We start from the raw sequence: 144,179 nt of genomic DNA, 5'->3' as shown, positions 1-144,179 counted from the left end.
ACTGTTCTGTACCTCTGAAGGGACTTTACTTAACCAGAGTAATAAGTTAGAAATCAAAAGAAATTAGAGCTGAAAGGACCTTAAAGGCCACTGTACTTAATTTTGCCTAATATTTTACATTGAATGTAAGAAAAGTTTATTGCAGAGCCCGTTCTCTTCAGAGTTCCTTCAGTAAACTTTATGTCTTCAATCCAGTGGGTCTAGCTTGTAGATTTTGGCCTCCTCCTCAGTTTGCTTCTTCATCCATATTACATTTTGCCCGGACTATGGCAGAAGATCCTGGGTGGTTTCGCGGCCCCTGGGCTCAGTTCCTCTAAGTTCATCTGCCTACTCGGGTTGAGTGATCTTCTAACATAAAAAGATACGCTTAAAATAATGCTGCTAATGGCTTGCCCACACAGAGTTAGTGCATACTAGCCGCCCAGCGTGTGCTCTGCACAGAGGCATGTAGTCTGAACTGTGCTCAGCCAAGCCTCCTGGGGCTCTTTGGCCCTGAGGAAGGGGAGCTTTTTGGGATCACTCCCTTTATCTAATTGGTCCTTCAGCAGCGGGGCACCTTTTTCTAATCAGCGGAGGCACCCTTACTCAGCCAGTGGTAGCCCCAGGCCTCATCACCTGTGGGATACAAGCCATGCTGTCTCCCAGGCTTGCTTCCGCCAACATCTCTATTTTCCTTTCTGTCTGTTCTCACACTTGGACCCCTGGCCTTTAGTCATCCCCACCTGCAGTATTTACAGTGCCCAGCAGGTGTCAGGCTTGAGTGTCTTTGCACAGGTGCTCCCTCTGCAGTTAATGCACCTCCTACTCCACCTCTGCATAGCCTCAGCTTTTTAGATTCTGCTTCAGGGTTATCATGAAGCCGTCACTTAGATATAACTTTTTGCCTCCAAGGAACCTCTGTGCATAAAGGTTATGCTTCTTTATCTCATGTGATTCAAATTTTCATGTCCCTCCTTAATGCAGGCTTTAAGGGCAGGAGTCGTTTCTTATCCTTAGCACAGAGTAGATGCTTTTTTTTTTTTTAAGGTGCTTTTTAATGATGATGAAATGTATGGTTTAAATCACTCATTTTACAATAATTTTGCTTTAGGTTGTGACAGAAATAAAGTTTACAGAAGTCGTGTTCCTGCGATAAGAGATAAAGATGTGACCTTTCAGTTGTGTAAAGCTCTTAAATGCTGTGTAAGTGCGTCGGGTGTGCTAAGGAACCTGGAGCTAAATGGGCTAGTTCTGAGAGAGAGAGACTTAACTATGTTAACAAAGGTAAGCCTTCATTGTATCCTGCCAACATTTGATAGTTGCTTTTGGGGCAAGCTAAACCAATAAAAGTTTGAACTTTTTCTCTCCATTAAAGGGATTGAATAAATCGGCCACTTTATCAGCACCTCATGCCTGTCACATTAATGGCTGAACTAGAAAATCAGAAGGATCAGCACAGGTTTTATTTTCTTAATCCTTACCTCAGGGTGGAGAAAGGTCAATCCCGAACTGAACCCCAAGTTTAGGCCAGGAAGCCCTTGGGTTCCTTATAGTATCTCAGAAATATGGGAAAGTAGAAAGGAACGATAAAGTGTAGGGCAGATTAGCCTCATTTTCCTGTGAAGCTTGAGGAGAGGGAGGGAGGAGGTGGATGACCATGGGCAGTTGGGCAGGTTGTGCACTGTACAACACCATAAATGTAGAACGTTTGCATATATTATTATGACAGCCTTCTGACAGATGGAAATGGTGTCTTGAGGAAGTACCTTTTTCTGTTTCTCTTAGAGAAGTGCTTCTCAATGGGGGTGATTTTGTCCCCTAGGGGATATTTGGCAATATCTGGAGACACTTTTGGTTGTCACAAGTAGCTGATGTGTTACTGGCATCTAGTAGGTAAGGACAGGGATGCTGCTAAACATCCTACAGTGCACATGGCAGTCACACACAACAAAGAAACAAAGTCACACATTGCCTAGCTCAAAATGTCACTAGAGCCGGGGCTGAGAAACCCGGGTCTAGAGGATGAAGGTGAACCTCCCTGTCTGGTAATTTTTCCCTGCTTGTTCTGGAGAAATGACTGCTGGAGAGGGAGTGAACCATTTCTGACTCTACATCCAATATGCTCCAGCAGCCTGTAGTACATCATGTACTCATAGGGCCAGTGTGCCTGGAGGAACCCAAGGCTACCTGATGGCAGAGCTGTGGATCAGGGTGACAGCCAACATGGGAAAAGCCTTCCTGCCTCCAGGCAGGCCCTCGGTTCACCAGGCCCAGGTGTCTCTTCCTTCCATCCATGGGCCTCTGAGATGAACCAGCTTTCCTTGTCCCTCCTAAGCTTCCCAGGTTGTGAGTCCTTGCCTCTCAAGAGTGGGGCACAGTATCCTCAGGTTTGCTTTCCACTCTGCCTCCTGAGCCAGTTTTGGAAGGTTTGTGGATGATCAGTTGGGGGATAACAGGTAGAAAATTGAGACAAAACAGTGAACTCCGAGACTGGTGACTGGGTTCAAATTCCAGCTTTTCCACATGTCAGATGTATGGCCTTAGGCAATTCACTGAACATCTCTGTGCCTCAGTTTTCTTGTCTGTAAGATGGGGGTGAGAACAATAGTGCCCACTTCATAGGGCTATGGTGAGGATCGAGTTAGTATTTGGCATGTATTTGGCATGTAGCAAACAACATGTAAGCGGGAGGTGTTCCAGGCCTCATTCCACGTTAATTTTTGGTATCTGTATGAGTTTGCTAGGGCTGTCATAACAAAACACCACAGTCTGGGTAGCTTAAACAACAGAAATTTATTTATCACCGTTCTGGAGGCTGGAAGTCCAAGGTCAAGTTGTCAGCAGGGTTGGTTTCCTCTGAGGCTCCTGAGGGAAGAGCCCGCTCCAGCCTCTCTCCTTGGCTTGCAGAGCGCCGCCTTCTCCCTGTGTCCTCACAGGGCTTTCACCCTCTGGGCAGGCCTGGTGTCTCTCTGTGTGTCTAATCTGCATTCCTTATAAGGACACCAGTCAGATTGGACTGGGATCCACCCTAATGGCCTCATTTTAACTTAATTACTCTTTAAAGGCCTGATCTCCCAATACAGTCACATGCTGAGGTACTGGGGTTTAGGGCTTCATCCTGTGAATTCCGTGGTGGACACAACTCAGCCCATGACACCTGACAAGGACCTGGTAACACCACCAACATGGTTCTAACCATGTTTAACTGTGATACCAGATGCAAAAAAAAGCCAGGACAGACCTTGAGGCCATTACTCTAAGTGAAACTAGAGAAAGACAAATACTGTATGATCTCACGTATACGAATCGAAGAAAACTGAGCTCATAGAAACAGAGAACAGTTTAGTGGTTGCCAGAGGTGGGAGTAGGGGGGATGGGAAAGGTGGTCAAAAGGTACAAACTTGCAGTTATAAGAGAAACAACTCCTGGGGATGTAATGTACATCGTGATGACTCTAGTTAAAAGTACTGTTTTCTTTTTTTTTTAAACATCTTTATTGGAGTATAATTGCTTTACAATGGTGTGTTAGTTTCTGCTGTATAACAAAGTGAATCAGCTATACATATACCTATATCCCCATATCTCCTCCCTCTTGCATCTCCCTCCCATCCTCCCTATCCCACCCCTCTAGCTGGACACAAAGCACCGAACAATACTGTTTTTTAATTTGAAAGTTGCTAAGAGTATAGATCTTAAAAGTTCTCATCACAAGAAAAAAATTGTAACTGTGAGGCGGTAAATGTTAACTAAACTTATTGTGGAAATTATTTTGCAATTTATACACATATCAAATTACTATGTTGTACACCTGAAATTAATATAAAATTATATGACAATTATATCTCAGTAAAATGGGGGGAAAAAAGGAATCCAATATCTCAGGTACAAAGCCTCCCTCCTCCTTCCCTCTCACATTCCCGGGAAGACCTCAGGCCCGGGCCTTACACCTGCCTTGAGTATATTCCTATTAACTGTGTCAGTAAATGGTAGGTGCTTCCCTTCCACACCTTCCTTTGCTCGTCATTGGAGAATATGCTAGAGCGACACTATAAGAGTGATCACATATCTCCGATTTTTGTGGACAATCATGGTTTCAAAAATTCTGTCCTCTTGTCCACCTAAGAACACTGGTATTTTTCATACTACAGGTTCCAAAATGTGGTTCAGAAATCATGGTCACGGTGCCTGCCATGCCAAGATGGCAACTTGGAGGGCTGGGGAGGGCGTGGCGGGTGGCAGGTGGGGAAAGCCGGCAGCCAGAAGGAGGAGAGGACAAAGAAAAAGACCCAGGAAATTCACATCTCTAGAACAAATTCCCAAATATTAAGAGTTTACTGTAGCAGCAAGTCCTAGCCTCTAGTTTACTGCTAAATCTAGTCCTCAAGGAGCACAGCAGTCAGAACATTTAATACAAAATTTCCTAGCTCTAAGACGGAAATATTAATACCTGCTTGTTGTGTTTGGAAGTTATTTCAAAAAGTAACGCTAATATCAATAAAGCCCTTTATAAAAGAGCTAAAGGAACTCGGTAAGTATTACTTTTGTTTGTTTGTTTTTCCATCACTCTTCATAGCTGCCAAGCAGTAACGGCTGTCTTTGTACTGAATCCCGGAAGTGTCTCTGTATCCTGGAAGTATTGCAATGATCGTCTTCACACCTGCAAAATATTCCTGCACCGTGTACGCAAATGATTATGGCTCCGCTCTCGGGCCTCATCTGGTAGCTACTGCATGTGAGGATCAAATTGATACACATTAGGGCATCCTCAGCGGTCTTTGGCAAAGGCCTATAGATTACTTCGCTATCCAATTTGTTAACTGGACAGCAGAGCCTGAGTGGAAAGAACAATGTGCTCGTCAGTTGGGAAAAGCTCCTCCAGGTATCAACAGATACAAGCAAGTCAATCTCACTGTGCAGGCTGATTAGAACCGGGTTTGTATTTTGGACAATAAACTCTACTTATGATAGTCTCCCAGTCATTAAGTATCTCTGCTGTAAGAGAAAACTGGGGCTATTAACTTCTCCAGATAGAACCCGAGGGAAAAGTGATCATTTCTTTTATAAGCAGAAGGGAAGGTTCTGCTCAATAAAGATCAATTAAACATCTCTGTTAAAAGACTGCTTGGAGCTGGTGCCAAAGGAAATTCCACTGTATTAACCCGTGCTCCCTCCAGCCCTCCCCACCTCTGTAGCTTGCACTGGGGAAAATTGTAAGAGGACACTGGCTATTGTAAGCTTAATAAGGCGACAGTAGCTCTCACATCCGTGGCTGAATGATCTTTGATGTTGAGTGACTTTTCCTGCATTTAGCAGGGGTATTCCCAGAGGATGACAGACAAATCAAACGCTCCTCTGAATTCAGCTGAGCATCAATCATCCTCATGAGGGAGTTAAAAAAAGAATATAACAATAGGTACCGGGAAAAATGATATGGTGGTCCGAGCTAGTAATTCCCAGGATGCAGGAAGAGTTTTGGGGGCCCTAGAAAATCCACTGCATAAAGAAAACCCTCCACAATCTCCACCAGCATCTTATAGTTACCACCTCATTCTTGTCCTTTAAAATACAGTGTGCTGTATTTTAAAATACAGTGTGCTTGTCCTTTAAAATACAGTGTGTCTTGTACATTAAAATACAATGTGCTTCTTCTCTCTGGCTTAGACTGCATCCTCTCATGTAAATTCCATCTGTTCTTGCTTGAGGGAGGGCAGACACAACCTTGACTTTATCCTCTTGATGAGAGTGATGTTTCATGGTGTTGGGAGGATTTTCATTGGGTCAATTGCCTGATTGAGACATAGCCTTAGTGAGGTGACAAATAGCAGGCATTAATGTCTCTTTTTTAATGGTATGATGAATGGTCTAAGAGAAGGGTCAGCAAACTGTAGCCAGCCGCCTGTTTTTGTAAATAAATTATTGGACCACAGCCAGGCCAGTTCATTCATGAATTTTCTCTGGCTCCTTTTGCGTCGAGTAGTTGTGACAGAGACCTAACGGCCCACAAAGCCAAAGATACTCCCTGGCCCCAGCCACCCCTGATCTAAGACCGTTCCCACAGTCCTCTGATGATAAGAATCACCTGGATCATTTGTTCAAAAGACAATTTCTGGGTCCAGCTTGGAACCCCTGAGTCAGAATCTCCAGGGAAGGGCCTTTGGGAAGGTAGAGTGAACAAGCTTCCCAGGTGATTCTTATCCCTAGGGAACTACTGGTCTCAGGTGTGCCTGCCTACCAGGTAAGGAGGAGGTTTTCAAAGAGGCAGTGGGGGTGGGGGGTTGGGCAGAGTTTGCCTTGGAGAGCACAGGCCTCGCGGTTTCACTGCTGGGACTGCATCCCAGCTCCACTTCTCCCCGAGCTTCGCCACCTCGGGTAAGTTCCTTTTAACACTGTTTCCTCCGCTGAGAAGTGAGGGTCATGGTGCCCGGTTGGCAGTGTGTGTATATACGCTGAGAGCCTAATCCAAGGCTCGGTAGTGGTCACCCTCACTAAGAGGAGCAGCGCCATGTAAACACAGAAGACCCCGCTGTGGAAACATCTCATAAATAAGACAGGCCCAGCGGGGCTTTTCAGTAGTCCACGGTGTACAGCTGTTTTCCTCAGAAGGAAAAACTCCCTTAAAGGAATCTCCCATTACGTTCAGGACAGTATACGGCCCTTTAGAAACTCAATTTCTCCACAGAATGCTGAGTATTGCAAGAGGTTATCATTGGCTGTTTTAGGATATAGCTGAATTTGCAAAGGAATATTTAATTTCATGATTGAAAACTCTGGTACTTAGCACGAGACAGACATATATTTATATATTCTGTTTCTGAGGTTAATGTTTTTAAAAACTCTTTGCCTGACGAGATCAAGCAATTTCAGCCATTCGTGTAGCTGTTGAAAGACAGTTTTTAGATAAATTGCCCATAAATCCTTGCAAGATACAGGACCCAATAATACTTCAGGTTACCAGGGAGTTTCATATTTTACTAAAAGGGGGAAACAGTCAATCTTGAATCTTTTAGTCCGATGACCAAAGAATTGCTCCATTGATTTTGTTCAGCTCCTCAGGTGGGTGTGCAGTTGATCCTGATTGGATCTTATTTAAAGTTTACTTTTTCTGGGAAGTATTAATTCGAATGTAGTATGGGTAATACTGGAATACTAGAGCCTCTTTAAAGCCACTTTACACAGCTTGTGTAAACATCCTAGGGTAGTTTCCTCTTAACATTTTCACAAATATAGAACTTGAGTTTGCTGTATGTTTTCCTCTTTTTAACAGAAGAGGGAGGTAAAGGCTTGGCTAAACAATGTACCTAAAACCCAGGCTAGAGGGAAATGGATTCATATTCTTAGAGGAACAGGTAAACAAGAACAGCATGAATTCTGCCAGGTATGATTTAGGTTTGTGAAGGAAGGAAAAAAAGCACACTTGGCAAATGAGTGTGGTTTGCTGATTTCTTTATTTTTAAACTCAGTTTTAAACGAAAGTACCAGTGAGACCCGAGAAAAACGAATCTGCAGAGGGCAGGGGGAGGGGTATTCTTCATTTTTATTACATGCAGTGTTGGAATCGCGCTGTGCCCTGAAACACAGCTGGATGAACAGGGTAGTTCAGGGTCTGCCTGGATTAACTCCTTAAGCAAATTTCTAGGTTGCCAGGCCGGCTGGTTGAGCTCCAGGCTGGTGGCTAGTGGTGCCGTGTTATTCCTTTCCGCTCACCTCAAGGCGAAAACCCGGAAGTGCCGACCACCAGTAGCTGCATGTACGCCTTGTGGGATGTCCAATGCTGAGAGATTCTCTTAGGCTCATGCCTCCTGTGCAGATGCTCCCCACACACACCCCCCCGCCCAGCTCCCAGAGTTCCCATGGCTCACACCTGGTGCCAGCCAGCAGCCACGGACCTGCCTGTAGGCCCTCGTGAAGGCCTGCTGCTCGTCCTGAAAACCTGCTGCTACTCGAGAATCCAGAGGGGCTGCTCCTCATGGGGCGCCGTCTTGGCTGGAGGCTGCCTACATCTTCTGTGGGCTTTGCCTCCGTGGTTTCCAAGGGGGCAAATGGGGGCTGCCGGGCCTTATTTGATGGGAGACATGAATATCTGGGCTAGGTTCACTTCAGAGATTCGTTGTTTTCCTGATAGGTATGAGTGATAATTTTTGTTTGTTTTGTATGTGGGTGGTGTCATGGAAATACTTGGGGATGGTAATCAAACTCAGCTGAACTGAGTTTGCTGTCACTTAGCAGTGTGATCTTGGACAGGTCTTTTAACCTTTCTGGTCTCCATCTGTAGAATGGGAATTATAATACTAGTCTCATTTGCCTCTGAGATTGTCATGAAGAGAAAGTGAACTACATATACGAAAGTGCTTTCAGAATGGCAATGTACTCTGTATGCAGTGTGTGTGGCAGATAGCATCCCAGTTTGAATTTCAATGAGATTCAGAACTGTGATTAACAAGGCAAGCAGAGCCAGGATGGGGTGAGGCAAGCAGGGTGGGTAGGGCCCTAAGTGAAGGAGGCACTCCCTCACGGGAGTGTTTACATGCGGCTCTGAACCAGCAAGACGCTGAGAGTCAGTGTCTCCTTCAATTTTGCACTGTAGTCACCCTGCTTGCCTCACCCAAACCCCTGTCCTGAGTGAAAGTAAAATACATGCCCATGAAAATTATACATGTGATACACTTTTGTTGTAACAAAGTCCACCAGTACCTAATTAACCTTGACAGATGTTACCGCTGGGACAATTTCTGGGGTATCTTTCCTGCCGTTTTTCATACATGTACAACCTTAAACTAGCTTTTGTTCTCACCTCATGGGCAGCACAGAAACATGGGGAAGAAACACCAATCTGATCTCAAAACCTCATGCGTGTTCTAGATCTTTGTCATGGGTGTATTTGTAGACTCTGTGGAGGGGTCACACAGCACATGACACGGCCAAACATGTTGAACCTACGTCACCCAGCTTTCTCTCCCGTACACCAAGTCTTCAGTAGCTGCTCCAGGACCTCCACCTCCCCCGTCTTTAAAAACTCCAGGTACTTCTTTTCTTCCATCTCCTGGTTGGCTGGCTGGCTGGCTGGCTGCCTGCCTGCCTCTCTCATCCACTACTTCCTCTTTCATCTCTTCTCATGAAGACTAATCTGGCCATTTGAGGACTCTTTATCTCTCTTACTGTCTCCCAGATCAGTTCCATAAAGGATCTGGGTGGTAAAAAAAGACTCCCCTTCAGGCATGGGTATGAGGGAGAAAGGTTGTCAGTAGCTCCATAGGTTTTGTTCCTGACATATAATATCCATATGTACATCTTCCCGGCCCCTCCTCCACACTTTTGAAATGCGATCACGCTGTCCCTAATGTCTTCTAACTCAGCGGTCCCCCACCTGTTCGGCAGCAGGGACCGGTTTCCTGGAAGACAATGGTTCCACGGGGGAGGGGGCGGGGGGCTCAGGCAGTCGTGCAAGCGATGGGGAGCGGCAGATGAAGCTTCGCTGGCCTGCCCGCCGCTCACCCCGCCTCCTAACAGGCTGTGGAGCGCTGTTCTAACTGGCATTGTGTCACTTAAGGATGCATCGCAGAGCTCTCCAGTGGTACTTCCAAGCTGATGTCATCGTTTTTAACAGCTGCCTGTATTCTACCCTGTCAGTGTGTCATAATTTAACCCCTTCTGTACTAGGAGATGTGTGTTTCTCCTTTTTCACTCTTGCAAATAATCTGCGTTGAAAATCCTCCTACACTTTTCACTTCCTTGTGTGCTTAGAAGTTTGATTTGCTGGGTCAAACAGGATGATGTGCATTTTGATAGCACATTATGGGAAGGTTGATTGTGAGCACGGCATGGGCTCTGTCCCTGGTATTTTTCTTCCTGTCCAACCTCCGCTAGATTCACCTTCACATACAGTTTTCATTCACAGCTTGAAGGCTGTAAGTAACAACTGTCAGAGTTGTTTTTCTAAAATAACCCTCGGTAAGCTATCGTGTATGGCACCAGTGTGACTGCTTTGGGAATGGTAGCCCCCAGGAGGAATGAGATGTTTCCCCTACTCCATATGGACCATCCTGCAGTTTGGCCTGCGGAGGCCTCGGGGTGCTTGAAGGCGCAGGAGAGGGAGCTGTGTGGACCCATCGCCGCCCAGTGGCCGCTGAGAGGACGACGGCCTTGTTCGCAGGTTCAGGCACCAAATCCCTGGGAACTCCTAGGAATGCTTGAGGGGCACTTTACTGGAGGCTGAAGTCCTGCATGAACAGCAGGGAGGTGGGAGCTAGTGACATTTGGGCTACTGTTAAAGTGACTGCATGTGTAGCCATAGGCTGGCGCCTGGGGCAACTCAGGTGACTGTGGCTTTGGAGTGAATTTGCGTTTTATGGCTCACATGGTATCTACAAATATTAGAATGAGACAGCGGCAATATACCAGGAGCAAGTCGTTTCTGGGCAGTGCTTATCTGCCTTCAGGGACCTCTGCCATAACTCTGTGGTCCATAAGTTGGGAACCACTGAGGTGGGATATTGGAAAGCTGAGTGCAAATGAAATCATTAACTCAATGTCAAGGGGAGCGTGCTCTTGAAAGGAATCCTGGGGTGAGTTCTCACCATACGGAAGGAACACCCGGTTGTTCCCATTCAGGATCCTAAAGTGACTCCCTAATGTAACAAATCAACTTCTCTGGGCAGCTTGTTACCCCTTCATAACGAGTCCCCACCCTATAATGAGCCCTGTTTCCTGTGGCTCTGATCAGGGCAGGTGCTGTCACTGCTATCGGCAAACAGAAGGCTTCTTTTTGCTTCTAAGTCATTGCTTCTGCTTTTTGTACCTCCGTGAAACGCCACCTCCGTCCCTTTGGTAATCTAAAGCCTACCATCTTTGCTGCCCTTCTTAACGCCCACTGCTCCAAGTCCTCTCAGCAACTTGGGCTTTTAGTGACTTTGGATTTTGTGAACTCCTGAAGCTTTTACACTTGGTGTCAGACATTTGCTGTGGTCTCTGTTTCGGGTCTGTCACTTGTCTTCTCGGCTAGACTGTGACTTCTGACATCAGTGATGCTTCATGTTTTCATAGCTCCTTGAAGGGAGTTGCTGGACACAAAATAGTGTAATATTTCAGTGACTTGCTGCATGATAAAAAAATGAAAGCCTTTTTGTAAATGGAGATGTTCGTATATTAGATCTGCTTTATGTAGACATTTTAAAAATCTTTCATTCATTCAGTCACGCATACACACGCACACACGTACGTACACTCCTCATACAGGGCTGGTCACAGGTGTAGGCGCATAGCCTTCCGCTTAGAACAGAAATGTGTTCCTGCGAAAAGCATGCCCACCAATGTGGACAATCAAGCCGATGGTTCATAAAAACGGAGCCAATCTGCTTGGATCGAGACTGGGCATCCAGACCCCGTGGATCACGTGTCCACTTTCCCAGGCCTGGCGTGCTGCTCGGAAAACACTTGTTGGGTGAGTCGTGGTCATATATCTATTGGATTCAGCTCTGCTTCCTCTTGCTCTGCTTTGTGTTGACTTTATGTGAACAGTGGATTGCTGGCCTCTGGGTTAAGGGGAGTTATTTAATGCACACAGGCCAATGAACAACCACTAACTGTTGCGAGTTCAGGGGATCTAATATCTTGGGAGGATTTATACCAATTACTTAACTGCCTGAATACCAACCTTCCTATTAGTTTTATGATAAGATGCGCTTAGGTCTCACGTTTATCCCGAGAAGACAGCCTTATCCAAATCATCTATATTTTAGCAGGCAGTACCAAACTTCAGGCCTCAGAAACACATTTTAAATAATTCTTGCCATGCCATGTATTTTAAGTATCATTAAAAAGCCACTTTCTTACTTTTAAAAATATGTGTGCAGTAGATTTTGTGAAGCCTATAATAAGCCTATGAAAAATTGATTATTTTCCCACAGGTATAGGTTCAGATTTTTATTCTGCTTGCCAAATGAAAAATCTAGTATGCGTGGGTCCTTTATCTTATTTATGCCCTCTGAATAGAATCACCATGTCCCCAAACAAAGAGAAATGGGTTACTCGGATTGAGTAGCCTAATCCCTTCCTGTGGTGGGCAAAGGAGTTTGTGCAGCTCTAAACTAGGAAGCATGGATTTCCCTTTCAAATGCCTCATTTTCTTATTCTTTGCCTTTCAGTCAGCTCCATGTAAACTGGGTCAGAATATAACATGGGTGCTGAGGTGAGTTTCGGCTGCTGGTGGAATGTGCGTGTGATGGAAATAGGTCGCTTTAGGACCCAAGGATGATGCAGAGAGAGGTTTACAGTCAAAGATGATAATCGTTCTGTCCTTTAGTTAGCATTCCTGGTTTCTTTTCTTTTTTTTAACTGAACAGTATGTGCCAATGGCCCCCACGTACTTTCGTCTCAGTTCTCTGGCCCTCATTGCTACAAGTTGGTTATGGCGTTGGCTGCTTTCCCAGCATTCATTCTCTCCCTGATCAGGAACCATGGCTCAGCACCCTGGTTGAGGGATAGGGAGGGATGGGGTATCATCATGCTCCTCTGTGCCTAAGTCTCTTCTGAATTACTCCCTCTCCACCCTTCCATCTGAGAGTCCTGGATACTTGTTAAGCCCCCAGAACAGACGAGGTGGGGGAATTGGGCACCTTGTGCAGGTGACAGTGGCATAGATATAGCGCCTCGCCCATAACTAAGGTGGGAGTAGAAACAGCCTTCTGAGCTGGGGCGGCGGGTGAGCACACAGCTCTCACTCCACAAACAAGGATGAAATAGGCAGCGCACAGAGGCTCAAGAGACCGCTGTGATGAGTAACTCTGAGTACAGGGGGCCACGGCGGTGCTCTGTGAGCTTGGATACTTACGCTGGGGCTACACTGTGGACAATCTCAAGGACCATGGTGGTGAGTGTGAATCGATTCGGCCTTGAGGGGCCAGGAGGGCTTTTCAGCTGGAGACTTTTGAGAGTGTGATTGGACCCGCGGCTTTTGAAATTGTCTTAAAGAGAATTGAGAAGTTGTCCTGTTTAGTGGTTTTAAAACTTTGCTTTGATGATCTCCCCGAGGGGCTGTTCTGGTGGGAGGATCTGGGGAAAGAAGCCGAGAGGCTGGAACCTTGGGCTCCTTTTCCCACTGATTCAGCAGTTCCGCTTCTGTTTTACTTCTTGAGCTGCCAGGTAAGAGTCCCTTCATCCATCCTTTCCTCTGTCCTTTCCTCCTTTCCTCCCTTCCTGTGGTTAAACACATAAGTTGGAAACTTTTGTTAACTGTTTTTAAGTGTACAGCTCAGTAGCGTTAAGTATACTCAGTGTTAAATAGATCTCCAGACTTTTTCCTCTTGCAAACTGCAACTCTAGTCTCTTTCAATAACAATTCCCCCTTTTCACCTCCCTCCAGCCCTTGGTAACCACCATCCTACATTGTTTCTATGAATTTGACTAGCCAAGTAAGATTTCTTTTCAAAAAGCCATCAAGCAGCTGAGAAGGTTTGATAGCCTCCTGATGTATCCATCATTCCTCACTGTCTGCACCCGCCCCCCAGACAGTGAGGAAACTGAAATCCCAGAGGTCCTGGGAGGCCCAGGTGGCCACACAATGCAGATGTTATTCACACGGATACTTAAGCCGGATTGCCAGGTTCACATTTTGGCTCTGATGCTCTGTATGTGACACTGGGCAAGTGATGTAACGCAGTGCCCCAGTTTGCTCATCGGTTAAAGGGATGTGATGGTAACAGAATCTGCTTTATAGCCTTGTTGTGAAGATTAAGTGAGGTAATCTACACAAAGCACTGGGAATAGGGCCTGACACTTATGTACGTGTCTGCTCTGATTGTTAAGTGACTTCCTAGCATGACACAGTTCCTTGTAAGGAGAGCTGTGACTTTGGGCCTACAACCAGCTCCCGTGGTGCATGTCTCTTGAGTTTCCACTTAAGACTGAATAGATCGATAGCTTTGACTGGCAAGGTTTCCTCCTACACATCCGTATCTTTCATCTAGGGCATGCCATTGATCTTGAAGGATGCTCCATCAATATCTTAATCCTCAGGGGGAAAGTCATGCAGTTCACATCACACAGCACAAGAAGGCCGGTCATGCGATGGCATTAATTCAACAAATATTTATGGAATGCTTTTTTTTTTTTTTTTTTTTTATAAATTTATTTATTCATTTATTTATTTATTTATATTTGGCTGTGTTGGGTCTTCGTTTCTGTGCGAGGGCTCTCTCCAGTTGCGGCGAGCGGGGGCCTCCCCTCATCGCGGTGCGCGGGCCTCCCACCGTCGCGGCCTCTCCCGTTGCGGAGCACAAGCTCCAGACGCGCAAGCTCAGCAGTTGCGGCCCACGGGCCCGGTCGCTCCGCGGCATGTGGGATCCTCCCAGACCAGGGCCCGAACCCGTGTCCCCCGCATTGGCAGGCAGACTCCCAACCACTGCGCCACCAGGGAAGCCCTGGAATGCTTTGATGTAAGGACACCTGGGGTAGATGCTGGGGACACTGAGCAAACCAGCCCCAAATCCCTGCTCTCAAGGAGCTTGTGTTGTCTTGGGGCAAACCTTTGTAATGCAGCCCTTTTAATCAATGAAATGTTTTTCCTGAACTCATCTAGCTAAGGAAGATGAAAAGTTTGCTTAAAAATATTCAGGTTTGGAAAGGAACGCTCTAGACCTGTTGCTGATGGTGCTTTTGAAAACTGGTTCGTAAAAATAGACACTAAACATGGCGTAGAAATACTGGTGATTTCACATTTGAGGCGATTTTTCGGATACAAAGTTTGCAAGTCGGTTTATCTCCAGTGCTTATTCTGGGGTTGCGTGTGCAGTACAGTCCCTCATACTTAGAACTCGGTAAGGACAGCATAAGACTCACTTTACCTGTGCTTCAATCAGATGTCAGGAGGAATGTGGGATTCCTCCTGCCTACGCCTCTCCTGGGCTTCCTCCTTTCCTCCTCAATGTGGGCAGATGACATTCAGACTCAGAGGAAGCAGAAGCAGGGGTAGTGCGGTTGGGACTGATCTTCCAGAGGGAAGAAAATAGGAATTGCCATCACAGGCTGGGGCTTTCCAGCTACAAGAAAAGATCTGCGGTACAGATATCATGCTGCTTGCTACCTCCTTGGCTATTTGGGTCATAGCCGGTGCTGTAAAGCACAGCTCTTCTTTCCTGGGGTCCTACAAGTACTTCATTGGTAGGTACTTCCCAACACAGCATTTCCAGGGTGCCACTCCTAGTCAGTCAAGGTTGCTGGGTGATAGGCATCCCATGTACTGTTAGAAACTGCTGGGACCTGTGTGGCGGCCTTAAAGCTAACGGACACAGTCACCCGCAGCCGTGGCCCATTGTTCATTGCCCGCTATCCCCACTTGTTTCCCGTTAAGAGACTGCTATTTTGTTCAGCTAGGGTGGAGAACCCTTGATCTTAGGGAGCAGGGGGGCCCCTCTTTTAACCCTAAGGGATGAAGCGTGGAGGTCTGGGCCAGTTGTAATAAACCCATTCCCAAACCCAAACCCAAACCCATCCTCCTTTACAACTGTAAGTGTCAATGTGACACTGGCCAACGAGTCTGGTGGTTTCTAGGAAATATTTTAAAAAATTTCGCATATAGGACTTCCCTGATGGCGCAGTGGTTAAGTATCTGCCTGCCAATGCAGGGGACACAGGTTCGAGCCCTGGTCTGGGAAGATCCCACATGCCGCGGAGCAACTGGGCCCGTGAGCCACAACTACTGAGCCTGCGCGTCTGGAGCCTGTGCTCCGCAACAAGAGAGGCCGCGATAGTGAGAGGCCCGCGCACCACAACGAAGAGTGGCCCCCGCTCGCCGCAACTAGAGAAGGCCCTCGCACAGAAACGAAGACCCAACGCAGCCAAAAATAAATTAAGTAATTATTTTTTTTAAAAAAAAGAGAGCTTTAAAACCAAAGGTCAGGGGAATGACTGCTAATGAGTTTGGGGCTTCTTTTTGGGAGGATGAAAATGTTCTAAAATTGATCGTGGTGATGAATGTACCAAAAGAATTTAATTGTACACTTTAATGGGTGAATCGTATGGTATGTGGATTGTCTCTCAATAAAGCTGTTATTTTAAAAAAAAAAAAAGATCTGCAGGTAGCTAGACTTAAATTATAAAAACAAATATTAAGCCTGCAAAAAAAAATACATAGGGGATAAAAATACTTGTTATATTTATGCAATTTTAAAATAGCTAAATGCCGTGTTACTGCACAAAATTTCACTGGTCAGGAAAAACAACAAATTGGAAACAGTGTCTGCCTTCAGGAGTAACTGGATGGGACAGAAGAGACTTATTGTTTTCCCTGTATACTTTAATAACTTCTGATTTGATACATGTATTAAAAAAATAAGTGTACATATAATTAGTAACAACAGTGTCATACCTCTCCTTAGTACAAGTATAAACTCCCAGGTTGCATATTTTGTTCTGAAAAGAATAAAGAATGAAATATATATGTTTTTAAAAATCAGTCAAAGGAAGTAAAAAACTGAAAGATTCTTACATTTGTCTCATCTCACACTAAAAAGCATTTAGTCATTTCTCTGTTATTAGGCATTATAATCAGGCAGAATTCTTTCTTACCCAACAGTCTGACACATCTTTAAACAATGACGCAGTTGACCATTCCCTCCTCCTTGAAAACTTCCTTTCCTTCATTTCTAGTACATCGCACTCTCCTGGTCTTCCTCCTCCCTCAATAACCTCTTATTAATCTCCTTTGCTGAATTCCTCTTCATTTCCCAAGAAGGTGTCCAGAAGGTAAGTTCCATGAAGGTGGGAATTTTTGTCAGCTTTGTTCACTACTGTATTCCCAAAGGCTAAAAAAGTACCCAGAACCATACTCAATAAATAACTGTTGAATGAATACATGAATGAATCAGCACCTCCAGGCTCACATTTTGAAAAGCCATAGAAGTAAACTATATTCCACATAACCTTTATGCTTAATCTACTCTATTACATTATATTTCTCTGAACATTGATAATCAATACACTGTTTATTATTTGATTAGCCAAAATACTTCATTCCCTGCTCTTTCTCCATCAATGTGTTTTACACAGTATGTGCAAAACGCACATTTAACAGCTCTTACACTACTTCTAAAAGCATAAACGTAGCATAGAAAAAGAGCAGCTGTTGCTATGGGAATTTTCACTTTTGTTTCTAGTATTAATGTTGAATTAACACAATGACATACTTTAGTAATTTTGAAAAAGGGGGGGACACACCCCACTAGACTTAACTAAGATATCACAGTAAAGACAACACCCGGAAAGTGCCCGAGGCCCGCGCGCGCCCGAGTCGGATCCCCGGAGGCTTCGGGACGCCGACCGGGCGCGGTCGCGCGGGGGCGGGGCTCGCGCTGACGTCGGCCCGGGGCGGGGCTGGGGAATCGCGCAGGGGGCGGAGCGCGGTGACGTCGGGCGCCCGGGCGGGGCTGTGGCTGTGGTGGTGGTGGTGGTGGTGGCGGCGGCGGTGGCGGCGGCAGCGGCAGCGGCAGCGGCAGCGGCAGCCCTGAGCAGGGTGAGAGGGCCGCGGTGGCGGCAGCTCGGGGTCGGGCGGCGCCTGGAGCTTCCCGCCTGTCGCTGGCGCTAGGCCCCTCGGCTCTCCTCCGCCCGCTCCTCCTCACGGCCCTGGCTGGGTCCCGGCAGCGCGCCCCCGGGGAGGGCGGAGCCGTAGGTGAGGCTGGCGGGCGCGGGGGCTGGGGGCTGGCGGGCGGGGGCTCTGGGCTGCGGGCCGGCGCGGGCGCACACGACAGGCGCCGGGCGGGCGGCGTCTGTCTCCTCCCGCTTGCCGTAGGAGGCGGTGCGGCGCAAACAGTGGGCCGCCGCCTCCGCCGCTGCTTCAGGGGGCCGGTCACGCAGAGCCCGGGGCGGGCCGCCCCGAGGAGCCTGGCGCCCGCGGACAGGTGGGCTTCCCGCCCGGAGGCTCGCGGGCGGCGCCACCAGGGAAGTCCTTTACAGGTCTTTTAAAAGCGTTCTGTCTCTTCTCTATCTGGTTATATATATTTTTTCTTTTCTTCCTGCCTTCCTCAGAAAATCTCTACCTACCCAGCTTTAGAGCAGGAAATTATCCGATTGAATTCTAGCTGTTTCTGTAACAAGAAATTTTTTGTAATGGTATAAACAGAAGAATCTTAGTTTGAACGAATAAAAATGACTCATTTATGTTTATTCTGCATCTGGTATTAGTCAGGTTTATGGCTTTTATTTCCTAAAATCTTTCTAGAAATATTTATTATGATTTTGTTCCTTATATTTTTATCTGCATTATATTGTTATTTCCATGGAAGGTTCTGGACTGTTTCCAAATAAATTCCTTAGAAGGGATTGTTCCTGGCACACTGTTACTTCTGATGCCCTTACATTTGTCAAAAAGAAAATGAGGGTTTTTTGGACCTAAACTGAGAAGAATTACAGTGGAGGGAAGATGAGAGATGTATTTCTTTAACTGCCATTTATGTCTGATCCTGCGAGAGTACAGAATTTTTGATGGGCGTGTCTTCAATTTTGTGGACCCAGGCGTTGCCCACTGCCCAGCTCCTCTGACTATACATGACCCAGATGCTCAGTTTCTGTCTTTTCTGTATTGATCGTAGGTGGAGGAGTTACTGATGGCCATGGAGAAGGTAAAACAGGAGCTGGAGTCCATGAAGGCGAAGCTGTCCTGCACTCAGCAGTCACTGGCAGAGAAGGAAACTCATGTGACCAACCTTCGGGCCGAGAGAAGAAAACACTTAGAGGAAGTTCTGGAGATGAAGTAAGTTTTATAATATTGTTCTTCAGGCATATGCTTAGTTGAAATACTTGTCCTCATCGCTTTCATCTTCTGGCCCCGTTTGTCACGCCTGACACGCTTAGCCTAATTTTAATGCTCACTTGTGTTTCTCACTCCTTAGAACAAATTTGGGACAAATCCTCGTCAACTAGAAACTTTTTTTGCCTCCCTGTCATTGAATTTTGCAGTCCTCTAGAGTGTATGTATCCGTATGCAATTGTGTCTCTGAAGTTCCTAAAACCTTCTGGAAACTTCTGGCAAGTTGTTGAGCTTTCTGAGGAAGATAACCATTGCTCCTGAGGTCATACGATGGCTAGGCAATTTTAAAAACATTTTTTATTATAAACATTTCCAAAGGTACACAAAAGTAGAGAATAGTATAGTGAACCTCCTTATACCCATCCCCCATATTTCACCATTAACATTTGCCGCACTCTCCAGTCAGTTTTGACAAAATTGTCACTTTTAGCAGAACCATTCTTTACATCATTTTTGTACTTTCCAGGCATCTTGCAGCTTCCTTGAGATAGTCTGTTGTGAAGGCTGTATATATCTGCTGTGCAGAATACAGCTGCTGCTTTTTCTCCTCTGTGACTTTGAAAAGTTCTGGTTTCCTTCTCTTCAGAACAAGTATGTCTCTTTTTTAAGTCCCTTAGTACTTTCTCCATCACTCCAATCCCCACCCCTGTGTAATTGTCCTGCTCTCATTTCACTGAAACCAAGTCTATGCTGGGACCCCTCAGTTGCCTTCATCACCTCAGCAGTTACCTGTGTTCTTGTCATCTTCTCTTCTGACTCAGAGGAGATACTGTCTCTCCTTCACCAAGCTCACTTTTTATTTCTATCACAGATTTAAGCTCTGGTTCCCTCCTCTGCAATCTGTCTCCATTAATTTTCTTTCACATAATCTTTGCTAACTTTCTGTTAGTTCCTTCTTCTCTGCAATAAATACGCACTCTCTCTGACCTAAAGTAAACAGTCTTTCTGAGCCCAGCCAGTGCTTGAAGCTAACATCCCCTCTTCTTTTCTGCTACTTTGAACTATCAATACATGTTGAATATGAGAATTACAAAGTAGCAGAGGATCTTGCCATGACACCTCAGCATGAATTTTCATGGGGCATGATTGTTTTGATATCATGACGGCAGCCCAGGAGTTGAGGAAACAAATATCGGGGTGTCCCCTGTGCTTATGGATTATTAGGACACAGTGGGAGGTTAAGAGAGCCTGATCTTTCAGAAAAGAATTACAGGTGATGTGCTCTCGGAAGTGACAGATACTGGAGCCAGAAATAGGTTGATACGCAGGGAGAACGGGGAGAATTTAGGGTTCTGAGTATCGTGATGAGAAAGTTTGCTTCTTACGAGCAGGTTAGTAGAGGCAGTTGAAGACAAGGTTTTATCCCTGATGATAAGAACATAGAGGAAGGATGGGTATAATATTCGGGAATACAAGGTATCGATGTGATACTCCTAAGCACAAACAGGCCCTGCTAAAGCAACGGTGTAGGAGTATTGTTTCGTTTTCTCTGTACCAATATCTTGACTTGACTTGTCACATCTTTCCCACTCAGTTCAAGTGTCTATAGCAAAACAGTGGTGGATTTGTAAAGGAATTTTCCTTTATTATTAGGACTTTGAAAAGATATGAAAGAATTTTTTAAAGAATGCTTGACTTTAAACCATTAAAAGGGAATTGCGTGTTTTTTTTTTTTATTGTTATTATTTTTGGAACCACAGTACTAAACTTTCTTATGGACTTCCCTTGCCAACCCAGATTAGAGATTACATTTCAGAAAAATACTGTGATTTGCAAGACTGTTTTTGGTAAGGTCAAACACTCACACACTAAGGCATGGGATGAGTCATTAAAGTATTCAGAGAATTTATAAGTGGTATAGAAATTTGATGAATAAACATTAAATAAAAGTTCTAGAAATAAGGTGTTAAAACCTGGCTCTGACAGGTGACCTGTCTCTTAAATCACCTTCCTCATTTGCTCAGGAGATACTACTACAGCATCATGCTGTTCTTAGATTTTCTACAAGTTTTTTGTCATGCAGATTTACTGACTTAAAAGTTTTTAAAGTAGTCTTTGCTTTAATTTGCACTTAAATTTCTCCTTGTTGTTGTCTCTCATTTTCATATCTTAATAAAATGGTTGTTTAATACCTTTCTTTTAACAAATTAAGCACTTCAGGCCTAATCGTCTATCCAAACATGCTGTTGAGAGTGGTGGCTAATCCCAAACTCCTAATGTATCCCTCCTCCACACTCTTTTCTCCTTTGGTAACCATAAGTTTGTTTTCTATGTCTGTGGGTCTATTTCTGTTTTGTATATAAGTTCATTTGTATCTTTTTTTTTTTTTTTTTAGGTTCCACATATAAGCGATATCATGATATTTGTCTTTCTCTGTCTGGATTACTTCACTTAGTATGATAATCTCTAGGTCCATGCATGTTGCTGCAAAATGGCATTATTTCATTCCTTTTTATTGCTGAATAATATTCCAGTGTGTGTGTGTGTGTGTGTGTGTGTGTGTGTGTGTATACATAAATATATAAAACACATCTTCTTTATCCATTCACCTATTGATGGACATTTAGGTTACTTCCATGTCTTGGCTATTGTAATAGAGCTGCAGTGAACACTGGGTTGCATGTATCTTTTTGAATTATGTTTTTCTCTGGATATATGCCCAGGAGTGGGATTGCTGGATCATATGGTAACTCTATTTTTAGTTTCTTCAGGAACCTCCATACTGTTCTCCATAGTGGGTGCCCCAATTTACATTCCCACCATCAGTGTAAGAAGGTTCCCTTTTCTCCATGCCCTCTCCAGCATTTATTGTTTGTAGATTTTTTTGATGATGGCCATTCTTACTGATGTGAGGTGATATCTCATTGTTGTTTTGCTTTGCATTTCTCTAATAATTAGCAATGTTGAGCATCTTTTCATGTGCCTTTTGGCCATCTATACGTCTTCTTTGGAGAAATGTCTATTTAGATCTTCTGCCCATTTTTTGATTGGGTGGTTTGTTTTTTGATATTGAGCTGTATGAGCTGCTTGTATATTTTGGAGATTAATCCTTTGTCAGTTGCTTCATTTGCAAATATTTTCTCCCATTCTGAGGGTTGTCTTTTCATCTTGTTTATGGTTTCCTTTGCTGTGCAAAAGCTTTGAAGTTTCATTAGGTCCCATTTGTTTATTTGTGTTTTTATTTCCATTTCTCTAGGAGGTGGGTCAAAAAGGATCTTGCTGTGATTTATGTCATAGAGTGTTCTGCCTTTGTTTTCCTCTAAGAGTTTTATAGTGTCTTGCCTTACATTTAGGTCTTTAGTCCATTTTGAGTTTATTTTTGTGTATGGTATTAGGGAGTGTTCTAATTTCATTCTTTTACATGTACCTGCCCAGTTTTCCCAGCACCACTTATTGAAGAGGCTGTCTTTTCTCCAGTGTATATTCTTGCCTCCTTTATCAAAGATAAGGTGACCATATGTGCGTGGGTTTATCTCTGGGCTTTCTATCCTGTTCCACTGATCTATATTTCTGTTTTTGTGCCAGTACCATACTGTCTTGATTACTGTAGCTTTGTAGTATAGACTGAAGTCAGGGAGCCTGATTCCTCCAACTCCATTTTTCTTTCTCAAGATTGCTTTGGCTATTCGGGGTCTTTTGTGTTTCCATGCAAATTGTGAAATTTTTTGTTTTAGTTCTGTGAAAAATGCCATTGGTAGTTTGATAGGGATTGCACTGAATCTGTAGATTGCTTTGGGTAGTATAGTCATTTTCACAATGTTGATTGTGGATTTGTCCATTTCTTCCAGGTTGTCCATTTTATTGGCATATGGTTGCTTGTAGTAATCTCTCATGATCCTTTGTATTTCTGCAGTGTCAGTTGTTACTTCTTTTTCATTTCTAATTCTATTGATCTGAGTCTTCTCCCTTTTATTCTTGATGAGTCCGGCTAATGGTTTATCAATTTTGTTTATCTTCTCAACGAACCAGCTTTTAGTTTTATTGATCTTTGGTATCGTTTCCTTCATTTCTTTTTCATTTATTTCTGATCTGATCTTTATGATTTCTTTCCTTCTGCTAACTTTGGGGTTTTTTTGTTCTTCTTTCTCTAATTGCTTTAGGTAGAAGGTTAGGTTGTTTATTTGAGATGTTTCTTGTTTCTTGAGGTAGGATTGCATTGTTATAAACTTCCCTCTTAGAACTGCTTTTGCCGCATCCCATAGGTTTCGGGTCGTCGTGTTTTCATTGTCATTTGTCTCTAGGTATTTTTTGATTTCCTCTTTGATTTCTTCAGCGATTTCTTGGTTATTTAGTAACGTATTGTTTAGCCGCCAATGTGTTTGTGTTTTTTACGGTTTTTCCCCTGTAATTCATTTCTAATCTCATAGCGTTGTGGTCAGAAAAGATGCTTGATATGATTTCAATTTTCTTAAATTTACTGAGGCTTGATTTGTGACCCAAGATGTGATCCATCCTGGAGAATGTTCCGTACGCACTTGAGAAGAAAGTGTGATCTGCTGTTTTTGGATGGAATGTCCTATAAATATCAATTAAATCTATCTGGTCTATTGTGTCATTTAAAGCTTCTGTTTCCTTATTTATTTTCATTTTGGATGATCCGTCCATTGGTGTAAGTGAGGTGTTAAAGTCCCCCACTATTATTGTGTTACTGTCGATTTCCTCTTTTATAGCTGTTAGCAGTCGCCTTATGTATTGAGGTGCTCCTATGTTGGGTGCATATGTATTTATAATTGTTATATCTTCTTCTTGGATTGATCCCTTGATCATTAGGTAGTGTCCTTCCTTGTCTCTTGTAACATTCTTTATTTAAAAGTCTATTTTATCTGATATGAGTATAGCTACTCCAGCTTTCTTTTGATTTCCATTTGCATGGAATATCTTTTTCCATCCCCTCACTTTCAGTCTGTATGTGTCCCTAGGTCTGAAGTGGGTCTCTTGTAGACAGCATATATATGGGTCTTGTTTTTGTATCCATTCAGCAAGCCTGTGTCTTTTGGTTGGAGCATTTAATCCGTTGACGTTTAAGGTAATTATCGATATGTATGTTCCTATGACCATTTTCTTAATTGTTTTGGGTTTGTTTTTGTAGGTCCTTTTCTTCTCTTGTGTTTCCCACTTAGAGAAGTTCCTTTAGCATTTGTTGTAGAGCTGGTTTGGTGGTGCTGAATTCTCTTAGCTTTTGCTTGTCTGTAAAGCTTTTGATTTCTCCATCAAATCTGAATGAGATCCTTGCCGGGTAGAGTAATCTTGGTTGTCGTTTCTTCCCTTTCATCACTTTAAGTATATCATGCCACTCCCTTCTGGCTTGTAGAGTTTCTGCTGAGAAATCAGCTGTTAACCTTATGGGAGTTCCCTTGAATGTTATTTGTCGTTTTTCCCTTGCTGCTTTCAATAATTTTTCTTTGTCTTTAATTTTTGCCACTTTGATTACTATGTGTCTCGGCGTGTTTCTCCTTGGGTTTATCCTGTATGGGACTCTGTGCGCTTCCTGGACTTGGGTGGCTATTTCCTTTCCCATGTTAGGGAAGTTTTCGACTATAATCTGTTCAAATATTTTCTCTGGTCCTTTCTCTCTCTCTTCTCCTTCTGGGACCCCTATAATGCGAATGTTGTTGCGTTTAATGTTGTCCCAGAGGTCTCTTAGGCTGTCTTCATTTCTTTTCATTCTTTTTTCTTTAGTCTGTTCCGCAGCAGTGAATTCCACCATTCTGTCTTCCAGGTCGCTTATCTATTCTTCTGCCTCAGTTATTCTGTTATTGATTCCTTCTAGTGTAGTTTTCATTTCAGTTATTGTACTGTTCATCTCTGTTTGTTTGTTCTTTAATTCTTCTAGGTCTTTGTTAAACATTTCTTGCATCTTCTCGATCTTTGCCTCCATTCCTTTTCCGAGGTCGTGGATCATCTTCACTATCATTATTCTGAATTCTTTTTCTGGAAGGTTGCCTATCTCCACTTCATTGAGTTGTTTTTCTGGGGTTTTATCTTGTTCCTTCATCTGGTATATAGCCCTCTGCCTTTTCATCTTGTCTGTCTTTCTGTGAATGTGGTTTTTGTTCCACAGGCTGCAGGATTGTAGTTCTTCTTGCTTCTGCTGTTTGCCCTCTGGTGGATGAGGCTATCTTAATAGGCTGTTTTTAGATCAGTTTTTTAGTTCACAGAAAAGTTGAGCAGAAAGTACAGAGAGTTCCCATATACGCCTTCCTAGACCTCAAATTCCCTTGTTGTTAACGTCTTGCATTGGTGTGATACAGTTGTTAAAATTGATGGGCCAGTATTGACACATTCTTAACTAGTCCATAGTTTACAGTTTGGATCACTCTCATGTTATACATATTATGGGTTTTGCCAAATGTATGATGGCATGGATCTACCATTACAGTATCATACAAAATAGTTTCAGTTCCTGAAAATTCCCCATGCTCCTCCTTTTCATCCCTCCCCCATCTCCCCATTCCCTGATCTTTTTCCTGTAGCCTTTTCAGACTGGCTTCTTTCCTTTAGCCTCTGTGTTTAAGGTAATCCCATGTCTTTTTGTGGCCTGAGAGTTTATCTTGTTTTATCTCTGAAAATATTCCACTGAATGGACATACCATGGTTGGTTTATTCCATTACCTATTGAATAACACCTTGGTTGCTTCCAGTTTTTGGCAGTTGTCAGTAAAGCTGCTGTAAACATTCATGTGCTGGTTTCTGTATGGGCATCAGTTTTCAACTCATTTAGGTAAATGTCTGGGAGTGCGATTGCTAGGTTGTACTGAGCTTTGTAAGAAACTGAAAAAAATACCTTTTGAAGTGGCTGTAAATAATTTGCTTTTAATTGCATGCCTTTTTCTTTCTCTCTTTCCTGTTTATCTTTTTTCCTCCATTCTGCTACTCACTGCCTATCGGAAGCTGTTGAGTGAACTATTGCATGAGACCAGTCATTTGGGCTTTAAGTGGTTTAAGGTATGAAGAAACTGCTTTTACGTTTCTACTTCTGAGGCTGTGTACCCGTCATTCACTGTCCTCTCCAGCTTCCATCTTCTATTCTTTCATTGTATCTTTTTGTGTCTTCTAACCCTACTGTTAATTTTGCTTGTATGTATTGCTTCTATGCACCAAAGTAATCTACAAATATTTGTTTGAAATATCTTAAATGGCTTTTAATGTCCCTAATGGCTAGGGACATTATACTTATTATCTTGCTCAGGTCCAAAATTTATGTCTCTTGCCTAAATTTAGCCTCTGAGAAGAAATGCCTCCCTCTGATAGAAGAAGGGCAGCTGCATCTCTGAATTTCCCAGGAAGCAACGTAAAATTGTTTGGGAACCATTTCTCTTATTACAATAAAATACACACCCTTTTAAAGTTTGAGCAGAGAAAAACTCTCAAAGGAAAATGACTCTTGATGCCTTTCTTGTATTCTTACAGGATCCCCTTACATGTCTTTATTCCTAATATGTGCTGCTCTGCACTGAGCCCATGCCCCAAATTTAAAGAAGTTGTCCAGTGATCTAATGAAGGAAGACCTCCTCTAACCTGTGTTGGCAAATGGAAAGAATAAAGTGAATAATTCCGTGGGGGAAAACTCAAGGGCTTTTTTTTTTTGTTTTTTAAAGAAATTTATTTATTTTATTTATTTTTATTTTTGGCTCTGTTGGGTCTTCGTTGCTGTGCGCAGGCTTTCTCTAGTTGCGGCGAGCGGGGGCTACCCTTCGTTGCAGTACACGGGCTTCTCATCGCGGTGGCTTCTCGTTGCAAAGCATGGGCTCTAGGTGCACGGGCTTTAGTAGTTGCGGCACACGGGCTCAGTAGTTGTGGCTCGTGGGCTCTAGAGTGCAGGCTCAGTAGTTGTGGCACATGGGCTTAGTTGCTCCACGGCATGTGGGATCTTCCCGGACCAGGGCTCGAACCCGTGTCCCCTGCATTGGCAGGCGGATTCTTAACCACTCTGCCACCAGGGTAGTCCCTGTGATGGTGTTTTTGGATGAAATTCATATTTAAATTGGTGGTGGACTCTGAGTAAAGCAGATTATCCTCCATAATGTGGGTGGGCCTCATCCAATCAGTTGAAGCTCTTAATAAAACAAAGACTGACCTCTCTGTTGCAAAAAGGAATTCTGCCAGAAGACTTACAGAAATTGAACTGCAACTCTTTCTAGAGTCTCTAGACAGCCTAACCTGAAGATTTTGAATTTACCAAGCCTCTATTATTGTGTGAACCAATTGTTTAAAATCTCTCTCTCTCTGTCTCTATCTTTATATAGATATGGATATAGATCTAGGTATCAATATCGATATCTAGATCTATATCTATCAACATATATGGGCACATTGTATACACATGCTATTGGTTCTGTTTTTCTGGAGAACCTTGACTAATATAGTGGCCCATGTAAATAAAAGGATGAACCCAAGTTCACCCAGGTAGAAAGTAGTACAATGAGAACTGGAACTTAAGGCCTCATGACTCATTCAGCTGTGAACACTGACCCAGAACTGGGGTCCGCAAACTCTGGCCCACTGATCAGATCTCGCTTGACTCCTGGCTTTGTACATAACGTTTTGCTTGAACACAGCCGCACCCATTCATTAACGTATTGTGCATGGCTGTTTCTGTGCTACAGCAGCAGATGGGCAGTTGCAGCAGAGACATATGGTACACAAAATCCAAAATGTTTACTATCTGACCCTTTACAGAAAAGATCTGCTGACCCTTGCTCTAGGATGCCATCTGATTTCTGATAGCACCGAGGAGAATAATTCATGTGCATTGGGTTAGATTGTTCATCTCATGTCCTCCTTAGGTCAAAGATCTCTTAAATGCTCACCCTTGCCATAGCCAACTTGGGGAGCATTGTCTAAGGATGCAGAAATATTTCTTGCCAGGTCTTTCCAATCCACACTGCTCCCTGACTATGGTTCTTAAAACCTATTTTTTTAAAAATTTTTAGTGGAGTATAGTTGATTTACAGTGTTGTGTTAGTTTCAGGTGTACAGCAAAATGAATCACTTATACATATACATATATCCACTTTTATTTTTTTTTAGAGTCTTTTCCAAATAGGCCACTACAGAGTATTGAGTGGAGTTCCCTGTGCTAATAAGAAGAGCAGGTTCTTATTAGTTATCTATTTTATGTATAGTAGTGTGTATATTTCAGTCCCAATCTCCCAATTTAGCCTCCCTGCCACAATCCCCTGGTAACCCTAAGTTTGTTTTCTACATCCGTGCCTCTACTTCTAAAACCTGTCTATTTTAACCAACTACCACTCATTGCTTACTGTCTCTGGCTTCATGTACTTGATAATAAATCTATTTCTTGTTCTATCCTGTTCTATGACATGTTCCAAAGACTGAGATAATATCTTATTCTACATAATTTGTCCTTGATATTGTCTATCTTGGGGTCTTCATCTATGTCCCAAAGAAGACAGTCACACTCTGTCTTCTAGTACTACTACTAATACCACGTTTTATGGCATGAATTTGACCCAGTGCACTGAACTATCCCTTTAGAAGCTGTATGCAACCTGTCACTGGGTTTTAGCACAGAGGTAGAACTCAGATTAGTGTTCATATTTAAACAAATCTACTGGACCAGAAACTTTTTGTCTCACCATTTATTTTATTACACAAGTAACTTCTGTCTTTGCATCTATGATGTAAATATTTTTAATTTCCTAAATTATCTGAAAAATTATTTAGACCTTCCATTTCAGTAGGCATTGGAATTGCTGTGTTATGACTATTTCATTATTTTATTTCCAAATGTTAAATTAGGCTTCAAGCTTTGGCCAAGAGTAGACAGAAAAGGGTTTAAAAAGAAATGAAGAGTGGGAGAGACTTCTGACGCAATGGAGACTTAATAAAGATTTGATTTTGAATCAATAATTTATAATAGAGGTTTGATTTTGAATCAATAATTTATGTCATTGCAAAATAACTCCCTGGTAAAATTCCATTCTTTGGTAATCATTAAGTACAGAAATTAACAATCAGAATATGCAGTGCTCTTCTTCATTGTCTAAAAACAAACCTATATCTAGATGAGAGGAGAATTCATTTCATAACTCAGGCTCTGGACTTACGACTCCAAGTCCTGTCTTCTTTCAGCCATACCTGCTAAGTTTCTGTCTAACTTCTTGAGCATGAGGTAATGGCTTCAGCTTTCATCCCCTTCCTCAGTATATAGCTTGGTGACTAAGAGTAAGGGATCTAAAACTTGAGAACTTGGGTTCAAATCTTGACTCTAAAATTTACTTGTTGAGTACTCTTGAGCGTGTTATCTGTTTTTGCCTCAGTTTTCTCATCTATAAAATAGAGATAACATTACTTCTCTCAGGGAGTTGCTATGAGGGTTAAAAGAGAAAATTCATACAATGCAAGAATTTATCAGTTCTTGGAACACAATAAATACCGAAAAAAAATGTTAGCCATTATCAAGGGCCCCTCATTTTATGGATAATATAGGTTAGTTTATATAGGTCTAATATTTACATATACATAAACATTTTGTACCTATATGTGTGTATACATTCTTCTCAGAAATTGAGCAGTCAACATTCACATCTAAATATGTGCTCTGTGAAATGTAGATCTCCTGTGTACAGACACAGTGCTATAGTCATCGATTGCTACATAATAAAGAAGTCCAAACTTAGTGGTGAAATAAACAAAAATTTTAATATGTGCCCAGATTCTGTGGGTCAGCAATTCAAACAATACACAGAGGAGATGGCTTGTCTCTACTCCATGACTGATGTCTGAAACCTCAGCTCATGAGGATTCAAATGGCTGGGGCTGGAGTCACCTAGATAATTTTAATTCACACGTCTGGCCCTTGAGATGGGATGACTTGAAGGCTGGGCCCAACAAGGAGTGTTGACTGGAGTGCCTATAGATGGCTGCCCATGTGGCTTGGACTTCTCATAACGTGGTAGTTAGGATTCAAGATAGAGTATCCCAAGAATGAGTGTCCAGGGTTCAAGCATTCCACGAGAATCATGCAAAATCATGCATGACCTTTTATGACCTAGTCTTAGATGTTACATAGCATCACTTTCATTATATACTATGGCAGGCGTTGGAGATCTTTTTCCATAAAGTGTCAGACAGTCAATATTTTAGGCTTTACAAGCCATACAGTCTCTTTTGCAACTACTTAGCTCTGCTGCTGTGATGTGAAAGCAGACACAAACAATACATATACTAAGGAACATGGCTGTGTTCCAATAAAGCTTCATTTGTAAAAGCCGGTAGAGGCCTAGATTTGGCCCACCAGCCATAATTTACTGACCCCTGCTCTATTGTTTGAAGGCATGGAAAGCCTGCCCAAATTCAAGGGAAAATGCCCACATCTGGATGCGAAGAACGGCAACGAATCTGAGACCCTGTATTAAAACCACTGCATATGGGATATTTATAAGAGGATCTGTCTGCATACCTTGTTTCTCCCATGTATGTTGGATATGAGGTATTGGGACATCTTACAGCTCTGTAAGCCTGGGTCAAGGTCAAAGTTGGAATCTGAACTTAATGACCTTGATTTCTGGAATAATTGGTAACTCTATTTATGATTTCCTTACACTCCTTACCCCAATAAATATACCACAAAAGATAGATTTCAAGTAAACAATTGCCTTATGGCAGATTTTTATTAAGTCTCCATTGACTGAATTATTCCATTTTGGTTGGAAAGCATGGGTTTTGTTTCTTTCCTAAAGAGATCTGCAACTTTTCAGATGTGGCATTTCATTCTACTGAGAGGATGATGTAGGTTTTTATAAACGGAAAAAGCAGGGCAGGCTGAGTTCACTCACATCATACTAATGCTTACAGGAATAACTGAAACTGGAACACAGGCTTCCAGGTTTTCCTGTCCTGTGCTCTTTCTGGTAGGTGCCATTGTCTGCTGGGCCTGGCGGTAATAATTTTTGACCTTTACCTCTCTACGCTATTGTGAAGTGGTTTTGGGTTTGTTAGCTTTCTCATGAGTTTGTACTAAATTGTGTCCATAAAGTAGGCTGAATTCCTCAGGGAAGGTTGATAGCTGTTACTGTGTTATCACTTAAAATGTTGTGTTGGTTACCTTTTGTTCTTTTCTTTTCTCCAGCTGTCTCCTGAACTTAAAAGTTATATTATCCTAGATGAAAGATGTGCATCTGGTGGAAAACACTAATTTAAGGGATGAAAATTCCTGATGATTGCTTCAGTCAACCCTTAATACACACTGAGCTTCATTAGTAAATAGACAACTCTCAGACCTTTCCCTTGGAAGAGGTCGCATAATCAGGCTTTGTGTTGATTTTGCATTCTGTTCGTTAGAGACAGAACAAATTAGAATAATTGGCTGGTACAGGGAAAGCACAAAGAACTTTCTTCTATTTTTGTGATGCATCCCGTAATAAGGGTTGAAAATGAGACTAGAGGTAAGAACGTGAAACTCAGAAGAGCAAAGGAGAGAGGATACTGTTTCTTTGAAAATATTCTTTCAGTGTTGGCCCAGAAGAAATAGGAAGCTGAGGACATTTTTTTTTTTGTAAATGATGATTTTTGTGTTAATGATGTGAATTCCACAATTAGTAAGAATCAGGAAGCAAGCATCCTTTTCCACCAAGGACTTGGGAGCAAATGGAACCATAAATACTCCCGGCTCTTGGAAACCCTTTTGGAGCAGTAATCAGAGAAGGGTAAAGGCAAAGCCTCAGGGCAAAGGGATAGGAGGAGAACAAAAGGAAAGTGGATCTTTTTAGAGCTGTCATTTTGAAATTTACCTGCTTCTGATTCAGTGCTGCTTTGCTACCCGTGTTGGTCCAGTGGAAATCCTCAAAGCAGGAGCAGCCGTATTTTTAAATAATAAGGTTAGAGCAAGTGACTTTAATCCAGGTCTCTTTAGCTCAAGAGCACAGAGGAGAGTGTGAGGAAAGGGTGAGGCCACAAGGAATTGTTCACTGGGTAAATTTTCCCCGAACCTCCCTAACTGGGAGAAATTGACCACTGGATTATGTGCCTTGAAGGAAAGCAAAAATGTTGAAAGCAAAGAGTGTGGAGCTTGTTTAGAAAGCAAGCTCTATCATTTGGTCACCTTCTGATAATAGCACTGGCTGAGACCTGACCATTTACAATGAAGGCACTTCTGTAGGTAATAAGTTCCAGGAGGGCCAGAACTGAGTACGTCTGTTTCAGCATTTAGCATGGTTTAGCATCTTAGAGCCCGGTACATTATTGGCATATAGTAGACTTAAAAATGAATATTTGTGGATTGTCTGAATGAGTGGATGTGTGTGATTCATATCCTATTTGCAGGTCCTATGCCCTACAGTGGGTTTTCAGTGTCAGATTGTGAAAGTATTTATGCCGGGGATTGGCATTGTTCCCTATCTAATCCATAAAGATTACACATCAAAGGACTTTACACTGACAGCCCAAAAGCCTCATAGGAATTACTTAACAAAAAACTAAAATTGGATTCTGTATAATTTCTAATTTATAAGCTGGCCAGAACACTGGTATTTCAGCCAGTCCTCTGGTAGTTCCAATGATGTCCCCATGATCACCCAGGCATAATCAGAATGGCTTTAGGATCTGGGAGCCAAAATGTTCCTCAGTATTTACTGCTTTGCTAGTCCATTTAAGAAAATGGACTATTGAAAAAACAGCTTCAGACACAATATGGCATTTTATGATTTAGCACGAAATCTTGAGAAATACAGAGGTAATCTGAAGCCTGCAATGGTAAAGTTCCCTCTGCTATTGAAGTTATTGTCTTTAAACAATGATTCTACATCAGTAATGCTATATATATATATATATATATATATATATATATGATATTCAGGTTAATTTCCTCTTCTCTCTAAGCAAGTAATTGGTTGGTTGGTATGAGAGATGGTGTGGCTTCCAAAGGTGAAAAGTATTATTTTGTTGTAATTTCCGGCTACCTACGGATGGGAGAGGCCCAGGACACTGCAGTCCGTATATTATGTGGAGCAGGTTATATTGTGGTTTATTTATGAACTTTTACATGTTTATTTTCTATGCAAGTTTGTGTGCTCCTTTCTGAGTTTTGGTAGATAAGTGTTTTGTAACTTTGGAATACTTGGAGTTATATATATATATAAACTAAAACTTTCATATATATATATTTTAACGTAGTAGTTAAAGCCGTGGAGGGGGTACTAGTCTATGTAGGTTCAAATTCTGGCTTTACCCTATGACTTCCCTGTGGCTTCCTCTGCTCACCTATTAAAAAGGAGTATAATAAGACTGCTGTGGTGAGTTATATACTAAGTGCTATTTAAGCATTTGCTATAATGATTATGTATACTCGAAGGCAAGGAACTTGCCCCTTGATCGTCTCTGTATTCCTAGTGCTTAAGAATTCCAGTGCTTTTCTAGTGCATTGTCTTAGGATAGAGATAGCTCAGTATAGTTCTTCTCACTATAAAGTACTGTTACGTTGAAAGTGTTTGCTTGTGTACTAATGATCTATGACATATCTGCTGAGGACAAGGAAAGGAATAGTTTTAAGACTGCAATGGATAACAAAAGATTGTATGATGTAATGCCTTTATTATGTAATGATAAAACTAACAAATGATCATGGTAGAAAATCTGAAAAACTCCTAGACAAAACAGAGATCAACAAAATTTGCAGTAACTTTCAGAGTGTAGAGTTGTCCATGAATATTAGTGCTTTCACGTTTCCCAGGACTTCAAGTAGACTCTGCTTCTTAAGAGTCTATTCATGAGATTTTATTTTAATGAAGTTTTCATCATGGGGGGACACACACACACAAATCTGTTAAAAAAACAAAAGAAAGACAGACATGGAAATCACGGATGTTTCAGATAGCCACATGAAATAAGGTGAGAAAGGTCAACAAGCTGAAAGAATGTGGAGTAGCAGCTCCTTAATCGCTTACATAATTCTGATAATTACCTCTTTGTGGCTAAAGTAATTAATGGGGAATCTAATTCAAGAAAAACGTATGAACTTCAAGCCTTCTTGAAGCCAAGTATTTCTTTCCACAAAGGGTTACTTTGCACGGCCATGCTTCCTTATTACCTGACAGGGAAAGAGTATTGTATGGCAAAGGATCTTCCCGAAGGAGGGTGCTTCCCACGCTGATTGTCATAAATGACTTCGGAATTACTGTTGCTGTATTACCAAAATCTGAAACGAGGATATTTTTGACAAATGCGGTCCTTAGTTAATTTTTAGAGCTACACACTGTCAGATGGCTCTGAAATAACAACTGTCTGGCTATTCTTCAGGGTGATCACAATACGGTAATGACCTTGAGGTATCACTAAAAAGCAGGAAGGTGTGAGTCTTCCTTTGGTTCCAGAGTGAAATGCGAGTTGGAGTTGGAGTTGGAAAAGAGGCCGACAACCAAGTGATAGAGAAGGAAATGTGAGGTCATTAGTGAAAAAGCAGGTTTACGTTAAGGTGAAAAGGCATGAGGAAATGGTCAACCGTTACAGTATTACAAAGATCATCACGAAGCGTATCCACGAATGTGGTTTGTATTGCAATCTGCTGAAAAAGAGACAAATATCCTGGCCTGGCCTTCATGGAGATTATATTTTATTGATTCTGATGATAGATTATTGTTGAAGAGGGCCTCCTATAAATTATAACCATGCAAAGGCAGCAAGGTAATTTTTTTTTCTTTATGTATGTGTTTCTCATGCCTACTCACCTCTCTCTTAGGGGAAGAGAAAATCACAAAAAAACAAAAATGTCAAATCTCAGCTATTCATTTGCAAAATAATTTTTTCCCCAAATTCCAATGGAGGCAGTAGGTTACCCGTTAAGATTTGTAAGGCTCAAAAAGCTAGATTTTTACAAAGTGTAGCCAAATTTTATTCCATAAATAATAGCTTTGGAAAGAATATGTGATGATGCAAAGTTGGAAAAAGCTGGGTTTTCTTCCGTAAATGACTTCACTGTGTTGGGAGAAGAGGCAGAGAAGAAATCAAAGTAAGTAAACATGGGGTGAGTTTTTCTGATAGGGGACTCTAGTGCTTTAAAATAGACTACATAATCCTAGGGATAATCTGAGGGTAGAGCAGACCAATGCCTTATTTCCAATCTGGTACCCTGGAAGAAAACAGTGTATTTCCTTTGAGGTCTTGAGAGGTTTTTCTTCTGCTTTGTTTTGTTTTGGGTTCATTTTGTAGTCAACCTTACTAAGGTATCATTTGCATACAACAAAATGCAGACATTTTTAGCTAACGGTTCAGTGACTGTTAATTAATGTATACATTTGTGTAACTACCACCCCCATAAAGATAGATAACAATTCTAAAACCCGAGAAAGTTTCCTCCTAGGCTTTTGCAAAAGTATCCCCATCTCCCACCCCAAGGCAACCACTGATCTGTTTTTTATCTTTCGAGATGAATTTTGCCCAGTTTAGAATTTCATGTCAGTTGAATACTACAGTAGGTGCCCTTTTGATCTGGCTTCACTTGCTCAGCATACGGTTTTTGAGATTCATTGATGTTGGGATGTTTTAAACCAGGACTTTAGCCTGGGTGGCTGATTTTGTCTGAAGGCACCTACAGGTACATCCGGGTCTCTGGCATTGTCACTGTCTGTTCTTGGCTCAGTATTTTCAACTTTACTAAGAAGCACAAGGTTGAAGTAAGGAAGATCATTGTCAGTATACTGGAGGTGAAGTGGGTTCCGTTATGTAATATTCTCAGCATAAATTGACCTGCTTGGAATCATTGTGTTGATAATCGACAAGGATACTCTTCCTCCAAAAACCTTGATACTATAAAACTTCTAAAGGACGCTGTCCTAGGACTCTTTTAGTTTTAATTTTTTGGGAAACATTCCTGGAAAATTCAAATGCTCACAACCTGAAAGAAGCAATTATTCACCTGAAGGCTAACTCTGCTCAAGTTGAGTTGTCCGACCTTTACGTGCTGATAGAACCCAAATAGCCTTGCAAAACAATGCTCTCTTATTGGATATAAGCATATAGACTATTTAAGATGGACGTGTATATGCAGTAAAGTAAAAAAAACAAAGACTCTTTGAGTTTCCCTTGCAGGTTTTTAAACTTTTTTCATTTAAGTTTCTATAGCATATGCTAATAGTTGAGGGTAACCTCAGGTTAGTTTTAGGTCCACTCTTTACATAAATGTTGAAGTACTCCATACCCACCTTTTTTCTACCTTCCTTCTCTTCTTCCATCTTTCCTTCCTAACTTCTTAAAATCCATTGTACTTAATCCTGCATTTGTTGAGGTGGCAATTAGTGTAGGAAAATTGAAAGCAGTGTGAAATTTTGCTGTTCAGAATGCATGTTGACCAAATTCTATATTGAGAAAAGGTCTGAATTTACCCACAGGAACCCTTTCTCAGCGTCTTTGAACACAGGCCATAGAAACTGGGCTATAATATCCTGACAGGTATGTCGAATTCACAGCAATAGCCCTCAAAGAGCTTACCTAGCGTACGTAGATGCGTATGAATGCATTTAATGATTGCTTTATTGGCAGCAGTGCCAACATACACAGTCTATTTTGTTTTATATCATTATCATTACCTGCTGTTGACCACTGTATACATTGCTAATGGTGTGGTTCCTATGGCTTGTGAATTTCACAGCCAAATAATATGTAATTTATTGCACACTTTAGTGTAGAAGATGGAGACTCCATAAATTTTCGTGTGCTCTTTGCCCCTTTGGAATGTATTACACTGAGATCAGGCAAAGTAATAAATTTACTTCAAATGTGTGTGATAGCTAAACATCAATTAGGACTGATGGGCAATATTTCTTCTTCCAGCAACATAAGAGTTTTTAAAGACTAAGCCACTGAACGTGGAGTTACTGAACATGGGACTCAGTTCACTGGGATCCCTTCTCAGAAAAATAAAGGAAAACTTGAATTGGATATGTGTGGCTTATTCAAGTAGTAACTGATCAGCTACATCTTGGTGAACTTAATTTGTCACAATCGTTTGGTATTTTATTAACTCTCTTCCCCTTCTTCCCCTGACTCTCATGAGAATGGATTAGGAGTATCTTAAAACATACTAAGTCGTCTTCCATCCCTGTTACTCTAACTACAAAAGCACACTTTCCTTATCCAACGTAACTTACTGTCTTTTAGAGTAGCTGTGGTTTTAATTCTCTACAGAATTCAAACCAGCAAGAGAAACATTTTCAAGGAGCCACCACATTGTAGAGCTTTAGAAAGAAGACTTTAGAATTAAGGGCAAATATATCATTTTATAGCTAAAGCACCTGAGGCCTAAAGTAGGAAGGTAACCATCGAGGTCAGGGAAAGGGGTTGAAGATGAGGTTTTCAAGCTGAGAAAGAGTCTACAGGGACTCAATCTGAGCAGTTCAAAAACTGAAAGGAGACCACGAATGTTCTGGGAAGGCTGGCATCTGGCCTCAAGTGTGGGATTTCAGACAGGGAGTGGGCCCGGGGGGAACTGAGCTTCTGCAGTAGGCAGAGAAGTCCACCTCATCTCCAGAAAGTGCCACTGACATCAGGGAGTTGAGGGGAAAGAGCAATGAATTCCAGTCCACCTGAGAAAGCAGGCCAATCTGATTAACTCTGAATTTAGGCTTATTTCAGATACTTCTTGAGAAAGAACTCGGACAAGCGCAAGTCCCGTGCAGCCTCTTTAAATCCATGCCCAGTGTTTTCTGGTGGAGCCGCTTAAACCCTCCAAGTGACTCCAGTGTTTTAATTTCTCTATTTAATTCCGACAGTTCTCTGATTGATTATCTAATGGGCAAATAAGTAGGGTCACAAAAGAGTGTGAATGTATTTTACAGGATGAGGATGGGCGGAGTGGAGCAGTCTGGAATAGGACACCAATAAAAAGGGATCTGGGTAAATAACGTCTATTAGAAAGGGAGAGGAATTCGCAAGGAAATTAGTGCCTGACACCACGCCCTTCTCTCTGCATGTTTAGAAGCTAGTTTCTAATTTTCTTTTCATAGGAGATGTCCCTGTGATGAATTGTCTTTTACCTCCACACTGTTTTATCACATGGACATATGGTGAAGTTTGCGTGAGAGAAAGCAAGTATTAGAATTTGTCTTGCGAGCAACTATAAACACTTCCTGGAACAATCTAGGGTAGAAGGAAAAGGAAAGGAAGGTGGAAACAAAGGAGAAAGACAGCTAATGATGCTGGAGTCTCTCGCTGGGATTTGTGGTATCGCTTTTTGAAACTACGTACAGAAAGTCAGAACTTGACTGATTGTTTCTTGATCACGGTTTGTTTTCATTTTTGCTTTTTTCTTGCTGTCTCATCAGTTATTCCAGCCAGTGCTATGTCATTTTCAGTCTCAGTAAGCATGCCTGTCTTGTTTCCATTCGCATTATTCATGCAAATGTTGATTGAACTGATGACCCCGAGTTATCAAGGAAATATTAGATACACCAGTGGATACATTTCTTAATTTTAGAAAAAAATTACCGAGTGAAGGTTAAAATAACTCCTCTTAAATTTGCCATTTAAAAAAAACTTCTCCTAACATACAATACCTCATTGCCAGATAAATGAAGAATTCCTATGTATTCATGAATGCAGGCTAGTCTGTATATTTTTTGGCAGGTATGACCGTTACCGAGGGTAACGGCCTAGTTTACTGGCCGTGTCCTGTCTCCTAGAAAGTGGTAGTTTCTGTTGTCTTTCAGTTGGTCCATTGGATATCAGAGGTGAATTTATAAAACTATACTTCCCTTTACACTTACTTTGTTTTGTTTTGTTTTACTTGAAGTATAGTTGACTGACAATGTTGTGTTTCAGGTGTACAGCCAAGTGATTCAGATATATGTATTTCTTTTTCAGATCCTTTTCCATTACAGGTTATTACAAGGTATTGAATATAGTTGCCTGCGCTATACAGTAGGACCTCGTAGTTTTATCTATTTTATATATAGTATACACTTACTTTGTGTGATCCAGGCTGGTCAGACCACATGATTACTTTCACTTCTGATATAATTTTTCAGGTCCAACCTCAAATCTTTGATAAGAAGTTATTTTAAAGTAAGTTTATTAGCATGTGTGTGCTCTAAATCCAACAGTAGTTATTAGAGATATGGTTTTGCACTAGGTATTCCTCTCTTTTTTGTTCTTGGCCAACCAATTGAAAATTAGCTTTTATTTTCTGGTTGGTTTGCTAGATGTTTATGACTATAATAAAAGTCTTAAATTTTGTCTCATATCTTAAAACACAATCTGAATTAGCAATGGATATTGTGCTCTACATAGGGGCTGTGATATAAGTATAGTTTCCAACTTCAAAAACATATCACCTAGAAGGGAACACACACAGACACATATGCAGCAATTATGGCAACTGCATTTGTTTACGAAGTGAAATAGTACTGAGATGGATAAAGTGCTAGCAAGCCTTGAACAGCCAAATCAGCTTCAAAAATAGATGTGCAGTTCTTTAAAAATATTTTTAACATTTGTCCAGCTACATGTAGAATATAACTTAGCATAAAAATGGTATGGGTTTTATTTTAAGTAATTTAGCATTTTGACATCCTCATAATGAAATTAAATCCAGGAGGAGGTTTCTCTCCATAATCTCTTGAAATGGTCCTTGATCATCCACAATATTTCCCATCATCACAAAGGTGGTACCAAGGGCAGGAAACTCCAACATTATTAAAGTTTCATAAAGCAAAGTCAATTTTAAGAATAGAAGGACCCCAAACTGATAAAGGTCTTCACAGATAATTTCAAGGGAAGCATAAATTATTTTCTGTTTGTCCGAGGGCAAAAATATTTAGGCTGAGTTAATGAATGGTAGAGTTTTTGAGTGGAGAGTGTCCTTAAAATATTATGTAGATCTGTACTGTCAACAGATGCTAGCCACGTGGCATTATTTATATTTAAACAAATTTAAAAATAAGATTAAAAATTCAGTTCCTCAGTTGCATTTGCCATATTTCAAAGATGTTTATTAGCTCCATGTAGCTATTGAGTACTGCATTGCATGGTACAGATATAGAATATTTTCATTATCACTGAAAATTCTATTGGGCAATACTAAAATTATACCCAGATATTCACAGAGAAGGCAACCAAGTCTCAAGGAAATAATATAACTTCCCCAAGGTCACACAGCTATGTTTTGAAAGAAAAACAAAATGACACAAAGGAAATAGTAACAGAGGCATTAAAGAAACCCAGTAAGTTTCTGGAGCAGTCAAAGTAGGGTTTAAAAGTGCATACTTAACTGTTAGCAGGGTTGAAGCTCTTGATGGTTGGTAAGATCCACCTGCCTGAATTTGGACATGAGCATTTTATGCAATGAATTAAAAGCAAAAAATCATTTCAGCGAATGGCTGCCAGCTCCATATTTTTAGCCACTGCTGTGCTTCCAGATTATGTTTATCACTTTCATGTACAGGGCACCACTGTGAAATGTGATGGTTTATCTGACCCCAGAGGAATCAAGAAATCTTGTGGGGGTTATGGCTATATTTGAAAAGGTTGATTTTTAAATGCATCATGCAGACTGGCCCTGTGTTAAAAGAGATTCCTGCCATCAAATAATCAAAATGTAAACTCTCTTCTCACCTTGCAAAAGTCAAAGATACTCCCTGCATTTTTATTATTTCGTTGAAATCCAAATATTATTTTTCCATTCTCTAACTTGTTTTCCTCACAGTGTGATCAACTATTGCCAAGGAAGGAAGGGTCAGATGTATCGATCAAAGTTTGCTAAAGGCCCCCTAGGTAACTGAACCCTCAGGAGAAACAATCGTCATGTCTTCTTTTTCTGTTGTTTCAGTATCTTCGTAAAGAGTCATTTCAATATGTTTGGTTCTGTAGCAGAGGTTCTGTGAAGTGCTTATGTTCCTCAGAGGTCCAGAAAGCCTGCGAGTCTGTGGGTAAAGGTGGGTAAGGAGAGAGAGGGAAGGAGGCTAGAGAGAGGCTCAGTGCTGAGATAAGGACAGTGTTCTAAAGCCTCCTGGGGGTGAGGCTGGGGTGCACAAACACCCACGACTAATCCAGACAGAAACTGAATAATCAAGGGGACGAGCACTGTGAAGTCATGTGGTCACCTCTCCCTCTAGAAATACACATTGCCCTCAGTAAGCCTCCTCCCGCCCCAGTAGAGCATTAGGAAGGTCTGGAGAGGGGGAGTATTGGCAGAAATGGAAAAAGCAGGTTGAAGGGATTAGCCTGGAGCAGAGAGACCAAGAAACGCAAGCCAGTAGTAGATGGAAGGCAGACTTTTCATGGAAGTCTCCAAGCCCAAGTCAAGTTCTGGGACCACCAAGTACAAGTCAAAGAGTGCTCATTTAACCCCTTTGGGCCCCCACGCGAGTGGAGGAAGACTGGACAGAGAGGGAGAAGGGGCCATTGAAGGTACAGTATTTACTATGGGATTTAACTCCTGAAAGGCCTCCCAGTAGCTTCAGATCTGCTCAAGAATCCTTCACATCCTGCTGGTTCACAGTGAGTGGCTCACAGCTTCAAGGCCTCCTCTGCCAGATGGAGAACTATTTCAAACATCCTGCCTCTATTTTGTACAGTAGCAATGCAGACAGGAAACCTGACCCCATTTTCAGGTTCTAAAGAGAAATTCTAAGTACCTGAAAGACTGAGGAACATGGTGGCTTTTATTTAAGATGTGGAGCTAGAGAGCACATACCTGGACTTGGGCCTGCAGCAGCACCAAATTGCACCAAGTGTTCCCTTTATTTTCTCTCCCGTCTGTGTTTCTCCTTTTCCCTCGGCTGGATTAGCCACGGGAACTCCAAGTTCTTCATTCTGCGGTCCTGGTATGAAGATTCTCCCGGGAATTATAAAGTTATTCACCTTCTACATCGAGCACTTCTTATTTTTTCCCCAGCAACGTAAGTCATCCTTAAGAGGAGTCAGGGTGCTAGCTCTTAAATATATTTTAGTCATCCCTTTGTACATTAAATGCTCTTTCTTGGACACTGCTCCTGACATGGTGTTCACTGTGCTCTCAGCTGGCCTCCTGAAGTTCTGCCCTGCCTTCCCCACCAGCTACAGTTCAGGAGCTGCCTACCTCAGGGTGATAGGTTATCTTCTAGTTGCTTTATTCCTTTCCCTTTTACATTTAGAGAATATAATTTGAATACATAAACTCCTCTGTGACCACAGCTTTATTTGCGACCCACAGGTTTTGTTATGGCATATTTTCATTATCATTCAATTAATAAAATTCTAATTCCCATTACGACTTTATCTTTGACCTACATAATGATCAGAAGTATGTTTTTAATAGCCAACTATTTGGTAAAATATTGGTTATATATTTTTTAAATTCTTGCTTATTCGGAGTCTTGTTTTATAACCAGCATATAGTCAGTTTTATAAATGTGCCACGTGCACCTAAAAATTTCTGCGTAATATATATATTCCATCATTGTTGGTGCAGGGTTTTATGTAAATTTAGGCCAGAGTTTTTAATGATGGTATTCAGATCTTCTATAATCTGCTGATTTATTGTTGTGGTTCTATGTTACTGATCTAGGTAATTTAGATTTTTCTATTTTGACTTAGTTTTTTGGAATTTCCCTTCATATATTGCATTGAGGTTTAGATTTATAATATATTCCTTGTAAAGTAACAGTGGGTTTTTATTATCCTGCCTTATCGCCAGTGATAATTTTTGCTTTCAAATCTGTGTTAACATTAAAAAATTTTCAATTGTATTTATTGTTGTTATGACATAATTTTTGAATCCTTTAATTTTCAGTCTGACTCTTGTCTCTTGTAAGTGGCATAGAATTAGGTTTTTTGTTTGTTTCAATAATCCTTGTCCTTTAATTGGAGTATTTACAGTTAATGTATTTTCTTATAGACCGTTTACTCCTTGTTTACTATTTGTCCCACCTTGTTATGTTCCTTTTGCTCTTCTTTCTTCCTTTTAGATTTCTTCAAATTCCATTTTCCCTTGTATTAGCTTGTTATTTTTACATAAGTAGCAGTTACACATGTACCATGACTTATTAGCTCTTCTACTGCTTCTCAAGCAATACTGAGATCTTAAATTTCTTTGACTACTTTTTTCCTCTTCCATTTGTTTTTAATGCATTCTAATTTTTGATATATTTTATTATTACTCTTTTGTGCAGTTAGATTTTATTTAGGTTTATCCACTTATTTATCCTTTCTGTTATACATAATTCTTTATAAAGTCCTTATTTTCATGTGTGATAACCTTCCTTCTGCCTGCGGGTCTCCCTTTATAATTTAATTCAGTTGGTTCTGATGAGAACGTATTTTCTAAATTTTGTTTGTCTGCAAATTTCCTTATTTCATCTTTCCTTCCAAACAACATTTTCTCTGCCTCTAGAATTCCCAATGGGCAGCTCTTTTCTTTAGCACTGAAAAATGTTATTCCATTATTTTCTAGTATCCAGTCAGTTTTGTTGAGAAGTAAGCTGTAACCTTAATCCTGTTGTTCCTTTGAAAGGAATCTCTCTCTTTTTCCTGGGGCTGCTTTTAAGATGTCATGTTTTTCTTTGTTATTCATGAATTGTACTGTGGTGATCTTAGGTGTGGTTTTCTTTGTATTCATTCTTGTTGCATTTTTTTAGTGCTTATTGAATGTATGGCTCCATATATTCTTTTTAGTTTTAGAGAACTCTCAGCTGTTATTTCTGAAATATTGTTTTCATCCCAATCTCTCTCTCCTTTTTTCTTTGGACTCCAGTTTACACATATGATAAAAATGTTTACTGTGGCCCATATGTCTCAAATGCGCTTTTGTGTACTTTTTATTCTTTTCGTTTCCCATGCTTTAGTCTTAATATTTTTACTACTCTATCTTCCAGTTCACTTACCTCTCTTTACCTGTGTCCAATCCACTACCGAGTTTTAAATTTCGTATAATTTTTAATTCTATCAGTTCAACTTCAATCAGTTTGTAGTTTCTAGTTGTCAAGTTAAATTCTCCACCTTGTCATCTATTTTCTTGAACTTGATAACATTTACCAAAATATGTATGAACTTTAATGTTTAGGTCATCTATGATTCTGATTCTGTTTTGTTTTTTATTCTAATTCTCCTTTTCTTGGTAGTCTTGGTGGTTCTTCAGTGAATGAATACCAGACTTGGGATATGACAAGTTGTAGAGAATCTGAATGACATTACAGTTGCCCTTTGAACAACCTGGGTTTGAACTGCACAGATCCACTTATACATGGATTTTTTTCCCATAGGTAATACAGTACTACATGATCTGTGGTTGGTTGAATCCTCAGATTCAGAACCACAGATAAGAAGGGCCGACCATAAAGTTATATGTGGATTTTTGACTGCACAGGGAGTCAGCGTCTCTAACCCCTACATTGTTCAAGGGGTCAACTGTATTTTCTTGAGGAGAGAATTTCCTATTCTTAGGTAGGGAGCAGAGGGGAAGATCACCTCAGTCACTGGACCAACTTCATACTCATTTTCCTTCTTTATAAGGTTCAATGTAGATGTTGCATCAACCTTCCTAACACACAGACACACACACACACACACACATATGTAGAGACTTTCAATGTCCTAATTCATATCATTAGTTTTCCATTGGGCCAGAAATCTTTCATAGGTTCTGAACCCCAGTTTTGTCTCTTCAGCGTTATGAGCCAACTAAGTCTTTGCTTTGACTTCAGTTAGTTAGCTTTTGTTTGACTTCTTAGCATCTTGCCTTGTCTACCTATTATACATGGAAAATACTGCAAGGGAACACTGTTGCTGAATCCAGCTCAGTTCTCTGAATCTTTACTCTCTCTGTGATTTTGGTCCTTAAAATTCTAGCTGCCTTGTTATTTCTCAATTCCAACTCTGGTTCCTTAGTCCTATGACATTGTCCTAAGATCTACTGGCTTTTCTACCTCTTAGGAGTCACATTTGGTTTCTCAGACTTTTGCTCTTCATCAGTAGTTTCTAAATGACTGGGCTAGAAAAGCATGTGCAGAATATTGTTCTCACTTCAGTGAGTTTCTTTCTCTATTTTACTCTTCTAGGTCATGGCTACCTCAGTAGCTTTCTAACGCTCACAGTCAAATGTTGCTTATGATTTATCTGGCCTTTCTAGTATGTTTTCCTAAGGTAAACTGATATAGTTGGAAACAGAAGTTCGTACCCACCATTTAAAAAATTCTGTTTTGTCTTTCTATGAATTCTCTTCTTGTCCCATCTTCTGTCACTTTTTCCTACCAAAAATTCCCATTCTCTCAGATAGATTATTTTAAGATTAAAAATTATTATTAAGCTAATATGTTAATTTTGAAAGGAATTAATTTTGCTTTGAACAAGAACACAGATTGGTGAATGGAATATGGAAGATTCCTTAAGACCTTTTTCATCTCTAAGAGTAGTATCCAACCATCGGTACCATAATAAGTTTGTCAACTGTGGAAGAAAGCAGTCTTTATAACATCAACATTATTCAGTAATCTCAAAAACTGCTTTACTTTCCTGCTCATGCCACCAATTTCCAAATGTTCAATGGGAGCAGAGAATCATGGGATGGGACATGGAGAAATGGCCTGTCATAGTAACTATAAACATTGGAAGAATGAAATTATAAATAAAGAGGGTTTTCTATGAATATATTTGAAATGTTTGTTCCTAAAGAACTTGTAGAATAAGACTCAGAAGTTTACAGAGAAACACCTCTTGATAAGTATGAAACTCAGTAAAATTTATCTCATAATAGTTTTTTCTTTTGTGTTATGTGATTGTCAGAGTGACACAAAACTATTTTTATCTGGACTTCACAGATCTTCTTATTTTTACTATGGGATCAGTGACCCTACATGTTTGAAAAGTGGCAAAATAGTTAAAATTGGAACATTTCCCCCAAATCCAGGGCATATGACTTACATTTCTGTAGAAGGCAATATTATATTTCTGTCTAGTTCTGGGGTAAACATTTTCATACCTGCCAATCCAATTTGACTAATGTATTGTTGTTACAGTGCATTAGTGGAAATTAAATGGTAAATTCAGTCAAACAGCCATTTCATACATCAGAAAGGAAAATCAGTCAACACAACTGTCTGACCGAAATGAATGAAGAAAACAATTCAAGGCAAACAACTGTCCCAGTAGACTTGTATAAATACAGTAATGGTGTCATGTGCAGAATTAATCTTTCCTCACCCTTAACTGGAGAACACTCTGCCAGCCAATTCAGTCACTCAAATGATACTGAATTATAATATTCCAGTTTCATTTACTCTCAGTTACTGGTGACTGCCCTTCCTTCTCCTTCATCTGTCCATCAGTGGAGAATGTCAGAGCAGGAGAATAGTAATATTGGCAGATTGTAATGTACTGTCTTGAATTCCACAGCTTCAAAATTCTTAGGCTAACTCAATGATCTTAAAAGAGTCTGGTGCAGAAAGGATATGTGAATTAAATGGCAGACCACCGGCTGACCCTTCCAGCACTAACATCCCTTATTCCTGGTTCTAATATATCACAGAATACTCAAGAGGAAGTTCTTGAGTGGTCAGCAGAAATATGGCTCCAAAGCAGGCACATGGAAAAGAAATGTTGTCATCTGTGATCCACTTTAAAGTTGACTTGTCTTTTACTCATAAACCAGATTCAGTGTGAATTCTCTTCTGCTAAATGTTAGAGAATCTGTTGGAGGAGTGTGGCCAATTCTTTTGAATTTTTTTACTCTCTAACATTTTTTTAGACATCTTTATTGGAGTATAATTGCTTTACAATGGTGACTTGGTTTCTGCTTTATAACAAAGTGAATCAGCTATACATATACATATATCCCCATATCTCCTCCCTCTTGCATCTCCCTCCCACACCCCTCTGGGTGGTCACAAAGCACCGAGCTGATCTCCCTGTGCTATGTGGCTGCTTCCCACTAGTATCTGTTTTATATTTGGTAGTGTATATATGTCCAAGCCACTCTGTCACTTCATCCTAGCTTACCCTTCCACCTCCCCATCTCCTCAAGTCCATTCTCTACGTCTGCATCTTTATTCCTGTCCTGCCCCTAGGTTCTTCAGAACAATTTTTTTTTTTTTTTTATTTAGGTTCCATATGTATGTGTTAGCATACGGTATTTGTTTTTCTCTTTCTGACTTACTTCACTCTGTATGACAGACTCTAGGTCCATCCACCTCACTGGAAGTAACTCAATTTCATTTCTTTTTATGGCTGAGGAATATTCCATTGTATATATGTGCCACATCTTCTTTATCATTCATCTGTCGATGGACACTTAGGTTGCTTCCATGCCCTGGCGATTGTAAATAGTGCTGCAATGAACGTGGTGGTACATGTCTCTTTTCGAATTATGGTTTTTTTAGGGTATATGCCCAGTAGTGGGATTGCTGGGTCGTACGGTAGTTCTATTTTTCGTTTTTTAAGGAACCTCCATACTGTACTCCATAGTGGCTGTATCAGTGTACATTCCCACCAACAGTGCAAGAGAGTTCCCTTTTCTCCACACCCACTCCAGCACTGTTTATAGATTTTTTGATGATGGCCATTCTGACTGGTCACACAAAGAACTTCGGCATGGTGTTCATCATCTAGCTAATCCTAACATGCAGACATTTATGAGAGTAAAGTCAGGTCTTTGCCAGAGTGGGTTGCTTATTTGGGCAACTGGGTCAAATCAAGAAGGGCAAATGTAGGCTGCCAGAGTAAATGAGAGGAAAAACAAAAAGAACGAGACATTATCATTCATCAGTGATTTTCCCCCCAATATTCTTAGCCTCCACCTATCTCCATCTTACTGGTAACACAGGAACTAGACTGAACAATCAGGTAAAAGGTCTCACAGAAACTGAGTTAATATAGAAAATAAAAAAATAAAACATAAAATTGTAAATTTTCTTCCTAGGGATAATTGAGATGATAGTTCAGTAATAACGTAAGATCAGGTGAAGTCTAAAGAAATTTTAGAAAACCTGGATAAAGTAAGAAAACATGTGTTCGCCGGCATCCGAATGTTCGCGAGACACCGAGACATGCGGGCCAAGTTCTGGAGAGAAGGGAAACGCAGACGCGAGCTTGACATTTGGTGCAGCTTTTCTCCTTGGGGCATTTGCTGATTCAACTCATACAGCCTAGGAACTGAAAAGCCAAGGAGTTCAAAAGACTAACCACAGAAGCCAAACGGCAAGAGCTCAAGCTAAAAGCAACAACTAATGGAATGACAGGCTACACGTATCCTTAGTCTCACAGGGCTGGGGGAACCATTACATTTAAAGCCTAACAAATACAAGAGTAGTTGGGAATAGGGAGAATCCAAACTTTCACATGGTAATCCCAAAGGGCAACACCCGTAGAGGAAGGACAAGACAGAAATAGAGCAACCTTCACACAGACTGAAAAACAGCTTTGAATGAGCTCAAACTGAGAATGGACTAAGGTTTCCAGTCCCTATAGGAACTGTCTGCCATGAGCAAAAGGAAATCTTTTCAAGAGAACGATAACAGCATCCAGAATGTGGCGGTATCTTAATAGTTTCCTAAAATAAGTTAAGCCCAATTTTAATATAAAAAATAATTGGACATACCAGGAAAAAGACTAAATGATTAAAAGCTCAAAAAAAAAAAAAAAAAGGACAATGTAAATAGACACAGGAGGACAAGAGTTAGTAGGCGGTTAAAAAACAAAACGAAACAACTATGATTAAACAAAGAAAACAGACACATGGCAAATAAGCATATGAAAAGATGCTACACATTCCATGTCATCAGGGAATTTTCAATTAGAACAACAGTGAGATACCACTACACACCTATTCAAATGGCTAAAATCCAAATACTGAAATCCCAAAGTTGTTGACGATGCAGAACAACTGGAATTCTCATGTGTTGCTAGCAGGATACTTGGCAGTTTCTTACAGAACTAAACATACTTTTACCATACAGTGATCTAGTAATCATGCTCTTTGGTATTTACCCATAGGAACTGAAAAGTTATGTCCCCATAAAAACCTGCACATGGATGTTTATAACAGTTTCTTTCATAATTGCCAAAACTTGAAATCAACCAAGGTGTTTTTCAATAGGTGAATGGATAAACAAACTATGGTATATCCGTACAAAGGAATAGCATTCAGCGCTAAAAAGAAAAGGCTATGAAGCCATGAAAAGACATGGAAGAAGCTTAAATGCATATTGCTAAGGGAAAAAAAGCCAATCTGCAAAGGCTACATGCATATTATATGATTGCTGTATGAAATTTAGGAAAAGGCAAAAGTGTGGAGACAGTCAAAAGATCAGTGGTTGCCAGAGGTTGTGGGGAGGGAGAAAAGGATGGGTGAAGCCCGGAATTGTAAAGGCAGAGAAACTCCTGTGTATGGTTCTGTAATGGTGGATACAGGTTATTGCACGTTTGTCAAAAATCATAAAATGTACAAAACAAAGAGTGAGGTCTAAAGTAAAGCATGGACATTAGTTAGTAATAATGTATCAATATTGGTTCATTAACTATAACAAATGTATTACGCTAATGTAAGATGTTAATAATAGGGGAAACTAGGGTGAGAGGTAAGGAAGTATGAGAACTCTGTCCTTTCTGCTTAATTTTTCTGTAAACCAGAAACTGCTCCGAAATAGTCTGTTAATTTAAAAAACAAATCTAGACCTGCATACAAAACTTGCACGTAAACCCAACCACAGCAGCATTATTCATACGAGCCCCAAAGTGGAAGTAACCCAAATGGCCATTTACTGTGAATGGATAAATAAAACATAGTAATATCCACACCATGGACTATTATTCAGCCATAAAAAGAAATCAAGTACTGATACATGCTACAACATGCATGAACTTTGAAAACATGCTAAGTAATCGTATGATTCCATTTGTATGCAATGTCCAGTCTAGACAAATCTGTAGAGACAAAGGATATTAGTGGCTGCCTAGGGTTTGGAGATATGGGGGAGTGAGTGACTTATAATAGATTCTTTTTCTTTTGGGGGGGTGGATGAAAGTTCTAAAATTGATGGTGGTGGTAGATGCATAAGACATTAAATTGTACACTTTAAATAATATGGAAAGTAAATTATATATCAATGAAACTATTATTTAAAATTCTGATTAATGTATTAAAAAAAGGACAACATATACAATTTAAGCAAAAAGTATTTGTGAAATGCAACCAAAAGAAACTTCTAGAATTAAAAAAGCTGAAATTAAGCACTCAGATGAACAGTACCTTAGTCAAACAAAAGAAAGGATTACAAATGTCAGTTAAAAAATAACTACACTAAAATTTGGAGGGAAAATGATGGAAAACAGAGAAATAAGTACTTAGGACATATAGAGTATATATAAAACACTGTGTCTAGCCAACCCCAAGTCACACAGCCTAGGGAGGAGACACACAGCCTACCTGAATCACAAGGACTCCTCCAAAGGAAAAAGGAGGTTCTGATGTCAGAAGTGGAAGGAATGAATTACAAAGAAAAAGAACAATGGTAAACTATAATCTAGATATACATTGGTAAATACATAGGTTCCCTGGGGTTGTGATCTGGTACAAACAATAAAAAAAAAAGATAAGACTCATAGTAGAGGCTGCTAGACTCTGCTGAGGAAAATGTCCAGGGAGGGAAGAGTTGATTTATTTCCTTGTTTTTTGAGAGTCCACATATAAGTGACATCATGCACTATTTGTCTTTGTCTTATTTCACTTAGCATAGTGTCCTCCAGTTTTATCCATGTTGACTTAAATGACAGGATTTTCTTCTTTTTTAAGGTTGAATAATATTCCATTGTATATATATATACCATATTACCTTTATCCATTAATCTACTATGGACACTTAGGTTGTTTCCATACCTTGGCTCTTGTGAATAATGCTACAGTGAATGTGGGAGTACAGATATCTCTTCAAAAATGATGATGTTTCCTTTGGATATATACTCAGAAGTGGGAGGGAGGAAGAACTTACGACACAAATCGACCATGTGTAAAAGACGTAGGAATGAAAAACTCTGAACACCTAGGAAGAGTGTGGAGTATTTGGAAAGGTCACTGTTCAAGGTCATACATAGTTTAAAATTATGACATTTCAGTGAGCCTGTGTGCATGAAGGCTTGCTTATATTTCGGGATTTGAATACAGGGCAAAGAAGTGCTGCTAAATTTTCGATCAACATCAAAAAAAGGGTGGAAATGTTTTTTTCTTTTATTATGAAACTGGAGGAAAGGCAAGCCTAGAATTCTAGGCCCACTAGAATTTTCCCTGATGATAGTGGTAATTTAGGAGAAGAAGAAGGATCCAAGGCCATAGAACAATTTTGAAAGCAAAATAAGGCTGCTGAGTCTTCACCCAGTGTATGAGATTAAGTTCTAATGGCATATGATGAAGTGGGCGTGACACAGCTGGCAGAGCTGGTTGAGTTGTTGAAAATGGCTCTTGAAGCTACAGGTATTGGACAGTAGACGTAGAAAAAGAACAAGGTAAATCCAAAAGAGTGGAAGGACAAAATTAATCAAGAGAAAAGTCAAAAATAGAGAAGAAAAGCAGTAAACTTGGCAAATAAAACCAAAAGCTTGTTCTTTAGAAAGACCAATAAAATAAGCAATATTTGGCAAATATGATCGAGGTGGGACTAGCTATAACACAGAGAGAATTTTTTTTTTTTAATTACGAAAGAATACTATGGTAGCTTTACACCAACACATTTGAAAATCTGGACAAAATGGCTGATTATTGATTAGTTATATGCAGCCATTATTTACTCCTGTTTTGAGTAGAGAATACAAGTAGCTTTATGAAATTAGAAAATATAATCAAAGATATACACCTTAGAAAGACATCAGTTATTTTCCAATGTATCAAAAAATTAGAAGAGTCCTAAATACAAAAATCAGATATGGAAAATTTACCCAAAAAGTAACGAAGCACATTTCTTTGAAGATCTTAAGTTCTAAGTAATATTAGCAAATAGATTCCAGCAACATATTTTTAAAAAGTCATTATGATCAAGAGGGATTTATCACCATAAAGCAGATTTTTTCAAGTAGGATAAAGTTGGAATGAGGAAAGAAATGTCCATATCCAATATCAAAACACACTCCAAATTTCAGCAGTTTAAAAGAATCTAATACGCTGTAACAGTACATCAGTAGATTATTAAAGCAGAGTAGGAACCCATGTATATGTGAGAAATAAAATATAGGGTAAATAAAGTACAGGCTGTCTTCACTGTGGAGCTATAAAAATGATCATAGAAGCTGAACTGTGCAAAGTTGATCTCAGTGATTGATGGGGAAAATATTATTGTTCTATGACCTTAAAATCTTTCTGACAAAAACACCAGAAACTTTCTTGTTTGTTATATATAAAGTTATAGATAGACTTAAAAAAATTAGTAAATCTTGTATTTAGTTAATACAGTGCAACCTAAAACATTAGAAGTATTGAAAATTAACATGTTTTATTCCACTGTAAAAAACTTATGAGACTTCTAGTTTTGAGTCCAGCAAGGAAGGAGCTTGGAAGTTGCCACTCTGTCCTAACAGGTAAATATCTGGACACACTGAAAAATCAACAATTCTTCTTAGATTCATTAGAGAAGTGAGGTCACAGGAAAAATCACCGTGCCCAAAATTGGAGAGGCAGATGGCAGATACAGAGAGTAACAACTTACCGGAACAGAAACCCAAGAGCAGAAATCTCTGTGGAAAGCAATGGTGAGGTAGGAAAACCTGAACTATATTTGAAGGATTGCTGGAGGCTTGTGTGGAAAAGTCTGTGAGGTAAAAACTCCAGGGAAGCCCCTATCCTTTTGCGACTTTTGTCTCTTGAGCTCTACCAGGTTGTGACTACCAGGTGAAGGTCAAAGGAAAATCCCCTTGGAATTCTGGCAGGGGGAGGGTGAAAGGAGCAATTTTGAAATACACCAGAGCATTCTGCTGTTCTTCATAAGGCCTGCCCTCAGGAGAAACTGTTTTACCAGAGGCCTAATGTATGGGGTTTTGTCAGAGCCTAACTGACCTGGGGGAAGGGAAATATCCTACCGTGACCCCTGCCGGCCATTGTGTTTCACCTAAGGTGAGGGAAAATACTGAGAGGCACTTGTGACATTCATAGCTGAGGAGCACATGCTCATTATAAGACTGAGACCTAATCATAAGACTATGCAATGCTTCTATAACGCCACATCTCTAAAGGACTATGTACTGCAGTGAATTTCACCAGTGCATCGTGTCTGGATTTTCAAGGAAGAGAAAAGTGAATCATATAAAATGCTTGATTAAACCGAGAAATGGCAGAAAAAGAGTGGAATGTAAAAAAGGAACAAAGAACACTGGCAATAAATATGAAACAGTAACAAATATGGTAGGTATTAATCCAATGATATCAATAATCATTTTAAATACCAATGGTATAAATACGCCAGTTAAAAGACAGAGATGGTCACAGAGGATCAATAAACAAGATCCAAATATAAGAAATCTACTTTAAATATGAAGGCACATATAGCTTAAAAGTAAAGGGTTGGGGAAAGCTACATCATGCTAACACTAATTAAAAGAAAGTTTGAGAAGCTGTATCAATCTCAGACAAAGCAGAGTTCAGAGCAAAGAAAATTATCAGACAAAGAGGGGGACATTCCATAATGATAAAGGGGTCAATTCTCCAAGAAGACATAACAATTCTTCATGTTTATGTGCCTAACAACAAAGCATCAAAATTCGTGAGACAACAACTGATAGAACTGCAAGGAGAAAGAGAGAAATCCACTATCATAGCTGGAGATTTCTACACCGCTTTATCATAAATGGACAAATCCATCAGGGAGAAAATCAGTACAGACATAGCTGAATTCAGCAACACCATCGACCAAATGGATATAATAAACATCTACAGACTACTTCAACAACAGCAGAATACACATTGTCTCAAGCTCACATGAAGTACACACGAAGACAAACCACATTCTAGGCCATAAAACACACTCTAACAAATTTAAAATGTCAGAAATCATATAAAGTCTGTTCTCAGACTGCAGCGAGGTCAAACTGGAAGTCAAGAACAAAAACAAAGCTGGAAAATTCCAAAATACTTGAAGATTAAACGGTTCAATTCTAAGCAATACATGGACCTTGCTGTCTGTATGTGAACTGAATATCATGCACAGTGACCAATCACCTACAGACTTTGAAAGAAGGGACCTGATTGTTCACTGACCATGATACACATCTGTCATATCCCGGGTGATTTGTGGAGTTAAGAACTAGCTGTGAAGTTTGTACTTTATGCCCTTCCTCACAGTTAATATGGCAGTAACTGAAATTTGATGGTTTTGTTGTGGTCCTGGGATTATTTAACTAAATCATGGTAACTGAAATTCATGCATGGGCAAACTGTTCAGAGCGAGGACTGCATGTGTAGCATACATTGGGTAATATTCCATTGCAAGAAACAAATACCTAGAAGAATGTAAGATAGGATGAGAAATCATACTCTTGTTATGAGGAAGTCTGTCCCTAAGCAGAACATGAAACTGAGATATCATAAAGAAAAAGGCGAGTTGATTTGACTTCATAAAAATTAAAGAATTCTGCACGGCAAAAGGCAACCCAAACATAAAGATAACTGACAAACTGGGAAACAAAATATAAATATTTGACCATGGATTTGGCCAACAATTCCTTTTCTTCACAATAGTATGAGGAGGGAAAATCTCAGTGAGTCAAACCTCATGAATCAATAGATGAGAGGTTAGACTAAAGTTCTCATATGGTGTGGATTTAATTTTATGGAATGCAACTTACCTTCCAACAGAAAATGTATTACCAGTCTTATGAAGATCCTTGGCAATGCAAGTAGAGAAACCTTGAGTAACTGTGTGATAGATGCATCTCTTTCCTGTTCTATAAGAGGAGGAGAACAATTAACAGAATGTCTATTTCTCCAGGGCAGAATTCCAATATTGCCTCTGTACCACTGAGCCTTGTAAAACATCGAAGCGGACAGTCTTTAGCAAATCACTCTTAAAGAGTCAAGAGGGAAAGAAATGGAAAGGCTAATGAACTTGCCAATGACCTGTGTAGCCCTGACTGCTGAAAACAGCGATGATGGGAAATATGTGATGCCACGTATGTGAAACTTGAAGAGCACAGAGATTCAAATGCAGTAGAGTAGGGAAGAATGCCTCTGATAACCCACCCAAGTTGAATTATTTATAGTCTCAACTGGGAAATGTTGATTAAGAAATGAGAGGACACAGGCAAGAGCGGCCCCTGAAATTGTGCCTAAATACCTCCAATATTCCTAAGGAATCCCGCGGACAACTGTGTCAGAGCGGAGCTGACAAAGGGAGTATAGTAAGCACAGAGGTCATGGCCTTGTCAGCCAGCATACGGAGAGCATTACTGATCCTCAGCAAATCATTACTGATCCTCAGGAAAATGTACTGTGACTGGGTCTAAAACCTGACTGGAATTTTCCATAGATGTGTGATATTGGAGATGGGTTTGCAGCTGCACTTGCCAAATCACCTTTGCAAAGCACAGTAGGCCACAGCCAGAGGAGCAAAGGCTGCTCTGCTCTTTCTCAAGCAGAAAAGGATTTTAGAAGTGCCCACTTCTGTCCCACAAAGGATGGGGCTAGCAGATTACGAATGAGTGATTAGCACAGTATCTGTGATCCCTCGGCTAATTTCCGTCTTGAAGCTGGGCTATACAGACTCAGGTGTTGGGTGATGAGCCACAAGCCGTCTGAACAGGTGCTTAATCAGGACTGGACAGGATGAATTCAGGCCTGGGCATCTGGCATCTGGTTCCAGCCCTTTTCCTGGCAGTTAACCTTTAGACATGTCCCTGACACCTTTGCATCTGTAGCTTTTCGTTGTTGTTGTCTGGTTGTTTAAATGTGTAAAATGGTGATAACACTACTTGGTGGCATATTCTATTTTAAAAAACCTTCCATTACTCCACGCACATCAAACAGTAAATGCGTTCTCTTACTAAACCTGCATAACAATTTTCTGAACTCTTGTGCTCTGGGCAAGACTTATGAATACAGCAGGCAAATAAAGTGAAAGGTGAGACAGTACATAGTGTTGTATTCAATTGGGTCTTGATACCCAAGTGTGACTCTTCACCAAGGATTATGCTGTAGTTAAGGACACAGATTAAAGTTGTTTAGAGTGTGTCCTAAAGTCTCACTGGCAGAATTTAAATCTCTACTCTGGAAATTGTAGACCTGAGACAAATTGCTTCCCTCAAGTTCATTTCCTGCATCTGAGAAAGATAATAGTATCTACCTTGTAGTAGACTGAATAATACCATTGCCCCCAAATGTCCACATTCTAATCCCCAGAACCTGTGAATGTCACCTTAAGTGGCAGAAGGGACTTTGCCAGTGGGATGAAAGTAAGGGTTTTGAGATGGGGAGATTCTCCTGGACTACCTGGATGGACCCAAATGTAACCACTGGTATTCTCATAAGAGAGAGGCAGAGGGAGTTTTTACTCCAAAGAGAATGTGATGATGAAGTTGGGGTTGGATTGATGTGGCCAGAAGTCAAGGAATGCTGGCAAGGAAACAGATTCTCCCTTGGAGCCTCTAGAAGGAGGATGGACGGCCTTGTCAACTCCTCGTTCCAGCCCAGGGAAACTGGTTTTGGACCTCTCTCTTCCAGAACCATAAGAAAATAAGTGTGTTTTGTTTTAAGCAAGCACATTTGTCGTAATTTGTTACAGCAGCCATAGGAAACTACTGCGTACCTCATAGGAACTATTTCTCCAATTAAAATGTGTGACTGGAAACACACTTGGTGGCATGTCTGACACATGGTAGGTACGCTACTGTAGGTCGTTCTCAGAAACTGAAGCCTTGGTTTTGAGGGATCATCAAAACCAGTACAGTGGTTGCCATGTTTCTCCTTGTTCATCCTGGTGACAAACCTGGTAGAGAGAGCTCCATCCTTTCCCACAGGATGCCCACCCCAGTACTTAGAGGGAAGAGGTTATGTCTCACTTAAGGCACCTTCCTCTTTTCCTTTCTACTTTTTTTTTCATTCATCTTCATCCAACTGGCCTTTCTAAATTTTAAAGAAAACAAGACCATTTCTCAATGGATTCAGATACTACCCCAAGTTAATATTCCAACCAAGTTCTTGTTCTTCCGGGTCTCATCACCAGAAATTTCTGAGCCTAAATCCTCTCTAGTTTCTAGGATCACCCATTTTCTCATTTCTCCCTTCTCTAGTTCAGAGTCTTGTCAGTTTAGTCCTTTCCCTAACCACAACTTATAATAAGGTGACACAGCAAAGTGATGAAAGTCTAGACGGTCTGGTTTTAGTCCTGGGTTTTTGCCACCTACTTACTGTGTGGCATTAGGCAAGCTATTCAACCTCTCTGGGCCTCAGTTTCCCCCAAAAAAGGTGAATATTACGTACCTATAGGGTTGCCATTATGAGGATTAAGTGAGTTAATATTTGCTAAGCACTTAGAATAGTACTTGTTGTAGTCTAAGCACTACAGTTGTGCTTGTTAATAATAGTAATTGCAATTCCAAGCGTAAAACTTACTCAGCTTTCTGTCATAACTTTGAAAGGTTGGTCTATCTTTTGGCCGGCGTTTCAGGTAACTGAGTCGAGGCACGGGCTGAGGCATTGCTACCACTGGGTGGTGTGTTCCCAGAACTTGTAACAGCGGTGTGCAATGGGTAGTGGTTCTACTTGGAGACGGGGCAGACTGGACAATGACGGCCCGGGAAGGAGGTGTGGTGTCCATAGCTTCGGGGTCAGAGGTGCCGCCTGCTGAATGACCAATGGCAGCCGAAGCCGTAAATGGGGGGCTGGGGAAAACGGGGGCAGAATGGACAGTGACGGCCCGGGAAGGAGGTGTGGTGTCCATAGCTTCGGGGTCAGAGGTGCTGCCTGCTGAATGACCAATGGCAGCCGAAGCCATAAATGGGGGGCCGGGGAAAACGGGGGCAGAATGGACAATGCCGGCCTGGGAAGGAGGTGTGGTGTCCATAGCTTCCATATCAGAGCTGCTGCCTGCCTGATCTGAGAAAAGAGAGTGAAAGTGGGAGAGCTTCTCCCTAGCTTCTGACTCTTCTCGAGGTCTAGCACGCACTGGACAGCTCAGCCTGGTGCTGTGACATTCCATTGTACGTGTCACAGAGCAAGGGCAGGCGGGGGCGGGGGTGGGGCGGGGGCCACAGGCAAGCCCAGCCAGTGGAGAAACCCGGCCCAAGGGCAAAGAGCCCGAACCCTTCTGGATTTTCTAGCAGCTGGGACTTCTCGCTGTGGGTGGCAGGTGTTTGGCACCGGATGGGCCACCGTGCGGAGACTGTTGGGGACTCTGGAAGCCTTCTCCTCCAGAGCTCACCCTGCCTGGGCACCAGCTCTGCAGGTGTTGCGTTTAACGTTGTCCCAGAGGTCTCTTAGGCTGTCTTCATTTCTTTTCATTCTTTTTTCTTTAGTCTGTTCCGCAGCAGTGAATTCCACCGTTCTGTCTTCCAGGTCACTTATCCGTTCTTCTGCCTCCGTTATTCTGCTATTGATTCCTTCTAGTGTAGTTTTCATTTCAGTTATTGTATTGGTCATCTCTGTTTGTTTGTTCTTTAATTCTTCTAGGTCTTTGTTAATCATTTCTTGCATCTTCTCAATCTTTGCCTCCATTCCTTTTCCGAGGTCCTGGATCATCTTCACTATCATTATTCTGAATTCTTTTTCTGGAAGGTTGCCTATCTCCACTTCATTGAGTTGTTTTTTCTGGGGTTTTATCTTGTTCCTTCATCTGGTATGTAGCCCTCTGCCTTTTCATCTTGTCTATCTTTCTGTAACTGTGGTTTTTGGTCCACAGGCTGCAGGATTGTAGTTTTCCTTGCTTCTGCTGTCTGCCCTCTGGTGTGGTTGAGGCTATCTAAGAGGCTTGATGGGAGGCTCTGATGGTGGGTAGAGCTGACTGTTGCTGTGGTGGTCAGAGCTCAGTAAAACTTTAATCCACTTGACTGCTGATGGGTGGGGCTGGGTTCCCTCCCTGTTGGTTGTTTTGCCTGAGGCAACCCAACACTGGAGCCTACCTGGGCTCTTTGGTGGGGCTAATGGCAGACTCTGGGAGGGCTCACACCAAGGAGTACTTCCCAGAACCTCCGCTGCCAGTGTCCTTGTCCCCACGGTGAAACAGAGCCAGCCCCCGCCTCTGCAGGAGACCCTCCAACACTAGCAGCTAGGTCTGGTTCAGCCTCCCCCAGGGTCACTGCTCCTTCCCCCGGGACCCGATGTGCACACTATTCCGTGTGCGCCCTCCAAGAGTGGGGTCTCTGTTTCCCCCAGTCCTGTCGAAGTCCTGCAATCAATTCCCACTAGGCTTCAAAGTCTGATTCTCTATGAATTCCTCCTCCCGTTGCCGGACCCCCAGGTTGGGAAGCCTGACGTGGGGCTCAGAACCTCCACTCCAGTGGGTGGACTTCTGTGGTATAAGTGTTTGCCAGTCTGTGAGTCACCCACCCAGCAGTTATGGGATTTGATTTTATTGTGATTGCGCCCCCTCCTACCGTCTCATTGTGGCTTCTCCTTTGTCTTTGGATGTGGGGTATCTTTTTTGGTGAGTTTCAGTGTCTTCCTGTCGATGATTGTCCAGCAGCCAGTTGTGATTCTGGTGCTCTCGAAGAGGGAGTGAGAGCACGTCCTTCTACTCCGCCATCTTGGTTAATCTTCCCTATAACAGCCAGAATGTCTCTGGATGAAAATAGAATAAAATTAAAGCAATATTTTTCACCTCCTCATTCCTCTAGTGGCTTCCTTTCATCTTCGTTTCTCTCTCAGTCCAAACCTGGTCAGTCTGATTCTCGCTTTCTGACCACTCTCACTATCTTTTGAAGCACAGAACCGTGAATCCACTCTTCCGATAAATCTAAGATTCATGACATCTTCTGCACTCATCACTGAATTTCTAGACATCTCATTCCTGGGATAAGTTCCATCATTTCAGTTGCTTATAGGAATTCAAGACAACGTTAGTATACAATGTTCTGTTACATATCTTTGTTTTAGGACAAGCATACTGACCTTGAGGTGAGACTGAAGGAAACAACAAATCCAGGAAGAAAGTGTGAAAGAGAACGTTAGAAAAAACTTAGTGAGGGCGATATTCAGAAATAATATTATTCACAGACATAGACAAAATATAAAGCACAGGATTAGAGAAGGGAAAGGAGTCACACAGATTCTGCACTGGCAACAAAAATTAGTAATTTCAGATTTTCAACAAGTGTATTTTCATATTAGATTACACCACTGTACCTTAATGTAAGTTTCTAAAAGAACAAATTTTGTCTAAAATTTACCATTTCCTAGGGCAGGAAAAAAAGTAGTTTCTTAAACCCAAAGGAAAAGAAAAGGCGGCTAGCTGCTCCCCTTCTCGTTTAAGTAGCTAACTGTGATCCTACAACGTCAGTCAGCTTAGTTCTATACACACCCATCTTAGAACTGACAACTCCTTTACCCACCCCAGTCCATGTCTTAGACCCAAGTCATCCAGGAGCAAAAGCAGAAAAACACTGACAGCTTCAGTTATTCTGTAGAAAACGGAACTCTAATTCATTTGGAAAATTTTGAAATAATTTTCTCAAATGTGAAAATAATGTTTTCCTAATTACACCCATTATTTCTCATTCCAAATCTATCAAATCCACCCCCAAAGGCGCAATCTAAAAGCAATAATGAAGACTATATGGCTCTATAAACATCAATTCATTTCCAATACTGCTCAGCAGAAAGAGATGCAAAGTAGCCATGCTTCATATTCCTACCCCAGCACGAAGCCCCTGAGGTTCATTACTGCTTTTCATAACAACAGGCAGTTTTCCCTTTTTAAAAATTAATCAATTTCATTGAAAGTAGTATCGATATTATCCTCCAAATACTTAAGACTTCTAACAGCCAGTGCCATCCAGCTCACCTTCAGGATCTAAATTTTACTTTAAGAATCTAAAGCAAGAAGTTTATTTCTTGAATGCAAGCACCATTTCAACTTGCACTTTAATGTTTTCTAATATTTCAGTACTAAAACGAGAGTTTTTTAAAACTCATTGTCAGAGTAATGAAAGGCAAGGATAACAAGATTTATGATCGCCATCACCTAAGATAAATAGATGAAAAACAGAGAAACAAAATGACAAAACTCCTCACAACCACACAGCAAATACGTGGTGGATCCGTGAGAGGAATGTAGGTCTGCTGACACACCTCCTGGACATACTTTATATGTCCTATGATGCTTACAGACTCCTGAAGGGATCTACAAAAATCCAAGGATCTTTGGCATTTGGAAAACAGTGTAGAATGCAGACAATGTTCAAAGTCAAAGAGAGGCCAGTCATTTATCTAAATGACTGTTCCCAATGATCTTTTTTATTTTTGTTGGTTATGACACATTACGTTAGAATAATTTTAGATCAATGATGACACTCACTGAAATCTCATATAGATGCAAAGTTTTATATGAGACACGAGAAAATCCCTGAAAAAAGAAAAATTAAGCTTATTCCTGTCGAGAGTGAGCAACCTTAAGGATCTTTTTAACTATTTTACAGTTCAGGAGTCATATTTCACTTTGGCATCAAACTTTAGCTCTTGGGAAAATAAATTTAGGAGAAGAAAAATCTGCATATAGAATAACTATATATAATTCTAATGTTTCCAGTGTCAAGTAAAAACTTGAGGTAACCACCAAAATTTCTATCAAGACTGTAATAAATTATAAGGTGCTGTGCCCACAAGAAACTTTAGGAAGATGGCCTAATAGAACTGACTATGTAAAGCGGTGTGATTTATTCTTCTTTTAAATGAAATCAGTGAAATTCATCTAGGAGGAAGAAGGAAGAAACAAGCGCCCCCCCCCCCGCCCCCCTCCAGAAAGCAAGCTGAAGCCAGCAGGATCTGATAAAGAACCAGTCGCCTTCCGTTACAACACTCGCAGCATCTCGTTTTCCCTTTTTCTTTTCATTTTTTTAAACACAACCCATTCTCCCTCAAGAAAGCACACACAGTCACCACACTCATTTCTCCTCTATTCCAGCTACGTCAAGACCACATTCACCAACACTGTCCTTCGTGGATCAAAGATACATGACTATAAATTTAAAAGTAAGGAAATGCTTTAAGGAACCATTTTCCTCTACTAGTTTACGCCAAATCTATATACAGCTTAATATTAATTTCCCTATGGGAGATTTCTGAAGACATTAAGCTGAATGATCAATTCGGGATTTCTTTACAGAAAAAATATTTACAAATATGAAGATTAAATATGTAGGTTTATATTCTCAGGTTATACTGTGCCATAGATGCCTGAATATACTGTGATACCAATATAAAATCACAAACATAAAACCCACTTTCCAAATGAAAATGTCAACAAAAATTTTAGGTCAACCTAAGCAAATAAACTTTCAGGATGCAGTTAAAGCAGTCAAATATCTAATGATAATAGTAAACATATTCATCTGGTTACACACATTGAAAATGGAATACATGAGAAGATAACGTTAATTTGGAAATACTTCCTTCCACCCCCAGTCACTGAAATAATTTTATTCACTCTCTTTGCGCACATCTTCAATATCAATTCACCAAAGGAAGATGTGCCATTACTTTATGTATTACCAAGAAATAAAAAAATATATACCAATTAAATCACGCCATTATTTATTCACGTATCCCAGTTTCAGTGATGTTAAAATGTAAAAATACAAGTTAGAATTGGTATTTCACTGTGACAGAAGAGGAGAGAGGTTATCTATACTTTTGTTTAACCTGCAGATAGAAAAGTAATCCTACTGAATTATATTAAATAAGAATATTTAATGCATATGCGTTTACTTATATTTTTACAGAAAGAAAAGTATATGGGCAATGGTAAACATATTACAAACATATAGAAGAAACAAATATAAAAATATATTCAATATAACAAACAAGGGTATAAGGGACTATTAAATCTCCATCTGTTTGATCAACGGTCTGAATGTGCGGAGGATGGAAAGATAAAAGTGAAGAAATGTGGGATGATTAGACAGTAAAATGAGAAAGGAGCTGTGTCTCTATGTTTTAATGTACAGTCCTGGGACAGAATGTGATAGATACTATAACAAAAGCACACACACACAAAAAAAAAAAAAAAAAAAAAGGAAAGAGACATTACTACCTAAGAGAGGTCAGTAAAGTTTTTTTTTTCCCCAAAAAAGATAACAATTAAAAGGGGTCAAATCCCCACAAATGAATAAGGGGAAAGAAATTTTAGTCAAAGAGAAAATACTCAGAAAAAGCAGATAACAAAAAAGCATTCATCTCCTAATTCTAAAGCCCAGTTTTAAAGAAAACAAAGAGTTAAATCTACTAATATCAGACCAAAAGTTGGAAATATCTTGTAAACTCTAAGTTTGCCAACACATTTTGAAAGATTTATAAAAAATAAAAATAACTCCATTTTCATTACATAAAATTTCAGGTACTAGTAAGCTTTAAAAGCAAATAAAAAAACTTAAAAGGTCATATCCTCGAGCCATGAGGATTTATAAGCCTAGCAACTATCTTCCCTAAATTCTCCAAATACCACCAGAGAAGTACTTTCTCTTACACATGCACGCGTGCAAATAACACCACAGACTAAATCTCACTCCCGGCATGATGGGAAAACGACCCCATTCTTTGTGTTCAAGCTCAGTTCATTATGTTGATCTTGAACTACAGAAGTATAGATTCCTCTCACTTACCAAAATGAGGTTAACAGTTACTGCTGTAGCAATTTAGACAGTTAATTCAGGGGCTAACTACCTTGAGCCTGAATCCTGAGCAAACTGGGAACACCCTTGCTTTAAAAAAAAAAATCAAGCAGCTCCAAATCTTATGAATACATCATATACCAGTTTTTTAATAGAGCCAGTTGTTTATAAACCAGAATGTAGTTCCCTTGGAAACATTATAAACACAGGTTAAGTTTTCTTGCTAGTCCACAAAATTTAAGTTTAATCATGATGTAAAAGCCTAGAACTAATAGTTCTAGATGAGGTCTGGAAAAGACAGTTAGCAAAGAAAATGAAAGCAACCATCACAAAGCAGAAAAACTAAGTTTCCTCCTAATAAAAACCTAATATAAATCTACTTACGAGACTGGCCCCAAAATGTGCTTATGTACCTATACATGTGTGTGTGTATATGTGTGTGTGTGTGTGTGTGTGTGTGTATGTATGTAAATAACAACACTGATTCCTGGTTCTCTTGCCTTTGTCAGAATAGTACCAGTAGCAGCACACTATCCTGGCTTTCCCTCTCCATTTTACATCTCCATCTACGCTACAGTTCTAGGACCTAAAATTAGGAGCCTAGGATCCAAAACAACCTGCTAGCCTTCTATCCAAACAACCTCTCAAGCCATTATCATTTAATACTGGTCACAAAAATTAGAAGACCAGACTTAAGAGTCTGAAGTTCAACAAGAAGCCCCTTTTCCGTAATAATTCTGTATCCTGGGGCACACATTAATTGAGTATGTTAAGTATTACTTCCCAGGAGAGCTCAACCAGACCGCAAATGGAAACCTCCTCACTGAAATGTCTAGGTACCGGCAAGCCGTGGAAGAACGCCTCTGCCAGCATTGCCTACAGAGGAAAAGTCCGCTCCTTGCTGGAGCTTTCGTCTTCTGAGGCTAGATGATAAACTCCTTGAAGGCAGAGATTTTGTTTGCTTTGTTCCCTGTTGTGTCCCCAGAGCCCAGAACAGTGACCAGCAAATAAGAGCCTTCCTAAGTAGAAAAATTCATTCATTCATTAATGAAGAAGGAAAGGGTACACTTTGTGGCAAAGAGGAGAGTGAGTTACGGAAAGAAAAACTAAACTCACAGATTGGCTATTATTCTCAAGAGCTTGATAACTACAAATCTTACTAACAGTAGTGTTTTTAGAGATGCATATTTAAAGGGAGAGTAACCAGGTAAAAGGAATAAGGAATAAAAAGAACTTTAGGGTTTTCAAAGATTAAACATGTCTAAGAAAACATGTCCTTTCTTCTCATCTTTTAATCCCTCTTATAAATTTCAAAACACAACCCCAAATGAAACCTACATCCATTAAAATTCCAGTTTTTATATTCCCACAAATCAGGAAATACAGTAAATCCAAATTTCTTATAAATTATTTAAGTTACACAATAATATTCTATTATTCTTTACATCACTGAAAATTCCTGACTTTCATAAACCAAAGGCAATCCTTGATACCTAAATTATGTGAAAAATCAGAAGATGGGTGTCATTCTCCAAACATCAAAGTTTCTAAGTGGGATGCTGAATGTAATTTAAATAAACCTCACATTAGAGTAAATTGAGGATTTCTAGTGCAAACACCAAACTCTGCAGATTCATTAGTGCTTCTGTATCAGAAAAAAAAAGGTAATAAAGCAAATACAGAAGCAAAATTATGCACGGGGGATAATGCTCCCAGTATACTGCCATGGCATGGGTATTTAGCTAAAGGGACATGAGTGAAAGAGCAGACAACAAGCAATTCTTTCAGGAGTCTGAAAAGATACTACTATCAGAATTTCATCAGCCTACATTACTAAACATTTTAAACATTATGCCAAAGAAAAGGCTATTCGTCATGCATCTAAATAGAAACCATAATATGCTCACTTTAGAAGAGAAATATTCAATTTACATTTTGGGTTCCTCATGCTAATCGAAATCAATCTACTTATATAACATGTCAATCTTTAGGTTTGTTTTTACTATTATTTTCTCCCTTAAAATCATCTGTGGAGACTATCCAGAACCACCAGGTGATGACTTTCTGGAAGTGTCAACCTGGGTAGGCTACAGCACCCAGTTAACTTAATCCAACACTAATCTACATGTTGCTATGAAGGTATTTTGCGGATATAAGTAAAGCCTATAATCCATTTAAGTAAAGGAGATTACTATCCCAGATAATCGAAGTAGGCATATCTCAATTCTTTGGAAGGCCCTAAAAGCAGGTTTCCCAAGGAAAGAAAAGAAATTTTGCCTGCGGACCACCGTTCTGGCCCATGCCCACGGGAGTTCTATCCTGCAGGTGATCTCCTCCTGACAGCTTTCCCATACACATTTCAGACTCGCTTAGCCAGCTGCTGACAATCATGCAAGACAATTCCTTGTAATAAAACGGATCTATATGTATCATATATATATAAATATATGTATGTATCTCTCCTACTGGTTCTGCCTCTCTGGTTGAACTCCAACTGATACACACCACAGTACGGAATATAAATTTAGAAATAGTACTTCTTCGATTTAATTGGGAAAAATATTTTGTATTTGCACACGTATGGGTAGGCCTACATAATCCTCGTTTTAAAATTGCAGTAGCTCAAGACACTGGTACAACACTAAATCATTTGACAGGAACTACTATTGTTCTGTAAGAGCAGTGTAAGGGACTATTTGTTTTTCTCAAGACCACAAAGAACAAGTCTGGGAATTCTTCATGATTTAATCTAAACCTATTAATATTGGAGAATCTTACATAAGTACTAGGAAATTTTAAAAGAATAATAAGAATTTTCTTTAGCCCAATGATAACATTCTGCTGTCATTTTTGCACTCAGAAGGTGGCTGAACACCCAGTAAAAATGCATGCTACTTCCTGAATCAGGGTGTGGCACTACAGCTGCATCGCCTGAGAGGCTACTACTTAAAGGGCACTCCAGCAAAAGAACCACCACATAAAAGATGGGCTAGAAACCAAGAATAAGACAATTATATCCAACAATATCAGAATCTTACCAGAGAGAACACATACTTTATCCACAAGCAATGGACCTAAGAGGTACTGTTCAACTGGATATATAACCGGCTGGTCTTTAATTCTGATCAAGCAAAACCCCCAGCAAGCCCCAGCAGCAGCAAGAGTGGCAGCAGCAACTCCTCTAGTACAGAACTGTAGCCTTACTTAACACTCACTTTCCCAGGAAGTCCCAAAACAAACCCCCCCGACGGTGCAGGGACAGAAATGTGGCGTGGAAGGTACAAAGTGCGGGAGGCTGGCTTTCTGAGAAACAGCATGGCCAAGAGGGATATGAACACAGACAGACACAGAGACCAAAACCCCAATGGAATAGGACCAGGATAAGACAAGCCAAAAGAAAGGTGAAGAAACTCAGATGATGAATGACAGGGAGCCAGACACCCACACCCAGGAAATAGTGGAATAGCAACATAAGAAGCAAACGGTTAGTAAGAAACACAGCAGCCACGCACACGCAGCTCAGTACTAAAACTCTGGGAAGAAAAGGCATAAAATAATTCCAATCATCTTTTATTCCCCTCTTAAACTATGCTGCTCAATAACAAATTACAAAGCCAGTAGCAATTGAGTTTTTAAAACTGTTTCTTTTCTTGGTAGCCAGGAAACTGTGTGTCGAATCTTAAAATAAGATTACAATGTTACATGACCAGAGGACAAAATTCTATAGTACTTGTTCAAATTTATAAGTAATATTCTGTGGAAAGAACAGATCATTTACAACTCTTTCCCAAAATGTGAGAAATATAGTGGCTAATAAAAGCTATCTGGTGTGCTTTGGATATCAAATATAGATTTAATTCTATTTCTTACTCTCGTTCAAATCACGTCCATCTCCCAAAATCAGTACTGGGTCCAAAAATGAATTGAAACATTTTTCAAGCAAGGTATCTGGAATAGCAAGCAAAAATTTCAATGCAGAGTTCTAACACAAAAAAATCAAACTGAAAAATAAAACTTTATCAAGAAATTTCTTTTCTGAAAGACTGAAATACATTTAGTGGGAAGCCACTAATCCATCAGAAGTATCGTATTTTAAAATCTATGAAATTAAGATTTGAATAAAAGTCTAATTTCAAAAAATAAATAAATAAAATAAAAATAAATTACATCTATGAAGTACTGCTGTTGATTTCAGGGTGACACAAAAGCAAAGAAAGGCATGTACTTATGTAAGTATGTAACGAGAGAGAGAGTGTGTGTGTGTGTGCACGTGCACGTGTGCTGGGGGTAAAGATGCAGTGCAAACAGAGAAGACGTACAAAAAACATACATAATCTAATCTTGAGACTCTGATAATTTGTTAATTCTGACTTAAAGAACTTTATCCACCCATCTTATCCAGAACCAGACCAGAAAACACGAATAGAGTTAATATCAAAATAAGAGGAAACAAATGAGTAGGTGATCAGCTCATTTATTCACACTTTCAACTTAGTGAAGAAGAATTGTGAGGGTTGGACTTTATCCTTTTAGTTTTTTGAAAATCAAAATTCTATGGGTACAGAACAAGAGGAAAAAGTTACTTCTAGGGGAAAATATCAAGTCTACCAATATCCTAAAAATTTAAAACTTAGTAAACAACTTATGAAAGTAGTCTACTACTTCCCAACATTCAAGAGCATGAAAATAAAATTCTTCTAAGAATCAGGCTCAAAGGAGTCACACGGATTAATGACTTCATTCTGTCACTGCCAGTCTCTCTGACTGTTCAGAATACAGTGATTAATGCAGTTCTACTGGAAGAACTATTTCTATGCACTTGTGAATTTATGTTAAATACATGGTGTAAAGGAAGAGGCCAAGAGGCATACGCTTTATCTTTAGTACAAAATACCCTAACAAGAAAAAAAGGCAAAGAAAATTCCAAGAGAGCTATCTGGCTGGTTCTGTTTAAACAAAGCTCATTCTGAAGAAGTCAAAGTCAGAGCTCAATAAAAAATCACATCCAAGTCTCCTAACTTGTCCTCAAAATGTCCCTCCTTCTAAATTTGACCGATGTACCAATGTAATAGCTTGCTTCTCCACAATACAGAGTCTAAAAATTCACAGCCCAAAAGAGCAACGACTCAACATAAAAGGTCTAAACCAATTAAAAATTTTAACTCCTTAAACTTGAGGTTCATTTGTTCCTTAAACAGATAAATAAATAATGAGCAAGTGGCTATCTGCACTCTCTTGATTAGCCAGTAGAAAACTTTAACTTCTTAATCAATGAATACTTTCTCTTTCCAATCAATGATGCTGAAGTCCATAGCTTCCCAATCTATTCCCACTCCGTGTTGCCATTCAGAGACTGCAACAGTGAAGTTACACTGACTTAGAATAAAAAGTAGGTAATAAAGTAAATTCAGAGAGGCAGATATATTGGAAAAATATGTCCCGAAAAGCACATAGTTTTAAAACCATCCTTCAACCTCTCTGACATAGAGAGTGCCTCTTCAGCTTCCCTTTCCTTACCTTTCCAACTCAGCAATCTTCTTATCTTTGTCATTCTTCTCACTTTCCACCTCCTTCAAGATTTCCAAGAGGCGGTCAACTTCTGCCTGGGCCTTGCTAGAGTCATCTTTGTACCTGGCGATCTCTCTCTCCAATTGCTGTATTCGATCACTCATCTCTGGACTGGCTCTGGCTTCCGATGCTGCCTCGTGTGCCTACAAAGAAAATGCCCAAATTCTATCAGATATACATACAGTGGCAGTGGGCAAACCATGTCCCCAAAAGCCACCTATACTCCAATTTCAACAGGGGATTATCAAACATCTAATAGCTAGTCTTCAATTTATAAGGTTCTTCTCTGCTTAAATATTACATAGACAAAATATCACTACACAGTTACATTTTTTTTTTTTTATAACTGGCAGTTTGTACCTTTTGACCACCTCCACCCATTATACAAACACACACACACACACACACAGCCCTCCATTTCTGACAACTACCAATCTGGTCTCTGTATCTATGAGTTCAGTTTTTGGTTGGTTTTTGGTTTTTACATTCCACATATAAGTGAGATCATACAGTATTTGTCTTTCTCTGTCTGACTTACTTCACTGCCCTGCTTTTAAAATGTAATAATGCTAGGGAAGCACTTATCTACTAGAATGAGATAAAATCTGAAATATGATATTTAACAATTATTCTGGGTCTTACATTTTATTACTAGACTCTTATCTCAATCTTACATTAGGAAATATGCTCTCATTTATTTTAAGACATTTTTTTAAAGTCAAAGGGTTTTTTATTTTCAATAAGGCAATTTCCAATATAAATTAAGTTTAGAAACAGACATGATAAAATAGTCAAATTCATTCAACATCTAGCAGAACTGAAAAAGCTGTATAAGACAGGTATGTTGTTAATTAAGATCTCTGTGATCTACTTTCAAATTCCTGGGCATAGGTTAACTTACTGATTCCATAAACAGTTATGTGTTAATGAATAAAACTAAAGCTGATTCCCAAATATAATTAATAAACTGTTTTTATTATATTATTATTTTAGATTTTATTCTAAACAGCAAAATTCATACAAATACCTTCATAAAACAAGAATGAGTAGGCCTGTTCCATACGGGAAGCTACTGGAACTTCAGTTCCAACATGTAAAAAACTCAGAAGTCATCACTACTATTTTTACAAGAAAAAGTTGAAAAACAGAAAATCAATGAGTTTTCTAGGACCTATCAGAGAACTGAGGTCACAGGAAAAATTACCCCTCCAACATCAAGAGACACTGGCAAACCCACAGAGCTGAAGCTGAGATCTGCTCACCTGGAGCAGAAGCTGTGAGCAGAAACACTTAAGTGGTAATTTTAAGGAACTGCTGGTGGCTGAGTGTGGACGTACAAGCAAAAGAGTGAGGAAAGGGCTTCCCTGGTGGCGCAGTGGCTGAGAATCTGCCTGCTAATGCAGGGGACATGGGTTCGAGCCCTGGTCTGGGAAGATCCCATATGCCACGGAGCAACTAGGCCCGTGAGCCACAACTACTGAGCCTGCACGTCTGGAGCCTGTGCTTCGCAACAAAAGAGGCCACGATAGTGAGGGGCCCGTGCACCGCGATGAAGAGTGGCCCCCACTTGCCGCAACTAGAGAAAGCCCTAGCACAGAAACGAAGACTCAACATAGCAACCAATCAATCAATCAATAAAAATAAATAAATAAATCTTAAAAGCAGAAACCTACCACTTAAAAAAAAAAAAAAAAAAGAGTGAGGAAAGTCCCAGGGCCGGAGGTTTTAGGGGGGCCCATACTTTCATGGGCTTTAATCCAGGAACCACACCAGGGTCTCACAGTGAAGAGCCAACAAAAATCCCCTTGTGGTTCTGGCTGCAGGAGGGGAAGAGTAACAATTGTGAAATATGCCCAAAGTGTACTCTATCCAAAGACAGACCCTCAGGAGTAAAAATTTTAACAGAGCTTTGTCCTACCTGGGGAAAGGGCATTTCTCCCACTCTAGCCCCTGCTAGTAAAAAATAAGACTCATATATTTGACACAGATGTTGGAATTACCAGACAGGGAATTTAAAGTAACTATGATAAATAGCTAAAGGCACAGGACTTCCCTGGTGGTCCAGCGGTTAAGAATCCGTCTTCCAGTGCGGGGGACACGGGTTTGATCCCGAGTCAGAGAACTAAGATCCCACATGCCGCAGGGCAACTAAGCCCGCGCGCCGCCACTATGGAGCCCCCACGCCTCAACTAGAGAGGCTGCATCCCACAAACGACAGAGCCCATGCGCTCTGGAGCCCGTGCGCCACAACTAGAGAGCCCGCGCATCACAATGAGGATCCCGCATGCCACAACTAAGACCCAACACAGACAAAAAAATAAATAAATAAAATAAATAAATATTTTTAAAAAATAGTTAAAGGCGCTAAGGGGAAAAGGAGACAACACCCAAGAGTAGAGGGGGCAATGTAAGCAGAAAAATGGACACTCCAAAGAAGAATGAGAAGGAAATGCCACATATTAAAAACATGTAAGATCTTGCTTATAATGTGGAATCTGAAAAAGGTCAACTCAGAAAAGCAGAGGGTAGAAGGGTGGTTGCCAGGGGCTGGGGATGGGGAAATGGGAAGATGTTGGTCAAAGTGTACAAACTTTCAGTTATAAAATGAATAAGTCCTGGGGATCTAACGTATAGGATATTGACTCAAGTTAACAATGTTGTGTTGCATACTTGAAATTTGCTAAGAGAATACATCTTAAAAAGTGTTCTCAACAACCTAAGTGTCCATCAGTGGATGAACAGATAAGAAAATGTGGTATGTACGTATGTATGTATGTATACACACACAGGAATATTACTCAGCCATAAAAAAGGGGGAAAGTCTTTTCATTGGCCACAATATGGATGGACCTTGAGAACGTGCTAAGTGAGATAAGTCAGACAGAGTAGATAAATGTCATTATGATTGCACTTACATATGGAATCTAAAACAGAAACAAAAAGACCAAGCTCACAGAAAAGACCGGTAGCCTGCCAGAAGTGGGGAGTCAGAGGTGGGCGACATGGGTGAAGGTGACCAGAAGGTACACATTTCCAGTTACAAAACAGTACGTCCTGGGGATGTGATGTACAGCATGGTGACTATAAATATGTGCTGCATATGTCAAAGTTGCTAAGAGAATAAATCTTAAAAGTTCTCATCACAAGAAAAAAAATTTATAACTATGTATACTGATGGATGTTCAATAGATTTACTGTGGTGATGATTTTGCAATATAAACAAATATTGAGTTGTTATGTTGTACACCAGAAACTAATAAAATGTTATATGTCAATTATACTACAATTTTTAAAAAGTGTTCTCACCACACACACGAAAAGGTTGATGAAAGTGTTAATTAGCTTGACTGTGGTAACCATTTCACAATGCATACATAGATGAAAGCATCATGTTGTACACCTTAAATATCTACAATTTTTGGCATTGAAAAAGCTGAGGAAAAAGAAAAGAGTGAAAATGTATATTGCAAACTCTAGAGCAACCTATATTTAGGTTGGAGGAGGGCGTTGTGGGAGCAGTGTAATAGGAAAACATCACTAATTAATTAAAATGAAAAGTTACAGTTGTCCAGAATGAAAGAAGGGAAAATACGAAAAGTAAAATGGCAATTAGCAGAAAAACAAGTAATAAATCAGAGTAGGGGGAAGCCACCAAGTCCTCTACCCAAAGATAACTTTATTTTTTCTCATGAACCTAAACACAAAGTTTAAGAGATCATAAAAATGGCCAGCTATAGAAGTATCATAACAAGGAGATTAAAAATAAACAAAGAGAAAATGCGGGATTGCCATAAATAGGCGAGTTTGGAATATTAGTGAATAACATTTATTACTCTTGACAGTTACTGCTCAGTTTCATAATCCTAAATACATCTAACAGTCTTACCTTCAATATTCCAGTATTAAATAGAAAATTACCTCCACTTCTTTAGTGAGGGGGAAAGAAGTCAATTACCAAATCTGAATTAGTTAATCTCAAAAAAAGTATTTTCCTACTTATTCAAAAGTAACTTTAAGCTACTGGATTTTCTTCCTTTCCTTAGCTTAAGAATATGACTTCATTTCCGGCATACCCTAAATAATGATTCATCACAAGGTGTTCATGCTGAACACACCCAATATATGTCAAAAGAACACCACCAAGTCTCAAGACTAGGCTGGGCCCCCTTCTCATCAGTAATCACATGAACTGGACCCAGTTAATCAGAGTTGGTAACTCAGAGATAATAAGTATGAAAGTGCTTTGAAAACCACAAACTGCCATATAAATATTAGAGAGGTGTAAATCAATGAAATGGATAGTAAATACCTGTACCAAATTCTAATATTCACCAGTATGGGTGACTATCACTGTTAAATTATCTCTTTCCAGGAAGCCTAATGCTAATAGAAGAAAAATATCAGATAACTGACATTTTTACATTGTGGTCTTACATTTCATCTATAAAGGAGCTGCATATTTTAATCTTACTCTGAATTGCCCATTTTCTAAGAGTTTGGGGACTCTCAGGAGTAAAGTAAAATAGGATAAGAATGCCAAGAGAATTAATCAAGGTATAAATGGTATTTTGAATTTTAGGAAATTATTACTCCACTGGTAAGTTATTCCATATGGACACTATAAAGTTTTCTACCATGCTGTTATTTAAAGCAAAGCAAAAACAGTCATCAAGACAGTATGGGACTGGCACAAAAACAGAAATACAGATCAATGGAACAGGGTAAAAAGCCCAGAGATAAACCCACTCACATATGGTCACCTTATTCTTGATACAGGAGGCAAGAATATACAATGGAGAAAAGACAGCCTCTTCAATAAATGGTGCTGGGAAAACTGGACAGCTACATGTAAAAGAATGAAAGCAGAACACTCCCTAACACCATACACAAAAATAGACTCAAAATGGGTTAAAGACCTAAATGTAAGGCCAGACACTATCAAACTCTTAGAGGAAAACAGAGGCAGAACACTCTATGACATAAATCGCAGCAAGATCCTTTTTGACCCACCTCCTAGAGAAATGGAAATAAAAACAAAAATAAACAAATGGGACCTAGAAACTTAGAAGCTTTTGCACAGCAAAGGAAACCATAAACAAGATGAGAAGACAACCCTCAGAATGGGAGAAAATATTTGCAAATGAAGCAACTGACAAAGGATTAAACTCCAAAATATACAAGCAGCTCATGCGGTTCAATATCAAAAAACAATCAACCCAATCCAAAAATGGGCAGAAGACCTAAATAGACATTTCTCCAAAGAAGATATACAGATTGCCAACAAACACATGAAAGGATGCTCAACATCACTAATCATTAGAGAAATGCAAATCCAAACTACAATGAGGTATCACCTCACACCAGTCAGAATGGCCATTATCAAAAAATCTACAAACAATAAATGCTGGAGAGGGTGTGCAGAAAAAAGGGAACCCTCTTGCACTGTTGGTGGGAATGTAAATTGATACAACCACTATGGAGAACAGTAGGGAGGTTCCTTAAGAAACTATAAATAGAACTACCATACAACCCAGCAATCCCACTACTGGGCATATACCCTGAGAAAACCATAATTCAAAAAGAGTCATGTACCACAATGTTCATTACAGCTCTATTTACAATAGCCAGGACATGGAAGCAACCTAAGTGTCCATCAACAGATGAATGGATAAAGAAGATGTTGCACATATATACAATAGAATATTACTCAGCCATAAAAAGAAATGAAATTGAGTTACTTGCAGTGAGGTGGATGGACCTAGAGTCTGTCATACAGAGTGAAGTAAGTCAGAAAGAGAAAAACAAATACCGTATGCTAACACATATATACGGAATCTAAAAAAAAAAAAAAGTTATGAAGAACCTAGGGGCAGGACAGGAATAAAGACGCAGATGTAGAGAATGGACTTGAGGACACGGGGAGGGGGAAGGGGAAGCTGGGACGAAGTGAGAGAGTGGCATGGACATATATACACTACCAAATGTAAAGCAGATAGCTAGTGGGAAGCAGCCGCACAGCACAGGGAGATCAGCTCAGTGCTTTGTGACCACCTAGAGGGGTGGGATAGGGAGGATGGGAGGGAGATGCAAGAGGGAGGAGATATGGGGATATATGTTTATGTATAGCTGATTCACTTTGTTACAAAGCAGAAACTTAAAAAAAATAAATAAAGCAAAGCAAGAAATTGGAAAAGTTTTCTTTAACCTTTTTCAACTGCGAGTCCATCTTCAGACACTCTTCCTTCTTCTGCTCCAAAGCAATTTCTAGTGTCTTAAGCCGTGAGTCCTTTTTCAGTCCTGCGGAAGCTAGGGAAGAAGCATGCTCTTTCAGATCCAAGAGTGAAGCCTAAAAGAAGCAACATACATCTAGAATAAATACTATTTATTAACAAAATGGAGATTTAAATTCTTAAATTTATTTTCCTGGTGGTTTGTAGTTTCTTTCCATTAGCATATACTGACATATTTCCATTTCAAGAACATGAAATACAGAACAACAACATTAGCTCTGGCTTTCAAGTTCTAACTAAAACAGAATGAATTCCCAAGAAATACCAACTGAATAGTGACTTAAAGAGCTCTACCAATACATATCCATTCCCACAAAATAAATGGAAGTAGATCAAGCTTTGTGAATGTAAGCAGTCAACCTTAGTAGCTACACTGACTTTTTTCTTCTCTTCTAATTTTGGAAGAAACATTCTATTAGAAACACAAATTCCCATAAATTTTCCTAAAGATATTAGAAAGAAAACCCTGAGAATGTCCCTAAAGCTCATTATTATCTGATCACAAGGCATTAGGCATTTCTGCTATTTAGGTGACATCGACAAGATTCTTCAAAAGTAAAATCAAAGTCTATTAAGTCACCTAATTGGTCAACAATCATTTAAGATTTCTCTGCCAATGCTGAGGTGATCGTTAAGAGCTGATGTAAATAAACTGTCCTCCTTGTGCATATGCCATTCGTCTATCAGCTTTCTCACCATTAGCACAATATTTCTCCAAATGTAACTGGAGAAATACTGTTATTTTAGGATCTGTAAAACGTCATTAGCAAGTAAGAAGCCAACTCATAACAGTTGCAAGAGGTAAGAGGTAAGACTTAGGAAAGAAATGATTCCATCTACTATATCTCTGCAAAGCTGCCTGAAATAATCCCTGCTATAAGAAGATTCTTTAAATCTTCCAACAGACCCTTTTTTTATACGCATTATGTAAACACCAACAACATATACACACAATGCACTGGCTAAGCAAACCAAATAATTCCATTTTGGTGATCTTGACCTCTTTCTCTGAGAGGTCGCCTTGCAACAGGCTGACTTTTTCTTTCAGGTCTTTAAGATCTTTTTTGTAGTTATCAATTTCCTCCTGCTTTTCTTGCTCATCTCGGTGCCGCTGGTCCTTTAAGCGTTCTATTGTCCGCTCCTGATAAGAGAGCACATCAATATATGAGAAAATTCCTTTCATACTTCTATCATATGACTGCAATTCAGCTTCTAGCTGATAAAATTTCACCCTTCCATCCTCCATTCAAAAGACAGTGATAGGTCGTTAATAATTGACCTTGTAAAGAATTCAACCTTCCAACCTATCTTGCCCTAACATACATCTGGTTTTGTTCTTTTGATTCCCCTAGGTTTCTTTTCCTATAACCTTAATTAGTATTAGATGTCCCTAGAGTATTCTTTTGGAATAATCTCATTTATTCAAATCCCAAGCAACAAAAAACTTATACATATACCCTAAGGACAATAAGTAGCAAATATTTCTTTTCTATATATAATTCACATGTTGCCTACAAAGCAATGGAAACAACTCACAACTCACACAGCAAACAGGAGGAGGTTGGAGAGATTATGATTTGTTGAGCTTAAAGCATAAAGAAGGATAAAGAAAAGAGAAACCATTAAAACTTCTGTCAACAGATACTCAAGAAGTTTGAAAGTTGAAGCAATTTAAGTACATTTATGGGTATTATTTCTGGATATATTTGGGGATCAAGCCTTGATCCCTGGGCAGGAAGCCTGAAACATTCTGAGTCCAAGAGGCTTAAGGAACAGTAACCCTATCCCTTAAAGAAAAAAGAAGAAGAAGAAGAAGAAAAATCCAATTAAAATGCCCCACCAAGAGTCCTTAAACCTCCTCCAAGACATTAACACTTGTCATGTTGGGCCACTTCTTTATTTAATCAACCATTCCTGTAAAAACTAGGTTTGCTCATGAAGGCAAAATGAAGTGGCAAGGCCACGACTAGAAAAACAGCAAGTACACTGTATTAATAACTAAAACCCATGAATATATTAGATCCCAATGCGGCACAGTAAAAGAGAACTAATGTTGCCTCCTGATGGTCAGCGTCTGACATTCCCACATCACCGAATTCTAGCTGACCATACACATAAAGAGAAGATAGTAAACAGGGAGCACATGGCTGGTTCTTTAGAAACTTCAGCCACTGCCCTCCAGTACAGAATCCATCCTGCCTAGCAACAGGTGCTTAAATTGGCAACAACAAAACAAATCTTCTTTCCCTTACGCTGGGTACGTCAGCAACAGTACAGGCAGCTCTTTTCCCTTTTGCCAAAGCGACTTCTTCTGTCTCCTCTATCAAGTCTCATCACTAAAGTGACTTTCAGATTAATGAGAAGGCAGAAGAAATGTTTCTGTGAGGAGTCTGGGTCAGTCACCCACCTTCTCGGCAAGGGCCTCCTCCAAAGTAGTCAAGGCGGTGTCAGTGTTGGTGGTGTCAGCCTGCAAGGATTTGACTCGCTCCTTCAAGCTGCTCATCTGCTTTTCCTTATCTCCAAGTTGCTCTTGGAGCTTTTCAATCTGAGTTGTGCACACACATTTAAGGGGGGGAAAAAAAGGAAATTCAGAGAAATACAAACAGTCACAATAAAAATCATTTTAAGTTGGAAACAGGTAGATCAGGGTTGTCAGTGTGTGCTCTGTAGAAGTAATTTAACTTAGGGTTAAATTACTTCTACCCTAAGGGTCTTAGAACTTCATGCAAAGCTTTAAACTGAGAACTTATAGCCAGAAGAGAGAAAAGACATACACATGGGTATGGTCATACATGCAGAGTCATAAATCTCTATAAAGAAATAAGGAAAGTAGCTAGGGAGAAAAGACCCAACATATAGGGATGGGGATAGAGGGAAGACCTACAGAGAGGAAAGCCATGAGAAACTGGATTACTTCCAAAGCAACAGTGTAAATGCCCAGAGAGATTCCTTTAAAAAATGCTGAGGGAGGACAGCAAATTGAACAGCTGGATGCTAAGAAAAACAAATCAGCTGTAAAAAGGAAAAACTGTTCTTAAATTTATTTATTTATTTTTGGCTGTGTTGGGTCTTCGTTTCTGTGTGAGGGCTTTCTTTGGTTGTGGCGAGCGGGGGCCACCCTTCACCGCGGTCGCGGGCCTCTCACTGTCGCGGCCTCTCTTGTTGTGGAGCACAGGCTCCAGACGCGCAGGCTCAGTAGTTGTGGCTCACGGGCCCAGCTGCTCCGCGGCATGTGGGATCTTCCCAGACCAGGGCTCGAACCCGTGTCCCCTGCATTGGCAGGCAGATTCTCAACCACCGCGCCACCAGGGAAGCCCGGAAAAACTGTTCTTAAATGCTAGTGTTCAAGTTAGGTTTTTATATCATCTTTTATTTCAACAGCAAGCATTTTCAATGAAATTTATTATTATAGTTATTCATTCCTTCATATACCCTAGTACGCATTCATTTACTCAAAAAACTATTGGTGAAGTCTCTATTATATGCCAGGCACTAGTGACACAAAGAAAAATGAACAGACCCATTTTCATTATAAGATGGGAAGAGGACTTTATGTACCTGAATCCAAGCTATGGATGGGCTTCCGTGCCATTCTAACGAGCACACATTTTACTCTAGACAGATGGGGACTATTAGGGACTTTTAAGCAAAGAAACAGTCCGGTCAGTTCTGTATTTCAGACTGATAATTCTGATAGCTGTGGAGAAGATATTCAATATCTAAGGGGAGTTACGTAGAGACATGAGAACAGCTAGGAGATCGTATCAATTCAGGTAAGAGAGTTTGGAAACTAAGTGAGTTAAGAGAGATGGAAAATAGGGGATGGGTTTGTGAAATAGTGTGGAAACAGCATATTATCACTAGGGAGACTCCCGTACACACAATGAAAAATAGTAAGCAAAAATATGGAGGAACTGTAGAGAGAGATTCTTAATAAGCAAAAGGAAAATAAGTAAGACAACTATTCGAAAACTCACAAACTTCATTCTTTCATTCAGCTACGTGCCAGGCAGTTTTCTAGGTGTTGAGGATATAGAATTAATCCAAACAGACAAAAATCCCTACCCTCAAAGAGCTTAATCCTAATATGATAGACAAGGAATGAATGAATGAAATGAACATAGTATGTAGGATGGTGATAAGTCCTACAGAGAAAAATGAAGCAGGAGAATATAATATCATCGTCTACTCTTGAACTAGCTGGTTTATTTCACATGGCTTTCAAAAAGCAACATAAATGTTATCTGCTTTGGGATGACTTTCTTGCTCTTATCCCCATGACAATAAGATGACCACAGTCTGTATGCCATCACACATGAACAAAGTATTGATCTACATACATACATATACACATCTCCCATTCTTTTCTCTATCTATACATTTATCTCCATTCTTTCATCTATCTATACATTATAACACGAATCTCCAACCATATTGTTATTACTCATTCTATACACATCTCCACAAATAGACTGGATCTTACTCCTCTACCCCAGCTTTGTATCTTCATATCTGGCACACATCAGGTCTATAATAAATTCTGGTTCATTAGTCAGTAAATAATACATAGGCTTGGACTTTTATAAACTGTATTTAGGCATACACATAGACTTCTGCCAAGAAAAGAACTACAAAAGAACCTAAATCCAACCTTCAAATAATTCCTGCATCAATCAATTTAATATAAGCTCTTTAAGGGTCTGCTTCATTCCAAGCAGACCCTTCCAAGGGGAAGAAAAAAAGGTCCCTCTCTACAGTCCCTGAGAATTCCACAGCAGAACAAATAAGCTAAGCAAAAAGATTCAGCGAACTCAGAACAGGGAACCATGAGTACTGTCAGGCTTGGATTTTCACTCTTTAACGAAGGAAGAATCCTACAGGTGAACCACTGCAACTGGCTCCAGTCTTTTCCATGCCGATAAAGTCCAAAGCATACTGTGAGAGAAAAGACCATCACATATGAAAAGCATTAGTTTCCTTTAGTTTAATCAGACACTCCTATTGGAATCTCATATGGATCAATACTTAGGTAAATTCACAACCACTAAAGAGATTCTGCCACTTAAAAATCTAGTACTCCATAACATACAGAAGGCAATGCCCTGGTGTTTACATATTTAACCAGCTGTGCGGGTCATCCTAGTTGCTGACATATAAACCTTACACACACAAAAAAGATATCATTCTGTTGATTAGACTTTTCTACCAAGAAAGAGCAGTACAACCACCTTTTTTAAAAAATAAAACTTCATAGAACCAACCAAGTTTTACATACAAGAAACCAGAGATTTGTTTTATGAGCCCACCTAATATACAAACAGCCCTTACATGCATAATAAGGATTATACCCTTCTTTCTCCTCCATCATCAGCATCTAAGAAATAATTAAGATGTTAACTGTTAACAATTCCACTTGTATAATTTGTATGTAGTCCAACTATTAAAGGGATCCATTATTCTTTGCCAGCAAAAACAAAAACAAACAAACCAACAAACCAACAAACAAAAAGACTTTTCCTGATATACTCAGGATCAGAAGCTGCTAAACCAGGTAAAATCCCCATTAACAAGTTCTCCCTAAGCTACTTTCTTACCCAATTAGCCAGCTGTCTAAACTGTTGAGTTGGAGGGGAGGAAGAGGATGGCTATTCCTGGAGAGCAGAAACAGCCATTCCACGGTGAAGAAAGGGCAGCGCTCACTAGAGCTGTCTCCTTTGGGCAAGCTGCTATCGGCAAGGAAGACCTGCAGTAGATACAGATATGTGCAAACCAGCTGCAAGAGCATTAACCCAAAAGAGGCTCTGTGTGGTGTGTGGGAGGATGGGTGTGTACAAAGCACTTTCCCTTTACCCAGCATCATGATGGACAGCAGCTGAATCCTACTGAAAACTCCTTTTACATATCCTCACTTTGGTTGAGACTCAAAATTGTGATTTTGTGATCAAGGCTCTCTGGGTTCAGACGTTGCTAACCAAGGGGTGTATGAATGCTATCATATTAATCTTGCCATTATTCTCTTCTTTTAACTAATCCAATATAGAGGCTGTGAAAACTGTTCACCCTAATAGTCCCATATCACACCCTTTCAGTATTTACTATGCAATTTCTATAAACTATATAGTGGAAATCCCATTCTATACCAAGTTCAATTATCCACAGGATCTAAAATACACTATTTACAAAAGCTTTGAATACAACAGCTAAGAGAAAAACTGGATCAGTTATGCACATACTCGACTATTAATGATAAAGATGACTGCTTCAGAATCATGCTAAGTGGAAAAATACTGCTTTAAACATGCTCAGAATATCTACCCAAGAAAAAAACTTTCCATTTTGTAGAAACAGAAACCACAGAATCCCTAAAATGGCAATATGATAAAAACAACAAAAAATTACTCGTGATGGGGGTGGTGGAGGAGGCGGCGGCAGTGGTGACAAGAGGCACCACTAACACAGAGAGTGTGGTATGTATCAGGCACTGTTTTCAGAAATCTATGTATATAACAACTATTGAAGCTCCGCCACAAGACTATAATTATTAGGCAATCTAGCTCCAGAATTCTACTCTTAATCACTGTGCTATAAATAATATGTTCTATGATGGGGGGCGGGGGGGGAAAGAAGAATCACACAAAGATGTCTCAAGCATCTTTCCATAAATGATTCCTTGTTATTAAGTAGTGTTTATCAATAAACACAATGTTATTACTACGGTCACATAAGAAAATATTCTCCCCTACAGAAGCAAAGAAGGAAGGGTGGAGGTACCAAACCACTGCCAATGCAGAAGAGCATCTTCTATGTACTTCCGTGTATAGTCAAACATAACACACTAAAGCTGGTGGGCAGAACCAAAGGTACTTGATATCAGGATCAATATCATGATAGTATTAAGACAGTCTGTTTGGCCTTTCAAGGGGTAGAAGGAGGCTAGTTTATTTATACACACGGACTAAGGAGCACTTAACAATAGCTAAAAAAGCTTTTCTTCTTTTACTTTAATAACTTATACTTAGCAATACTGAAAATTAATAAAAAATTGTTGCAGAAAATAATGTATTTTATAATTCTATGGGCTCTTCCTACTTTATGCATAACCGATCTGTATTAAGAAGAAATCATTAAGCAGCTATTAACATGTATTCAATTTCTGCATGAGTAAAATTGTGCAGAGATCGAAGGAATTGGTGTTTAGTCTATATTATCTGTGTCCCTGGTGATGAATAGGGAGGGGAAGGGTCAATCAGGTTTATACATACAGCCTAAAATCATAGAGAAGAAATAAGAGTGAAGAATTCAAGAAGGAAACACTTTCTAAATAACTATTTAGAGAAGGAAGGCGTTTTCCTTAAAATGACCTCTCTAATTAGGGTATAACTCTGTTAACTGGGCTAGAAAGAAAATCGAAATAATTATTATATGATACAGAGCCTTTCTTCTCGTACAATTTTTATTTTACAAAGAGAGAAAAACCGATGAAAGAGGAGGAAGACTAACGCAGAACGCATGCTGCACGTGAATCCATCAAATCTGCACACCAGCTCCACACTGGCACAGATTTCTTAACATCTTTTGTTTTGGTTTTTATCAGCATTGCCAGTTGTCAGAAACTATCATGGTTCAACGTGGGTGATTTATTCCTAGTCAAGTGGAACTGACTGCTCTGCTGCTGAGGCCCTAATCACTGAGCAAACGTAGAAGGGACTTCCTACAGGATGTAGTTCTAAGGACAAGAAATCCCAAAATACTCCTTGCAGTCACCTAGCTACCTGGAACATCATTTAAAGGAAAGAATTTTTTGGATGATGCCTCCACACTTGTTCTAAGCAGCCGTCAGTGTCAAATGTTATTGTGGAAAGCAAGTTACTCAGAAAGGCTCTGACCTTTACCTTCTTGGTTAATAATACCTCTCAGTATCAGTGGTAAAAGTACAGTCTGGATGAACTGGTCATAATCAGCTGGCAAAAGAGACCTACAGTAATCAATGGAATCTAAAAAGGAAAAATTCACTAAGTCCCCTGATCTACGCAATTGTCTGTCTACCATCCTGCAGGCCTGTGAAATGTACTAACAAGGCACAACTATACTTTACCAAAATGATCAGGGTTTGCCCAGACTGTACTGGTCTCTAAATTTTACTTGTCCAGTTATGTGTTTCCAACGATTAGAGGATACAAGAGCAACAAAGTCATGTGGAACTCTAAGCAGTGTTTTAAACACAATTTAGGTTGTTAAAACTCCCATATCTATATTCTCAATGACTGTTTAGGGTCTTTAATAAGCCCAGCAAAGATTCTGGCTGACACAACCAATTATTTCTTTGGTTGAGTTTCCCTCCCAATTGTGCTATTCTCTCATCATATAAGTAATGGACGGATTACCGTGATGAATAAATACCTAGCTATGTCCCACTGGGCAAGTTACTTGTTCTTTCTAATTACCTACCTACAAGACAAAGACCACTAATATTCCTTTCAATTCTAAAATACAACTGTATTCTTATGATGGGAAGGACGAGAACATTTAAAAAGTAATAAACTTCAGCAGAGTACTACTGTATTTTATCTTAAAAACTGTTCAAATTGAACTATACAGGAAGTATAGGTATGAACTTTAGGAAAATACAGAGTCCATTGCTCCGGTTAGATTTTATTAATTGCTGGGAGGGAAAGTAAGTTCCTTGATAGACTTGCTCATGGTACAGATAATGGAACTAGGGACCTCTTGAATTAAAGTAACTGGATAATATGAAGCAAAAGCTGGTGAGACCAAAGGTCACACTGCTAGTCAAGATCTGCTTGGTAGACAATTAAGGAAATAGCTCAAATACTTCTTTTTATATCTGGCAGGCATATATAAAAACTTGACGGATATTCATATGCTAAAATTGCTCAAAAAAAAAAAAAAAACAACAAAAAGAGGACCCATAAACCCATGGTGGCTGTCCTTGTGAAGCAGCGGCAATGATGAGACTGTACCTAGGACCTCAATTCACACCTATACGAATGGCATCCCTTGAAGGTGTACGATAACAATAGATAGAACACTCTTAGATCTAATAGTTCACTACATTTTAGTGATGAAAGAACTCAGTATTTTTAAGTAACTAATTAAAGCAGACACACTAGGCTTAGTTTCTGCCCATCCCCCCACAAAGAACCACTATTCTTTGTATTACTTATTACCAATAACAAAGTCGGGAAAAATCAAGTACATAACAATAGAAGGCTAGCTAAATTAAATATGCTCTATCAACCATTACAGTTCATATACTTGATGATTAATTAAGGACATGCAAACTTCTTTATTATATAACATTACATGAAAAAGAAAAGTTATCAGAATGTACAATATTATCCCAATTTGAAGGAAAAGTTTATTTTTACATAGAATTTTCCTTGTTATACCTTTTCCACATTTTTCAAATATTCCGAATGGACATACATGATTTCAATGATAATGACAAAAGCAATAATTTTCTAACTCCTATCTGAGAAATCTCAGGATTTACAAGAAATATGATTAGGATCATGATAAGAGAGATTCTCCTAACATATGCACTTACCAACATGGGAAATCTCTAGGGGTTTCTGTGGGACATGTGAGCGTTTCTATTTAACCCACACCTTCCACAGGTTCATACTGTGGGACCAAACCAAGCTGTCAGAGACTTGGGGGGTTTTCCACAATGCCAAAGGAAGACTGAGAGATAACAAATGAATCCAGAGAAACCAAGACTTGCAAAACCTATTTGAAATATAAGGTCCAAAGGAAACAGCAATAGGATGCTTCACATATTTTAAGTCTAAATTCAAGTTCATCTCACTCAATTTTTATTTTAGCCAGGCCTACTTTTATGGCCTGAAGTAAGCTAACTTGTACTAAAAGTCAATCCTAGTGTGACAAGGCTGGGTTTCCCAAGAAGCAGACCTTGAGACAGATTTCATTGTTCAAGAAATTAGAGGGTGCTCTTGGGATCAATACCAGTGGAAAGGAAGTTGGGGGGGGGGAGCATGATGGTGCAGAGGGAGAAATTAGGCTGCCATGAAGTCCCAAAGGATTCAGACAACCCCATGGGGAGCTCTGAATCTGCGATGACCTTTCAGAGTTGCCCCAAGTCAGGGCAATGGATTCAAGCCCTTGTACCCTACAAGGATCAATCATCGGATACCAATGGGAAGGGATGTGGCCTTGTACAAGGTAGGTCTCTTTAGCCAACGCAATCTCCACAGGGGATACTTCCAGCACCTGGGGGAATACATCCTTCAACCCTCAGCAGGGATCTGGGTCACTCATCACAGCATCCATTATACCCAGCAGCTATGTATGCTCTTTCTAGTTAAATAATATTTAACATGAAATTGTAATTGCTCTCAATTTATGCTGTATTTGAACCATATACATAATTTTATGGCTTTGTAAAACCTAGAGACCCTTGTATCCCAACTTGATTGTTTCACCAATGGTGGGCATTTTGAAGCAGGAGTTCAGGGATGGCCTTTAAGGTGTGTCTGACATCCCAGTCCACACAAATGAGCCATGTGCATTTTTACATGAAGAGCACCCACAGCTTTCATCAGATTGTCAAAAGGGTAGGAGAAAAGTTACAAATCATTAATTAGTGGCATTCTTTTCAAATACCCACAATATTTTCTAAAACGAATAGCCACTTCACTTAAAATTGCTTGCTTAGCTGTTTTACAAAGATACTGTGTTACCAAATTTGCTGTGTAAGAGTTTGGCCTGGTTGGGATGCAGGGAGAACAGATCCAAACAACAGTTCCTCACCTATATGCAATGGAAGCCCAAGAATCTTATTAAATTTAGTAAATTCTCCTTGGTCAACTTGAATGATTTTTCTAATCTGAAAAACCCCTGCAGGAAAAAAAAATTGTTAGGAGAAAAAAGTAAGGAGGTCTGGCAATTACAGGAAGATAAAACAGATAAAGGACAAAATACACGTCTGATGCTGGAAGCTCTTTTCTGGTGAGGGTGTACATATCGGTATGGCAGAGAGAAGGAAGAGCACAAAAAGCTACTTCATCAAAGTTTGATTTAATAATTTCTTCAGGAGGTTAATTATTCCAACTTCTCAACTAGAGTTGACAGGCACCTAGGCGTCTATCCAAAAACAGGCATTCCCACAGGTGAGAATGCAATGCAAGTTAATTCATGCCAAATTATCAGCAGTTTTAAGCAGAAGAAAATATTAACTGTGCTTCAAAACTCTGATCAAGCATTTTTTTTTCCAAATCCTTTGCCTCTTTCTAGATATTTATCTATGTAATATTTATACTCTGACAAGTTCCTGCTACAAGGTCTCCTGAGAGACTACTAAGAACAACCTTTGTCCCAAAAGGAATCTGACCCTTCCATATTGACTTGTTAATTACCATTCTTCAAGTTTAAAATATGTTTTCAGTCAAAACAGAAGTCAGGGCACTCCAAACTAGAGCTTGCAAGAGTCTGAGAATATTAATACGGCATACGATTAATAGGAAATGGACACATCACATAAATCTTCAAATTATTCACGAAGCTACTTAAAAGTCCAAAGAAATGATGTTTTAATAAGAGTCAAAGTTACTTCTGTGTTGTACAAAGCATTACACTATAAGCCTTTGAATGCTTCTTGTTTATATTATACCCTAGCACTTGAAAATAAAGCATTTATCCAAAGGCTATGTTCTCTCAGGTCCATTCCTATTGCCTCCATGATAATGGTGGTAGAACAAGTTTCTACATCTCTCCAGGTGAAAAATACAAGGCTCTTTAAAAACACATCCACTCTTATCCCAGGAATGCAAGATTGACTCACCATACAAAAATCAATCAATATAATGTACCATATTAATAAAGAACAGAAACCACATGATCATCCCAATAACTACAGAAAAAGCATTTGACAAAATCCAACACCTCTTCATGATAAAAAACACTCAATAAACTAGGAATAGAAGGGAACTTCCTCAACTGGATAAAAGGCATCTGTAAAAAACCCAGTTAACATCATACTTAAGGTGAAAAATGAAAACCTTTCCCCTAAGATAAAGAACAAGACAAGGATGTCCACTCTCACCACCTCTATTCATCATTATACTGGACAATTAGGGAAGGGCAATTAGGGAAGAAAAAGAAATAAAAGGCAGCCACATTGGAAAGAAAAGGTACAGCTACCTCTATTTGCAGATGCCTTTATCTTATACGTAGAAAATACTAAAAAATCCACTAAAACACCATTAAAGATAATAAACCAATTTAGCCAAGTTTCAAAAGCCAAGACCAATAAACAAAAATCACGTGTATGTCTTTACACTAAAAATAAATAATCTAAAAATGAAGTAAAGAAAATTCCATTTACAGTAGCATCAAAAATAATAAAATATTTAGGAATAAATTTAAAGAAGTGCAAGGCTTGTAAACTGAAAACTACACAACATCAATGAAAGAAACTAAAAACAACCTAAATAAGTTAAAAGACATCCTGTGTTGATCAGCTGAAAGACCTGATGTTGGGGGGAGGCGGTTACTTCTTTTTTTGGACGCCCAAAAGCCAAAACGATCTTGAAAAGGAACAAAGGTAGAAGATTCACAGTGTCCAGTATCAAAACCTACTACAAAGCTACAGTAACCAAGACAGTGTGATGTGGGAAACAGACAGACATATAAATTGATGGAACAGAACTTAAAGTTCAGAAATGAACATGTGTGTCTATGTACAACTGATTTTTAGCAATGGTCCCAAGACCATTCAGTGGGAAAAGAACAGTCTTTTCAACAAATGGTGCTGGGACAAATGGATATCCACATGCAAAATAATGAAGTTGGATCCCTACCTTACACCACATACAAAAATTAACTAGGAATGGACCAAAGACCTAAATGTAAAAGCTAAAACTATAAAACTCTTAGAAGAAAACACAGGAGGAAATCTTTGTGACCTTCACTTAGGCAATGGTTTCTTAGATATGATGTCAAAAACATAAGCAACTAAGGAAAAAACAGATAAATTGGACTTCATCAAATTTAAAACTTTTGTGCATCAAAGGATGCTATCAAGACAGTGAAGAGATAACCCAGAGAATGGGAGAAATATGTGCAAATCACTTATCTGATATGGATGGAATCTCCCGAATAAAGACTTTCTAAAACTCAATAAAAAGACAAATAACTCAATTTAAAAATGGGCAAAGGGGGCTTCCCTGGTGGCGCAGTGGTTGGGATTCTGCCTGCCAGTGCAGGGGACACGGGTTCGAGCCCCGGTCTGGGAGGATCCCACATGCCGCGGAGCGGCTGGGCCCATGAGCCACAATTGCTGAGCCTGCGCGTCTGGAGCCTGTGCTCCGCAACGGGAGAGGCCACCACAGTGAGAGGCCCGCGCACCGTGATGAGGAGTGGTCCCCACTTGCCGCAACTGGAGAGGGCCCTCGCACAGAGGCGAGGACCCGACACGGCCATGGATGGATAAATAAATAAATAAATAAAAATTAAAAAAAAAAAAAAATGGGCAAAGGATCTGAACAGACATTTCTCCAAGGAAGATACACAGATGGCCAGCAATTACATGAAAAGACATTCAACGTCATTAGTCATTATGGAAATAGAAGTCAAAACCACAACAACATACCACTGCACACCCATTAGAATGGCTATTTGAAAAAGAAAAATAACTAGTGTTGGCAGAAATGTAAAATGGTTCAGCCGCTTTAGAAACAGTTTGGCAGTTCCTCAAAAAGTTACAGGTAAAGTTAACATCAATTCCACCCCAAGATATAAACTCAAGAGAAATGAAAAACGTATGTTCATACAAAAACTTGTACATAGATGTAACATGATCATTATTCAAGTGGAAACCACCCAAACGTCCAGAAACTGATGGATGGATAAAAAAAAAAAGTGCTATATTCATTACAATGGAATATTATTCAGCCATAAAAAGGAATAAAGTACTGACACTTGCTACAACATAATGAACCTTGAAAACATTAAAGAAGCAAGACATAAAAAGCTACTTATTATATGATTACATTTCTATGAAATGTCTAGCATAGGCAAATTGATAAAGACAAAAAGTAGGCAGTGGATGCAGAGTATAGGGGTTGTGACAGGTATGGGTTTCTTTTTAGGGTCATGAAAATGTTCTGGAACTGGACAAAAGTGATGGTTGCACAACCTTGTAAGTATACCAAAAACAACTGAATTATATAGTTTAAATTAGTAAAGTTTATAGGATGTGAATTATATCTCAACTAGGGAGGAAAAAAAAAGCATCAATCCAATTAACCCCATGGTGCTAGCTTTAAAAGTCAAGGTTCCCCCCTCCGCCCCCTCCACCCAGGGGTTTTTACAACCAAAAAATGTTTCTAGACCTTGTACAATGCCCCTTTTGAGACAAAACTGTCCCTCCCTTCCCCATTAAGAAACACTGATATAAATGGAATGAAATTATAATCTATTAATTTGAAGCGTCAATCTTTAAAAAGCATAGTTTCTGTGACAGAATAAGAAAACAGAAAAAATAAAAAGTCAAGGTTCCCAATATCCATCAACGAAGCGTGAAACTACTCTAGTACTGAGATTTATCTGGCGTTATTCCCCAAATAACACAAATACAAATAACAGTTTAGTCAAGTTTCTCTGTTCCTAATGGACTTAAAAATTCTCTTGCAATCACTGTGTCATCCATGCACATACTCAGTCTGACGCGCTTCTAGATGGCGTCTCTTCCACGTTAGATCACTCATACACAAAAGTTTTCATCTAGACGGTTGTGCTGCTCACCTATGATGATCTCCAAGTTGAATACGTAGCATTAATTCACCTTCTGCTGTCAGCCTGCCCTTTCCACACACCTTATTCCTCTGTACCCTTTTCCTATCAATTATTTTCATACCCAGTGATAATGCCTCAATTGGGTAAAACAATTTAAAACTGTTTAGAATTCCTTCTGGTTTGAAGTGACTTCTGTTGACAGCAATGGATGACAGTAGAAGTCCTATGAATAAGCGATTAAAACACTGAGCAGAACATGGAAATATACAAAAAAGTCATACGACAACAGAAAAGAAAGTGAGAGCTTTGTTACCATACCACACAAACAAAATCTCGCCCTCACGGTCTCAATCCTTTATCCAACATTTTTATTCAGCCGGAGCAGATATTTTGCACAGACGGCCGCAACAGTGTCTCCGACTTCACGTGCTTTTTTGTAAGTGGCTTTGCCACTCCTCCAGTAAGACGTGGAGTATTTTCCTTGACGCTCCCGCCACCAAATCAAGTTAGGTCCTGTGACTACTGTGACCAAAAGAGTACAGACAAAAGGAATCCCCTGCTGCTTCCAAACCAACTCCTAGCGCAACCCTTAACTGGCCACGGAGCCACGGAGCCAGAGGCCAAGGAATACCCAGGCAGGATGTACGCAAATGAAGAAACCATCCTGGTAGTGGGTCACCCAGCTGCAGACACCCCCAGCTGTCACCAAACAAATTAGGGACAAACTACGCAAGAGAGCCCTTCCTGAATTCCTGATTCACAAATAAAATGACTGTTTACTCCACTAAGCTTCAGCAATAGTTTACTATGCAGCGGGAGGTTTTCCTCCCCCGTCTATCTTTACAATGCTATTGCTCTTTCTCTTTTAATCACTGATATCGAAAGTGTATTGTTTCTAGATTATCAGAAGGTAGGGATGAGGCATGTTGTGCTTTCTTTTATTGTTTTTACTTTTTGGAGAGGGGTGTTCTGGAAGAGGAGGGATGGTGAGAAGGAACATATCGTAATGAAAAGGTATTTTGTAACAAAGTAAACTAAGATCCTCCCTTTTTTAGGGAATAATTCTTCAATCATTGTAAGATGCCACTTGTATAATACCAGCATCATTTAAAAAGTTATCTGCTGACAAATGGAAGTTAAACCAGACTTTGGAAGTTCAACTATCTACCCTCCTTAAGGTTTACTTGAAAAAGTGAGGGGAAAAAAGTTACATGAAGCAAAGTAAATCCATATGGAGCATATTCCCCAGCAGAAAAGTTACCATCAATCAGACTTCATTTACTATGCACTGTTTTTTCAATAAAATATTTCAAGAATTTAGCTATACATATTTTCCACTGAGGAAAAAAATTTTTAATTAAACTGAGTTCTATTAAAAAATAAGAAAGAAAGAAAGAAAAGGGAAAATTCTAATGCCTAAGTATATTAAGTTTCCAACTTAAAATCCAATTAGGGCCTGACCTGCTCTTCTTTCAACTTAGCTTCATTAACAGCTGGCTTGTGATTTAAAAATAATATTTAGAAAACATTACAATTAATCCTTATTAAAAATAAAAGCACAATTTTTAAAATATTAATTTTCTCAGAATAAATTAGTAAATATTGTTTTCAATGATAGAATATATTCTTTCCATTTTATGATATGGAAAAGGTGAAGAAACTAACATGTCCTTAAGTCAAGACTCTACAGCAAACAAATAGAGTGTATAAAGAACCTGTTCTTTCTGACTTCCTACCGAAAACAAAATAACAGGAGACTTAAAGAACCAATCTAGGACCACAAAAAGGGAAAACTTTCTAATTCAATTATCAGTTAGCTTTCTGCTACTGATAAATCTAAACTCTAAATACCAAAACCTAGGAAACTGGAGATGCAGGCAAGGTGAAATAAAGAGAAGTTACAGAAGCATACAAGGGAAAGATGATAACGCCTGCGTCAGCAAATTAAACGCCAAGCTACATTACCATTTATAATCAATCAAGCAAGAAGCTGTACAATTTTAACACAGATTCTGAATGCAGCTCAGATTCAAATGCTCAATTACACTTTCCAGGTGAGTGATTTATTATAAAGATAAGAAATTTACTGTAACACAAAACTACTTTAAACCATAGCGGAGAGCCCTGGAAAGGAGAGGCCGGTGCTAATCCCATTGTACTGCATGCTTGGCCATCTGCTATTGTCTCATTTCATTCTCTGAGCGCAGGGCTATCCCCGTGCATACAAATACATATACTACCTAGAAAGCTGGAAGCCTATGGGCAGGCAGTGGTGGCCCAGACAGACCCAAAATCGGTCCAGAGTATGTGATTCACCATCCAGCCATTCTCAAAGCTGCTACTATTTTCAGAAAACAAGGATTTTTTAATGCATATTTAATATGCCAAAGTAATGCCAAAGTAATACATTGTTTCCTGGTATTCTCCTTAAATATTAAAAGAGTTAAATATTACTTAAACTTACAATTATAAAGTAATATTTGTGAGAAAAATGATAGAGAATGCAGATGCCAAGAACAAGGAAAGGATGAAAGCAGAGTTACCATCTGCTCTTCCTTATGGAATAAGTGGATAAATCAAGAAGCAAAATAGGGACCTCCCTGGTGGCGTAGTGGTTAAGAATCCGACTGCCAATGCAGAGGACACGGGTTCGAGCCCCGGGAAGATCCCACGTGCCACGGAGCAAATAAGCCCGTGCACCACAACTACTGAGCCCGCGTGCCACAACGACTGAAGCCCACAAGCCTACAGCCCACGCTCCACAACGAGAGAAGCCACCGCAATGAGAAGCCCGCGCGTCGCAACGAAGAGTAGCCCCCGCTCGCTGCAACTAGAGAAAGCCTGCATGTAGCAATGAAGACCCAACGCAGCCAAAAATAAATAAATTAAAAAAAAAAAAGAAGCAGCAGCAAAGTAGGTTAAGTGTTGCATAGAATTAAGACATGTCTCCAGGGACTTCCCTCGTGGTCCAGTGGTAAAGAATCCGCCTTACAATGCAGGGGATGCTGGCTCGATCCCTGGTCAGGGAACTAAGATCCCACATGCCGCAGGGATAACTAAGCCCATGCGCCACAACTGCTGAGCCCGCGTGCCACAAACTATAGAGCCCACGAGCTCTGGAACCTGCGCGTCACAACTACAGAGCCCATGCGCCCTGGAGCCTGCACACCACAGCTAAAGAAGAGAAAACCTGCCGCCACAACTACAGAGAAGCCCACGCGCTGCAACGAAAGACCCTGTGTGCCTCAATGAAGATCCCGCATGCTGCACCTAAGACTTGATGCAGCCAAAAGTCAATTAAATTAATTAATTCAAAAATAAAAAGACATCTCTCCAGGAAAATCTCAAGATCCGCCTGTAAGGTTATACTTCAATATACCACCGCAGGTAAATTTCTAAAGTTTCTGATGCAAAATCTTCAGGGCCAGGGGAAAGAAAAACTGAATTCTATTTATCAGTTTCCTAAATAAACTAATAGGACAATAAAGATGAGTATATTCTCTGAAAACCTTCTCATTATGTAAGAAATGGGAATAATTTTCCCAGAGACCAGGTAATAGGAGACATCATAGTAAGAAAGAAAAGGCATTGAGAGACAGAGCTCTACCAGAAATTTTTAGGAATCCGTATTACAAATGTATGAAGTATAGAGGTGAAATTCCAGGGCGTGACCCTCTGGAAAGGACACTATTCCCCTTTTTCATTCACACCGCTCTCTCAGCTTGGGACCTCTTACCCCTTTCCCCATCTGCCTAGCAAACTTTCACACACCTTTCAAGACTCGACTGCTAAGACTTCTCTTAGACTCCTTTCACACAAGGTCAAATCTGGAATGCCTTGCTTTGTGCCCACTGTACACCATTTGTATGGTAACTTCTTTAACTGCTACAACTCTGAGACTCTGAGAGCAGAAACCATCCTCTCTGTGTACTTAGCACAGTGCCAGGTGCACAGCAGAAGGCAATGCTGACTGCATGAATGAGACAGCTGAGGACGCCTGGGAAGACTGGGACGCCCACAAGAACATAAAGTGACTGTGCAACTATAAATGCACTCAGTAAGGGGGGAAAGGAGAGAAGCCAAGAAGATTCCAGTGTATAGAAATAGACACACTGCTTAGAAAGCTAGGCCATTGTGTACATCATCATGTGGCTCACATCACTCTAAGAAGGAATTATACAGAATGATAATGAGTCCAATGGACTCAGATTTTCAAGACAGATTTCTTCTGGATGAAGAACAGAGGAGAAAATGGATTTACAAAGGAACTGTACTGTATAGCACAGGGAACTCTGCTCAATATTCGGTAATAACTGAAATGGGAAAAGAGCTTGAAAAAGAATAGTTACATATATATGTATAATTGAATCACTTTGCTGTACACCTGAAACTAACACAACATTGTAAATCAACTATACTCCAATATAAAATAAAAATTTAAAAAAAAATAAAAAATAAATTAGACCTGCCAACAAACTGGGATTACCAGAAAAAAAAAAAAAAAATCCTACAGACAACAAAAGGAGGTCTTACAATTGTTTGGATAAACGTATCAATCTGATAGAGTTTTCTTACAATATACCACAAAAGTCTTTTCTGAGCCTATGCAACATTTTATCACCTACATGGACGTATAAAGAATATATTCATGGGCATCCCCAGTGGCGCAGTGGTTAAGAATCCACCTGCTAATGCAGGGGACACGGGTTTGAGCCCTGGTCCGGGAAGATCCCACATGCCGCGGAGCAACTAAGCCTGTGCGCCACAACTACTGAGCCTGCGCTCTAGAGCCCGCGAGCCACAACTACTGAGCCCGCGCTCTAGAGCCCGCGAGCCACAACTACTGGGCCCACGTGCTGCAACTACTGAAGCCCGCACACCACAACTACTGAAGCCCGTGCGCCTAGAGCCCGTGCTCCACAACAAGAGAAGCCACCGCAATGAGAAGCCTGTGCACCGCAACAAAGAGTAGCCCCCGCTCACTGCAACTAGAGAAAGCCCACGCGCAGCAACAAAGACCCAACACAGCCAAAAATAAATAAATAAATTTACTTTTTTTTAAAAAAGAGTATATTCATAAGGGTTGAAGGCATAAAACTGAAGGAGATAAACAGACTAAATAAATCAAGTTTCAAAAGATTCTCAAAGATTAGAGTCATTGGCTGAATTTAGCAAAGTAAAATGTAATAAGAACAAACAATATTAACACCTATTAATATATGCATGGTATATAACACTTCATGGGTTCCAAGGTGCTTTTATACACATTACATCATTTAACAACCCCCCCAAAGTAACTATTATACCCTGTCTACAGATGAGGAAACTGAGGGTTAGTGAGTTTTCCCAATACCACATTTCAGGGAGGGCCAAGAACAGAACATTAATCACCTTCTAATCATCTCTCTTGCAACTAGATCCAAAATTCCAAAGAGTACAAGTATGGAGGAAAAATGAGTGTAGAAAAACAACTGCCATCAGAAAAATTAATCAGGGCAAGTAAGAATAATGGGAGGAACAGCAATATTTCACCGAGGAAAATAAGATTTGGGGGCTGTCAAATATAGGCTCCCAATATCTAAAAAATCATCCTGCTGAAGGAGGATTATTACACTTGTTCAATACGGCCCAAGCTAATCTTAACCAGCAAATACGATAAGTAGCCAAATTCTGGTTCAAGGAAAGAGGGTCAAAACTGTCCAAGCCATTCATGCATCTTAATTGGACATATCTGACCATAAGCTGAATAAATCCATTTGCCAGACTTTGTAGGAAATTTTAATCAAACGAACAGCTGGGCTTTATCAAATGAGACTCTGCATCAGACATTGTTTCAAAATATACAAATAAACTTCTAGAGGAAGGTGGTTCTAATTTCACAATTATAAAATTAGGAATGAATTTAAAGTAAAACACAGGAAAAATTCTTTCTCAATGAAGATAGATATGTAGGTACAGAGAAGGTTTTTTCTAGGCATTTTTATTATTCATATTCAAACAAAAGGAAACATATAAAGTATATAATAAGCACCCATGTACCAGCAAATTAAACAGAAGTAAATCTGCCTCCAGGTATTTTAAACATATTTCAAATATAAATATGTATCTATATGTTATGAAGTATGTTAAATTACACACAAACGCATTACCCATCGTAAGAATGAGAATTACCTGAACTACTTAAGATACTCATATATTCTTCCTTATCCCAACCCTCTTCCCTTCCCTACCTCCAGAAGAAATAACTTTGCTGAATTTTTATCCTAAATATTCCCTTGCCCTAAAACGAAAAGAATAATATATTCCACTGTGTGACTATACCACAACTTACTAACTCAATCATTCTGTCAATAAACATTTGCAAAGTATTTCCTCAGTTCTGTTTTGGTTTTTTCCTTAATCCAAGCAAGGTTACTATGAGCATTCTTACATACATCCTGGAGTTCATCTACAGTATATGTATCTGGCAGGGTACCCTTATGTTTAGTAAGTGCTTTCCAAAATAGTTGTACCTATTTAAAAACCCAACAGCACTGTGTGAGAAATTCAGTTGCCACATTTACCAACACCTGATACTGTCAGACTTCTTAATTTTTGCGAACACAGCTTACAATGCTAAGTATAAAATGGTTTCTTAATCTGGTCTTATTTTACATTCCACTGATTACAGTGAGGGTACATAACTTTTCATATTTATTTGCCATGTATATTTCCTCTTATATAAATTTTATTAACACATACACAGGTTGTACGAAAACATGCATCCTGACCTAAGATACGGGTGCATGCATAAACACCAAAGCAAGCGTTTATTTCTGCGACAGAATGGAGGGGAATACTCTCAAGAAAAGATATGCCAAAGTACTTTGACTCTGTTTGAAATTTTACTTCCCAAGTTGAGTAATTACCATTACTTATTATGTTATTCTCTATGCTTTTTGAATCTCACAAATAATTAAATTATAAAATGTAAAAAGATAATATAAATGCATGGTCAACAAGCAAGCACCCAGCAGACTTCCCTGGCTGTCCAGTGGTTAAGACTATACTTTCCAATGCAGGAGGTACAGGTTCAATTCCTGGTCAGGGAGCTAAAATCCCACATGCCTCGCAGCCAAAAAACCAAAACATCAAACAGAAGCAATCCTGTAACAAATTCAATAAAGACTTTAAAAATGGTCCACATCCAAAAAAAAAAAAAAAACTTAAATAAAAAGGTACACTTTAGGGCTTCCCTGGTGGCGCAGTGGCTGAGAATCTGCCTGCTAATGCAGGGGACACGGGTTTGAGCCCTGGTCTGGGAAGATCCCACATGCCGTGGAGCAACTAAGCCCGTGAGCCACAACTACTGAGCCTGCGCGTCTGGAGCCTGTGCTCTGCAACAAGAGAGGCTGCGATAGAGAGAGGCCCGCACCACGATGAAGAGTGGACCCCGCTCGCCGCAACTAGGGAAAGCCCTCGCACAGAAACGAAGACCCAACACAGCCATAAAATAAATTAATTAATTAATTAATTAATTAAAAAAAAAAAAGGTACACTTTAAAAAAAAACAAACAAGCAAGCAGCCAGGACCACTCTTGAAAAAAGTGTTCAAAGGAGTTCTTGGGGAACCAAGAATTAAATGAAATGTAAACCTTGGGAACAGGTAAGCCATGGTGCTACAAACAGTGGTAAACATTAAATTCACTTAAACACAGAAATAAAGGCTAAACAATATGAATCACGATTACAGAAAGGACTTTTTCCCCTTCAAAAAGCAACACAATGTAAATATGAAAAGCACTGTGGACTCAGCAAAAGACAACAAAGCTTACCAACAAAAATCAGGAAGGGGGATTATAAACAAACTAAGTATTTTTCATAAAAAGCAGCCAAAGAAACAGAGGCAGATAAATGGAACAGACCAGAAACAGGCCCAGATTTAAACGACAATTTATTTTTGGCATTTCAAATCAGGAGGAAAAAGGTAGATTATTTAATAAATATTATAATGATGACTGGCCACATAGAAGAAGAAAAAGCTGAATCATTAAAGTCAATATATAAATTTTATAAAACAATTTTTAGGTATAAAGAAAAAAGAAACTTTAAATGTACCAGAAGAAAGCATGCGTGAATTACTTAATAACCTTGGTGGGCATAAGGACCTTCTGAGCATGACTGAAAATTGAGAGGACACAGAGGAAAGGACAACTAAATTTGACACATAAATTCTAAAACAAATACCATAAAGGAAGTAAAAAAGAAAATGACAAACAAGAAAATATATTTGTAAAACATGAGGAAAGAGGCCAATTCACTTACTAGGGAACCCCTATAAATCAATAAGGGAAAAAAATAAACCATCTAACAGAAAAATGTAGAAACGACATGAATATGTAGCTTCAAAACGAAGAAAACCCTATGAAAAAATGCTCAACATGCACTCAAATTTAAATAAATATTAAGCAAGAAAGTAGATATTTTTGGAACTTCCCTGGTGGCGCAGTGGTTAAGAATCCACCTGCCAATGCAGGGGACATGGGTTCGAGCCCTGTTCCGGGAAGATCCCACATGCCGCGGAGCAACTAAGCCTGTGTGCCACAACGACTGAGCCTGCGCTCTAGAGCCCGTGAGCCACAACTACTGAGCCTGTGCGCCTAGAGCCTGTGCTCCGCAACAAGAGAAGCCTCTGCAATGAGAAGCCTGTGCACCGCAACGAAGAGTAGCCCCTGCTCGCTGCAACTAGAGAAAATCCACGCACAGCAGCAAAGACCCAACGCAGCCATAAATAAATAAACAAACAAACAAACAAATAAATAAATGGGGGCGCAGAGAGAGAGGAAGAAAGGGAAGGAGGGAGGGAGGGAGGGAGGAAGGGAGGAAGGAAGGAAGGAAGGAAGGAAGGAAGGAAGGAAGGAAGGAAGGAAGGAAGGAAGGAAGGAAGGAAGGAAGGGAGAAAAGGTATTTTTAAATTATCTACCAGGTCACTGGAAATTTTTAAAGGTTTGGCAACAAATGTCTGACGAAGCTGTGCAGAAACTCATCTTAATATATAAAGGCACAAGCTTTTTAGAGAACTGGGCATCCATCAGTTTTTTTAGATGCATACAATATCAATTCATGAATGAGGTATGTTTATGTCATTAATTGTTATGCTACTTTAACAAATATATAAACAAGAAAAAACCCTATAAATATCTACTTATACAGCTATAGGACATCAGTTAATTATGGTGCAAGTAAGACACCGAAAACCAAGCAGACATTAAAAACAATGAGATAAAGCTACATATAAAAAGACACAAAAATACGTTTATTTTTAAACGAATAAAAAAGTATGATCCCACTTGTCTTTTTTTAAAAATGGTGTGTAACATACGTATGCCTACATATGCATAGATATTTTATAGAAGAGTATACAAATAATTATTAACAAGTTACATCTCTAAGGAGCTGCACTGAGAGGGTCAAAGGATGAGAAAAGATAAGTTCATTTCATATGTTTTTGTACTTTTGAATTTTTTTTTACCTTGAATATATATTACTTTCATAATTTAAAACTAGCTAATTTTTTAATCCACATTGTCATTTCTTAGTGTCTTTTCTTTAATTGAGGTATAACTGACATGTAACACTGTGTAGTTTCAGGTGTACAACATAATGATTCAGTATTTGTTTATACTGCAAAATATCACCACAAGTAAGTCTAGTTAACATCTGTTACCATATATAGTTATGAAATTTCTTTTCCTGTGATGAGAACTTCTAAGATCTACTCTCTTAGCAACTTTCAAACATGCAGTACAGTACTGTTAACTATATTTAGTCACCATGCCATACGTAACATCACCAGGACTTAATTATTTTATAACTGCAAGTTTGCACCCTTTGACCCCCTTCTTAGTGCATTAAAATCTAGATTTTAAAACAGCTGAGTACATTTACTCAATATTTCAAATATTTCAAAACAAATATATTTCAAATATACTAGTGATTCTACATTATGCATAAAAATTAGACAAAAAAAGTTTCAGAGGCTAAACTTTTTTTTTTTTTTTTTTTGGCTGTGTTGGGTCTTCGGTTCGTGCGAGGGCTTTCTCTAGTTGCGGCAAGCGGGGGCCACTCTTCATCGTGGTGCGGGGACCGCTCTTCATCGCGGTGCGCGGGCCTTTCACTATCGCGGCCCCTCCCGTTGCGGGGCACAGGCTCCAGACGCGCAGGCTCAGTAGTTGTGGCTCACGGGCCCAGCTGCTCCATGGCATGTGGGATCTTCCCAGACCAGGGCTCGAACCCGTGTCCCCTGCATTAGCAGGCAGATTCTCAACCACTGCGCCACCAGGGAAGCCCCAGAGGCTAAACTTTTACAATGATTGTACAACACTCTCCCCCAAAGTATACTTAAGAATTATTTTTTCTATTAAAAAAATAATCGTGGGCACACTAGAAGTTAGTAGCAAAGTTACAGCAACAATCTACAGTGGGAATAACCCAGGGATTTACAGCAAGCCAAAACATTAATACACATTGACCAAGAAAAAAAAAGAATATTCAAGTGTATAACACGTTTTGCAAAGCTCATGTGTTTCAAAGTTCCCAATTAAAAAGCAATATAGGGACTTCCCTGGTGGTCCACTGGTTAAGAATCCGCCTTCCAGTGCAGGGGACATGGGTTCGATCCCTGGTCGGGGGAATAAGATCCCACATGCCACGGGGCAACTAAGCCCACGTGCCTCAACTAGAGAGCCCGTGTGCTGCAAACTACAGAGCCCATGCGCTCTGGAGCCCATGCGCCACAACTAGGGAGAGAAAACCCACATGCCACAACTAGAGAGAAGCCCGCGCGCCGCAACAAAAAGCTTGTGCGCCGCAACGAAAGATCCCATATGCTGCAACTAAGACCTGACGCAGTCAAAAACAAACGAACAAACAAAAAGCAATATAGGGGAAGTTTCTACAAGCTAAACATAGTCTAACCATATATCCAGCCATCATGCTCCTAGGTATTTACCCAAATGAGTTAAAAACTTGTGCCCACACAAAAACCTGTATGGGAATGTTTATAGCAGCTTTATTCATAATTGATAAAAATTGGAAGCAACCAAGATGTCCTTCTGCAGGTAATTACATAAACAAACTATAGTACATCAGACAGCAGAATATTATTCAGCGATAAAAAGAAGTGAGTTATTAAGCCATGAAATGAAATGGAGGAATTTTAAATGCATATAGTAAGTAAAAGAAACAAGTCCTGGAAAGGGTGCATACTGTATGATTCCAAATACATGACATTCTGGAAAAGGCAAAACTGTAAACAGTAAAAACATCCGTGGTAGCGAGCTGGGAGAGCGATGAATAGGTAGAACACAGAGATCTTTAGGGCAGTGAAGATACTCTGTATGACGCTGTAATGGTGGATTCATGTCATTATACATTCAGCAAAACCCACAGAACTGTACAAGACAAAGAGTGAAACCTACTGTAAGCTACAGGCTTTAGTTAATAATAATGTACCAATATCGGTTCATCAATTTTAACACATGTACCACACCAATGCAAGATGTTAATAACGGGAAACTGTGGGCAGGGAGTAAATGGGAAAATGCCCTAAAAATAAAGTCTGTTAATTTAACAACAACAACAAGAAAGCAATAGGGGGTATCTCAAAGGCATAGGGAAGGGAAGAGCCCAGCGGAAGGTGCTCGGCTGGGGGTTGTAGTTAAGGTGGGACAAAACCAGGTGACAAGCAAGGAGGAAGGGGGAAGGGCCGCACCACAGCAAACACAGCACTCGTGTGGCCAGGGAGGGGCTGCTGACCCCGTGCTCCTCTTGGGGAGCTCACAGCGAGCCATTTGTTTGTGTTCTCCACACTCACGCATTCTCCAAGTCTTGGGAACTGGAACATTTCTCTCTCCCGGCTCAGAAATGATCAGTGGAAAAGGAACCAAAACAAGTACCTCATTATGTGTCAAGATTAATCTGGGAAAACTGTGGGCTGTTGACTGAACTGCTTCTCTTAATCGGCTGGTGCTCTAGCTTTAAAAGTTCCCAGGAGACAACCTGAAATCCAGAATCTTCTCAAAATAGAAAAGAGTGGGGGAAATTCTGAATACATCACCAAACAGTAAGAGCCTCAAGCCTTTGGAAAGAGCCCAAAGGCCAAAAGCAAGACCTGCAGAGCTCTGTCCACACTGGTGGGTAACCTGATGATTATCTAACAAATTCAGCATGTGTCTACCAGAGTTCCAGAAGAGTGAGAAACCTTGGGATTCGTCTGAGTTAGAACAATCTTTGATTACAGCTGAGTCACCTCTGTGTTCTCAATACAAGTAAGACCTGGGGTCTTTTCACTGTGTCTATTCATGTGATAAATGTCGCCCTCCAGTGTGAAATGGAAGGACGCCCTTGTTCTGTGGGGAAGACAACTGTGGAAGAAGGAGCTATGAGTACGGAGAGAGCCACCTAGAATGCCCCCTCCAAACCCGTCGGCAGAAGGCCTCTTCCTGGGGGCCTCTAACAGATCCTGAATGCTGCAGAAACCCCAGAGGCTTGGGATCTGGGACCTTCCAGGAACTCAAGATCTCTCTTGCTGAGGTCCTTTCCATCATCACATGGACCAAAGTCTTCACCAAAGCCTTTGTGCTTCTCACCGTCTTCCTTACCAGGAAGCTCCACATGCCAGCCAACTATCTCACTGGCTCCCTGGCCAAGACCAATCTCTTGGCTTTCATCTTGGTCATAGCCATCTGCATCACATATACCATCACCCACACCTGGAACTTTGGCCAAATCCTATGTGACATCTGGCTGTCTTCTGGAATCACGTGCTGTGTGCATCTCTGCATCACTGCTGTGGACGTGTACTGGCCATCACCAACATCCTGTAGTACAATAAACGCCAGATATGCGGCCTCCACAGTCACCACTGTCTGGGCCATTTCATCTCCATCCTGTCGCTCTTCTCCCAGATCTCCTACATGATCTACTCCACAGATGGTGCCTTCTACATCCTGTCCGTGCGGCTCATCACCTTTCACACGGCCTCCGGAAGCCACCATATCACCACAGCCCAGCTCATCAGAGTTCACTCTACTCCCTCAACCCCCAGTCTCGCACTCAGCCAGCTCCCCTCTGTCAACCACCTGAAAATCAAGCTTGCTCATAGAATCCTGGAGCAAGGGGATGTTTGCACCTCAAGAAAGGAAAGCCATAATAAAAATAACTATAGCTCTCTTGAGAACCTTTAACTGCCTCTAAACTTACTGTGTTTTCTGGTTTATTTTATGTGGATCCAAAAATTAAAGCTATTTCTATTTTATCAGCAAACAATGGTCCAGGAAACACATCACGAACGTTGAGTCTAATGATGTTAGTACAGCAACTTCTACAACAAAATAAGTAGGCAGAAAGCACTGAAGGCTCTAAGCACTGAAAATGACAGGTATAGAGGCATTATCTTAAAAGAAGCAATAATAATCTAAACCAGTTTTGAAAGTACCTGTGCTACCTATTTGATAACTGTTTTAAGACAAATCAAAGTCTATAACATGACAAATTAGTGAGGCAGCTAGTGTACTAAAAAGAGCACAATTACCGGCCCTCTAGAGCCTACTCCACTGGCCCTCCACGGCGAAAGGCAAAGAGACTAGACAAAGCATAATACATGTCATATTTGTATGATGTCCTGTAGTGTCAAAAGGCTTGAACACATACTACTAATTCTCCCAACAGGAAAGCTGTTGTCATGGGAAAAGCTGCATTTTGGAATAAGTCCAACCTTGTGACAAAACCTGAAGCTACCACTTTTTTAGCTAAACAAATTTGTACAAATTTGAACCTCCCTTACTATGTAATATGTCTCGGACTTTGTTGGTTTGGGGCTTGTTTTTGTTTTGGGGGCGGGAAAGGGGAGCATGGGAGAATGGATACCAAGGTATAAAAGTGTTTTATTAGTGAGTACTGAAATAACTTAATGGATTGGGACTAACATTTTTCTATTTCCTTTAAGAAATGGGAGAAGATAGTTCAGAGTATATTTTGTGAAAATTTTGTTGTAGCTGTACCTCTAAGCATGTATACTATACGTTGACACAGATGAATGTAACATATGTTTCTTATTATGTGTCATGGCCTAAAAATTTAGCCACTGATTATAACAGAGCAATCAAGATCTAAACTCCACTACCAAAAAGTTGCAAGGATTAAACAAGATTACAGATATAAAGTGGCTAACATAAGTGCTGCCACTCTATTTTTACAAACTATGATTATTCCAGGATAATGAGGCATTATTTCTAACTTCAAACCCCTGTTCACAGTTATTAAAAACTTTTTTTAATGTTTATCTAGTTAAAAATAAGACGTGCATTAGTTTGAAACAACCTTTGGGTTCTAACCAATGTACTTGTGACTTGGCAAAATCCACCAACATTACAAATGCATATCCTTTCACCCAGCAATTCCACTTTAAGTAATTTACCTAGAAATATACTTCACATATGAATAAACTAAATATGCACATTTTTAAAATGCAGCATCATTTTACATAACAGCAGAAACTTTAAGCAGACTGTCCATCAGTGGAAACCTTGTAATAAACCGTAGCACATCCACACAGGTGCTGTTGGTAACAATGAAGAAGCCCCGGAAGAAGTTTCAAAATATATTAATGGGAAAAAAGGAAAGGAAAGGAAAGGGAAATAAAGGAATGGTAACATTTGTGTTTAGAGAAACATTTTTGCTTTATATGGATTATGCATAAAATGTTTATGGAAGAACACAGAAAGAGGTAAACAGAAAAAAAGAGAATACGTATTTGCCTGTGTATGTGTAAACTGTGCCTGGAAGCGTATACAAGAAACGGGTAAGGGGAAGTGAGCAGTTGGGGGTAAGGTGAGAAGAACATATGTATAAAAATGTAAAGCAAAGTAGAATCCACTAACAAGATACTACAGTCACCCATCTAGAGTGATCAAATTTTTATGTCTACTCATTGAAAGCAAATGAAAACCAAATTAACAGAGGACAAATATTGAACATGGTCCTCTGTACACAAAAGAAAAGCTGAATTTGAGGTTTAGTGAAGAGAGTTTTATTCCTGGGCTATTGTTAGAGGTTAAAAATAAACTGGGACAATGTCAAATATTTCTGATCTATCCCCTCAGTGGAGAAGAACAATAAATACCAGTGTCTACTGTAACTATTATCTCAAAGGTACCCTTTAATTTAGCTAAAAGGGGGAGGGGAAGACAATTATTAGTACTTCCCTTATTTATTACAGTGTTAGCCTCTTTCCAGTTATGATTAAGGTAAAATAGGAAAGAAAGTCTTCCTTTCCTTGACATATGTAGATTAGATGTCATTATAGTAGCATGTGTTTCTATTCAAAATTGCAGTCTTGCAAGAATCCCAGCCCACGTACTACACTAATTCATGGCCCTACAGTTGCCATACAAGACAGAAGATTAGGAGAGGTAGAAGAATGCCAATGCAAATACTCTGGCAATTTACAAGGCACTTTTCAGAGACAGTAGCATGGAAAATACTACTGAAGATACCAAACAGTGTTTACTTCGAAAGTTTAAAAACTGAATATACAGAACAGTTTTCACAATCTACCTCCTGCAGCAATGGTTTCAATTACGACCTGCAAAAATATAAACAGAGGAATGAGAGAGAAACTCTGATAGCACTTAGGTACAACTCAGTGGTAGGAATGAGGACGTGGGTCTGATGCGGGACCCTGGGCTCAGAACACCTGCACCTCACCTTCTTCTGAAGGACATTAACTTTCCGCTCCTTCACATCCAGCATGTCCTTGAGGTCATGGATCTCTCCAGCTTGTGTCCCCTTCTCCTCAGCCATGTCCTGGATTTGTTTTGCCTTCTTATTCAGCATGGTTTCCTTCTCTTCCAAACGCAACCGCAGAGCATCCACCTAAGAATATAACATTTTTACAAATGATTAACTGAAAAGAAAGGAACGTAATTCCTTCCAAATAGATGTGTACAGTTGCCTAAATGATACTTTTAGAGTAAACTTCATTAGAATCAAATAAAATACCACTCTAAATACAACTGTGACTATTTAGAAATGAAACCCTAAAATTTTGTGAGCACTTCCATGATAAAATAACATTTACATCCGTTAAATTACGGTGTAATCAAAATAAACAGATCTGAATAAAGGGGACAAAACTGGAGAATTTATATAAAGGGGTTGAGTTGAGCTTTGCTACTTCTATAAAAGTGGTATAATCTATTATGTTTCTCAAATTTAGAATCATTTGGAGGATTTAAACAGAATGCCAGGCCAAGCCACCAGTTTCTAATTTGGCAGGGTTGGGGCTCAAGAATCAATATTTCTAACAAGTTCCCAAGTGATGCTACACTGCTTTAGAAAATCTAAAAGTAGAAAGAAAACCGTAAGCGTCACCAAACATGACACTTGCTGTATCAGAGAATACAATCTAGCTGCAGCTGACAATCCCATAATGCACTTAGAGATCTGTAAGGCAAAGCAAGGTCTACTTTCAGATCTCAAGACTAGTCAGCTAAAGCTTGGTATCCAGGTACCTTTATCACCAAAGTTTCATACCATCCATTAGATATAACTTTAAAATAATTAGAAATCTAATATAAGTACTTATGGTTTCTTCCAGTTTTGAGATACAACTGACATACGGCACTGTGTAAGTTTAAAGTGTACAGCATAATTATTTGACTTCCATGCGTCATGAAGTGATTATCACAGTAAGTTTTATGAACATCCATTGTCTCATACAGATACAAAATTAAAGAAATAGAAAACAACCTTTTCCTCATGACGAGAACTCTTAGGATTTTCTCCCTTAATGACTTTCACATACAACACACAGCCGTGCTGATTATCTTTATCCTGTTGTGCACCGCACCCCAGTACTTACTTACCTGATATCTGGACGTTTGTACCTTTTGACTGTCTTCATCCAATCTCCCCTCCCCTGATTCCTCACCTCTGGTAACCACATATCTGGTCTCTTGTTCTGTTTGTTTTTCAAGTATAACTGACCTACAGCCCTATGTTACTTCCTGAAACACAGCAGTGTAAGTTGATTTTACTATACATTTCAAAAAGTCTATTACAATACGTCACCACACAATAATATTCCATAGTTACTGATTGTATTCCCCACACTGTACATTTCATCCCCTTGACTCATTTATTTTTGTAACTGGAAGTTTGTCCCTCTTAATCTCCCTCACCTATTTCTTTCCTCTCCCCATCCTCCTCTCCTCTGGCAGCTACCTGTTTGTTCTCTATATCTATAATTCTGTTTCAGTTTTGCTATGTTTGTTCATTGGCTTTTTAAGATCCCACATAGACGCAAAATCACACAGTATTTGGCTTTCTCTGTCTGGCTTACTTCACTTATTAGCATAATGTCCTCAAGGCCCATCCATGTTGTCACAAACAGTAGGATTTCCTTCTTTCTCATGGCTGAATAATAATATACACATACACAGACAACATCTTTATCCATTCATCCACTGATGGACACTTAGCTTGCTTCCATATCTTGGTTCATTAATGCTGTAATGAACATAGGGGTGTATGTATCTCTTATAATTAGTGTTTTTGTTTTCTTCAGATAAATACCCCAGAGTGAACTGCTGGATCATACAGCAGTTCTACTTTTAATTTTTTGAGGAATCTCCATACTGTTTTCCATAGTGGCTGCACCAACTTACATTCCTACCAACAGTGCACAAGGATTCCCTCTTCTCCACAGACCACAGACTCACCAGCACTTGTTATTTGCTGGCTCTTGGATAATAGCCACTCTGACAGGTGTGAGGTGATATCTCATTGTAGTTTTGATTTGCATTTCCCTGATGATTAGTGATGTTGAGCATCTTTTCACGTGCCTGGTGGCCATCTGTATGTCTTCTTTGGAAAAATGTCTACTCAGATCCTCTGCCCATTTTTTAATCAAGTTTTTTTTTTTTTGATGTTGAATTGTATGAGTTCTTTGTATATTTTGGACCCCTTATTGAATACATTATCTGCAAATATCTTCTCCAATTCAGTAGGTGGTCTTTTTGTTTTGTTAATAGTTTCCTTTGCTGTGCAAAAACTATGTAGTTTGATGTGGTCCCACTTGTTTAGTTTTGCCTGTTTCCCTTGCCTGAGGAGACATATCCAAAAAAAATTACTAAGACCGATACTGAAGAGGGTACTGCCTATGTTTTCTTCTAGAAGTTTTATGGTTTCAGGTCTCACATTTAAGTCTTTAATCCATTTTGGTTTTTTGGTTATTTTCTTAAATTTATTTATTTATTTTTGACTGTGTTGGGTCTTTGTTGCTGCACGCGGGCTTTCTCTAGTTGCGGCGAGCGGGGGCTACTCTTTGTTGTGGTGCGCGGGCTTCTCATTGTGGCAGCTTCTCTTGTTGTGGAGCACGTGCTCTAGGCACACGGGCTTCAGCAGTTGTGGCACGCGGGCTCTAGAGCGCAGGCTCAGTAGTTGTGGCACACAGGCTTAGTTGCTCCGTGGCATGTGGATCTTCCTGGACCAGGGCTCAAACCTGTGTCCCCTGCATTGGCAGGAGGATTCTTAACCACTGTGCCACTAAGGACGTCCTTTTAATCCATTTTGAACTTGTTTTTGTGCATGGTGTGAGAGAGCAGTCCAGTTTCATTATTTTTCATGTAGCTGCCCAGTTTTCCCAACACTGTTTGTTGAAGATGCTGTCTTTCCCCCACTGTATATTCTTGGCCCTTTGTCATAGATTAATTGCCCATATAAATGTGGATGCATTTCTGGGCTCTCTATTATGTGCCATTGATCCATGTATCCATTTTTGTGCCAGTACCACACTGTTTTGAATACTGTAGCTTTATAATATAGTTTGAAATCAGGGAGCATGATACCTCCAGCTTTGTTCTTCTTTCTCAAGACTGTTTTGGCTATTTAGGGTCTTTTGCGTTTCCATACAAACTTTAGAATTATTCTAGTTCTATGAAGAATGCCATTGGCATTTTGTACTTATTTTTAAAATCTATTCACAGCAAATTTCATTAAACATACTCACACACCAAATTCTTTTGTTTTTTTGCTTTCCCACTAAGGATTTATAATTCAGCAAATAGTTACACATTTGATTACAGAAAAACAGGGAGGTGGGTTTCTTTCTGTTCAACAAAAATATAACATGAGTCACACATGCAAGCCACTTCTGAAATTTTTAATTTTCTAGCAGCCACATTAAAAAGTGATAAAGGAACAGGTAAAATTAATTTTAATAATATATTTTATTTAATCTAATATATATACACATTATTGTCATTTCAAACCTGTAGTCTATATAAAAAAACTATTAACAAGCTATTTTACGTTTCTGTTTTGTACTAAGTCTTCAAAGCCCAATGCATATTGTAATCGACACTTATGTCACATCTCAATTTGGACTTGCCATGTTTCAAGTGCTCAATAGCCACATGTGGCTGGTGGCTACACACTGACAGTGCACATCTAAGATAACAAGTATGTTTCTACAGAACATCTTTAATCTTGAACTTGTCCTATATTATTTTCCCTGTCTGAATGTAGAATAACCCACAAAGAAAAAATAGGTCGGACTTCCCTGGTGGCGCAGTGGTTAAGAATCCGCCTGCCAATGCAGGGGACACGGGTTCGAGCCCTGGTCCAGGAAATTCCCACATGCCGCGGAGCAACTAAGCCCGTGCGCCACAACTACTGAGCCTGCGCTCTAGAGCCCGCAAGCCACAGCTACTGAGCCCGTGTGCCACAACTACTGAAGCCTGTGTGCCTAGAGCCCGTGCTCTGCAACGAGAAGCCACTGCAATGAGAAACCTAATTTTTTAAAAAAATAGGTAATATGGGTAATGACTCACAGAGAGAATACCAAAACATCAGGAAATATTATTATTACCTTATATCACAACTATATTATTACATCAATAACATACTGAAACTATATTATATCAAAACAATAAGGTATCTGAGAACCAGTACTGTATGTTTAGTGGCACTTACTGCTCAATAAGTATTGTGGAAAATTTCCTAGGAGACCAGTCTCATTTGAGACTGATATAGATAAGCCATCATGTACTTAGAAATTATGTTGGACCACGCTGGAGAGGAAAAACATGTAAATAAACAACATTCCACTCTGCTAAACTCTATTTCTCTCAACCACTTCAATGCCACCAGTCTCACCAAGCCAGAAATAGGGGAAGCCGTCTTTTCAGGTCCCATTTATATAATTCGTCAGCACAAGTTCCACTGCCCCCTCAATAAACACTCTTGCACCTGGAATTTTCCTCTATTCTACTTTAATTAATGATACAGGGTAAACCTTATTACATTCTGGAAAGGTCCACCTAAGAACTTTCAAACTCTGAAAGCCTTATTTCTGAAACACGGTTCTTTCCTTTCTTCTACGCCTACTAAATCTACTCTTTGTCCATAGTATAACCTCTGACCTATCATCCCTAACTTTTTGTTATTCACCTCCATTCTGGTTTTATTTGTTTTTCTCCCAGCCTGAGCAATCATTTCAAATACAGCCTCACATCATCTTTTTTTTTCCAGTCATGTTTATTTTTACAAACCTTTACTTCTGTATTAAACAGTTTTCTCCATTCTACCCTCAGACTTCTGAACCTTCCTGCACATGGTCATGTATATGCTTGCCAAGCACACACACAGTATATCAAAAGTCCTCAGAATTCTATTCTCAAGCATCGTATTTTCTTCCCTTGTATTTTCCCTGTGGAAAATTTCACTTTCCCATGGTAACCGGCAAAACTGGTACTTTGAGAAGAAAGCAGACCCAAGATCTCAAAGCTAAAAATAAGTGATGGAGCATGGATTTAAGATTAAATGGTCTGTCTTCAGATCCTAAGCTCTTAACCACTAATTCTGTAAGATTTCATATATGTAAAATTCTAGAAAATGCAAACTAATTACAGTAACAGAAAGCAGACCGAGGGTTGCCTGGATATGATGGAGGAAGTGGGGAGGAGAGAAGAATATCAGGGAGAGGCAGAAGAAAGGGGTTACAAAGAGGGACAAGAAAACCTTGGGGACAGGTGTTCTTTATCTTGACCGTGCCATTGGTTTCAGAGGTGTATGTGCCGAAACTTACCAAACTGTACATTTTGAATATATGCAGTTTATTTGATGGCAATAAATTTGATATTTTTAAGTAAGCAAAATTAGAAAGCATGGTATTAGAACAGGAATAAACCAACAGACGTTTGCCACAGAAATGCAAGCCCAGACACACACACTCACACCATTTAGTGACCCATACACATATAAACAGAGGTGACACTGTAATCAGTGAGGAAAGCACAGAGTATCTGATAAACTGTTTTTAGACAACTGGCTACCCATACTGAGGGAGGGGGGAAGAACCCTGACTCATATCATACACAAAAATGAATTCTAGATGAATTAAAGCTTTATATATAGAAAGCAAATCTTTAAAACTTTTAGAAAGAAAGATACTGTTTAAGTATCTTTTAAGACAGGGCAGCATGGAAGGATTTTTTTTTTTTAAAGACCCAGAAAGGATACATCGTAAAGAAGAAATACTGGTAAAGCCAACTACGTTAAAATTCAAAACTCCTACACGTCATTTACCATCTTAAAATGTTTTAGTATTTTACCTATATTTTAAGTGCCTGAAATAGTTCTTAGTACACATACTACTAAGGAAAATAGAGGCATATTTATACTAACTTTTTTTTTTTAATTTATTTTATTTAATTTATTTTTATTTTTGGCTGTGTTGGGTCTTCGCTGCTGTGCACGGGCTTTCTCTAGTTACAGCGAGCAGGGGCTACTCTTCATCGCAGTGTGTGGGCTTTTCATTGTAGTGGCTTCTCTTGTGGCAGAGCATCGGCTCCAGGCGCACGGGATTCAGCAGTTTTGGCACGCACGCTCAGTAGCTGTGGCTCGTGAGCTCTAGAGCGCAGGCTCAGCAGTGGTGGCGCACAGACTTTGTTGCTCCACGGCATGTGGGATCTTCCTGGACCAGGGATCGAACCCGTGTCCCCTGTATTGGCAGGCGGATTCTTAACCACTGCGCCACCAGGGAAGTCCCTACACTAGCTTTTTAAAATGTTGATATTTTGTGAACTGGTCAAAATAAATATGATGCAATACTGAACTTCAAGTTTCAAAATGTATGACCATTTACAATCACTCCAAAAAAATTAAATACCTAGGTCTAAATCTAACAAAACATGTATAGGCTCTGTATGCTGAAAATTACAAACGGCTAATGAAAGCAACTGAAGATCTAAATGAGTTCTTCCCATGAATAGTATATGAAATGGAAACTTGACATGTGTAAAGATAGCCAATCTACTTAAATTTTTCCTCAAAGATGAGGAAAAAGAAAAGATTACTCAGCAGTGACCAAAAACAAAAAAAGTGTTTTACTGACAAACAGCAGAACTACAGTAAGCCAAGCCCAGCGAATCCAAAAGATGTTACATTACAAATTTCCAGTTTTGGTGCCCGAATTCAGCACTAGAGAGCTCAGAGCAAGAATTAAAATCCAATGCAGAACAAAGATGGAATACATGATCACCACTGAGTTCTCCAATGGCCCTTTCTAAAGTGCAAGGTGACAAAATTCCTTAAGTTACCCCCAGTTTTCCTTCATCTACCTATTAAAATCAGAAACACTCCACTATGCAAAGAAGGAAAAAAGGTCCAGAAGGGAAATGTCAGAACAGACTGAATATTTATTCAATAGGGAGAAAAGAACTGCCACCACAGAGCGAAGATTCTTGTGAATAGGAAATTCAACGACCAGGCTGTCGAGATGCCAGAAGAACTCACTGACCCTTATCCACCTGGCGTTTGTTGAGGCTCAGCTCCAGCCGGCCTACGTGGCTACTAGTTCCATCTGACAGCATCAGATGTGGCTCCTATTAGTGAACCCATTACAGGGCATCCATCAGCCAGGGCGAGTCAAGAGGGAGCTCCTTGAACCCTCTGACCCGCTGCACAGTTAAAGAGGTCAAAGTCTTAGAAAGTACACATGCCAGAAATCTAAAAATAAATAAATCTCATGCCAAGTCATTTCTACCTAATTCCTACATTCTAGTTTGTATTCTGTATACTATATATTCCACTTCTAATATGTATTCTATATATTCCAATAACCACAAGCAAAAGAACAAAGCAACTCACCTTAAAAACATTTTACCCAATACCCTTGAAATACACTATTAAATTCTTATTGCAGAAGTCAAAAGCCCAGACATTTAAACCTGTAGATAAGCTTGAACTGCCTTGTCTCTCAGTTCTTCTCAGCATTAATTTCAGAAAAATGAAAGGCTTTCCATCTGTGGGTCAGGAATCAGAATACAGCAGGAAAACGTCCCTCATCACTTCTAAGTGTTTCTCATTCTGATGGGACCAATGTCTCAGGATAATAACCGTGAGGCCTCATATTGCTGCTTCTTTACCAAAAGTACCCAGATGCCCCAGCTGCACTTTTACGTTAGATCCCTGACTCTGCTAAGTGACCTGGAAATGGGCCTGCACTAACCACTCATAAATACCCGCATGCCGATTTGAGGGAATGTCAGGTATGAGACCCACAAGAATTGGTGACTGAAAAAGGTAAAGAATGAAAACTCCTGTTATAAACATACAAACCTTTGGTGTCACTGCAGTGGGAAATGCAGGTTTTGATATTAAAAATATTTCATATCACAAATATTAGCCACAGAAACTACCCAAGCCCACAGTCTAATTACTAAGTGATCTTTTCAATTCAAATCACCTGTGTACACTTTTTCTTGATCTGCTTTTTCATGCAATGCAGAATTTAAATGGGCTAGTCTGGAGAGCTGAGATAAAAATAACCACAAAAACCACTTTGCTACTACTAGATTAATTGCTCTGAATTCTACACTGATCTTTTGGTTTGGTGTGAACTAAATTCAGAGTATAATTTTGCGTGAGGTCCGTATTTTGCAAACCACAAAAAACATATTCAGGAAAACCCCTCACAGACTAGCAGGACACACAGTCATCACCCTAACACCATTCTTGGCAGGAGGAATAAGACCTTTTTTATTCACATCAACTGAGCTGGAGGAACAGCATCTAACCAGCTTGCCAAGCATCAAGGTCTGTGGCAAACAGGTTATGCCAACTTCAACAAAATCAGAAGGTTTTTCCTCCACAAGACTTTCTCTACCAAAGGACATGAACAGAAAAATGGCTACCTTGCTGTTTTGGCCTTTTACTTCTGACCACAAAAGTATTAATTATCTCAACCCATCTTAACCTTCTTTTGTTTTACATCAATAAACAGATCTACCTAAGAGCACATTAGCACTAGTAACTGCATGCCAGTGACAATGGCATGTTTCCTATAATTCCTCTTTTGCAATTATATGACTCACACTGCCTTTCTAACTCTCTGACCACACCTTTTCAGTTTTCTTCACTGGATCCGCTGTCATTTCCCCCTCTTCACATCTCACTCGATACAACCTTCCTCTGGAGAAACCAATTCATCCCTAAGGCTTTAGCCACTACCCCCATAATGACAGCTTCCTAATATTTATTCCTAGCCTATTCCTAGCCCCAACCAGTTCTAAAAACCTGAGATTCTAACAAAAGTTTCTGCTTTCACTGAATATTTAGTTTAGAATGAGCTTTTTTTGTTTTAATCTTTTCTTTTAAAGGACCTTTAAAGATCACCTAATGTGGTCACACATAAATGTAAGTTAAATCTGAGTACTGTCTACTATATTATTTTCTGCATTTTTCCTGTATTTCATAAATTTTTTTTTAATTTATGTATTTATTTATTTGGCTGTGTTGGGTCTTTGTTGTTGCGCGTGGGCTTTTTTTTAGTTGCGGCGAGCGGGGGCTACTCTTAGTTGCGGTACGCGGGCTTCTCATTGCGGTGGAGTCTCTTGTTGCGGAGCACGGGCTCTAGGCACGTGGGCTTCAGTAGTTGTGGCACATGGGCTCAGTAGCTGTGGCTCACGGGCTCTAGAGCGCAGGCTCAGTAGTTGTGGAGCACGGGCTTAGTTGCTCTGCGGCATGTGGGATCTTCCTGGACCAGGGCTCGAACCCGTGTCCCCTGCTTTGGCAGGCGGATTCTTAACCACTGCACCACCAGGGAAGTCCCCATAAACTTTTAAAAAGGTAAATAATCTAAACTACTCCTAATTTTAAAGCTGAGGAAATCAAAGCCGAAACTAAGTGACTTGCCGAAGATCACTAAGTATAATTTCCTATCACCACATCTCCCACTGTTCCCATCTAGAAAGGAGGATGACTGAAGGGCGTTGGGTCATGAGGCTGAGAGTGTACACAAGCAGACCTTTTTAAAAGGCTATTTCAACTGCACTGAGTTCTGTCTGACATCCCAACAAAAGGTTGAAGAGCTCAGAGAAACTTGCAAAAGGCCACAGGCAGAGATGTGTCATTCAACAGTGCACAGTTTATCTGTACAAAGGTGGGGAGAGGGCTACAAAGTTATCATCTAAAAAAACCAGTGGTGATATTTTAAACCCACTGATATTTAATATTCACCTCCAAATTCAGATGAGAACTTCATAATTTAAAAAATCTATTCTAGCCACATTAAACATCTATTCTAACCTTAGGAAGTTGGTATTATTATTATTCTCAGTGACAGATGAGAAAATGGAGGATTACAGAGGTAAGATAACTCATCCAAGGTCACATAACTAATAAATGTAGAAGGCTATTTCAAGCCTAGGTCTGACTCCAAAGCCCATGCTTTGACCACAGTGCTACTAAATCCAGACCACCTCTGTGAAGGTCAACCGATTAAAGGAGATGTTCATAAAACTGGAGCAATTCCATAGATGCTATACACTGTACACTGCCCGACACAAAAGGACCTCATTCCATGGACCCTGAACAGGAAAAACACCAGGTCTTTTCCCACATCCCGTTTTTCCTTCAAGAATTTTAAAATTAAAAAAAAAAACAAAAAAACAAAAAACTCCTGAATCCATGTTCTTTTTCATATGTGCTTAATTTTGTGATTTGAGAGCTGGATGAAAGTCTAGGGTAGCTTCAGAGAGGAGGATGAGATCGATAAAGAGCAATTATAGGGGGCCTCCCTGGTGGCGCAGTGGTTAAGAATCCTCCTGCCAATGCAGGAGACACAGGATCGAGCCCTGGTCTGGGAAGATCCCACATGCCGCGGAGCAACTAAGCCCGTGCGCCACCACAACTACTGAGCCTGTGCTCTACAGCCTGCGAGCCACAACTAATGAGCCCGCGTACCACAACTACTGAAGCCTGCAAGCCTAGAGCCTGTGCTCTGCAACAAGAGAAGCCACCGCAATGAGAAGCCTGTGCACCACAACAAAGAGTAGCCCTTGCTCGCCGCAACTAGAGAAAGCCCGCGCGCAGCAACGAAGACCTAATGCAGCCAAAAATAAATAAATAAAATTATTTTTTTAAAAAAGAGCAATTATAGGAACAGAAAGATAGCAATTATAGAAATAGGTGAGAACTTTCAAAGAGCTGGTTCAAACTGTCTTTTATGGGATCCAACAGGAGAAAGCTGCTTTGGAAAAAGTGAGCCTTGTCAAGTATCACCAGAGTAATTTAAGAAAAAATAACAAATCCTGATAAACAGGCATATAACATTCATATAATCACCCCAAATTCAAAAGGAAGTTAGCTTTTCTACTGTTATCTTTTAGAATGAGACCCTTATATTTGAGCAGTTGTCCTAATAACTTACAGGGGTAATTGCTGAAACTCAGTTAGTTCTAAAAACAAATACAAAAACCATCCAAGAATGACCACAAATATAGTCTTTGTTCTCTATGGTACAAGAAACCAATCACAAGCCCATCTGTGTGAGACCTAGCTAATAAGAACACTATTTCAGAGGGGGGTACAAAGAGAAGGATGGGTTGCCAAGGGGAAGAAGTCATCTATTAGACTGTGACAAGCTTTTAAGTGTTTGCATCATCATTAACCAACTGCCTGGTTCCCTGGTTCCCACACCTGCCACCTCCATCCAAAACTATCACAGCAGCACTTGGCAACAGGCTCAGCTCCAAAACACTGGCGCCCTCTTCTGACCCTTTTGTAGTACTGCATTCATACCAGGCACTGATGTGAAAATCTCTAATAAAGCCACAAATTAATAAATTTGCAGGTAACATTTTTCAGATAATTCTGTATTTGCAATTCCCTGAATAAACCTTAATTTAGCTTGATAAAAATGTTAAATAGCAGACCTTCTACATAAAATTTATGCCAATGAAAAGAAAAGCAACAATGTTCTCTTACCGTTTTAACAGTTTACATATATTAGCTGATAGTATTACAAGAATTAGAATGATGCCAATAACTGACAAAGACCTTACTATGTGTCAGGCACCAGGAGTGAATAAATTAGTTTAATGCTAACAACCTAATGAGGCAGGAACTCTTCTTCATCTTACAGGTGTAAAACGAGGCACAATGAACTTAAGTAATGTGCCCAGGACCCTGCACCTGGTAGCAAGTGGTAAAACTGAAGTTCACACTCAATAACTGTGACTCCAGGGCCAGAGCCTTATCTACCCCAAAATATCCCTCTGAGGTATCATGATAAAATGAAACGTGATCAAAATAGAAAAAGTATAAGTTGTAAGGAAAATTATAAATACATCATCCAAATCTCTTAATTTTCAACAAAATCCTAAACTGTAAAAAAATAAAATACTACACAAAACATTTTGGTCATTTTCCCATTCCTCCTCGCGTGAAGATTCTGAACTTCTGGGTCTAAGATGTTTTTATGCCTTCTTTTTACTACCCATTCCTTTCTTCATTACACTATGCCTTTATTTATCTATTATCTTGTTCTTTAAAAGAAAAGAAAAAATTAATCCATACTATACGCTTTATTTTTCTTCTATACAGCAGAACTGCTTACCTATTCCTACCTTAATTCTCTATTTCATTGAGATCTTTAGAAAATATTTTCCTTAAGACAGTAAATCCAAATAGCATCATCAATTCCTTCTCATTGCAAATATGATAGATTCTCATCTGCCTGGAATTATTTAGTGTGTTCCTACCTCTAATCAAGGCTGGCAGACTAGATAATCTTCTAATATTTCTAAAAATGCTAACTTTATTTTCAAACAGGACATGAAGGCACATGTCTAATAATCTGCAGTTCAAAACAAGATTTATCTCAAACATTTCTGGATTCCACAGTTTGCCTACTTAAAGCTATTCATAATACCAAAAATTAAGGACACTTAATAACCCAACACAGGCTGACCAAGCTCACTCCCATTCATGACTGAAAGATTTACCACGGGTGAAAACAAATGCTTTTACAACTATCGTTTCATTTCATAACATTAGTTTGAAGTCTACTTAGAAGCACAGACTTAGTCATAAGTCTGAAGTATCAAAAACATATATTAACTGCACCGGTTTAATTTGTTAGATACAAGAACAATAGAAACAAGATGGTTATAATTTAGTACTATAACTGACCACATCGCTAAAGAATCCATCATAACATTATTCATAGCTTCCGTATCTCAACACAACAAGAAGTGCACAGGTAACACACAAGAAAAGGTGCCAAGGAATGGGCTCCGTGCAAATCCCACAACTCCTTTTACCTCGTTCTGCAGGATGGCAGCCCTCGAGGCTCCTTAGCAGTCAAGGACTCCTTCAGCACTTCAATGTGCTGCTTGCTGTCTGAGAACGGGTTGGTGAGTGTTTCTAGCTTTGTCTGTAGGGCTAGTAGTTCTGTGTCCTTTCTGGACAGCTCCTGCTTCACCTGACCAATCTAGAGAAGAAGAAAAAGCAGTGTAGGGAAAAAAGAAAGAAAACCACCACCTCTGATCTGGATCTTTGACAGATCCACGTCAAGATATACAGCATTAACTTTATGACAGGACACAATTCATCTTTTTGCACCATCTAATCTTAGCTGACCACCCCCCCCCCACAAAAAAACAAAGCTTATTCAACTAATAGCAAAATTTCCAGTTTTCATTTATTGTCTCCCCTAAACTTTTGAAATCCATTAGAAAAGGAATGGAAGAAGAAAAATCCCAATTCACTTAGATGACTATGAGACAGCAGTAAGCATCTGAACACGACTAAAGCAGTATTCATCTTATTAAGTCATAAGAAACTTCAAATCATACAGCAGGATTAGTGTAGATGGAATACAGAAAGAAAAAAGAAACTTCCTACTATTGCTATTTAAACTCAAAAGCTGCACATTTATTTTTTCATTGTTTTTTTTTCATTCTCAAATGAAAGTGTACATAAAGTCCTTCTTAAAAAGCCACTTTAGCGTTATAAGGCATTATAAACATGTGCTTTCTAAAAATTATATAATTTTGAGGAGTTAGGGGTACTGACCTAAAAGAAAGATTCCACCTACAAAGTTATATTACCTACAACATGTCATATCAACTAAATGGATAAAAGTATATAACCTAAATAAAGAACGCATAAAATCTCATTCTCTAAGAATCTACATGTGTCATCAAATTTGAATTACTCTGACAGAGTAATCCATAAATCAACAGGTGCCACTCACTCCCCCATAAATTTTTCTCATCTTAACTTAGAAAACATTTAACATCAAACATCTCCTTTACATTTCTACCGTGTTTCTAAGAATTTTTACTCTTTTATTCTAAATGTAAGCCAAATTAACAGAAATCATATCTGTTTTTACATTGTATCTACTGCCTAAGCAAGGCAGCTATGCACTAAAATATAGACTCTTGGAAGTATAAATTTCACAAGAAGTCAGTAATCTCAGTACCACTGATGAAACAAAAAATACTTTTTAAAAAGTTGAATGTATCTAAAGTATTTTGACTGAAATAATCTTAGGCATAAGGGACAAAGTTTTTGAGAACAATTTCCCATGAGAAAGTATGAAATAAATTTTACTGTAATTAAAGTTACTTTTAAGGAGGACTAAAAATAAACTTATAATTTACTGTTCTGTTTCATCAGGAAGACAAGCATTTTTCTCATAGGCATGAAAGCTCTACTCACAAATAGAATATTCATTCATTCAACAAACATTTCTGTGTGCTCACTGTATGCAAAATACTCGCAGCTGCTAAGGACATCACTGGAAGATAGCTGTAAACAGCAGCTACTTCCATCCTGTAACACAGATACGTACCCAGGAGCTGCCACATACTGTAATGGTGTAGCATCTTTCATGACTTCCCTTTACCAACATCCCACCCCTAACAAACAGAATGCACTAAAAACGCACTTGTGGTATGAATGAATAGTCAGGAGAAACGTTCAAAATGTTCTCACCTCATCAGCTAAAGAACTATGGCTTAAAGATTACTCAAATTTCCAGCTACCTCTAGACCATGTGATCAAAAATAAATATAAAATCTCAGTTTCCTCATCATCTGCCTTACTAAATAATCCTCAAATAATGCTATACTGACCATAAAGACTGAGAAAAAGAAGAAAATATCCTAAATAGAAGAGTTTAGAAGCACAAATTTTCCTTAAAAGTTAGGAGCATAAATAAGGCTTTTGCAGTCAATCCCATGTGAGAACGAACGAGTGTGTCTTCTTGGGTAACTACCTCTCTAAGCCTTGGTTTCCTAATCAGTAAGATGGAGAAAGCAAACCAGTGCCACTGTACTGCGTACAGATTAAACCAAAAAAGTGTATAGAATGTTTAGCCTGTTGTTCGACACAAAAAGAAATTAATACTACTAGCTGAGGAAAAAAAAGTTATAGATCAACTTCTCCTCTAGACAATACATGGTTACAACAAACCAAATTGGACCCTTTTAGACAAAATATCTCACTTTTCTATCTATACTATAAAGTGGTCCATAAATAGCAAACACACTAAATTAGCACAAGTGGTTTTTTTTTTTTCTTTTAATGCTGCATTCCAGTCTTATCCTACCGTAATTTTCAGAGGCAGTTTTTTCCCTGACACTTGTGAGACAAATGCGTGCACAGCCTAGTATAGGGCAGTGGAGTGCAGAGCTTACCAGCACAGGTTCTGGAACCAAATGGCTTGTGTAAAAATCAAACTCTGCCTCTTACTAACTGTGCTTCCTGAGCACCACTGTGTTACCTCAGCTTCCTTATCCATAAATTGGGTTGAGAATATACCTACCTTAGTAGGTTATAAAATGCTTATAATAAGTACTCAAGTGTCAGCTATTTTTTATTATCATCATTTTATCACAGTTTGAAATGGAATTTCAAGTTCTCTAGACAGATGATTGAGCTACTGAATAGATTTAGAGACTTTAAGTTTCATGCTACTTCTAACTGACCAGATAACTAAATAAGCTAATCACTTCTATACATCTGTTCCAAAGAAAGTAAAATTTGTTGCAAAATCACCTATCGGGGACTTAAAGATGATGTCTACATATGAAGGCAAAGCACTTCACTCAAGAAATCAGACTCAAATAAACCCTGGGTGATGGACCTAGAACATCTGCACATTCTTTGTACCTAAGAAGAGAAAGAGACCATTCACATAAATCAACAAGTTTCTGGTTAACAGGAAAGGAGTCGAGAAAAAACAGCTTTGAAGCACCATCCACACAGTGACAAAGCAACAATAAAAAACCAGGGGGCCTTCCCCGGCGGTCCAGTGGTTAAGACGCCGCGCTCCCACTGCAGGGGGCGCGGGTTCAATCCCTGGTCGGGGAGCTAGGATCCCACATGCCGTGTGGCACGGCCAAAAAAATTAAAAAAATTAAAAAAAAAATAAAAAAAAATAAAAAAGAGGGACAGGGCTTCCAGAGCACATGAGGGCTCGCTGCACACAGGGTGGCACGTGGGTCAAACCGGTGAACAGGAGTCAGTTAAAGAGCACAGCAGGCTGGTCAGTGCTAGTCCCGGGCAAAGCTGCCGACCACAGAGTGAAAGTGTGAGCACCCAGAGCCAGAGCAGCAGGGTCCCACTGTGGGATCACTGCATGCAAAGGGTAAATCTTTCGGCAAAGACCTCTGCCTGAAGACCAGCCGCTCTCTTTTTCAGCTCCTCCCCTTGAGCCTCTTTCGAATTTAGCTCCTCCTTCAGTTGCTCTACCTGTCACGACATTGTTATTCTTTTTCACTCATGTGTCAACTTAGGTCTTCTTATTATCTGCTTTTGAGCCAGAGCAGTAACTGGAAATAACAATAACTCATATAACACAATCAAATCTGTTCCCCTAATTTCCTCTTCAAAGGACCCTAGATGGGCTCACTATTTTCACAGGGTAATGGACTGAAATGTGCTAATCAGCAAATGGGAAGCAGAGATGATATTTTATTTTGTTCTCAAGTTAGAATGATAAATCAAAACTAACAGAAAGTTGGATATGTGAATTTTTAAGTTCTAAAAGTTACATGAAATTGGCCGTAGTCATTGATAACAGATTCTTAAAATAACAGAGGAATATTCTACTGACTTATATGCAGGTATGGGTATCACAGAAAGAAGCCAGAAACTGTATCATTAAAGGAACAGTTTTCACTTCTGAGAAATTAGGGAACTAACACAATTGGGATATGGGGGGCAGGGGGAGGGGGAGGAACACTTACTTTCTAGCTAATATTTTATAATTGAAATTATGATCTTTAAAACACCACAGACCTGATAAACTGGTAACTGTAATAAACTAAGTCCTCCAATTTGCCTAAAATAGTTCATAGGATCAAAATAAATGCCTTTGGCTCTAAAGAAGGAATACTGTGACTGAGGTTATAATACAGACTGATATGTCTCAGCGATGCCTATCCTACTGTACATACACCCCAAGTGCACGTGGGAAACAATAAACCTGATACACATGGGTCTTCTCCAAGGGAGAGCGCAAAGGGCTTTCCTTTAGGGAACTGTGTTTGAAGGGAAAACACGATTTTATTTAAGTCATTTCAGGAAAAAAAAGGGGAGGTGGATTCAGTCTCTTAGGCTGAATTTGACTTCTAAATTTGTTCACAAGACATAGAGAACGCGATGTTTCATATAGTGAGAAAAACTCATCTGGATGTAATCCTACTAATCGCCTCAGAAGTACTGGTAGACATGAAATGTTAAACTGTGATAATACACACTTAGCCTCATACAAGTAATTTTCTTTTAAGTGAAATTTGAAATAACTATACAACGTCAGTAATTCTGACTTTAATTCTGGGAAAGTTCTATCTGAAAGAATTACGGTACAAGTATTCTTCCCTGAAGCCTGATAAAACAGCGTGAGGTCCATCATCACTAAAGAAGTAGGAACATGCATCAATTTTTCAAACCCCATTTAAAAATTACGGTATCACACACCATTACCTTGTTTTTCATAAATTTAGAATGGCTCCGATAGACCTCCATTTGCCTCATTTCTTCCTCTCGTTCTTCAGTACTCAAAGCCCCGTTCGATTTCAGCATCTGAATCTCCTCTTCCAAGTCTCAGAGCCCACGCTCCATAGAGGAAATTTTTGAATCCTGAGGACAAAGGAAGATTTAGACATTAAAGTATTCGCAAAAAGTCAGAGAGGTTGCACAAGTCTGTCTTTACAGATGTGAAATTTAATAAAGATAAACAAATATGTAGAAATATTGCAACTGGTGCCTTGCTTCTAAAATATATCCTTCATGGCCATATGGTGGAGAGGAGGAGGACTGAGATCTATAGTATGATTTTTCCTCTATCCTTTCCTCTGCACCCTTTTGATTAAAATTGAGAGTATTAACTAAAGAAGTAGAAGCAATGGAAAACTAGTTAAAGTTTCTAAGTACTTTATGGTCAACAAACTTCTAGTGAAAACATCTGTAATATTAACAGTAAAACCTTTTCTAGCTATAATATTTTATCGTTTTACTTGACCCCCCTTAAAAGGCTTATTTCTGCCCCCAAAGGAGTGGGGAAAAGAGTAAGAAGGTTTCAAAGATTTACACAATAATGCGTATAACCGTTATCTACAATAATAAAGATCTGATAACGTCCCACTGCAGAAAAACAAAGGGATGAATAATTACGTTAACAGTTACACTTTATCACACAGTGGTCCCGCCTTTTCCACAGTTTTACTTTCCGTGGTTCTGCTTTCTGTGGTTTCAGTTACCTGAGGTCAACTGCGGTCAGAAAATATCAAATGGAAAATTCCAGAAAAAAACAATTCAGAAGTTTTAAACCGTGCACCGCTGTTCCAATCAACATGATGAACTCTCACACCATCCCATTCTGTCCCACCGGAACGTGAATCATCCCTTTGTCCAGTGTACCCGCGCCTGTTAGGCACTCACAGCAGCCATCTCGGTTATCAGATGGACAGTCCTGGCATCACAGTGCTTGTGTTCAAGTGACCATTTTTACGTGACAGTATTTTATTTAATACCGTCCCCAAAGCACAAGAGTAGTATGCTGGCAATTCAGATTTGACAAAGACTTCTCTTTGAAACACCGTAAGGTGTTTCTTTTAAGTGAAGAGGTGGAAGTTCTCACTAAGAGAAAAAATCATATGCTGAGGTTGCTAAGATCTACAGTCAGAATGAATCTTCCAGCAGTGAAATTGGGATGAAGGAAAAAGAAATTCGTGCCAGTTTTGCTGTTGCACCTCAAACTGCAAAAGTTACGGCTACAGTGCATGACAAGTGCTTAGTTTAGATGAAGAAGGCATTAGATTTGTGCAGTAAGATACTGAGAGAGAGAGAGAGAGAGAGAGAATGAGACCTATTCACATAACTTCCATTACAGCATACTGTTATAACTGTTCTATTTTACTATTAATTACTGTTGCTAATCCCTTACACATTGTGCCTAATTTATAAAATTAATCATAGGTATGTATAGGAAAAAACATAGTATATATAGGCTTTGGTACCATCTGTGGTTTCAGGCATCCACTGAGGGTCATGGAACCTATCCCCTGCAGATAAGAGGAGGCTACTTACTGCATTAGTAATCTTACTTATTCGCTATACTTCACCATGCATTTCAAATATCTCATAATGATTTCTAAAAAGAAACGTCACTGTCCTTGTAAATCAGCATCACCACGAATATCACCTCCTAGTACAACATCCGTCTATACTCATTTTCTTGGTTTTGTCTGTCACAGTATCCAGTTTATCCCCAGATTACTTTAGATGTCATCAATTACAGAAAAACTCCTACAAAGAATAGATACTTTTACATCTATAGTTGCATATGCTTATTCACCTAAGAAGTAAAGACCTTAAAGAGCATAAATTCAGTATAGCTTTATTTTATTTGGAAGTTTAGAGAAACCATTCCTTTAGGAAGAAATTTTGAGACTGACTTCCTCTTTTCACTTTACCTCAAGCCTGTCTTGACTGACTTTCCTTGTTATCTGAGAGTATGCCGATAAGAGTTAAAGGATTTATCATGAGACACTTACAGCTAGCTATTTTTAGGTTCGGGGGAGAGGCGAGGGCTGTACTCCTCTGACTTGCATTGCATTACCTTTAAAAATAACACAACGAAAATTTTCTTTTACAAATCTATTCAAATGAAACTTACATTTGGTTCAAAATTAAACATATTAAATTAACACAATCAGAGACACTCTAAACCTAAACCAGGATTTTGATTTACTCGTTTAAAGCTATCCCGGCCCATGAAGAATAAACAAATAAACGGCTTCAAATGCACTATCTGAAAATCCCAACACAGACAGAGAGGCAGCTCTTGACCAAATCAGACACTCACTATCAAATCATGCACCATAAAATCTGCACCTAAAAAGGGACCGTAACTGCAGCTCTGAAAGCCATGAGGCAGAAAAAGAACCTGCCAGGCTACTTTCTGGGATGAGGCCAGAAAATTAACGCCTGATATGTTGGACTAGTTGTAGCACCGACCAGTACTCAGGCTGGGTTTATTTGAGGACAGCCCTTTCCAAGGAGGTTTCTTACTCCTAGAATGTATAATAACTAAATAAATAAATTCTTTATCATCTTACTACTCTATACTTCCCCAGCCCTGGGTCTCCCATCATTAATCAACCAACCCCACTGAGTCCACTGAAATCCTCTTTTCCTTGTTAAATTTCCCAAATGCTCAACTTTTTTTCAAAAGTTGTCTCCCTGCTCTAAGTAAACCCAGGCTTTCCCGAAGGATATAATTTCCCCGAACGCTCTCCATTGAAGTTCACTAATCCACCAGCATCACAGAGTGGCAGGGAGAAGTGTGGGCATCCTCCAGGTTCCTCCATGCTGCTCCCATTTAAAGCTCACACTCCTCTTCACTCTCCCTCCGCACCGCTGCCATCTAGGGGCTTCCCCGTCACTCCCGCCCGCTGAAGAAGTCTTCAGCACCCGGCTGACAATAGATCTCTCCTTCAAATGCCACTCTTGCCATAATCCTAGGATTTCAATGTCCGAATTCCTTGACATCCGTAATGCCAACGCCCTCAATCCTCCGGTCCATTTTAGCTACCCAGTTTACAAGACCACATCACCCAGGCCTCTCCTCCCAGGCCTGACACACCGTCACTCACATTAACTGCTGCTCTTGTATCTCACAGAGTCCTCCACCCCCCTAACTTCTACATTTTCTCCCAACCTGTCCATCCATTCTGAATTCTCTTCCTTCCTATCCAGGCTACATTCCTGGACTCATCATCCCAACTACTCCTTCACCTCCACCCTCAATTCACTTGCATCCCAGTAATTCTGCCATATCTACCCAGCAAAACTCTAACCCTACAGCAGTCCAGTAATTCCTCCCTGCTCCTCCACTGCTAAAGGGAAAAGAAGAAGTTAGAGAAGGGAGAAGGAAGCAGAGGGAAGAAAGTGGGAGAAAGGAGGAGGGAGAGGAGGAGGAGAGAGAAAAGAATATTACGTCACCTTGAAGACAGCTGGGCTCTTTTATTGTCCACCATCACCTCCTTTCCCATTTCCCCCAAAGACCAGTCTAGGTCTTCATGATCCTCTCAAGCTCATGCCACACTCTCAGCATCTCAGCTATTGCATCTTCAATTTCAACATAACATCCACCTGACCCCACTGGGCCACCAGAATCTCAGTCTCTTGCTTCTTAGCAGAATGGCTGGAGGTTAACACGACTTAAAATAGATCTATTGCCAGTTAAAACCAGTACACTTCCCTGTGCCATCAAAAGGCAAGCAAAATAATTCTGTGAACACAGGTACACTCGTGTGTTTTTAGGTTCCAACAGGGATCAGGAAATAACATGTACCAATAAACTTGTGGGAAATGTGAATATGTAATTACACCTTTCTAGAGGCTGTTTACGAGATTATGTTCAAGACTATGAATTGTCTAACTATAAAGAACCCAGAATCCACTAATTTGGTATTTGTTTGGTAAACCCTTTCCCCAGTGAGAATAAAGATGTATACAACAATAAAAACAAAGTTTTAAGAGGAAATCTTCTAAATTAAGAGAACCATTCTGATAACTGTACTTGAGAAGCATCTATTTACATAAAACTATTTATATACCAAAAACTAAAGACTCTTGCCACATCAACAAATATTAAATGAAGGCACATGATGCAAAACACCGTGTCAAATTTTTTAGGGGATACAAAGAAGTTAAAAAAAGAGACAGAGAGGGAAGGAGGGGGAGAGGGAGGGGTCCCTATCTGTAAGAGTCTTCTAGCTCTTGCAAGAAGGAATATGTTGTTAATAAAAATAATAATAGCATAGCAGCTAACACTGACTGAATGTTTACTATGTGCCAGGTCCTGTTGAAAGTGTTTTACTTGTTTTAACTAATTTAAACCACAAAAGAACCCATGGGATAGGTACTATTGTTATCACCATTTATCAATAAAGAAATTAAGGTATGGAGAGGTTAGGTTACTTGTTCTATGTCATACAACTGGTTAAATAAAGCCAGGTTTTGAATCCAGGGAATTTAACACAGAAGGCAAGCGCTTAGTCACCAATCACCGTAACGTTCAGCCTAAAGATCTCTAACTACTCAGTAACTTAAAGCAGAAGTTTTCAAAGTATAGTCCGTGAAAGCCTGGGGGTGCCTCCTAGCCCTTTTGAGAAGTCAAAACTATTTTCATAATAATACTATGACTTTATGTGCCTTTTCCACTGTGTTAACACGTGCACTAAAGGTATAAAGGACAGGCAAAAGCGCTCGTGCCTCTGGACAACAGCGCCAAACCGTGCTAGCCGTCAGTGTATTCTTCAGTGTCAGCACTCGCAGACAAAAAAGAAAAATAAGAAAGAACATTTTTAAAACACTGGCTCACTTAGGAATGTCCCTGGTGACTTTTCATATGCTCAGCCCTTGAGTGTGTATCTCTGTACCATGCTGTGTGACGACACAGGAAGGGGCCAGGCCCGGCTGCTGCACCTGGGTGTGACGCTGCTCCCAGGACAGCACTGGGTGCTCTGTGAGCCGCAAGCCCAATCAGGTACTTTTTTCACGGAACCCTATTCTTAACTCGAGAGAAGAACTGACACACAAACTTGGTATTTGGCGGACATTTTCTTAAAAACAAATGAAATGAGTCATTTTAAGAGAATAAGGGGCCCTGATACCAAAAGGTTTGAGAACAGCTGACTCCAAGAAATGCTGGACAAGAGGAAACGAAACTGAAGTTCTTTTAATGTGTCATTTTCATTAAGTCTTACTATTTCTTCTCAGTCTACAAAATGAGTGAACTATTATTACATACCACTTTCTTAAACTCACACATTAAAGTGTGAAATGACACATAAGATTCCTTAGGAAGCTCTCACCTTCATTTCGATAACAGTTTGCAGAGCTTTAGTTTTGGCAGAATCGGGGGCATTCTCAAATCTCCGATGCATCTCCTATACAAGAGAAGCAAAAAAGAGAGTACGTGTCCTCCTTTTCACTCTCATTTTTTCAACAGGGGAGTGGAGAGGCAAGGGAGTAGTAGTTACATGCAAAGATGACTACCCCGGCCTTGTAAGACACTCTGATCCACTTTCTGTCTTCCTGACCTTTCCCTGTGGACCAGGGAGCACACAGACTGCATTCAGGCTAAGGGGTACAGGCGGGTCCCCGTCTCTGCACACCTGGTTATACACGGTAAGTCACACAGACCCCAGCCACCACAAGAGGTGAAGCTCCGGCACATCCCCAGGTTGTGTGTCACTCTTCCACAGGACTCCAAGACATATTATCAGAACTCCAAACAATCCAAAAAGGGGATTAGAAATAGTCCCTTTTTAAAAGGAGAAATCAGGACTTCCCTGGTGGCGCGGTGGTTAGGAATCCGCCTGCCGATGCAGGGGACACGGGTTCGAGCCCTGGTCTGGGAAGATCCCACGTGCCGCACAGCAACTAAGCCCGTGTGCCACAACTAGTGAGCCTGCGCTCTAGAGCCCATGAGCCACAACTACTGAAGCCCGCGCGCCTAGAGCCCGTGCTCCGCAACAAGAAAGGCCACCGCGATGAGAAGCCCGCGCACTGCAACGAAGACCCAACACAGCCAAAAAGAAATAAATTTATTTAAAAAAAAAGAAAAAGGAGGAATTAAAGTAGCCACAGTCCGCACTGCACAAAACAACTGAAAGCATTTGTGTTGACAACCTCCTTTGCATAGCATCCTCCCCCAGAGCAACAACCACCGGGCTACCTGCGATGGAAATCTCTCTCCAGAGGGGCTACAATCAGAAAAAAAAAGAAGGTAAGACTGCTGAACAAGTTTCCTAAACAGTCTACAGGTAGCAAATGGCAGAAAAACATAGCTATTTTTTTCAATCCAAATGTCAGTGCGTTCAGGATCAGAAAGGAAGGAAGGAGATGGCAGAATATCACAGTTAGGGTCTTCAAGGATCACCCTGAAGTTACCAGACCTCCTCAGGCTATTTTCTTGTCAGATTCTGGGAATGTCTCTGAGTCAGCCAGTACTTCCAGAGTACCCTGGTACAGCCCCTAGTGATGGCAGAGAATACAGATGGATATTTTCCATCTGAACAGTGCTGGTGAAATTCTAGCCCTGCCCTCTGCTCTGCCCATTTGACATGTATATAGATGCTTACTAGGTCACTCAAACTTATTTCATCCAAAACAAAACTCGTCATTTTCTCCTCTTTAACCTAGCCCCTCCTCTGAAGACTGATGAGTCTTGCCCATCTCCTTAAATGGCATTACCCTCCCGGTGGTTCAAGCCAAACAGCACAGTGTCTCCTTTCATTCCTCCCACATCTTCACTTCCTACCACCTTCTAGAGCAGGTCCTAATTGTTCCAGCTTCAAAAGATTTCTTGAATTTATCATTTCACTCCATTTCCAGTCTAGTTTAAGCCTAGATTACTACAACAGCCTCGAGTTAAGTTTCCTTTCATTTCCTCTGTCCATTTTAAAGAAAGCAATGGTGTACTCTAGATAAACCATCAACAAATCACGGCAATAGTCTGTTTTCAATCCTTCAACGAGTTTCCTATTTACTTCTCACCCTCTACAAGGTCAACACAATCTGATCATAACAGACAGAAGACTAGCCCTCCTGTCATAAACTATGTTAAAATTAGACAAAAATGCATAAAGCAACTGTTTTCAGACGCTGGAAAACAAGCAGCACAGGAGTATGATCCTTGAGAGAAGAGAAACTAACAAGGTTATGGTCCGGACTTGCTATCCAATATGTGATGCAGGGAGAGGAAGACCAAACAGAAAACAGCAGTCCCGCAGAGCTCAGAAGACAGATCAGTGGGTAAGAGTCCCAAAGCCAGGAGAAATGTGCAGAGCAGAATGACACAGAGGAAGAAGCTAGCCAGAAAAGCAGCAGTGTCTGATCTGACAGGGGTCCCCTGGAGTCTTTGACCAAATACTAAGCCTGCATGTACAGGGAAAGACTCCACAGTGTCAAAGAACAACTACCAGAGAGCTATGAGTTGAGCAACTACCTGAACTCACATGGGGCTGGGAAGAATTCAAGCTCCAAAGAGCCAGAGTGGAGAGAACATCAGAGGCACTCAGCAGAGACACCAGAAAGGTCACGTCTTAGGAGTAGAGACAGTCTAGCCCTGGAGGGAAGGCTACCTAGACTAGAGCCAACAGAGTGTAAAAGCAAGTCTCGTTAAGGATCGAGTTAATCCACAATTAACCCCTGCAAGATAAAACACTTCATTAAGACAGTCAAATGCAGAACACATTAATCCAGGACAAAATCTGAACACATTAGTTCAGGCCATAATCACCTCTCACCTGCATTAAAACAACAAACTCATCAGTTACCCCCCAGCCTCCAGTCTGTCCACACTGAATCTACTCCCTACACTGTAAACAGGTGATAAATTGGGCGCACAGATATTAGGGAAATTTCCAAATGCTTTACAGTGAAACTATTACAATTTCATTTTAAACTCTAGCAAGCATATCAGCAATATATAAGGAAAGAAATCCATTTGAATAAAAAAAAAATCCTCTTCTGCTAAGGAACTAGGGTGCACTTTAAACCATTCGCAGGCATAAAGCTTTCCTGTTAAGAGCTTGTAAAACCTATCAGTCCTAACAGATCTCCATTCAAAGGCCTGCGCATTAAAGCTCATTATGAACACATCCTGCAGTCAGTGGGCTGACCAACTCCCCTTTCCCAGAGAGCACATCGAGCCTCTGACTCCTGCACTGTTAATAAAGGGAGAGGACTCTGGGAATAAAAAAGAATGTACCATTCAGACAAATGTAAGAAGTCGAATGTGCTAGTGCTTGCTTTATTTCGCTCTTTTTAGCCTGAAAATTTTCACTCTACACAAATTAAAGAAAGCCCAGAGATTCATACAGGTAGAATTATCTGGATCTTGTTATACTGTCAACTGTGGTACACGGTAGAAAATGTGTTCAGTTCCTCTCACTGATTTAATAAAGAATAATGACTAGAGAAAGAAAACAAACAAGTTAGGAACAAAATTTCTCCGTTGTTAGTAGTCTCTTTCTTTTTAAAAGTAAGTCAACATTTACTTACACAACTGAGAGAAAGGAGCATTTGTGACTGAAAAGTAGTACTTATGTCTGAAATTTCTTTCTTTCAAGTTTCAGGTTTTAGCCTCCAGCACCCTTGGTTCAAGGGTAGACGTCCCTTCAGCAGATTTCAATCCTCCACACAAGTTCTGGGCTTACTGTACTCCACACGGAGAAGTGAAGAAGGAACCCTCACTACTCCTCCTGTACCTCAACTCTGCCATTGTCAGACAGCACTGCACTTTGACCCTTTACCATCTCAAGTAACGGCATGCTTCTGAGAAAACATATCTTCCTGTCAAAATGGAAATGAGGTACAAATGACACAACAAAAAAAAAAAGATGAGGAAGGATAACCTGAATCAGTAAGTTATGCGATGCAACTGTTCACACTTTCCAAAATCACTAGGAAAGGGAAAACTAACTAGGGCCCCTTTTTCTTTTTTAATTCTTCCTACTCTTTGTCCAAAGTTTCTGTTTTTTCTATATATGTTTATTTCTCTTTTTTTCCCTCTAACCTCCTCTGCTTTTACCTGACAACTGCCAAAGATACAGATGGGCATTCCTCAGACATGTTAGAGCCAAAATTCCTAGCCTAGAACCTAGTTAAAGAATAGGGCTTTTTGGGCTTCCCTGGTGGCGCAGTGGTTGAGAATCTGCCTGCTAATGCAGGGGACACGGGTTCGAGCCCTGGTCTGGGAAGATCCCACATGCCACGGAGCAGCTGGGCCCGTGAGCCACAACTACTGAGCCTGCGCGTCTGGAGCCTGTGCCCCGCAACGGGAGGGGCCGCGATAGTGAAAGGCCCGCGCACCGCGATGAAGAGCGGTCCCCGCACCGCGATGAAGAGTGGCCCCCGCTTGCCGCAACTAGAGAAAGCCCTCGCACGAACCGAAGACCCAACACAGTCAAAAATAAAATAAAATAAATAAATATATTAAAAAAAAAAAATTAAAAAAAAAAAAAAAAAAAGAATAGGGCTTTTTTTTTTTTTAAACATCTTTATTGGAGTATAATTGCTTTACAATGGTGTGTTAGTTTCTGCTTTATAACAAAGTGAATCAGCTATACATATACATATATCCCCATATCTGACACCTTCTTTTTTTTAACATCTTTATTGGAGTATAATTGCTTTATAATGGTGTGTTAGTTTCTGCTTTATAACAAAGTGAATCAGTTATACATATACATATGTTCCCATATCTCTTCCCTCTTGCGTCTCCCTCCCTCCCACCCTCCCTATCCCACCTCTCTAGGTGGTCACAAAGCACCGAGCTGATCTCCCTGTGCTATGCGGCTGCTTCCCACTAGCTATCTATTTTACGTTTGGCAGTGTATATATGTCCATGCCACTCTCTCACTTTGTCACAGCTTACCCTTCCCCCTCCCCATATCCTCAAGTCCCTTCTCTAGTAGGTCTGTGTCTTTATTCCCGTCTTGCCCCTAGGTTCTTCATGACCTTTTTTTTTTTTTCCTTAGATTCCATATATATGTTAGCATACGGTATTTGTTTTTCTCTTTATGACTTACTTCACTCTGTATGACAGACTCTAGGTCCATCCACCTCACTACAAATAACTCAATTTCATTTCTTTTTATGGCTGAGTAATATTCCACTGTATATATGTGCCACATCTTCTTTATCCATTCATCTGTTGATGGACACTTAGGTTGCTTCCATGTCCTGGCTATTGTAAATAGAGCTGCAATGAACATTTTGGTACATGACTCTTTTTGAATTATGGCTTCCTCAGGGTATATGCCCAGTAGTGGGATTGCTGGGTTGTATGGTAGTTCTATTTGTAGTTTTTTAAGGAACCTCCATACTGTGCTCCATAGTGGCTGTATCAATTTACATTCCCACCAACAGTGCAAGAGGGTTCCCTTTTCTCCACACCCTCTCCAGCATTTATCGTTTGTAGATTTTTTGATGATGGCCATTCTGACTGGTGTGAGATGATATCTCATTGTAGTTTTGATTTGCATTTCTCTAATGATTAATGATGTTGAGCATTCTTTCATGTGTTTGCTGGCAATCTGTATATCTTCTTTGAAGAAATGTCTATTTAGGTCTTCTGCCCATTTTTGGATTGGGTTGTTTGTTTTTTTGATATTGAGCTGCATGAGCTGCTTGTAAATTCTGGAGTTTAATCCTTTGTCAGTTGCTTCATTTGCAAATATTTTCTCCCATTCTGAGGGTTGTCGTCTCATCTTGTTTATGGTTTCCTTTGCTGTGCAAAAGCTTTTAAGTTTCATTAGGTCCCATTTGTTTATTTTTCTTTTTATTTCCATTTCTCTAGGAGCTGGGTCAAAAAGGATCTTGCTGTGATTTATGTCACAGAGTGTTCTGCCTATGTTTTCCTCTAAGAGTTTGATAGTGTCTGGCCTTATATTTAGGTCTTTAATCCATTTTGAGTTTATTTTTGTGTATGGTGTTAGGCAGTGTTCTAATTTCATTCTTTTACATGTACCTGTCCAGTTTTCCCAGCACCACTTACTGAAGAGGCTGTCTTTTCTCCACTGTATATTCTTGCCTCCTTTATCAAAGATAAGGTGACCATATGTGCGTGGGTTTATCTCTGGGCTTTCTATCCTGTTCCGTTGATCTATATCTCTGTTTTTGTGCCAGTACCATACTGTCTTGATTACTGTAGCTTTGTAGTATTGTCTGAAGTCAGGGAGCCTGATTCCTCCAGCTCCGTTTTCCGTTCTCAAGATTGCTTTGGCTATTCGGGGTCTTTTGTGTTTCCATACAAATTGTGAAATTTTTTGTTCTAGTTCTGTGAAAAATGCCAGTGGTAGTTTGACAGGGATTGCATTGAATCTGTAGATTAAGAGTAGGGCTTTTAAACCTCAAACACTGCTGCAAATCTTAACATGAGAGCAGTTGCACTAAACAAGGTTTGTTGACTAAAATATTATAGAGACCAAAATTAACATACGTGTAAATGTTTTAAAACAAATTAGTATTTTAATTTTTTTTTTTTTTTTTTTTTGGCCATGTCGTGCATCATGCAGATCTTAGTTCCCCGACCAGGAATCGAACCCGTGGCCCCTGCAGTGGAAGCGCGGAATCCTAACGACTGGACCGCCAGGGAATTCCCAACAAATTAGTATTTTATTCATCACAATAGGATCTACATTTCAAAAAAACAGGAGCACATATAGAACTGAAATATTTATTCAGCCTATAGACAATGCTTGGTATGCATATGGATAGCCAATCCAAAAATTCCATAGCCAATTCAGGTATGTTCTGCCAACAGACTGAGAACCAAACTTTGGTGTATCACGGAATCACCTGTAAAGCCTGTTAAAACTCCATATGCCTGGCCCCAGGCACTAACCACGTCTTGACTGTAGTTCAGTATGTGTCCAATAGATGTCTTCACGCTTCTATCCATCAAAGGAAAGGCACTCCAGTAAACAACACAAAATCTAACAATAAGTCACGTAACAATGTAATTTCAGTACAAACAGAAAATACAATGCTTAATTTAATTTTTGTTTTTCTTCTTTGGCTTTTATTTGGGGGAATTATTTACCTGCTATCTCCAGAATCATGTTCATAAACAAAATGGAAAACTAATCACAAATGTTCCTGGATATGAATGCCATTTTAATGTTACTGTATTTCATCAAATCTAAGATGCCACTGATTGTAAGGTAAACCACTGTTTAATGTGCTGGAAAGAAAAGAAGGAAATGCCTCCAAATAAACCATGACCCAAGCTTCTATCATTCAGAATTTTTATTTTATACTGATTGCAAGACCCTTTTTTACTTATTTAACCATAAAGTTTAATCATATATCATTTTGAACTGTTTTATAACTTTCTCCATACCAATAACTGTTTCAATGCTGGTTCACAGCATAATATTACTGAAGACATACTGAACAACAACTAAAGTTAACATGAGAAATAGCAACAACACTCACAACATTGACTAAAATGAGCAGCTGTTAACTGTTTGTGAGTACACAGGCAAACAAATCAAGAGGACTGTGGCCTTGCTGACAGAGATTTTAAGATGCCATCAAGGATAAGACTTATTAACTCAATTTCATACTGTTGAGATGGGGAAAACGATGAGTCTTGGAACTGATGAAAACCCGCTTTTTTAAAAGATGGACAATAATCCAATAATAATAAAACCTATGGATATCCCAGTGTTGCCAGCTCTCAGTTCTTTCTGCCTTTCTTGACACACTAGTGATATAATGCACAATAGCCATTTCAAGTCACCACTCACCCAACCTAGAGTTGTTAAGTTCTTTATTAGACTTCCTTGTTCACTCGTAATTCTCCCTCCCTCATTTATTCTCAACACAGCCAGAGTAGATTTTAAAAGCGAAACTAGATCACTCCCTTGATTAAACATTGGTGCAGTTTTCTCTTGCACTTTGAATAAAATTGTTGCATTACCTGCAGGGATCCTGAAGGCAAGTGCTTTGTCTCCTAGAGGGCATGGATTTTTGTTTTGTTCACTGCTACTATATTTCCTTGTGCTCTGCACATGGGTTAGTGTCCAATAAATATCTGATGAATGCAATGAATGACTCTGGCCCTGGCTACCTCTTCAGCCTCTCATCTCATGCCTGTTTTCCCCTTAGACAATATGCTTTTGTCCTCTAGTCTCCTTGCTGTCTCCTGAAAACTTCTCATCCGGCCTTTGAAACTGTTAACCTTCTTCATGAAATGATTTTACCCAAATGCTCAGCAAGACTGTTTCAACTTTCTTCAGATCTCCCTTAAAGGGCACCTCCTCAAAGATGCTTACCCTGTTTATCCCCTCTCCCAACATAATTAGACTCAACTTATTTATTTCCTCTCATAATTATGTTTATTGTCTCTCACCAGATTTTTAAGTTCTAGGAGGGCACAGACCATGTATTCTGACAGGAAAAATGTATACCCAGCGTGTATCCCAGGGTCACATACATTCTAGAAGCTCAATGGATGTTTGTTGAGTAATGAGCAAAGAAAGGCTGTGCCGAGTGCCTCTAGCACCTTGTCACTCTGGAAACGAAACAGTCAAGCCACATGTTACAAAGCTTTACTCCAAATTACCATTTTAGCTTCTGTTACCTGTATTTTCTAACATACACAAATTTAATTGTTTAAGCCTCTTGCTATGGCAATAAAAGATTCTTTCCTGTCTCAAGACTGTATTAAAACCTTTTTCTTACATTCTCTTCTAGTGTTGTTATTTTTTAACAAGTAGCTCTTTATTTCATCTAGAACTTAATTTGATGTAACTATGTACTGTTTTCCAAATAGATGGCGATTATTCCCAAACATGTATCATATGCTTAAAACTATATTATTTCTGGGTTCTATTCTGTCTCATCAATCTAGCTATCTATTACTATGCCAGTACCACAGATTTTAATATCACTGGGTTTAAAACACATATATCATGAGCTGCTTAAACAAGTGTTCCCGCACTGTTCTCCTTGCAAAGAAACTGCAACATCATTTGGGCACGTGTCAAGAATATTCCTATTGGGATTACACTAAATTCACAGAGTTGGGGGAAAGCAGCATCTTTATATTAATGTTCCCATCTACATTGTAATGAAAATTTAGCCCTATCCTTTCCATTACCGTTACTGACATTATTTATTCCATTTTCCTTATCTAACAGCACTGCCTAACACTTCCAGAATAATGTAAATACTGATGAACAGTATCTTTGCCTCTCCCTAACTTTAATGGATGCGTCTTAGTATATGTCAGAGTAAGCGTAATTCTGGCTACTAGTTTAAAATATGTTTATAATACACATTTACTGAATTGTTTTATTTAAATCATGCTATAAAGGTATCATTCAATTCTTATTTTTAGTTCATTTGGTTTAGTTTTCAAAGTGTCTAACATTTTATCTAATGTCTTTGAGATAGCTATCAAACACTACGAGGTTATCTTTTCCTTTCACCTATTACAAATTATAACTGCGAATGACATATTGAGCCATTCTGGATTCCTAGAATAAACTCCTTTTGGTCAGAATATTATCCTTTTATCATAATGCTGATTTTATCTGCCAATATCTTATTTATAACTTCTATACCTAAACTCATAAGCAAAACTGGTTTGGGGTTTTAGTTTGTTTTCTAACCTTCGTTAGGTTTTAGTATCCAGTGGTCACACTGGAGAAAAAAGAATTGGAAAAGCTATCCTTCTTTCTGTAAGCTCCAGGCTTAAACTTCTTTCCCTACATTTCAACTTATTCAACCAACATTTCTTGAGTACCCACTGTGCATTTGTTAAGACACTGACAAGATAAAATTTCATATATATATATATATCTACATCCTTGGTACAAAAAATTAAGTGAACAATGAAGAAACACACATGGAAGTATACTATAATATTACTGGCTCATCTACATATATGTATAGAGCTGCACAAGGAAGACTTCACAGAAGAACTGCAATTTGAGCTAAGTCTTGAAGGCAAGTAGGAGAAAAAGAAAGGAGAACCAGCATTCTAAACACGTGTTCATGAAGCAATCACTTCTACTTGCTCTTAAATAATTTTAATCCATAGGACTGTGTTTCCTGTAAGATGACGCTACATTACTAATGGCAACTGGAATTGTGTATTGATACAACTAACAAGGCCTATATTTCTTTCCACATTATGTTCAGAAGTGGGACTTAATATTTGTAGAGCTTGTTACTTCAAAATTAGTCTTAAATTCATGTTTTTTCCTACTACTTGTTCAAATTCACCATATTGCTGGTTGTTCTCTGCCAGAATAACACTGTGGCTTTCCATAATCCTTAACTATTCACTATTTATTAACTCCAAAACTCAAAAATAAATGGGCACAGGTTGAAATATTCAGAACAGAAGGAGTAAAAATGTAACATTCAAAGTTCATCACGATGCTGGTAGGGTTTTCATGCTGCATGCTATCTGAGATGATTACACCTTCTCTTACAATGTTCTATGGCCAGGCTCCAGGTTACCTCATTAAAATATAAACTCTTGAAAGTAAAATGAAAGAAACTCAGGATGGTGCCTACAACACAGCAGTTGATCGAAAATTTTCTAAAACAATACAGTCCAGTAATTTGAAGATTGTAATGCACATAGCTGCAGATTAACCGTAAAAATACAGTATATGCTTCTGGGAGGATAAACTGGTCCAATCACTCTGGGAGACAAGACTGATATTCAGAGTTTTGAAAACGTACACACCCTGAGCAAATTCATTTCTGGAAATTTATGCTAAAGAAAAAAATTAATGCACAAGGATATATGGTTAGGGATATTCAGTGCAGCACAGTTTTATAATAATGAAAAATTAACAGTAGTCTAAATTTTCAACAGTAAGAAGTATAAATAAATGCAACAGAACATTATAAATTCAACTGAAATTACAAAACTCTACATGTACTGACAAAGAAAGATGTTCAAGACAAATTATTAAGAAAAGCGGGTAACATTACCCGCATCATGCATTATGCATCGCTGCACTACCTAATACAGTAGCCACTACCTACACAGAGATACTTAAATTTAAATTTGATTAATTGAATTTAATTTTAAATTAGTTATATTTAAATGAAATTTAAATTTCAGTTCCTCAGTCACACTAACCACATTTCAACTGCTCAACAGTCACACGCAGCCAGTGGCTACCATATTGCAGAGAGCAGATACAGACCGTCGCCATCATCAGGGGAAGTCGCTGTTTTGCTGCTTTTAACCGCCTTCCTCACCCTTCATTTAAAAAGGGATTGATTATTCAGACTGGCACTAAAATAGTTCTGAGATTTTTTTTCCCCCTATCCAAATGTGAAAATTATCTGAAGACTCTGACCTCATATAGAGAAGTAGAGCTGTCATTTTTTTTTAATTCAATGTAAGATGAATTCTTCACTTAAGCTTTCTTAAAATGAAGCATTACATAGAAAAGTGAAAAATTATCAGTAGACACAGTGGTCAGCTAAAGTCTGAGTTTCCTCTCTAAAAATAAGTGACAGCATACCTCTGTATCATTCCCTCTAGCTGTGCCTCCAGGGCAGCAAATAATTTTTATCACCTATCTTTTACAGCAAGGCAACAGTTTCCATGGAAACCACAGGGCAAACATCCATTACTGCTGCCTAGGACTTTATAAGCACACCGAAACTGAGGGAATCGCTTACTTTCAATTATTAATATTTTAAAATTGAGCAGTAGTTAGCTACTTTAATTCTGGTTTTGTTGTGTGTGTCTCTATGAACAAATCAATAGATGAGGAACAAATCAAGAAAATTCTGTGCCCCTCTAGCAACAAAATGAGTCTACAGAAATCAGGAGGGGGAAAAAAAACCCCAGAAAGGTATTAAACCAGTATACATGCCAGCCAATGTCATCTCATACAAGACAGCAAATCAGAACAGAAATCAGTGCAGAACTTAGGTAAGAAAGAAGAAATTCCCTTACACTAGCTCAGGAGAGCATATAAATTTATCTAGGTCAAAATGCTGACTAATCAGGAAAAAAAGACAGTCATAACAACTGAGAAAGTGGCCACTCACCTCTCTCAACAGAGCGTTCTCTTTTTCCTTCTGCTCCAAAAGGCTTTCGAGGTGGTGGACATGCATCTCTGCCTCTGCCAGTCTCCTTGTTCTCTCATGGTCCTCCTCAGTAGCCTTAGCAGAAAGCCCCTTGCTCTGCAACATCTCCAGAAGCTTCTTGATGGATTCGTCCCGAGCATTCAGGGTTTGCTTCTGAGTCTCAATCCACAGCTCCATCTCCTCCAGAGTCTTTCAAAGGAGGAACAGCTCCTTGGCCTGCCGCTCATGCTCAGCGTGCAGCCTCTGAAAGTTCTCCTCCGTCAGCTCTGCCACGCAAGGCTCACCAGTCCTACTGTTACTATCCTGTTGAAACAGCTGGTTCAGGTCCCTCTGGATCCGCAATTCATCCTGGAGAGCCTGGACTGTCATTTGCATGTGCTGGTATAAAGACAAAAAAGAAAACCCAAATGAGCTTTCCTCCTCAAGTAGCAGAAACAAAGCAGACAACGGGGAATGAGAAAGCAGCTACCACAGCTCTCAGAACCCTGCATTTAGCAAACGAGGATTCACATTATTCTGTTTTACACTGTCTTTAAAACTGATTGAGATAATCTGTAAAATGTCAGTAATTTAATTTGTGTTTATTACCAACAGGAATAACTTTGCTTGACTAAATAAAGACACTGTTCAAGATTAACAGAAGATATTACACGGAACTGAAGGTGAGGAGTGGGGAAAGGCAGGGGAAACCTATAGGAATACGGACACATCATACAAAAAATTTCACCAAAAAACACAAAGGATGGCAAAATACAAAATGACTTTTAAGTGCTTTACAATTAAGTTAGCACATTAAATAATAAACATATGAGTGCATGCCACAATGTGCTTAGCACTCCTTATGTGTTAATTCATTTAATCCTCACTATAACACATGTACTATTATTTGAATTTTATTGATGATGACACCAGGCATACAGAGACTTAAATAACTCACCCCAAGTTCACACAGTAAGTAATAGAGCTGGCATTCGAATTAAAGCAATTCTCGCAGCCCACTGAAGCTAGTACCCAAAGGTAATTAGATAACTTGAAGCTTTAAAAACAAAAAACAAAACACAAAAAACTGAGGCTGTGTGTGCTATTTATACAGAAGAAGATAACAATATAAGTGAGTAATTTGAGTAATTAAATGAAAATGTTAGTGCAGATAAGCTAGTAAAATGTTCCAGAGGGTATATCTTTAGCCTGTATCCCTAACGAAGGTATATGAACCTTTAATCTGAATGGATAAATTCTAGAACATTATACAAAGAACCTAAAAGGAAGTTACATCAAGAATCATGTTTTTAGAAATGAAGAAGCAACAACAGAAAATCACCCTTTGTATTCAAGGTATTCAAGGTCTGGCAGTGTGCCGCAGTGGAAGGAAACTAACCCACAATCAGAAGACAGGAGTTTTAGTTCCAGCTCTCACACTAAAGAGCAACCTAATTTGGAATACATTGCCATCTTTCTGGGTTTCAGATTCCTCATATTTAAAGTGAGGCTATAAATGCCTGCACCATCTTTTCACAGAGCTAAAAATATCATTGAAATCTTTGTGGCATATATGTTAAAACAGACATTGTTTAAAATTTTTGGCAAACTGCAAAACAGCAGTAAATATCTCAAGGAAACGATCTGGCGAGTGTACAAAGACGCTCACTGTTGTTTACACCAGCGACAAAATTAGAAACAACCTAAATGGATATTAATAGGTGATGAGTTAAGTAAGTGAGAAATGTCCACCCAGTTTAATACTATGCATCAATTTTTTTAAATGTAGATTTATATTTACTGATAAAAACTACAGTTACAACATATTAAGAGTAAAAAAGCAGATATATAATAGCAAGTATAGGATGACTGCGATTCTAATTTTTAAAAAGTATAAACATGCAGAGAAAAGTCTAAAAGGATGCAAACAATTACCAGTGTCTGGGTATGGGTAGATTTTACATTTTTCTTCATAGTTTTTTGTACTATCTAAATCCCCTACAGTAAGCAAGTAATCAATAAAAAGGGACATTTTTACCTTTAAAAATAAGAGAAAAGACTTCAGAGATGCCTGCTTGGCTGTGTTCAATTTGCTACCACTTTGGTTAAAAGGGAGGGAACAATAAATATTTACTATTTACTATAAATAAAAAATATCATAAGAAATAAAAATACTTCTGTAATGTTACACAAGTAATAATTAATGGTTATTTGGGGGAACAGAGGAAGGCAAGAAGGGAGGAAGGGAGGAACGAACTGGAATCACTGGGGGACAACATGTAAGAAAACTTTATTCTATTCCGCATAAAAATTTTTTTAACTGAGGTGTAACTGACATTGAAAATTTTTTAATAATAGCTTTATTGAGACATAATTCACACATGCCATAAAGTTCACCAGTTTAAAGTGTGTAAGTCAGCAGTTTTCAGCATATTAAAAGTTATACATTGATCACTACTAATTCTAGAACACTGCCATCACCCCTTAAGAGAAATCCCATATACATCTGCAGTCACTTTCCAGCCACTTCCCATCTTTCTCTCCTCCTAACCCTCCCTCCTCTTGAATTTGAACTAAATGTATGTACTACCCACCCAAAAATTAAATTTAAAAAAATGCCTAATGATATTTTTCAGCCTCAAAAAGGAAGGAAATGCTGACACACGCTGCCACATGGATGGACACTATGCCAAATCAAATAAGCCCGTCACAAAAGACAAATATTACACGAGTCCACTTACATGAGGTCCCTAGAGCAGTCTACCTCACAGAGACAGGAAGCACAAGAGTGGTTGCCAGGGGCTGGGGAGACGGGAGACGGGAGACAGGGAGTGACTGTTTGATGGGTGCAGAGATTCAGTTTTACAGGATGAAGAGTTGTGGAGATGGATGGTGGTGATGGCTGCACAACAGTATGAATGTACCTTATGAACTGTACACCTGAAAATTGGTTAAGATGGTAAATTTAACATGGTGAATGTAAGCTGTATTTTACAACGATTTTAAACACTGGGGAAAAAATATGCCTGCCATAGAATTCCAACGTGTTGATATTAAATAATTTACTTATAACTATTGATAAATATTTAGTTTGGTTCTCATTTTCCACTATTATAACAGGCACCTTCACATGTATATCTCTGCACATTTACCCAAATTTTTCCTGGAGATAAATTCTGAAAGGTGGAATTCCTGGATCAGAGGGTATGCAGTTATGATTTTAATACACACAACAAATTATCTCTAAAAGGGTCTGTACAGATTTAAACTTCCACCAAACGATGTCTGAGCACTTTCCTATACCTTTGACAACTGGGTATTTTCTTTCTTCTCTGTCTTTTTTGGGCTTTCCTTTGATTACAAGTAAGACTGAATATCTATTCACATATCTACAGGCGCTTTGTATTCCTTCCTTTGTGACTCATCTGTTCTTGTTCTTTGCTCATTTTGTTTTGGGGACATTTAACCTTTCTCCTAATCCACTTTAAGATCTTTTTATATTTGGAAAACAACCTTTTGCCTGCTGTGCATGTTACAAATATATTTCCAAATCTGTCATTTTTCTTTTAACATAGTTTATG

At 39.6% G+C, this 144,179-nt stretch overlaps 1 protein-coding gene across 1 annotated transcript; it reads right to left on the bottom strand.

Moving 5' to 3' along the window:
- Positions 1–39,226: 39,226 nt before the first annotated feature.
- On the bottom strand, positions 39,227–140,996 carry LOC137759789 (ELKS/Rab6-interacting/CAST family member 1-like). The gene is given in 14 exon segments (XM_068536397.1): positions 39,227–40,647; positions 41,421–41,547; positions 54,518–54,616; positions 57,279–59,441; positions 69,005–69,198; positions 75,261–75,401; positions 76,346–76,486; positions 77,753–77,890; positions 105,868–106,035; positions 118,770–118,796; positions 118,799–118,939; positions 123,448–123,603; positions 128,847–128,921; positions 140,581–140,996. Coding segments are annotated over 11 exon segments (1,722 nt in total). The 5' UTR covers positions 140,995–140,996; the 3' UTR covers positions 39,227–40,647; positions 41,421–41,547; positions 54,518–54,616; positions 57,279–59,314.
- Positions 140,997–144,179: the final 3,183 nt, after the last annotated feature.

The sequence above is a fragment of the Eschrichtius robustus genome, chromosome 2, assembly GCF_028021215.1.
Source record: "Eschrichtius robustus isolate mEscRob2 chromosome 2, mEscRob2.pri, whole genome shotgun sequence".
NCBI lineage: Eukaryota > Metazoa > Chordata > Mammalia > Artiodactyla > Eschrichtiidae > Eschrichtius > Eschrichtius robustus.
The sequence above is the reverse complement of the archived record's forward strand: the minus strand, read 5'-3'. Positions and strand labels throughout refer to the sequence as shown.